The following is a 144,179-nucleotide window of genomic DNA, read 5'->3' as shown; positions in this document are numbered from 1 at the left end:
ATGAAAATATGATTTATATTCCATTAGAAATAAACAAACATAAAAAATATAATTCTCTGATGAAGATAGTTATATAATTTTTGTGATAAATTAACAATGGATATTTCAGGAATATGTGGTTTATTCTGCAATGAAACAAACATGAAAACAAAACGATATGGTTTATTCCCTTAGAATGAACAAACACAAGTAATTAATGAAAATTATGTTGTTGTTGTTTTTTAAAGTCCGTAGGAAGAGAAAAAAACAAGGTTGAAATATGAAAAGTAAAGACTAGCAATGTTGACTGTGAAAATAGCAGTGAGGTAAACTGAATTAGCTCAAATATTTTAGTAAAATCAAGATTTTAGCAAATTTTAAATGATTTTTTTTTATGTTTTAAAGGCCTTGAAATGGACTTTTCTGGGGTGACACGAAACGCCGAAATGTCGGGTTTCTGCCGAAATGTAAGTAGAATGCGCCGAAATGACTGATGAAATTCTGCAATGACTGTGGATATCAATTGATACGGATACTAATACCTCACAAACATAAACTTTTTGAGGTCAATCCTTACCCTTAAGGTTTTAGAGCCCATTTTATCGTAAATATTGAAGGAAGTCAGCCGCCTTCGTTCGTACGTTATAACAACTCTCATTTCATCTTCAACATCCCCCCCCTGAAATATTTTTAGATCCACGCATGTTCACTTGAACACATTCTACACATTCCACTCTCCCTAAGTATTTTATTATCATGACGTCCTGTCTCATTTTCAAGATTATAAGATGAAAGCCTAATTCGTCTAACTTGAAATGGAGCTGTGCAGTTTTAGACTAACGAAAATTACACGCCGCATTTTAGTTTCACGGGGGGAGGGGGATATTTTCCATTTTCCACTGCATTCTATAGCGGAAAACATGTTCTAACAGAATTACAGAATAATCTCTTCTTCTTCCCAAATAATTATTGTTTTGAAACTTCGTTTATTTATATATATCATTCAGATATGCCTTTTGAAAACTGAGTTCTGAATACATGGTATAAAAAATTTTAGCGGGGAAAAATGGACGTTTTAGCGAAAAATGTGACATTTAAGGAGGCTGGGGGGTCAACAAATTAACCACCAGATTTAACTTAATTTTTTAGATATGATATCTTAAGCTGTCAACTATCATTTGGCAAAGAAAAATTTCAAAAATTTTAGTTTTAAAATTTGATCATTTTCTATATCTTCATATGGAGCTCTTCTTTTTAAAGGAGATCAATATAGTCTAAAAATGGCCACAACCCCCCAGCCTCTTTAAGCGGAAATTAAAATACATACTTACATTCAACAAATTGTTAAGTAAAATATAATTATATCTATGCCTCTTCCGTTAGCCAGTCGGGTTAAGTTTTCTGCCCCCCTAGGCTAGGATTTTGCACAGGCTTAACAATACTATTAATTTCTCAGGATTGTAAAATACAAATCTGTATCTGTATTACATTTCCTCTTCAGAGTTATTATTACAAATGCTGATAAGTGCACTTACCTGTATAAATAAAAATGAGCTGAATTATATTCAATAGTTTTTAGCCGTGACCTTGAAACCTTTGCTAGAATCGGGATCTTAGAAATTTTAAAGTTCGTCATATTTTGCTGGCATTACATTGACTGTTTAAAAAATAAATTTTATCCGAGAAAAAAAAATCCACAAAATTTTTCACTCAATTATTACAGGAAATTGCTTTTCTTCATATTAAATACTTTATAAATAAATTTTCCGCTGAAATTAATGTCTATTCACACCTTTGCAAGTCCGTCGCCCACACATCTCCTATTATGTTCATTCACGTAATGTGCTTTAATTATATACTTGGCTTTACAAAAACGCAATGGGTGTTTGAAAAAATATATATAAAGATATCAAAATATTATCCAATAATTTTTTTTAATCGTAAATATAATTCATCTATATTAGCATTACCAGCTGATCGGGATGCCCTTTGCCTAAAACTCATTTAAAATTGCGGAAGTGACATACAGCGATTCGCATGAATGCACATTGTATCGATAGAAGGGAGTCATAAAACAACATATGACGGGGTATATCAATGTAAACAAGTTTCACGCCTTCGCGTTCTTTTGTTTACAAAGAAACAACATAATTACGTATAATTCCATGGATTATAGTATTGGTACATGTATTAAGACCGTATATTGGGACTTCTTCTAAATCGATATACGTGTAAATCCTGCTGCATCGTATAACCCGTTAAGAGAAAGAAAAAATCCAAATTATTTGTAAATATTAATTATAAATAAAGTTTTTAAAAGGGTGCTTGGATGCCCGGAACGTTTATTATGGCCGGAACCAAACTTACGCGGGCCGGAACGTTTATTATAGCCCGGAACCAATATTATAGATATTTAGCGTTCCGGCCGGAACGCTAAGTTACCCGGAACGTAAATTATGCGACACCGGTCACACCCGCCGTGTGCTCCTTGTCATGTTCGGGAAATAACGGAAAAATCCGTCGACAATTCGGTGTGTAAAAATTGTCTAACAATTAGTACGATAAACGTCAGTGAGCATTTGACAATGATAAATTGTATTTGCTGACAAGGTCATTGTATCGACCATAGAACTTACAAAGTGATGATTTTAAACGAGACTGCTGATATTCTTGTTTCATCAACTTGTTTTAGATACGTAATTTTTAATATACTTTTATAGGGTACAAATATGAACCTTTTACAAGATCGTTTCTAAGACTTCAAAGAACCTTGAATCACATTGAGATGCATGAAATGAAAATTTTTGCATGAAAAGATTTAAGCTTGATTTTGAGAACTTTTTGAATTAAATAATAAATTAAAGAGTTATCCTTCCTGGCTGGGGTGCGGATATCTTAAATAACATCTTTCATTGAAATATTATTCTCATCAAGAGTTGACACACAGTTCTATTATGATAATAATCACTAGTCATAATAAGGTGTGATATATAGTGGGCAGTTATCATAGTCGTTGGCACAACTAACATGTACATAACTGTATTTTAGCGTTAATTATAGGACGTGGATTAAACTAAATTTCGATAAAGGACATGCTTACTTCCAATTTTGTGTTTGGATTGAATTACCCGTTTTTACAATGAAATTATGAGCATTATAAAATTTATTATTGAACAAAAAGAGAATTTTTTGCTACTTTTTTTAGAATAGAAAAAAGGTGAAAACAGTCATTTCCTGCAGATGAAAATTTAATGTCAATTAAAGAAGAAATAGCCGGATTGGTTGCCAATACTCACATAAAATAAAGCTTTTCTTCGATTATAGATTAGACAGGATAACATTTCTTTCCGTAAAGGATGGTCGATGTTATTGAAAAACAGTATGGTTCAATGACTAGTGACGTCATGAGATAGCATTGATTTTAAATCATTGTCTGTGATGTGTGATAATTTGAGGTTACGTGAGTGTAAGGCTTAAGTTATCGATACTGGAAAACCCGAAGCTTAAGATAAGGATTAAGAAAACAAAAAAATGTTTTATTCATTGTTTCCCTTTCAAGATAACCCTACAGCTAAAGCCCAATTGTAATGTTTCTTGTCCTTTAAGAAACACTGTAGGGAGTTTTCACAATTACAAAACGTTTGCCTAGTTTTTTGGTCCTTGAACTGAAGGACTTATTTTTCTAATGACTTTCAGAATTTTTACAGATGTGGGTAGTACACGTCAGTACATGGATCACATTTATTTTTCTAAGGAGTAAGAGACAATAAAACGGTTTAGTCAAAGCTGCCCTTTAAAGTAGATGCAGAATTGTAGCTCTCTGGTTGAGAAAATTCGGATAGATAATCCAGAGATCTACAGATCCAAGCTTTGAAAATCCTTCGATTTACGGCGCCGCTTTCTGTTTCACTCTTCGGCTATTATTTGTTGTATTTTATACCTTCCTCAGCTTTTAGCTTGGTATCCGTTATTTAACCATATATTTTAACCATGTAATTGTACTTAACTCCTATTCCTGATACTTAATTTACCTTTCAATGGTTCCAAACAACTTTATTTGGTCTTGGAGTATCAGTTTTAAAAATTCGTATTCCGACGTCCATGTTTGTGTCATGCTTAAATAATACGCCCGAGTTTATTTATCTAATTTCTCTTTAATGTACATATTGTCGTCTTTATAGACGTTATTTGAACCTTCAAAATTTTTCTTTACATTTTCTCTGCATGTATATGTTCTTTGACAGACTTATTTTCGCACGACCCCCAACATGAACGACTGAATATGAATTTTTTGAACTGACACTCCAAAATATTATAGAGGTGTTTGGAAACGTTGAAAGGCAAATAAGGTATTAAGAATAGGATAAATATGTTATGGTTCATAACGAATACCATTCTTGAAGCGGGGAACCTATAAAATACAAGAAATAAAACATCAAAACAAGCGTAAAAAAATGTCGGCGTAAGTCGAAGGTTATTACAATGTTTGGATCTTTAGCTCTTTGGTTCTCTCAACCAGAGAGTTACAGTTCTGCAGCTCTCTTTAAAAATAGCCTTATTGCTCAAGCTAAATTGTAATGGTTCATGTCCTTTGAGTAACTCTTTATCGAGCATTCACGATCACAAAATTTTGCCTTTGTTTGTCCTTGGAACTGATCACAGAGTCATATTTTTCGGTAATGTTTCAGAAATGTCATAAATGTGAGTCGTACAGTACTGTGCTTCACACCTATTTTTTCCCTCACATTATGAATCACCTTTATTGTATCTAAAGGTCATACAGGTGACACTTTCTAGAAGAACACAGACATGCCATTATTACCCCCGATACAAAAGTAGTTTGAATATCAAATAATAGAAATCAGACTGAGAAAAACAAATACATGTATAAGGAAATAATTTAAACATGTTTTCAAGTTTCTGATCAAGACTATGCAGGCTCTTTTCCAACATTACAGGAAAGATAATAAAAACTAGATTGATTTCTATGTTAGTTTTAATTACTATAATAATTATGTCCACAATAATTACTCAGAAAATATTAGGATATAAATATTTGTAGGAATGTAATTTCAGATATCGCAACAGTATGACTTATAAAAACAACCAATCTTGTCATTAGGAGCTTAAAACAAATTCCATTACTTCTTTTAAGAGAACTGGTTTTTTTTTTGGGGGGGGGGGGTGTTTTACATTTAATATTTTTAGCCTCAGGAAATGTGCAAATATGTCTTTTTATATTGCTTTATATTACTCCTTTCCTCCAAATATATCTTGTTTTCAAGTGTAGAATGGAAGGTTTTGCAGTTCATTAAAAAGTATGTTTCAATCGCAAGCAAGCAGACATAAGAAAAAAAGCTTAGAACTGTGGCTGATCTAAAACTGATTATGTCAGAGACAGAAGTATCTAATTACATGGCTTAGCAAATTTTGTAACTATTATAGTCTTTCAAATGAATATTACAAAAACTCGATTTTGAAAGGTTGCTCAAATGAATCAATGTTTCAGACACTAATCCTAAAAATACATATAAATCAGGACGTGTAAAGACCCTGGAGACTAAATATCTAAAGCGGGAGAACGATTACAGCAGAAAAGTCTCTTCTATGAAGCCACAAAATCAATATGTGACATAATCTGAGATTTCTGTGGTTTGTTTCATAATTGCTTATCCGATAAAGCAATAAAATGTAGAGCTGAATCTAACTGCTTCACCTGTTGAATCAATTTATCATAAAAATACCGCAAAGAAAGGAAAAAACCAAACCACAACTCAAACGACTTAATTGAGATTAGATGCATTAGAACCAACATATGTTTTTGAAAGAAGCACTCAACAAAATCCTTAATTTCCCCGAGCATCCACAATTTTTATTTTTTAGATCGCACATAGCTTTCTAAAAATGCAAAAGCTTGCACATTTAAAAACTGGATTAATGTCCAAACCGCATATGGAATGAACTATATAATTTTATAATACATAAGATCTCTAGCAGTTTCAATGTATTTCTTCGCTGTTAAAGAGTTTTTATAAAATTTTTTAGAAGCTCACATACGTTTTGGACTTAGATCATCTTTGATCTTCCGAATTAAGTCTAGGAAACCTTGATATAAGTAATTCTTATTTTAATCCTTGTGTTTGAATTTTTATTTTTCTTGCATGAGCGAGAAAAGCTATTTAAAGTAAGGAAATAAGTATATTGCTATTCATTCCTTTTGACATTTTAGGGATTGCTGATTTCATAAACATAAGTGTAATAGCAACAGGCAATATTATTTCTACAGAGAACTCGATATTTCATCATTTCAACTGTAAATTAGTTTACTTTCATATGTATATTTTTATGAGGTAACGTATATAAAAAGAGTACAGTGTGGACTGGTTGTTGGACACACAAGATAGTTTTTTTCTGGAGCTATGACCTATATTGAAATCAAATTACTCTGGGTTACTAATTTGTATTATATTGGAGATGCTATGATTGAGATGCCCTAGAATTGATTTTCCCAATACATTCCGTTCTGAGGAACTGTTTAAAAAAAAAAGCTCTACTGAAGGTGAATATTCTGTAACTGCTTCGAAAGCTTTTTCATCCTTTGAAGACTGTGGAAATATCTGACTTTAAAACGAGTCTATAGGCTATTTAGATGTTAGATAACGCTTTACTGTAGAAAAACGGTCTTTGTTCCCGGAAAGGCGTTTTCATTGTGAATTATGAAACATCACATTTGAAAGGATACCGACAATATCAAATAAAGTGCCCTAAATGTCGAGGTCCAGGTCAATATAACGATGTTAAACGTCCAAAACGTCTTTGTGTTCCAATCAATATAATTTAAGAACTCTCACTTTGACTACTGTCTTAGTTTGTTATGGATTTGGGGGCAAATGGGTTTTGCAATGTGAGTCCGTATGTCTGTCTAGCTGTCTGTTTGTCCGCACATTAACTTTGTCCATAACTTTTGGAGTCATGGCCTTCATATTTCAGATGTGCATTCCGTGTGCCAAGACCTGTCTTTGGATATCAAAATATTTGACATCTTTACCTTGACGTTCGACCCAATTTTGCAAAATTTTACCAAACTTTAACCTTGGCCATAACTTTTAAACGGTTGGAACTAGGGCTTTCATACTTGACATGTGCATTGCTTGTGATAAAACCATTCCTTGGGTACAAAAATTTTTGACCCTGACCCTCTTTTGATGAAAAACTTTACCCTTGGTTATAACGTTTTAAGGTTGATGGGTACAAAAATTTTGGACCTTGACCCTCTTTTGATGAAAAACTTTACCCTTGGTTATAACGTTTTAAGGTTGATGCAAGGGCTTTCATATTTCACAGTTTTTCCTTTGGACAAGACCATCCTTTGAATAACAAAAATTTCGATATTGACCTTTGAGTTAGACTTACTTTTGAAAAACTTTATCCTTGACCATAATTTTTGAAGGTTAGTGCTGGGGCTTTTATATTTCACAGGTGTATATATCTTGTGACAAGACCTTCCCTTGGGTACCAACAAATTTGACTTTTTGACTTTGAAGTTCGATCTCCTTTTGAAAAACTTTAAGTTTGAACGGTTGGTACTAAGGCTTTCATATTTCACATGTGTATTCCTTGTGACAAGATCTTTCTCTGGGTACCAATATTTTTTTTATCTCTTGACCTTGGAGTTTGACTTGCATTTGAGAAATTTTAACCTTCGCCAAGAGCCGCCATATGGGGACATCAGTGTTTCACAAACATCTTGTTTTTCATATGTTTCTGCTAGAAATAGTTAATGACAATTACAATATCTGTTGCAGTTATCATTAGTGCATTTACAAATTCTAAAATTCTCTCACCAAAACAGAAAAATTCTTTGTCAAATTATCATTTGTATATTTAATGAAATTTAAAGGTAATCTGGATATGTATTTTGCATTTTGTTTGAAATCTTTTTCTCTCTGTCCGAAAAGTTATCCAGAAATATTTCAAATTTGCTGTTATGCGACATTTCAAGGTAACAAATAAAGCCTATTCAGAGAGAAACCATGTTCATTTAAACATTTTAATTTTGCTTAAATGTGGTAGTTGAATCCATAGTATTCTGGAAGAGCTTGCTCTTACCTGCTTCTTTAATCCTGCTTTCTAGAATTAAAAAGGGAAATTTTGGAAAAAAGTGTTTGGGAATTTAAAGTAAAACATGACATATAGCTGTATCTACAACTTTATTCTCACATGCATTTTTTCTATTAGTTTAAGAACATTCTTGCCAAGTATTATCCTAATTCCATCGAAGAGCTGAAAATCAATAAAATATACTAGTTTATAAGTGTCATATGGAGATAACAAACAGTAAGCAAGCTCAAAATTCCATTTGAACAATGCAAATCGGGAGCAGAGCAAACACGGACCCCTTAAAAACATCAGAGGTAGGATCACGTGACATGAAGGAGTAAGCATCCCCTGTCTACCGGTCACACCCATCCTGTGCTCATTGTCATAATCAGGCAAAGGGAAAAAATCCGTAGACAATTCAGTGTTTAAATAATGACCTAACAATTAGTATGAAAAACGTCAGTCAACATTCATCAACTTATTTGTCAATAGCTTGCCTCGTTTAAGAAATTGTTCGTACTTGGAGCACGCTCTTGCGTATCGAATCAACTGGGAGACGTACATGTAAACCCCATATGCAGATAATACAGGTTTACGAAAGGCGAAAATCTATATGGTTAAGAAAGGACATCTCGCTTGAACATTTTAAACATGGAAATATATTCATATCATAATCATTTCAGTTTTTAATAGTGAACTTATTAGGGTAAGTAAAATAAAATGAAAGTTTATAAAATAAGAATTTAATGAACATTAATGGTGACCCAAATACAAGGATTGGTTAAATAACATGTAGACTTTCATTTCATGAACTATTAATAATTATTTTGATAGAACAGATTGGATTTTGAAGTTGGTGCGGTGACTATAATTTTGTAATGGAATTGATCAGAATAGACCGATCAAAGCCATTGATACTTACGGAAATGCAAACTTATTATTAAGATTCTTTACCATGAGCAATTAAACTGGCATCTTTGAGGTAGATAAGTAAAGGAGCTTGAGGCTAGAACTATTCTAGTGCTGAGATGGGGACTGAGCTCACAATACAATCATGGTTTGCCATGCTGGGCTTCACTGGTCAATGGACACAACAACGAACAAAGCGTAGGCATGGCAATAGTAAGACAGACAATAAAATTACTTTTATTTGAATACCCTGTGAGCACAAAATATTCTTTACTGGAAAAAGCTTCTTTTTTGAAATTCAAATCTCACTTCCTTTACTTGCTCTCGCTCTCAGCTCCTCTTGAATATTGTGGAAATCTTGTGCTTATCTTAAAAAATATTTTATATTTAAAGTTTGTTGGTCTATTTTGATGAAAATCCATATAAAACAATAAAACTATATACGATTACTGTGATTTAAAAATCAACCTTTGAAAAAAGATTTACAATCTTTTGATTGGCTTACATAAGGCCACAATAGGTGGTTAAAGTTTTACATGGGAATAAAAGGAAAAATCTTTAAAAATTTCCTTCTCAAGAACAGCAAATTCATGATTAGTCATGATAATATGGAAGCTTCATCAAGTAGTGTAGATTCAATTAGTGCAAATCAAGACCCGAAGGGGTAGGGAGGGGCCACAATGGGCGATTTTCATAGGAATTTTCAAAGATCTTCTTAAGAACAAAAAAACATGACTAGTGAAACTGATACAGAAGCCTCCTCAGGTAGTGTTGATTTAAGTTTGTTCAAATGATGACCCCCGGGATAGGGTGGGACCACAATAGTTGATAAAAGCTTTATATTAGAATATATGGGAAAAATCTGCTGAAGAACAGCAGGACAATGGTGACTCGGGTAAGCGATGTAGCCAATGAGCCTCTTGTTATTCTATTTCACTTATAATCTATTATTTAGCAGACATTTCTGCATTATAAAGTCCGCTGGCCGATTCTTTATTATTACGAAAGTTTTCATAATTGACTACTGAAACCTACTTGTATGTCATGAAGGGATTATATGTTGCATACATGTATACGTATCACTGTCATGCAATGAAAACCATTTGGTAAATTTTCCAGCATTTGCTCCATAACAGCGGTTTCCTTTCATCCCTAACAAAACTTACTATACTTATTTATAGACTACAGTGAATATGAAACTTTACCCTAGAAATTTTTTTAGATATCGAAGCTTAAAATCTCTTTAATTTGATATCAATTACGTAGAATTTGGAAATAATATGTGAATATGCAAGTAATATTTTCAATTGATATCAAAATTATGCATGTATGAATATAACAATCTGAAATCCATCGTGAAAATACTTAGATTTGATACTTGAGATAAAAAATACCACAGAGTCTGACACATCTGTTTCATATTTGGATATTTTACTTGAAAAAGACGTTAATAGTAATCTAACAACCAAGCTTTATGATAAACGTGATGACTTTAACTTTTCAATCGTCAACTTCCCTTACTTATGCAGCAATATACCTTCATCACCTGCACCGCCGAAATATGGCTGAAATATTGCCGACTCGGCGTAAAACAACAATAATCAATCATCACCTGCATACGGGGTATATATCTTTCAGTTGATTCGATACGCAAGAGCATGCTCTACGTATGTACAATTTCTAAAACGAGGTAAATTATTGACAAATAAGTTGATGAAACAAGAATATCAGCTGTCTCGTTTAAAGTCATCATTTCGTAAATTCTATGGTCGATACAATGACCTAGTCAGCAAATACAATTTATCATTGAGTCAAATGCTGACTGACGTTTTTCATACTAATTGTTAGGCCATTATTTACACACTGAATTGTCAGCGGATTTTTCCGTTATTTCCCGATCATGACAAGGAGCACACGGCGGGTGTGACCGGTCGGCAGGGGATGCTCACTCCTCCATGGCACCTGATCCCATCTCTGATGTTTGGAGGTCCGTGTTTGCTCTGCTCCTATTTTGTATTGTATAATGGACTTTTGAGCTTGAATACTGTTCGTTATCTCCATATATTTCATTTTAACCACCGAACATGTATCTCTGCTGGTGGACAGTCTGTCCCTGAGGATACTTGTCGTTCGGTACCTATTCATTCATGAGTACACAGAATAACGAAATGATACTGGCAGACGCGTCGCCCAGTATAAAAAGGCGTCACTCTTTTGAGTCTCTAAGGGACACAGATTCAAGGAGTTCATTCAGTGCCCCTCGGATAATCCTCAGGGATATTAAACATATGTCATATGTACAGTCTTCAGATTCCCAGTTTTGGTATAAAACCAATAGTTCATACAAACAATTGAAAGAATGTAAAGTTTCTATTAGAGATATATTCGAAGACTCCTTTTCCGACCCCATGTCTTCTATTTCAAAATGTTCTGCGAAAAACTGTAAAACCTGTGACATTTTGATAACTAACACTTCTTTCACTAGTAATCTTACTGGACAGAGCTTCTGTACCAAAACTTGGGAAAATCTGAAATGCAAATCTTCTAATGTTGTCTACGGAATAGAATGTAATCTTTGTGGACTTGTTTATGTTGGTGAAACCAAGGGATCACTCAATAAAAGAACATCAGGTCATAGATTTCAGATAAATAATGGGGGTCAGCAACTTTTATACAAACATTTTAATTTACCTGATCATTCTATTTTGTCAATGAAAGTTAGAATTATGGAAAAGATTTACCACCACACAAACAGTCCATCACTGAGAACACCTTTCCGTAGACAACGAGAAGAATTTTGGATAAGAAAGCTAGGGACAGCCTTTCCCTATGGATGTAATGACAATGTCGATAGTGTTGGAAATCTTTCCAGTCCACAGTGTAACAATGTAAATGTGATGGGACTTTTTAACCATACACAGAGACATAAGCGTTGTCATGGTCATCGGTTTTACAATAAACCTGTAATACACGATGTCTCTTTTGATTCATTACTACCTTACGTAAATCAACAGTTAGGTCTACATCATATTCGCACCAAACTTTACTCTGTCCCTTTGAAACTTTTAAATAGTCTTCTTGAAAAGGTAAAGGAAAGTCCATTTTTTGATTCCTCGACACCAGAATATAGGCTCGGATCTGTAGTTATGGATATTGCCAATCATAGACTTTTTAAACCCCCGCGGTTTACTGAAGAAAATGCAGCTAAAACAATCCGTTTTTTCCTTAAACTTCAATATGCCAACAAAGGAATTGACGCGGTTAATATAAGTAATATTCTTAATCACAAAAGGGTCCAGTCTTGTATTCCACCATATTTCAAGTTAAAGACTACACCTTGTATTTCCTACAAATATACATCGACTATTGCTTCCAAACTTTTTAATTGCAAGAAAACTTTACAGGGCCTGGATATCGAATATCTGAAACATAATCCTCCATCGTGTTCATGTTCTTCTTCGCCCTATAACTATAGTCCTGCTGAACACGTTATTACTGGTGACGAAAATATAGTTAATAATGATGACCTTAGATCACTAATTTTAAAAGGTCCTAAATTTAGGGAACCCAGATCCTTCAACTGGCGTAAGAATTTCATAAATATTATGGATTCTGTAGAGGACTGATGGGCCAGACATGAAAAAGAAGACCTTGACACTTTGTCAGAATGGATTAAATGTATCAGATGTATGTTAAAATCGCGCATTAAAAGATTGAGAGGCAATATGAAAACCATCTATCCTTCTGTATTCAATAATCCAGAAGTGAAAAAAGAATTAGATAGATTACATGATCAGTACGTACTGGTCCCTGCTGACAAAGCAGGTAAAAACATTGTCTTTGTTTGTAAGGCTCATTATATTAAATGTATTTTAGAGGAACTTGGATTTAATTCTACAAGTGGTAATCCAACTTATACTCATAGTTTCCTTTCTAAGGAAGAAATTCTTCAAAATCATATGTCAGTTTTGAATATTTTTAATATTCCAAACAACCAAAATGAGTTCGAATTACCATATTTATATTGGATTCCGAAACTTCATAAAAATCCTTACAAACAAAGATACATAGCGGGTTCCAGTAAATGTTCAACCAAGCCTCTATCTTTACTCCTCACTAAGATATCAGTGGTGAAGGAGAAACTTCAAGAGTACTGCGCAACAATATATTCGAGAAGTGGTGTAAATCAGATGTGGATACTTCAAAATTCCAAGGAACTTTTGGAAAATTTGAAATCACAAGATTTTACCAAAATCAACAGCTTAAAAACTTTCGACTTTTCAACTTTATACACAACCATTCCCCACGATAAATTAAAGTCCAGGCTTTTTGAGATCATTCACAGCTGCTTTTTCAATAAAAATGGAACTCGTAAATATACTTACCTTGTCATTGATCATTTGCAAAATTATTTTGTTAAAAAACATTCTGATTGTACATAGAAGTACTCTGAAGTTGACATTAAAAAGATGCTTGAGTTTCTGATTGACAATATCCATGTGGTTTTTGGAGACCAGGTCTTCCAACAATCTATTGGAATTTCTATGGGTACCAATTGCGCCCCGTTATTAGCAGACCTTTTTTGTATTCATATGAAGCAGAATTTGTCCAAAATCTTGTACGTGAAAAGAAGAAAACACTTGCTGTGGCGTTCAACTCGACATTTAGATATATCGACGACGTATTGTCAATTAACAATGGCTATTTTCATTCTTATGTCGATACGATATATCCTGGTGAACTTGAGATAAAAGATACCACAGAGTCTGACACATCTGTTTCATATTTGGATATTTTACTTGAAAAAGACGTTAATGGTAATCTAACAACCAAGCTTTATGATAAACGAGATGACTTTAACTTTTCAATCGTCAACTTCCCTTACTTATGCAGCAATATACCTTCATCACCTGCATACGGGGTATATATCTCTCAGTTGACTCGATACGCAAGAGCATGCTCTACGTATGTACAATTTCTAAAACGAGGTAAATTATTGACAAATAAGTTCACAAGAATATCAGCTGTCTCGTTTAAAGTCATCATTTCGTAAGTTCTATGGTCGATACAATGACCTTGTCAGCAAATACAATTTATCATTGAGTCAAATGCTGACTGACGTTTTTCATACTAATTGTTAGGCCATTATTTACACACTGAATTGTCAGCGGATTTTTCCGTTATTTCCCGATCATGACAAGGAGCACACGGCGGGTGTGACCGGTCGGCAGGGGATGCTCACTCCTCCATGGAACCTGATCCCACCTCTGATGTTTGGAGGTCCGTGTTTGCTCTGCTCCTATTTTGTATTGTATAATGGACTTTTGAGCTTGAATACTGTTCGTTATCTTCATATATTTCATTTACTATGGTCAGAACTTTGAAATTTGTTTATTAGTAAACTATAGTTAACTATTACAGTGTATAGTAATTTTTGTTACGGATCACTGCAAAATCAAATTGATATAAAACTGATATTGACCTCATATTAAACCATCCCTTTCCCCCTACGAATTTTTCTAACAAAAAAAAAAGAAAAAACAACATCCGACCATAGTATACTTTACCAGATCTCTCTCAAATTTAATGAATTTTCGAGAAAGTCTGACCTGCCTTAAGTGCTACAGTAACTATCTTTGTCCTCACTTTGTAAAAAAAGTTCGTGTATATTGTTGTAAATTATGGTTGTCCGTCTGTCAGATTATCTTCTTCCCATCACTCATTTTACATTTTAAGTAGTTGCCGATTCATCTTTTGGAATATGATTGGTGGTATCCTGTAAATGTACAAGGTTTCTAAATTTTCATTTTCACTTTGGAGAGAAATGTTGGTCGCAAAACATTTTTCTACAAAAGCAATGTTCGTAGAAATCCTCTCAAATTGTATGCAGTAACCAAATTATCTTTTGGAATATGATAAGTGGTCTACTCTAGATATTCAATATGGTTTCGGAATTTTTGATTTCAGACTGGTGGTCGAATAAAGTTTTTCTACAAAATCCATATTCCATGCCAGATTTCATCTTTTCTCACAGTCGCCAAATCGTATTTTGGAATATGATTTTTAGATGTTCAGTAAGGTTTTGGAATTTTCATTTGCACCCTGTGGCCCAAATTCTTTTTTTATTTATCCCACGTTTTCAGAACTCCTCTAACATTTTAGCAGTAATCAAATCATCTGAGATATCCTGTAGAGTTGAAGTTTTTTCATCCTGGGGACAATTGGGGTCAAAAGCGTCTTTCTACGACGACCATATTCCTGAATTCCTCTCAAATTTAATTCAGTAGCCTTATCATCTTTTTGAATATGAATTATTGTGTCCAGAAGTTGTGATATAAGGTTTCTGAATTTTACATTTTAACCCTGGGGTCCAATAAGGGGTGGGAAAATCATAGTTTTTGTCCAAAACCTTTGTTCTTAGAACTCTTACATTTTTGTATTAGCCAAATAATCTTGAAAATGATTAAAGGTGCCCTGTAAATATGCAATAAGGTTAAAGAATTTTCATTTTAATCCTGGAGGCGAGTTGAGGACCGATGACCTTAAACACATTTTGTTTCTTTCCAAAACTCATTTTAATCAATACAGAATTTTTTTAAAAATAAAATTGCAGACCAGTAATGAATCTTTAACATGCGAAATACCAACATAAGAGAGCCATGGACCACAGGCTCACCTGAGGATTTTATGGTCAATTTAATTCATGTATATTTATGTTTATTTTGAACACTTCTGTGGCTTCTTTGCTAGTTACCCAAGCATGAAGTAGCGTACATTAAAATTCAACCTCTTACATGCAGGTATAACTCTAGTTGCAGGTTTTTTTTGTTTTGTTTTGACTGTACCGTTTATTAGTGTAAGTTTGTATATGGGGAGGATTCTAATCTCTCTTTTTATGATACAACGATTTTAAACTTATCAAATTTTTAAAAAAAAAGGATCATAGTAACAAAATATCTCTGATGAAGCTTCCATGAAATGGAAACAGATGGCACCATCAGTCTGAGTATTTTAAAAGTAAAACATATTCTTAGCTACGTATACAGGTATTGCAAATTTGCTATGTATACATTACCGAATTCGTCATACGCATATAACGAAGTAAATTCGCTGATACCCAGAACTTTGCTAAAACCGAGTTTTACTGTAGTCGGTTTTTTGCAACAAGGAATATGCACAAATAATCGACGGCAGCGATGCTTCTAGTTTATAAAGAACATAATTGGTACAGTATATAAAAGCAACTCTTCAATATGGATTTGAGAATTTTCCCATTGATACTTTTTTATCTTTAAAGCGTCAATGGGAACAGTCCACTAAAACATTTCCCATAGGCGACAATCTTAACATTTTCTTACATAACCTGTCCCCTTAGTTTTGTTGAAGGATGAGCCAGTCTTCAAGTGATTATCTCTCAGTGGTTAAAATCTTGACATGACACGTCTGATTCATTTTCCGGCAAAATGCACGTGTTTACAAGAAAAACTTAAGCAGTAAATCTGAAACAACAGTCATGAAGTTGCCTTTATCAAATGTGGAAAATAAAACTGTTAAAGAAATTGTGACAACCCCAAACCCTCAAAACATCATTTGTCTCAAAACTTACTACTTTTCAACACTTTATACAAACATTCTTAACGATAAAGTAAATCCTTTTTGAAATCATAGTCAACTGCTTCTTTTATAAAAATTGAACTCCGCTAGAAATCTTTTTAATTCTACACTCATGTACATGTATTCTGATTTTGATATTGAAAAGATACGTAATGTTTTCCATTGATCGTATTCCTGTAGCCCTTGGAGATCAAATCTTCCAAAAACTTTTTGGAATTAATAAAAATACTAATTGTGCCCCTTATTAACCGACCTGTTTAGGTATTATAATGAAGCAGAACTTGTTTAAAAACTTTTCTTGCTGTGGCTATAAATTCGAAATTTAGACATCATCGACGTTTTTTCAATTATTAATTTTCATTCATATGTTTATTCCATATTCCACTTATCTGAAAATAAAAGCCACAAAAGGGTCTTACAACCAGTTTCATATGTTTTACCACACAAATTTAAGAACTAAACCTTAAGCTTATGATAAATGTGATGACTATTTTTCTATCGTCAACTTCTCTTTTTCATGTACCCTAGATACGATAATCACCTGCATATGGTTTTTATGTCGCTTAATTAGTTCGATAAGCAAGAGCATGTTCTGCCCACAATCAATTTCGAATCCAACACATGCTTCTAACAAAAACGTTGATGTTGCATGGGTATAAAGAAATCTTTTTAATGTCAGTAATTCTATGACATTGATACAACCTTTGGTTAGATTGAATGGTGACATTTTAAATACAGATTGTTAGTCTATTATTTTCATACTGATTTGCCTAGGGTTTACCGTTTACCCTATCAAGACAAATGACTCACAGAGGGTGTGACCTGTCAACAGGGGATGCTTAATTCTCATGGTCTTAATCCAACCAATGATGTTTCCAGAGGTCTATGTTTGTTCTACTCTTAATTATTAATATTTGATTGAATTTTTGAGCTTGATCACTGTTCCTTATGTAAATTCACATTCAATGTTCATATGAAAACCTCGAAAATGAATTAAAAAATAGAATGTTTCTCAATTTCAGGCTACATTGTGTACATAAATCAAACAATTCAATCCCTAAATGCTTTCAACTGAGAGTCGTTTTAAAGTGGATTTTTCTCCTTTCATATATATATATATATATATATATATATATATATATATATATATATATATCAGACATCTTTTGTTCAGGTGACCCATAAAGATTATATAATGAACGCAAATTAGGAAATTTATCATTTAGTTAAACAACTTCCTCTAACTCTAAAAACAATAGAGGGATGTGTTCACTATCTCTAACAGTCGCTCACCTTAACTGCCCTATTCAAATAGGCACGTATGCGGATAAGAGTATGAATCTTTCCAAGTCTCAGGAAACATTGAAGGTTCAGTTTTTATTTACAAATACATGTAAATATATTAATTTTAAAGATTTTTTTGCAGAATCTAACAAAAAAGTATATTTTGCATGGATAAACAAATTATTAGAATAAATGTTAAAAAGAATATAAAAGGGTTGTTGCTAGCTACTGCATGGTACTATGTTTTCGACAAAAGATTACTGTGTAGGAAATTTGTGGGACTGGATTTCCATTAATTTCGCAGAAATTCGATAATTATTACGTCACTGGGCTCTACTTTCGACTATTTTCTCTCTCGGGACAAGCACTGCTCAGAAAATTATTATCAGTAGTAGGAAGTGTTGACGTATTTAGAAATCTTGCACTCTAATAAAGTACCTTTCACACTGAGTTTGGGAGTTTCGCACCTAGCACTTCTATTTTTTGCCCTTATTTCGAATTTTAGGTGGGAATATTTTTTGTAATGAAATGTATATTCTGAAGAACTGTATTGATCTTCATTTATTTAAACCTGATCTACTAATAATGAGTGACAACGTGGGATTTTGATTCCCTTTAATGAATGTTCATCTATTAACATAAAACTCTTATATGAAAAGATGTGATTGTATCAAGAACATAACGTGCATACAACATTGAAAAAATAAATGTTAATTTCCGAGAATGTTTCAAACAGAAAATCTAGTTAAGAAAATGTTTTCATACGGAATGATCTGCTTTAAAAGGACATCTATGTAGTAATGTATTCTTAAAATGCAGCATTCATAATTATAGGCAGAAAACGGTAAAAGAATGATCTGCTTTAAAAGGACATCAGCTTATCATTAAATGATTATTTAACATAAGAATTAAACGACTGAATTCCATTTTTCCCATTTATATACAACAAAATTAAACTACTACAATGTTATATCATAATTTAATTATTTTAAATTTGCTGATGTTTAGTGAGAGAGTCCACAGCTCCTGAACATCCGACTTTGCTTACACAATCTGACATCACTGGTGGCACAAAAACTGACCCAATATAAGTTAATGATTGAAAATTCAATCGACAATGAGGATTTGAAATGGGTTTCTCCTTGAACTTTAATTAAGTGTTACATGTATACTGTATACAGGCTTATTTTCGCCCTTTCACACTTGTAAACAATTTTGTCCCGTTTTAAAATCGCTTTAACACAGTTGCATTTAAGAGATATTGCTGACTTTTTTGAATTCGTCCCATTTTAAATTCGCCTATTTGCGACTAGGGGAAAGTAAAAGGGAGATGAAAATTTCTCTTTATACAGTAATCATAATAAACAAGGTTCAAGAAAAATAAAAACTGCAGAGTAATCGATTGATGATAATGATTTACTTTATTGATAAGCCCAAATAAAAGTCCCTAGAGAAAATAAACCTCTGAAAGGTGGATCACATGGTTAAAACAACTAAAAACTAAGTGGTATACACTGCAAAGGGTCCATTAAGTTCTCGTGAATACTTATAGCCCGGAAGTTCCTGTCTGTGATAGTGGCTGATATTTACAGATTGAGAAATTACGAAATGAAGATAAATACATGTCCTACCGGTATCTTTTGATTATATATCGATTCCTTTCTTAACTGTTTTGAGATAACTCTACAAAGTTCATATATGAAAATTTTAGTGCAATATAATACAGCGTTGTAAAAAAAAATATATATATATCTGTTTCAAAGTGGGAATGAATACTCGTGTTCGATTTCATTTATTTTTCATTTTTTTAGCAATGAGGCAGGGAGAGAAAACGCAGAGAATCATAGAAATTGTTTCATTTGGATTTTTTGGTCAAACTAAGCTTCTTATCAACCGTAAAGCTGCCCTGAAATAAATATGGTTTATTTTGTCTCGTATGGTTTATGACATTATATACATAGGAGTTACGCCTTGCACTTTTTGACCGCTATCGTTATAATGTATTTTATAATAGGACTATGCATCTCAGGGAAAATCATTGTCGCATCCGTAGTCGATAATGAGGCATCACTTCCCTATGTTACAATGCATTACGTTATATCTGTTTTATCACCCTAAAATAAAGCCATAACGAGGGACGCATTCAGAACATGCTGAGGATATTAACATAACAGTGTTCTGTATTCTAACAACACAGAATTCGTAACCACTTACAAAACAGGTATGGAAGTCAATAGCGCAGGTGATTCTACATTCTAGTCTTCATTATAACAGCAAACTACTTGGAAGAAGGGGAAGTGGGGGATGTGTTTCCAGCTGTAGTCTATGTGTCTGTCCATAAATTGTCTCAAAGGTTATTAAACATATATTTAAAAAATAAATTTCAAAAATTGTGAAAATAAATACCTGGGTCAACGCAGAGTCTATTTTTGTTTATCAAGACAACATAAGTTAAGCTGCTGGCTTTTTTTCTGCAAGCATACTTTCCATTACATCAAAGGTACAGGAATAGACATTGGATTAAAATATTAAGTTTTTGGGTGGATCAATACCTTCTCTCCTAAATGACCAGGTACATGTATCAGATAGGGAAATACATGTATTACATTCAAATCTCTATCTCACTGACCTCCATATTTTGAAGTTTTTTTTTTTTTTTTTTTTTTTTACAATATTTGAAAAATATGACAACTTTCAGCCTATCATATTGAAAAAAATGTTGATATTCATTATTTTATTATTTCTTTATAATAACATTTTATTTAAAAAAAAAATGCGTATACATGTAGTTGAAAAAAGTGTATTACTGTGTATTTTCGATAAAGAGGTAATATTACTTTTGTTTGTTAATTTTTTCATAATTGTTATGATTATTAGATTATTTCTTGCTCCATTATAAGCAGTGAATTGGAAATAACTTTAATTATACCCCCGCTCCGAAAGAGAGGGGGGTATACTGTTTTACCCTTGTGTGTCCGTCTGTGTGTGTATCTGTATGTCTGTCCATAACAAATTTTTGTCGCAGTTTTCTCAGCAACTACTCATCGTAGATGCTTGAAATTTTAGCACACTCTTTGTTAAGGCATGCCACATGGTGGGATTCATTTTTGTATGAATCCAATGTCAACTGTATCCATGCGTCTGTCCGTACCATGCATAACAAATTTTCGTGGCAGTTTTCTCAACGACTCATTGCAGATGCATGAATTTTTTTCACACTCTTTGTTGATGCATGCCATATGATGGGATTCATTTTTGTACGATTCTGATGTCAAATTCTCGTTCATCCCTGTGTCTGTCCGTAACTGAACTTGTGTATATTCACATCAGAGCGGGGGTATTACTAGTGAGCAATGGCTCACAGACTTCTTGTTTCAATATAAGTGCAAAAGGATCATCCTACTCCAACCAGTGATAGGCTTTTTAAGTTACATGTTTTATAAATATACATGTATATTGCGAAAAAGTCTTCCTACAATCACTAAGCCTTATTCAATTTGAAAAAAAAAATAAATGTTCATTTACATTTTGTAGGGAATATAGTTCAAACGTCTGAGCTATTCATGCTTACAATAATTTGAAAATCTGCAGAATAAAATGTAATTATTCCTTGAACCAACATGTATAGGCAATGCATTTTTCTTTGCAATTTCCTATCCCTGCTGGTGTACGACAATGATTCCTAGACAACCCATTATCAAGAAAATATCTGAAAATGAGATGAAACTATGTACCAGTTACATATGCCGTAAAAATATCGACATAAGTTCATTTGTTTCCAACCAAATGGTTGATACGGCCTGTCCACGTCCGTTAGCGAATTCCACGTGGTTCTCGATATTGGATTATTTTTTCCTGCGCAACATGTGTGCAGCTCAGTTATAAATACGGAATGAAACCTATAGCGTGCCTTGTTCTATAGGGGGAATTCAGTAGATTCTGATTTGAACTGGTGGTCTTGTGGAAATCTGTCCTCACGCTGTGGTTTCTGACAGTTCAAAGGTTAAAAAGGAAGAAAATTGATTTGGAGCGGGTTTATTCGGTAGTGGAAGTGTTGCTTGTATAAATTCGTGGTTTTGTCACCTTTCTCTGTCCAAATTTACGAATAGCCCTGTCATAAAAAACCATGCATCGTCCCAAGACACGGCATGAAATAAAGAGCTCTAGTTTTGACGGTATTCTGCGCCAGCATTCGTCCTCAAGCCTAATTATACGGTAAGCAACATTAATATTTGATAGAAACCGACTGGAATTATCGCAGAAATTTTGTGTTTACCATATATGTAATTTGATTTAAAAATAAACAAAATCAAATAATAGAAATGTAGTCGTGAGGCACTGATTAGTTTGCAAGGAAGTATATTTTTATCTAATTTATCCTAGAGCATCTTGAAAGGCTTTAAAAATCTGCATTTGAATTTTCCTTAGTTGAAGGAAACTTTCCTTTTCAGGTAATAAAACTTCAATATTCCATCATTTTCCTCGGCAGCTTTCCCAATTAGTATTCCTCAATAAAATTCTCATTAACCTGCAACCATTACCATGGTCACACTACAAACACAAACATTAAAGATATTAAAAATCAAAGCGTTTGCCTTATAACTGTATCGTATGCTCAGCTTACACTTGGATATTATCATAGGCTAATTATCACTATTAATGTTATTATAAATGATTAATATAATCTAGAGATTTTAAACCACCCATATACTCGGCAGTTCTTGCATGTTTGATCATTACTTTCATATATGGAAATAAAATTTGTAAGAAAGTGTGATAACATGGTATGTTTTCTTCGGCTATTGATTTTTTTCTGTTAAACAGAAGGCATAATGCGAAATCACTTCATTTACTAGATAATTATAAAGTGTCTCTGGAGAGAAACATAAAACCGGTCACTGATAAAAATGTAAATTTACGTGCTAGCTTGCTATAAAGCATATAGCGAAACTGCATTTCATCTGTCGATCAGTGGACATTGAGAATTAATTGCTCTATAATTATTGATCTCCAACCTAATATCCCTATGAATTTAGGAGGTGTGAATTACTATTGAGGCGATTTTTCCTTTTTTCAAAGTTATTTTAGTCACAGCTACATGTACTTGTGCTGATATGCCTGTTGGACGACATCTGTTAGATATTATATACTATATCAAAGGACATCATTTTTAAACATTTATCGAGATATAAATACAAATTGATCATGTGATCAAATCCCATTAAGCCCGAAGAGCTTTATGATAGATTTGATCACGTAAAAATCTGTATTTAAATCCTGATGAATGTTTAAAAATACCTTTTTTACTTATATTTACATTTGTGACTGATTAATAACAAATATTGGGGCATTATAGTTTTAAACCCCTGAATAATGAATTTTTTCGAACTTCAACGGTATAAATTGAATGTGTTGAACATTTTGACTACTTAAGAACGGTTGCGGCCCGGTGTAATATAGCGAGACTTCCCCCAAAGTGAGACTTCCTTCCGGAAGTTTGTCTATATAGTGAGACTTCCCCCTTGGGGGAAGAATGACTATATAGTGAGCCTTCCCTCCTTAACCACCATAGTGGGGTTTCCCCCCTTCGTGTTCGGTTTGGATTTTATTTACATCGACGATGTGTATATATTTGCATTAGGAACCAGTTTATATAAATTATTTACAACAGTACAATACTAAAACAAAATGTTCCGGTCAAAAAAACTTAATCGTAAATGTCTTATAAATAATAATTATAATAGAATCTTTGATGAATGCTTCCCTAAGACAACAGTCTTCTTAAAATAACATGCATAAGTAAATTTCTGGGTACATACATATTTTTGGGGGTTATTCAAGTTCTATTTAAAAATGAACAAGGCCACTTGTTTTTCCGAAATAACTTTCTTTTTAAACAAAGATGACAGCAACTATATAAATGGGGTCTCTGATGAGATTTTGGCTTCACGGAAGGACACATATGCTAAACCCATCCCATCCCAAACATGAACGCAAGAATAGTTATATATTTTTTGACGTATTTTAGATGAAAATGATGCATATTTCAAATCTCTAAAATATTATTAAATTGTAGACATTCTATGATTTTAAAATACTTTCTTTTTGACATAACACCTATTAAGCTATACATGTTTTCTTTAATCAGTTTATAGGACATTATTGTGAAACTTTGAATGAATATAATTTAGAGTTAGTAGTTAATTTCATGATTTAAAAAGAAGTTTTTTTTATCCTTTGTCCTTAATTGGAAGTAGAACATTCGAACTTGGGCGTACATAATTTCTCTTTAAATTTTGAACCTTTTCATTTAAAGTTTCTCATTTTCAGTGGAAAAAATGTTTTTAAGGAAAAACATTTTAATAGGATTGCTATAAAATTTCCGGTTTTAAATGTACATATGGTAAAAGCAACCCGATCCTAAAAAGAAACATTCTATTGTTGGATCGTGTACTACCATATCGTAAAGAAAAAATGATATTAATAATTACTGCCCCGTGGAGCACTGTTACATTGCGTATTTATTCTGTTATGATCCTTTTGTTTGTTCTTTCCAATCCAAATATAGATAATTGTTATTAATCAACGCAGCCATTTTTGGAAGCATTACTTTACTGATCACAAATGAAGGTAACAATGTGTTCGTAGTTTCCTATTATTTTCTTATGAATGCTCTGTAACCAAATGACATCCATATCAATTGACGTCAGTAACGATTTGTTTTATGGGGGAGAAATACAGAAAAGACCAGCAGTTGCAGCCGAAACATTGGTTATTGTTATATGTCCTGGGAAAACTTTTTTTTTTTTTTTTTTTTTTTTTTTTGTTTTTTTTGCAAATAGAAATGATGAACTGAAGAGCAATTGTGGGTTTGCAAGTTGGTCACCGTATACAATTACGAGTATTATATTTTTGGTTTTAATACCACATAGTTATAAACCTAGGATCAAGTTAAAGTAAGGATATTGGGGTAATATGTAAAAGAACAGAATTATTTCCCGTTTATTTTCATCAATTTTGAAGAGAAAATCACTGTCAATTTACCTTTGCCATACCAGAGTCTGAAAGCTTTGATAAGTTTACAAGTTAAACATTAAACTTAGTGTTTGATGTCCGCAGAATCAGTGTATGAAGGAAATAAATAACATCGATGTTAATGATCAAAGAAGAAATATTGCAAGTCATGACATAGAGAATAGAAGAAAACCAGCAGCATTATTCTTCATTATCTAAGATACATAAAGTAGCACCCATTGTATTGGCTTTTTATATTTTATTATCGATGAACAACTATATAAACGGCTGTTCGGATGTCGTTTCTTGGACCAAGCTTATTAAGAGCTTTCCAGAACGGAAGTCACCAAACAACGCTCGATGGACTGGATTTTTAGGTCACCTGAGTCACTCAGGTGACCTATTGCTATCTGTTTTTGTCCGTCGTCGTGCGTCGTGGGTCGTCCGTCGTGCGTTAACTTTTGAACATTTTTAACTTCTTCTCTGGAACCGCTCAACCAATTTCAACCAAATTTGGTATATAGCATCTATGGGTGAAGGGGAACAAAAATTGTGAATTTCATGGTCCCTGCCCCCCCCCCCCCCCCCCCGGAGCCTGAGGGGTGGGGCTAAAACCACCAAAAATAATGCAATCTTTAAAAATCTTCTTCTTTACTCCCGGACATGAAGCAGTCAAACTGTTGGCATCATTGTAATAAGCATTGAGCCCTCTACCAAAATTGTGAAATTCATGGCCCCAGGGTCAGGGGTTCTGGCCCCAGGGTGGGGCTATATAGATCATATAGTGAAAGTGCATAAATTCTTTGAAAATCTTCTTCTCTGCTCCTGGGTATTACATGTAAATAAAGTTACTAAGTACATAGTTATGATGAGCAAGAGTGCCTCTTCCAAAATTGTGAAATTCATGGTCCCAGGGTCAGGGGTTCTGGTGTTAGGGCGGGGCTGTATTGATTATATAGTGAAAATGCATTAATTCTTTGAAAATCTTCTCTGCTCCTGGGTATTAAATATAGGAACTAAGTACATAGTTATGATGAGCAAGAGTGCCTCTTCCAAAATTGTGAAATTCATGGCCCCAGGGTCAGGGGTTCTGGTGTTAGGGTGGGGCTATATAGATCATATAGTGAAAGTGCATAAATTCTTTGAAAATCTTCTCTGCTCCTGGGTATTAAATAAAGTTACTAAGTACATAGTTATGATGAGCAAGAGTGCCTCTTCCAAAATTGTGAAATTCATGGCCCCAGGGTCAGGGGTTCTGGTGTTAGGGCGGGGCTGTATTGATTATATAGTGAAAATGCATTAATTCTTTGAAAATCTTCTTCTCTGCTCCTGGGTATTAAATAAAGTTACTAAGTACATAGTTATGATGAGCAAGAGTGCCTCTTCCAAAATTGTGAAATTCATGGGCCCAGGGTCAGGGGTTCTGGTGTTAGGGCGGGGCTGTATTGATTATATAGTGAAAATGCATTAATTCTTTGAAAATCTTTTTCTCTGCTCCTGGGTATTAAATAAAGGAACTAAGTACATAGTTATGATGAGCAAGAGTGCCTCTTCCAAAATTGTGAAATTCATGGCCCCAGGGTCAGGGGTTCTGGTGTTAGGGCGGGGCTCTATAAATTATATAGTGAAAAAGCATTAATTCTTTGAAAATCTTCTTCTTTGCTCCTGGGTATTTAATAAAGTAACTAAGTACGTAGTTATGATGAGGAGGTGGGCCTCTTCCAGAATTGTGAAAGCCATGGCCCCTGGGTCAGGGGTTCTGGTGTTAGGGCGGGGCTCTATTGATTATATAGTGAAAATGCTTTAATTTTTTGAAAATCTTCTTCTCAGCTCCTGGGTATTATTTAAACAAACTAAGTGCATGGTTATGATGCATAAGGATGCCTTTTCAAAAATTGTGAATTTCATGGCCCCAGGGTCAGGGGTTCTGGTGTTAGGGTGGGGCTGTATTGATTATATAGTGAAAATGCATTGATTCTTTGAAAATCTTCTTCTCTGCTACTGGAGACTATTTAAATGCATAGGGATGCCTTTTCAAAAATTGTGAATTTCATGGCCCCAGGGTCAGGGGTTCTGGTGTTAGGGTGGGGCTCTATTGATTATATAGTGAAAATGCATTGATTCTTTGAAAAACTTCTTCTCTGCTACTGGAGATTATTTAAACAAACTAAGTGCATGATTATGATAGACAAGGATGCCTCTTCCAAAATTTTTAAATATATGGCCTCAGTTTTGGGGGTTCTTGAGGAGGGGAGGGGCTAGGGCAACAATGCTTCATCTATCAGTGTATTTAACTTCTAAATTGTTGTATTATACTCAGGTGACCGTTAAGGCCCTTGGGCCTCTTGTTTGGGTTGTTGTTTCTGCCATTATTTCTGATCATCTGTGCGTTCCTTATTTTATCTTCGATTCCTTCTTGACCGAGATCTGAACTGAAGGTTATATGTCTTTTGAAATCCACCTTTAGCTTCATTTCGATTTATTAATTATATTAATTGATTTATTTTTAAGAGGGGGGGGGGTGTAAACAAACAATTCATTTTGCAAATTCCATTTACTTTATCTTTTGAAAAGGAATGTTTCTCGCCGTATATATCAGTAGCCGATCATAGTGATTCTCGATCAAAGTTTGTGATATGATGTAGGGTTATGCATTGTTTTCATCGTAACCCCTGGTTCTATTTCACAAAATCTGCTCTTTTTATGGTAATGATCCCAGCTTCATTAGATTATACCTGACAGCCAGTTCATAACAAAAATGTTCTGTGACTCTTAGCAAGCAATTATGTTAAGTCCAATGAAATGTCATTATTGTTTAATACACTATCTTGTTATGTTAATTTTTGGCAAATCATTAAAAGAAACTGAAATTCTTCGACTTCTTAGCTTTTAACTATGAAATTCGAAGATAAAGAACAGTGATCATTGTCAAAAGTCCATTTAAACAATACACATTATAAGCAAAACCCAAAAATACCTCTGAAAACAAAGGTATGTTTAGGGGCCATGGAGGAGTAATCATCCCCTGTTGACCGGTCACCACCTGCGTGTGCACCTTGTAATGATGGGCTGAACGGAAAAATCCGTAGACAATTTAGTGTGAAAATAATGGCTTAACAATTTGTATGAAAGACGTTAGACAACATTCGACAGATTGTATTTGAAACAAGGTCATTATCTAAACCATAAAATATGGAGATAACGAACACTATTCAAGCTCAAAGTCCATTTAAACAATACAAATCGGGAGCAGGGCAAACACGGACCTCCAAAAACATCAGAGGTGAGATCAGGTGCCATGGAAGAGTGAACATCCCCTGCCGACCGGTCACACCCGCCGTATCCTCCTTGTCATGATCAGGAAAAAACGGAAAAATCGATCCGTAGGCAATTCAGTTTGTAAATAATGGCTGTACAATTAGTATGTATAAAACTTGCGAAAAATTTGCCTTCAAACAGAATAAGTGATGTCATTGTATTATCAACTTACCTGTAAATTGCCTGCAATGGTTTAGAAATTGTTCAGTCGTAAAACATGCTCATGCGTATCGAATCAACACCATATGAAGGTGATAATGGCATACTGTTACACAAATAAGGGAAGTTGACAAAAGAAGTTTATCAAAACATTTATTTGCCAGTTTGCCTCAGAGTTTCTCTCTAGTAAAATGTCCAAATATGAAACAGATGTGTTAGACTCTATAGGGTCTTTTATTTATAGTTCAATTGGATATATAAAATCAATATTGGAATGAAAATGAATATTTTTAATCGACAAAACGTCGTCGAAATATCTTAATGTCGAATTAAAGGCTACAGTAAGGGACTTTATCTTCTCATGTAGAAGTTTTTGAATAATTTCTGCTTCATATGAATACAAAAACAGGTGTGGTTATAACGGGGCACAATCAGTACCCATGGAAATCCCACTGGATTGGTGGGAGATCTGGTCTCCGAAAACTATATAAGATGTTGTCAATAAAAACTCCAGCTTCTTTTCAATATCAAACTTGGAATACTTGTTTGTACGATTAGAATGTTTTTAACAAAATAAGTTTGTAGATGACCTATGACAAGGTTTACAAATCTAAGAGTTCCGTTTTTATTGAAGAAACATTTGTCTATAATATCAAAGAGTCATTTCTATCTATGGGGAATGGTTGTAAAAAGTTTTGAAAGTTGTACGTTTTGATGCTATTGATTTTGGTAAAATTTCGTGATTCCAAAAAAGTGCCTTTGAGTTTTTAAGTATTCACATGAAATATGGAGATAACAAACAGTATTCATGCTCAAAGTCCATTAAAACAATACAAATCGGGAGCAGAGCAAACATGGACCTCCAAAAACATCAGAGGTAGGATCAGGTGCCATGCACATCTGATTAACGCCAAAACTGGACGGCTGAATTTTTTTCTTCAATGTTGTTATTATTTTCATTAGGAGTAAACAAAAATGCTTGTGAAGTTTAAGATTCCAGCATACATGTAGGTATGGTAATTCAAATTCAGTATAGGTGATGGTTTTATTAAAAATATTAAAACAGAAAAATGATTTTGAAGATTTTCCTCATTAGAAAGGGAACTGAGGGTATAAGTTTGATAACTTCGTGTACTTGTAGAGTTAAACCCAGGCTCCTCTAAAATGCAGTAAATGTTAAACTTTTTAAACTGCTTTGTCAGGTGAGACCAGTACATATTTATCTTTAATCTTTCTTATTCTATTTTCACTTCTGAATTTTTGAAACAGAAAGATAGTCTTTATTCTAACCCTCAAGCGTTTAACAGATTTGAACAACTATCTTTTAATCTATCTGACAAAGCGTCAAGGTCTTTTCCTTTATATTTGATCCATCGCCAATCCTTCACAATTCAAGTGTCATCCAGTGTCTCTTGCTGATACAGTCCCTGAAACGTTCTACTTTCCCATTTTCCCGTTCGCTCACCGTTCGTTCAGCGTGCGTTCACCATTCGTTCACCGTTCGCTCTCCGTTTTGCGTTCTGCGTTCACAGTGCGCTCGCGTTCACCGTTCACAAAGCGTTCACCGTTCGCTCTCAGCGTTCACATCGTTCGGTCTTCACTGTCATTCGGTACTCCGAAGTGAAAGGACTTATCTTTTTTGTAAGAAAGGATTATAGGATTTGAATTTTGATAATTAACATATCGTGTTTAAAGGATCATTATTTCGTGGGGAAAAAATATCTTCAGTATGTTGTATTATTATTCTAACTTAGCTGCTAGGTTATTTATTAAATTACTCTGGAAAATAAAATGTTGTCATAAGTATGTACCTATGAAGAACGATTCTGAAAAATTGAATTAAAATACGGGCAATATACGGGTACTTCAAGCACTGCAACGTTTTTTTGTTATGTTAAAGACGACAAATCGTTAATGGAGAGATACAATGTAATAATCCATGTCAATTAATTTACCAACTGCAGCAAAATTACGAAAGTATTTATTACTAACACGTTTTTTTTTAATTACTATAGAAATACATTATTAGAACTAGTTCTGAGAATTATAAATAGTACTGCGGATATACAGTTAATTAAATATCTTTGGAGCAAATTAAATTGATAGTGTGGTTAAAAAATATTTATTTAAATATAATACACTACAATTCTATATAAAGTCTATTGTTAGCGAGAAAAAAAACCTTTCTTCACAATAACTTTATATGTTTGCCATTCGATATGATTAAGACCCCCGCTCCCCCCCCCCCCCACTTCCACCTAAATCGATCACTTAGTCAGCGTTTCCAGTATATTTTAATTAATATTTAAAAAGAAATTAACGCGTTTTGTATCACAAAAATTTCAGTCTCAAAACAAACATGCATCTAAAAAAGTCATTAAACAATAGTAGTTCAAAATATACACGTGGCGACGGTGGTATTTTAAATTGGCCAGGGAGTATGTTTCAAATTCATTTCAAGTTTTTATGCCTAATGTATTTCATTTATTTATTGGAAAAGTTGGAATCAGATCTAGAAATTATAAAAAATGTTAAAACTTCTTGGAAATACTGCAGTGTAGCACTTCGCCTTTGGTCTGACGAAACTTTCACACCTGCACAGCGTCGAATGATTTTGACAGGACAAACACGTGAACTTGAAGCAGGAAAATAAAAACCGATCATGACTGTCAAACAAAATGAATTTGTTGATAAAAAAAAGTTTACTTTCACTGCCTGATATCATGTATATATTTAGATAAGAAATAAGAATTTTTGTTTATACATGTACATGTCATGTACATGCATTTGTGGAAAGGGGGGGGGGCTAAAACGGAATCTCTCTCTCTCTCTCTTTCTCTCTCTCTCACTTGTCCGTTTAATCAATCTATGACACGTACTTAAATAACAAGTTCTGAAATTTTAATCTATAACAATTTTTTTTTTAAATATGAGTGTATACATGTAGATGCAATACGTCCACAGACCGTAGCAAAATATTTTTTCCTCACTATTTTACATGGAATTGCCTTGACACGGAAATACATGTATGGTTGTTACAACCGTTATATTTCATTCTATAAGTCAGTAATGGTTTTATATATCAAATAAGAATAAACATATTTATTTTACAACTAGAATGATTTTATCTTTTAAACTATAGCGTTCGGTAACAATAACAATGTTTTACAACGATAAAAATCGTGTGATTAAACAGCTGAATTTAAACATCATATATATGTGCAGAAAATATTGTAAGAAACTTAATTAATAGTTTTACTTAATGTGCATGTTTAATCTTTCTTAAGACAATTTTGAATATTTATTTATTTATTTATTTATCTATATATTTATTTATTTTGCGCCTGACATTAGAATACAATAGAATAGATACAATGCATGGAAAAGATCAGAGGCATTCCGAATAAATCTTGCGTTCACAGTTCACATTGCGCTCGCGTTTGCGCTCCGTTCGCGTTCTGCGTTCGCTCACCGTTCAGCGTTCACCTATCGTTCACCAAGTTGCGTTCAGCGTTCACACATCGTTCAGTCACCGTTCGATCTGCGTTCGTTCACCGTTCGCTCTCTGTTCGTTCACCGTTCGCTCACCGTTCAAGTGGGAAAGTAAAACTTTTCAGGGACTGTAGATACACTTGTTCCCTTCAATACAAATATAATTGACATACATACATGTAAAAGAAGTTAAAATTTGGATGGATTTGCAAAACTTGCATTTGTCAGCATTTATTAATGAAAATTGCTTCAGCAAATTAATTAATGTATCATATGATATCTATATTAGGTCGTATTTTGACTGACATATTACATATCAATTGTTAGGCCTTTGTTTTATATTAAATTTGACTACGGAATATTCCGTCTACCTGATCAATACACAGCTATGCTAAAATACGCTGTATTTGTTTTAAATAACATTTTTAAAGTTTATTTTTTTAAAAGATACTGCCATCATGGTATATATTATTTGCAGAATATGACTCTCGATTTTACTTGTAATTTCGCTGCAATAAATGTATCTAAAATTGTTTTTTATTGACTGGAAATTGTTATGCAGTTTGAAACTCTACAAAGCTGTTTCTTATTTTTTATAGATATTATTTAAATTTTAAACATATGTTGACCACGTTTATTGCCTATATTATCGTAGACTTGCCGATCATCCCTAAGGAAGCGCAGGAGTTTCCGGAGGGGGGACGATCTGGAGGTATTTGTAGTGAAATAAGCATTGCCAGTTTGGCACGGGGTTAGGCTTCTAAGGTTAGAGGGTGTTTATTTTGATATTCAGATTTTTTAGTAAGGAATTGGTGACTTTTTAAAAATTAATTTACTTCCTTTTAAATCGTGATTTAAACGGGTTTATTTGGTATCATGAATAAGTATTATCTAAAACGTTTATATTGGGTTAATCTCAGTATGAAACGATTCCATAATTTTGTTACGGTTTGACTGAAAGTCTTTCCCAGTAAATAATTGATTAATTGAAAAAAATTTCAATGTTTATGAAGGGAAAAAACGCCTGTGTAACACAGTCGCTTGTCGGAAAGATCCGAGAAATTGCGATTGAGATTATGGACTTTCCACCAAGAAAAAAAACATTGTAATAACTTTTAATTAACTTGGTAAGTTTAACTGGAAACATTATTCAATATCAGTCTTTTTGAATATAACAATATTTAGAACCTGAGTCTAGCTCTAAAGCTTAATCCAAGCGCTTTCTCCCAGAAAAAATTTTGCAAAATTAACACAAATTGAGATGAGAACACTGCGTCTTTCCATCACATTTCATGAAAATATGACAGTTTCACAAACCTCATGTTGATTTGTTTGTTTTGTGTTGCTAGGTACCTAAGCATTATTTTTCTCGTTAAAAATTCTAATTAATACAGATAACCTAAATAAACGTGTGGATGACGAACACCTTAAGAAACGTAATTTACGATTTATTTGATATCCCTTGATCTAGGCATTTTTTTCATCACTTAAGAGAGTGCTGTGATTTTTGTTAATCATTTTTATGTGCGATACTTAGTCAATTGTTTATACTGTCATTTTAGAAACACCGATGATTGTGTGCGTAATTTCGAGCACAAAATTATTTTTGCCACCTGCAGTTGCCCAGTCGCTGATTAAATTTCTATCCAAATAAATGAATATCATAATAAATCTCAGGTACATTTCTCCTTTACAGCAACAATATATACTTTCTTAAAACAGTCAAAAAGGATTCTATAACTTTATCAAAATCGAAATATGTAATGCAGGAAAAATTAGTAAAATATTCAATCCCAGTTTAACAGTCTTATTGGTCAGGGGTGAAATAATTCAGAAGATTATCAATATCTGGACGCAAAATACATTATTTATTTGACTTTATAGATATGGAAAAAATTCTACTGCCATTAGAGGAGAAATTTAAGCAAGATGTATAAGAGGAATAAGACGGTTCAACCTCCGTTCGTGCTGTCAGAGGTTAGGTATCAGAAACCGGCACTGAGTTATGTACTCCAAAGAAGGGTTAACACCATGCAATGACTTCTTCAAGGAATGCTTTTGACACTTGATCGCTTTTATTTTCCTCATTATAACTATGTGGCAAAATCACTCTTACCTTACATTATAGGAGTGTTCGACTCGAGACTTCTTTCCTAATATCGATTTTGGCCTGTCAATCCATGTAATTTCTGAACACCTATTGACATATATCTACAATTATTCTATACTGTGTCTTTCATTTGAAATTTTAAATTCCACGGACATGATTCATTAATTCAAATTAAAGAAACAAGTGACAATAGATAATGTGATATGATATATTTTGTATTGCAAAGTGTGCTAGTCAGAATAAATTTTTTAAAAAAGGAATTTTTATACATCTCTCATGCATGTGTCCTTAGACATGATTAACAAGGCGATGTAAGTGGACATTGATTTATTCATCTTTCACTGTTACAGATTACACGTATTCGTATAAAAAAATCATCAATAATTCACATTTATAGACTTCCAGCTAATTAAAAGGGCTTGGCTAAGAAATATTAGCTTTAATTTCATTCCCAAACCACCTGATCGGATTTGTGATTCTTAATTAGCTTGTACATTCAATTCTATTTATTATTCTCATCACATATGATACTCAACATAATGAATAGCAAACCTGATTCCTGTCAAATAATGAATAGGGGAAATAGAAACTTGTCAGGAAAACCGAGTTTTACGATCAATACTTGGTTAGCATGTACACAAAATCTTCTAAAAAGAACTGTTGAAAACAAACCAAATATAAATATTTTATCTTTTTAATCCAATATGATTATTATTTTTATCATTATTTTGCGGAGAGGGATGGGATGAGTATTAGTATGACTGAGTTCTATTCATTTTTGCAAACAGCAATTTTATGAACAGCTTTAGGGGGAACGTGTTAAGAGAATAAACATGTATGATCTTTTATCATGTATTTTGAGATCGGTTATGCTTTTTTTATTCAGCGAATTGTATGCTAAACCTCAAGATTTTGACGAAAGGAAAGAAAGTTTTTATCGACTTTCAGTTCCTTAATCTCCTTTTCTGTCAATTTCATTATCAAATAACTCATTTATACTTTTAAATGACTGTCTTATTTCGTTGACTTTATAAATCGAATAACTGCTTGTAATATAAGGGATTTTCATGGATCTCCAGTGTTTACAAATGTGCACACATGCACATGTAAATGTATTTGACTGCATGACGTAACATGGCATGGGAATGCAGAGAGTATGAAAAAAATCATCTACTAATATCCACTGGATTAATAGGTACACCTGAAAATAATAAAAAAAAAAACATTTTTAAACAAATAAAAAAGAAATCAAAAAACATCTATATTAAAATTTCCTTTATTATTTTTTGTATCTTGTCAAATGGTATTCATGTCTTATAATTACATTATTTTTCTGATGACTTGTCACATACTTTTGTCATAGAACGATCATAATTGAAAAAAAAAGTTTGCACTATTTTTTGACTTAGTTTAAAATATATTTATTTATTACAAATGAAATGGATTGAACAGCAGGCATAATGCCTATAATCGTTCTCTCCATAGGTCAAGGTACATATAACAATTATTGGTATATTTAACATTGAAAACAGTATGTAAAATAGATCATTAATTGGTACATATATAAGGTGAATCCAGAGAAAGAGAGAGTAAAATAAAGAGAAAGAAAACATAATAAAGTACATTTAACATTGAAAAGCAGTATATAAAATAAACCATTAATTGGTACATGTATAAAGTGAATCCACAGAGGGTGAAAGAGAGAGAGAGAGAGAGTAAATAGAGCCAGAGAAAGACCATAAAAAGGAAAAAAAAACATAATAAAGTTGACTCAGAGTGGAAAAACTTCCTTAACATACCTAAAATGAGATATTATTCTTCCTAGCATATCATGATAAACTAACATTTCAGTGAAAACCTCTTTGAGTTTCTTATAAAGGTATGTATATGATCAAAAATTGAAAAGTTGTCTTCTAAACATAAGGATTCAGCACCATATAGTATATTATCTTTATTAATTGGTATGTCTTTCTCATTCATATATTTAATCAGCATCTGTCTTTGAAGAACGTATTGTGGGCAATACATGAAAAAATGTAATGAATCTTCAATTTGGTATCCACAATTTGTACATTTTGGTGAATCATTGAGGTGGTCTTTAAAAAGATCAGCATTAAGGTTACTACATTTATTTCTCAACTGGCAATGTAGTATATTTTCAATTCTATTCCCATAATTGTACAACTTAACTTTATTTTTCTGGAAGGAATTGGTGTAGGTTAATCTTTTTTTGAAATTTTGCAATGTAGGGGAAGTTCTACAATCATCAGCTAAATTATTCCATAAGGATATTGTGGATGGTACAAAACTATTATAGTAAGACACTGTTCGAGTGATTGGGATACGATATGAGTTTTGGTTGCGTAAATTATAATTATGCTGAATTGGCATACATCCTTTGAGCATATTATACATGTAATCAGGGGTAAGGTTATTAAGAATTTTATACATCAGTGTGAGCTTATGCTTTTCCCTTCTTGAACTTAAGGTTTCCCATCCCAACTCATAATATAGGTTAGTTTTTGATGTATTGCACCTAATACCTGTAATTATTCTTGCAGCTTCCACCTGAACACTTTCCAGTAATTTGGATTGTTCTTCAGTGCAATTATCCCATACCACATCCCCATATTCTACAACTGGTCGAACAAATGAAAGATATATTTTGATTAACAAGTCCCTTTTTAATTTATATTTAAGTGTACGCAATATATTTAGTCGTAAGCAAGCTTTCTCATAAATTGTTGTAATATGTTCGGACCACCCCCCATTAGACTGTAATGTCAACCCTAGATGACAGTGACTTTGATTCTGAGAAATAATATTCATTGTGTTCCCAAATGAGATATTTGGGTGTACTCGTTGAGTTCTGGTAAAATTAACATTTACTGTCTTCATAGGGTTAAATTCAACTAGCCACTGATGAGACCATTGCCTTATTTTTTCAAGATCATCAGTTAGAGATACTGCTGGGCTGACTGTGTCAGCATCTACAATAACAAACAAGGATGTGTCATCTGCAAACAGTCTTATTTGGTTTTGTATGTTTTCAGTTATGTCATTGATATAGATAAGAAAAAGAAATGGACCTAAAACTGACCCTTGCGGGACCCCAGCATTAACACTTTCCAATCCAGAGGAGTATCCTTCTAACACTACCTTCTGGACTCTATCACAGAGAAAATTCTCAATCCAACTTAAGATATCACCTGTGAAACCATACTGTTGTAATTTATATAACAGTCCTTTATGCCATACTTTATCAAAAGCCTTAGATATGTCACAAAAGACAAATCTAACATCTTTGCCTTGATCAAGGTTTGATATAATTGTGTTATAAATTTCAACAAGTTGATTAACAGTGGAGTCACCTGGCTGGAAGCCTGACTGGTTCTTAGAGAGAAGATTGTGATTAAACATATAATTGTACAGATATTTAAATACAATTTTTTCCATGATTTTACACAGACTACTGGTAAGTGAAATTGGTCTGTAGTTTGCTGGGTCTTCTGGGCTCCCTTTATTTTTGAATACAGGTGTTATATCCGATTGCTTCCAAATATATGGTACTTTATTAGTTTTAAGGGAGAGATTGAATAATTTAGTGAGAGGTCTGCTAATGGCAGGAATTATATTTTTTAATACTTGTGGTGCAATTCCATCAGGACCAGGAGGTTTTAATATGTTTAAATTTTCAAGTTGATCAATAACATCTTGAGTTGAAATACTTATGGAATCTATGGAATACGGGGGACCAGGTCCTTGAGGGGGCAATTGGGGTTCTCTATAATGTTCAATATGAGAAATCTTTGCAAAATGTTTATTCAGTTGGGTAGCCTTATCAGTGGGATGGATGAAAATATTACCATTAGATTTCAGTGGTGGAGGCACTTTGTTTTTATTGGCAAATTTAGTTAATGATTTCACAATTCTCCACCATTTACCAGGAGGAATAGTTTTGTCTAAGATTTGTGATGTAATCTTTTGTTTGTAAGTATCCTTAGCCTGTCGTACCATAGTTATAACTTCGTTCCTTAGACTCCGATATTTACTCCACTGATAATCACTATTAGTCTTTTTTGCTTTATAATGTACCCTATTTCTTTGTCTCATTTTACGTCTAATTGAACTTGTCATAAAAGGTTTATCAGATGGGCGAATTACAACAACTTTTTTAGGTATATTTTTGTCAACATGGTAATTATATACTCTAGTAAAATTGGTATAGACTTCATTAATGTTTTGAGTATTAAAAACCTCTCCATCCCAATCTGAGAGGTTTTTATTAAGTGATTTATAATCAGCCTTTGAGTAATTTCTAACTACTCTTTTATATGCACATTGTTTAAATGTTTTGAATTTTACATCAACACCCACTGGACTATGTGTGCTGCAAAATGGGGTTAGCACTACCACTGATTCAACTTTTTCAGTATTGTTTGTAAGTATAAGGTCAATGCATGTTCCCTTTTGTGAAGTAAAGTTAGTTGGCTGGTTTATTAAATTTGTTAAGGAAAATTTATTTAGTAAACTTTTAAATGCATTTAAATCCCTTAGACATCATATCAATATTAAAGTCGCCTACTAGAAATACTGGCAAATTTGTGTTAAGGGCATTTTCTAGGGAAGATGCAATATAGTCAATAAAATCTGCCTTTGAGTTTGGTGGTCTGTATAATACTCCTACTAGAAATTTATTTGTAGAATTTTGAATTTCAGCCCATAAAATTTCAATGTTTGGGTTAAAGAGATCAGATCTTTGAGTAAATTTAAGATTGTTTTTAACATATAGAACGACACCCCCTCCATATCTGTTACGATCTAACCTAATTGGTGTTTGAAATCCTTCAAATTCTATATCGTCGGTAGGTATTGTACTATCAAGATGACTTTCTATAATTTCAATGATATCAAAGTCTGAAAGTTCATTATAAACAATATCGACTTTTGGCAGGAGACTACAAACATTATTATGTACTATTTTTATATAAGTTGATGATGCATTGAACGTGGGACCTGGATTCAATTCAACGCCACCAATTAAAAGTAGATAGTACAAAACTAAAAAGCTGGGGAGCAATAACATACCTTTAGAAGTTTGAAATCTTTCGGAATGAATTGATGGCTGTGATATCAAATAACTTTCAATATTTTTAAGTTTAGTCATGAGTGTCAAAAATAATCATCTCGGCCAAATTCACCACAGCCATTCCAGGTTTTCTTACTTTCAGTTTTGACAGGAAGTAAACAATCAAAATTAGGTCAACTGAGTCAAAAAACAGGCGTATAACAAAATGCGTGCAAAAAAATTGGAAACACGAAAAATGCAGAAATAGGTGCAGGAATTGAAGTAGGCAAGAAACGTGAGAGCAAAATATGAACATAAACAATTTCAAGTCTGTGGCATTCATAAGAATGAAGTGCATGGTCACAATCTTTATGTACAACTGTTTTTTTTTTTACTTCAGTTACTTCACAATGGAAATATTCTTACTCATCTCATGGTAGTTCATGAGAACGTAAACTTTTTTTCTAATTTGCGAAGTACGTATATCTTAAAGGTATACACGCTATATAAACGCGATTTTTTTTATGCGAAACAAACTGATTAAACGATCTGAGAAACATGATGTGAAATAAAAAATAATTTACTTGCCACAAAGTTTTACTAAATACGACATGTAAGTCGTTGTAATTACAAGACAATTAAGCAAGATCTGCAATAAAGAATTTAGCCTTTTCATGAATATTGGTGAAGGAAGTGCGTAAACAGTATATAGACACGGATGTGCGCGGAAAATCATAGACGACGAGGTACGTTGCATTTTGACTACGATTATGAATAAAAAGTTAATATTTGTCATTACAGAGAAGATGGTTATTACTGGATGTTTTTTAAAGCATTAGACGTTTGCCATCCATGTCAAAAGTTATTTGTATACCAAACGGCCTGCCTCGTTTTCTTGACGCCATTTTTGTTTATCAATCTAAAGTAGCGACGGTGTCACGTGATGCATTAATTCAAATAGAAACTTTACTTTCCTGGCAGGAAAATAAATAATTATAATTTGAGATCTTTATAACGCGTTCTTTTTCAATTGCGTAATTTACAGTATTTTCGTAACTTTATTTGGTACACAAAATAAATAAATTTCCAACTTTATATTTAACTGACGCAAGTTATAGCGTGTATATCTTAAAGAAAAATATTTGGAAACGTAAATATTTCATACAAAATAGGAAAAAGCAGAGGTGAATAATAATAACAATGCCCATGTTCAACCTCTCCTTACATTCAGTGAACTGTCAGTTGCCTTCTAAATGTATATTGATATGCCGTGTACTCTTAAGTCCTTTTCATCCTTTATTATAGTTTCTAAAAGGGTCAAAGAAATCATTCTGAGAGAAAGCGTTTGGATTAAGTTTTACAGCTAGGCTCGGGTTCTAAATATTGTTATATTCAACAAAAAGACTGATATTGAATAATGTTTCCAGTTAAACTTAACATATTAATTAAAAGTTATTACAATGTTTTTTTTTTCTTGGTGGTAAGTCCATAATCTCAATGGCAATTTCTCGGACCTTTCCGACAAGCGAATGTGTTACATAGGCGTTTTTTTCCTTTCATAAACATTTAATTTTTTTTTTCAATTAATCAATTATTTACTGGGAAAGACTTGAAGAAAATAACTCTCAGTCAAACCGTAACAAAATTATTAAATCGTTTCATTCTGAGATTAACCCAATATAAACGTTTTAGATAATACTTATTCATGATACCAAATAAACCCGTTTAAATCACGATTTAAAAAGAAGTAAATTAATTTTTAAAAAGTCACCAATTCCTTACTAAAAAATCTGAATATCAAAATAAACACCCTCTAACCTTAGAAGCCTAACCCCGAGCCAAACTGGCAATGCTTATTTCACTACAAATACCTCCAGATCGCCCCCCCCCCTCCGGAAACTCCTGCGCTTCCTTAGGGACGATCTGCAGGTCTACGATATCATCGGCAATAAACTTGGTCAACATATGTTTAAAAGTTAAATAATATCTACAAAAATTAAGAAACAGCTTTGTAGAGTTTCAAACTGTATAACAATTTCCAGTCAATAAAAATACAATTTTAGATACATTTATTGCAGCGAAATTACAAGTAAAATCGGGAGTCATATTCTGCAAATAATATGTACCAGGATGGCAGTATCTATAAAAAAAAATACAAACTTTAAAAATGTTATTTAAAACAATTACAGCGTATTTTAGCATAGCTGTGTATTGATCAGGTAGACGGAATATTCCGTAGTCAAATTTAATATAAAACAAAGGCCTAACAATTGATATGAAATATGTCAGTCAAAATACGACCTAATATAGATATCATATGATACACTGAAAGACACCATTACTCTAGAAATGAAATCAAAATTACATTTTGTAATTAATAAAACATTACTTTTACCTGAGCACGATGCTATACACACAATGCTATAATTATATTAACCCAAGTCACAGTAGTGACATTTCCTCCCTCTTAAAACTTTGGTGTCCTCAACAGAATCTTATTATAAGATTAACAAATTCACAAAGCCATAAGAACCTTACGTTGCCAATTCCAACATTACATTTACCAGCAACCATTTCTTTCAAAATACAACAAAAAAGCTTTAATATATATGCACCTACCAATAGTGGAAAATTTAAAGACTATACTTACACAAACTCTTCTAATTATTTTTCTAAACCATAGATCTTGTGTAAGAATTCGACCCCCTTCTGCGTCTCTCTGCTTTGTTGTCTGGTGTTTTTGCCGTCTTCACTAATACCATAGTGTCTGTGTTGAGCATAGTCAGCAACTGGCCATTCTGTTGAGAAGATTTTTAAAACATTCAACGACTCTTTCATTAACTCCACCCTTCTCCTTTTCCCTCCGCTCTCTGCTGCAAACGAATCTATCTGCTCCTTCTTGCTGAAGGATCTCATCTACAACTGGTACAGGAAGCGTGAGTTAAGGTAGGCACGACTGGTTCCTTTTCTCTTAGTGGCTCAGGCATAATAGTGAGCAGTCTGGCACGACGGCATCCGCACTAGTTTTTCTCCATCTCCTCATGCTACCGTTCACGGTAGCTCAGTCGGTAGAGCGCTCGCTCCGTGATCGGGAGGTCTGAGTTCGAATAACGATAAAGATCCCTCACTGCTCAATGGCCCTGAGTGCCGAGTAGAGGTCAAAATTTTAAGTCCTTCACCGGTATATGGTGACGTCTCTATATGAGTAAAAAATTCTCGAATGGGACGTAAAACAACATGCTCCTCTGTTTTTTTTTTTTTTTTTAGGATTTTTGCTTAGGGTTTCTTTGATCTCTTCTATATCTTTTGGCTCTTTTCCCTAGAGAGCTCATCCTTAAGATGAAGGGGCTTCTCATCCTTTTAAAGGTACATGTACACAGTCATCTCCTCAGATTTCTTTCCTTGTTAGACGAAATTTTCCTCTGCCAATTTTTGTGGTCGATACCCCTTTGCATGTCTCCTCACTTTACTTTTTTTTCTTGCCTATGAAGTGGCATAAACTACAGTAAAATTGAACAGGTCCAAGGCGGCATGGTATTTATAACAGCGTGTTTCTACATGTATATATCTCCTCCCCCTTTCATATTTATTGCATCCTTGGTACTGATATACATATCCCCTTTTGTCTAACTTATCTCTATTCTCAATTTCATCTTTACTGCTAGATTCTAAAATAGGTCATAATAAGTGTTAATAAATTTATAGTTTTCTCTTTCTAATTTTTAGCTAATGTATTTACGATATTTTTACGAAGAGTGAGTAGTCCCGAAGGTTCTATTTTACATCAGTTTAAAACAGTTTTCATTAAAAGGTTTTAAAAACTCCAAAGAACTCTTAGAAAATTTGAAAACACAAACTTTTACTAAAATCAATAGCATCAAAACGTATGATTTTTCAACACTTTATACAACCATTCCCCACGAAAAATTAAAGTCCAGGATTTTTGACATCATACACAGCTGCTTTTTCAATAAAGATGGAACTCATAAATATACTTACCTTGTCATTGGTCATTTGCAAAATTATTTTGTTAAAAAGCATTCTGATTGTACACACAAGTACTCTGAAGTTGATATTAACAAGATGCTTGAGTTTCTTATTGACAATATCTATGTAGTTTTTGGAGATAAGGTCTTCCAACAATCTGTTGGAATTTCCATGGGCACCAATTGCGCTCCCTTATTAGCAGACCTTTTTTGTATTCATATGAAGCAGAATTTATTCAAAAACTCCTACATGAGAAGAAGAAAACACTTCCTGTGGCCTTCAACTAGACATTTTGTTATATCGACGACGTATTGTCATTTAACAATAGTTGCTTTCATTCATATGTCGACTCGATATATCAGAGTGAGCTTGAAATAAATAAAATTCTGACTTATCTGTTTCATATTTAGATATTTTACTAGAAAAAGGTTTATGTCTCTCAGTTGATTCGTTACGTAAGAGCATGCTGTACGTATGAGCAATTTCTAAGACGAGGCAAACTATTGACAAACAAGTTGATGAAACAAGGACATCAAAGGTCTCGTTTGAAGTCATCATTTCGCAAGTTTTACGGTCGATACAATGACCTTGTCAGCACATACAACCAATCATTAAGTAAAATGCTGATTTTTATGCCCCTGGATCGAAAGGTCCCGGGGGTATATTGTTTTTGTCCTGTCTGTCTGTCTGTTTAACCTTGGCCATAACTTCTGAACAGTTGGTGCTTAGGGTTTCAAACTTCACATGTGTATTGTTTGTGACAAGGCCTTCCTTTGGATACCAACCACTTTGACCTTTTGACCTTTACCTTGGAGTTTGATCTACTTTTGAAAAACTTTAACCTTGGCCATAACTTTTGAACAGTTGGTGCTTGGGGTTTCAAACTTCACATGTGTATTCCTTTTGACAAGACTTTCCTCTAGATATCAACCTCTTGGACCCTTTGACCTTGACCTAGGAGTTTGACCTACTTTTGAAAAACTTCAACCTTGGCCATAACTTTTGAACGGTTGGAGCTAGGGCTTTCATACTTCACATGTGTAATCCTTGTGACAAGACCTTCCTTTGGATAACAACCACTTTGACCTTTTGCCCTTGACCTAGGAGTTTGACCTACTTTTGAAAAACTTTAACCTTGGCCATAACATTTGAATGGTTGATGCTAGGGCTTTCATACTTCACATATGTAATCCTTGTGACATCACCTTCCTTTGAATACCAAGCACTTTTACCTTCTTGGCCATAACTTTTGAATGGTTGGTGCTAGGGCTTTCATTCCTCACATATGTAATCCTTGTGACAAGACCTTCCTTTGGATACTGTAATATCTATATTTTAAAGTTACAAATTATTACCTTATGTTCTTATGCAAATTATTAGTACTATTTTTATGTATGTAATGATAACCGAATTACTCTCTATTTTCCCGCACTTTTACCATGTGATGCTTGGGTGTATTAATATCTGACTACTGATGACCATGCAGTCTCCATTAAACAGTGAACCACACAACACGTGTTTTCATTTCAATATCCTTTGAAACAAGGATAACATATCTGGCGACGAGGAAAATACTGTTAACGATCGGCAATGGACCGATTACCAGAATTTCCCCCATTTGAGTATGCAGACAAGGCTGATGCAGGACCAAAGTGGGAGAAGTGGATTGAGCGATTGGAACTATTATTCACTGGAATGAACATTGACGATACTGGCCGGAGAAGAGCGCTTTTATTACACTACGCTGGAGAACGTGTCTTCGACATCTACAACGCCGAAAAGGAAGATTCGCCAACTACATACGTAGGAACGAAACAGGTACTGTCTACATATTTTTCTCCGCGGAAAAACATACAAATGGCTGTGTACAAGTTTAGAAACTGTAAGCAATCGGGCACTCAAACACTTGATGAGTATGTAACTGAACTCCGTAGATTGTCAAAAGACTGTGAATTTAATGATGTAAACAAAGAAATCTTATCCCAAATCATTCAACACTGTCGCTCAAACCGCCTGCGGAGGAGAGCATTACGTGAGCCCGATATGACCCTGCAGAATTTAATGGATCTAGGCCGAGCAATGGAAGTGGCTGAAACACAGGCGCAAACAATGGAAGAACAGAGTGAGCGTGCTGTGAATTTCGTAAACAAACCACGTGTGAAATTTAAGAACAGACAGAGTGAGAAGCCGAAAGGTCAATCTAAGTGCACGGCCGTGAGCGCTGCCGTGGCGAACACGTGTAGGAACTGCGGGGGACCGTATCCGCACACAGCAGAATGCCCCGCTAAAGGCAAACAGTGCCGCTATTGTAAGAAACTTAATCACTTTGAGAAAGTATGCCGGTCAAAGAAAAGTAATGGTGCCAAGGGAAGCTATCCAAAGAAACACAAAACGCGAGTTGTGCGAGAGTTGGATGTGGAAAATATGTCCTCAACTGATGAAGAGTATTTGTATACTATTAACTGTAGCAAAGGCCCAAAACAGTGTCTTAAGGTCAATGGAACTTACTGCGATTTTCTCCTTGATACCGGAGCGTCAGTAAATATCTTGGACGAAGCAACTTACCTAAAGTTGGGACAACCCAGACTCGAAACAAACGGTTCCAAGCTTATGCCGTATGGAGGAAATGCACCGCTGGATGTGATTGGCTCATGTTTACTTGATGTTCAGTGGAAAAACATCATGCAACAACACAAATTCTATGTTGTCCGTGGGAGCAATGGAGCGTTGTTAGGTTATTCTACGTGCCGTTCTCTAGAACTTGTACATATTGTGAACCAGCTGTCTCATGCTGATGTCACTCGGAAACACCAAGACGTGTTCAAAGGAATTGGTAAACTTGTCAACAAAACAGTCCACATTCATACAGATACTTCGGTGAAGCCAGTTGCGCAGCGGAGCAGACGTATACCGTTTCATTTGCGTCCGAAAGTTGAAGCGGAGCTACAAAAGCTGCTAGATGATGACATCATAGAACGCGTAGAAAACGAACCAACACCATGGGTGTCACCTATTGTCTGCGTCCCTAAGAAAAATCCTGATGAGATTCGTGTTTGTGTAGACATGAGAGAGCAAACAAAGCGATCATCCGTGAACGACATTTAATGCCTACCGTAGATGAACTCATCCATGACTTGAACGGCGCATCTGTATTTAGCAAGCTTGATCTTAGACAAGGGTACCATCAGCTCGAGTTGGACCACGCGAGTCGTTCCATCACTACATTCAATACTCACGTAGGAATCTTCAGGTATAAACGTTTGAACTTTGGTATTTCGTCCGCATCTGAGATATTTCAGGAGACTGTGCGCAGTGTGATATAGACTGTGTCAGGTGCTAGGAATATTTCGGACGATATTTTGGTATTTGGTAAAAACCAAGAGGAGCATGATAAAGCTCTCGAGGACACTCTAAAATCACTAAGTGCCAGTGGTTTAAAATTAAATCGATCGAAATGTGAGTTCAATCGTGACCATATCACATTCTTTGGCTTGGTGTTCAACAAGTCCGGAATATCGCATGACCCAGCAAAGGTATCTGCCATACGCGATGCACAGAAACCGTCGAACATCAGTGAACTCCGAAGTTTCCTTGGCATGACTTCATATTGCTCTAGATTTATTCCAGACTACTCAACAGTAAGTGAACCTTTGAGGCGCCTGATGCGCGCAGACTTGTCATGGTCTTGGACAGCCGAACAGGACGCTGCTTTTGACAAGTTGAAATCACTCTTGTCAAGTGATACTTTGATAGTGTACTATGACCCAAATAAAACTGTCGAGTTAATAGTGGACGCTAGCCCAGTGGGTTTGGGTGCAATTCTCACTCAGGAGAACAAGGTTGTTGCATACGCCAGCAGGTCATTAAGCCCCATAGAGTCTCGTTACAGCCAGACGGAACGTGAAGCCCTAGGTATCGTCTGGGCATGTGAACACTTCGACATGTACTTACGAGGTGCACCATACTTCAGAGTTGTGACAGACCACAAGCCATTGGAATCCATATAGAAGCGAGCTAAACCTCCACTCAGGATAGAGAGATGGGGTCTCAGATTACAACCTTATAAGATGACTATTGTCTACCGTCCTGGGAAAGATAACCCTGCTGACTATATGTCAAGACACCCCATTTTGACACAAAAACTCTCACGAGAGGAGGACATAGCAGAGCACTATGTGAAGTTCATTGCCGAAAAAGCCGTACCTAAAGCTATGACCTTGGATGAAGTTAAAAGAGCAACTAATGAGGACAAGACAATGCAAAAGGCTATTGACTATGTACGCACAGGAAAATGGTATGAACTTAAGCGACTGGAGGATAAAGATGTGGATTTGCTAGAACTACAAGCTTTACGGAATGTTCAAGACGGATTAGCTGTGTATTCTGACAATGTTTTACTAAGAGAGGGCCGTTTAGTCCTACCTAAATCTCTCCGTGAACGGGCCGTAACCATTGCTCATGAAGGACATCAGGGAATCAGCCGCACCAAGGCACTGCTACGCTCAAAAGTATGGTTTCCTGGATTAGACGATTTAGTTGAAAACTCGCTCAAATTCTGCTTACCTTGTCAGAGCGTTACTGAAAGGCCTAATCGAATTGAACCATTCAAGATGTCCGATATGCCACATGGTCCATGGGCAAACTTAAGTGTTGATTTTTGTGGACCCTTACCAGCAGGGGAATACTTATTCGTGATCACTGATGAATTTACCAGATATCCAGTCGTCGAAATAATGCGATCAACCTCAGCAAGTGCTACTATTCCTGTCCTGGATAAAGTCATTTCTACTTTTGGAATACCTAAGGTCGTGAAGTCGGACAACGGAAGTCCATTTAACTCTGCCGCATTCAAGGAATTCGCGGAAAACATGGGATTTCATCACCGCAGAATCACACCTCGTTGGCCTCGGGCGAATGCTCAGGCAGAATCCTTTAACAAACCGATGATGAAGGCAGTCCGAGTTGCTCATGTTGACAGGAAAAACTGGAAACAAGAACTGTTCCGTTTTCTTCGACAGTATCGAAATACTCCTCATTAATCAACAGGATTAAGCCCATTCACGCTGATGTTTGGCCGAGATACAAGAACTAAACTACCACAAATATCAAGACCAACAGATCGTCCCATAGACGAAATCGCGCGACAGCAGGATGTATACGCCAAACGTAAGATGAGATCAGAGACCAGAAACAGGACTCAACAGATAAACAGTGGAGATACCGTCCTTATCAAAAACGAATCTGGAAATAAGCTGACGCCAGCTTATAACCCGGAACCTCACATCGTAGTGAGCACCAAGGGAACAATGATATCAGCCTCCCCTTGTTCCAGTCCGACGACGAAGTGTGTTACGCGCAACTCATCCTTCTTCAAAAGAATTGCGTGTCCAAGGAACATACAATCGCGCGAGACTGAATACCCGGAGGAGGAAGAGATAGTATATCGGAGGGCCAGCACAGAAATGCCGTTAAATGATACGTCATCATCAAACGTACCAGGAACGCCTACAATCAGGATTCCTGAAGCACAGAAACGCGTTGCGAGTCGAACCAAAGTCGTACCCAGTTCGAACCCTTACGTCACCAGGTCCGGCCGTACTGTCAGAAGACCTAGTGTATTGAAAGACTTTGTGTCTAAGTGACTCTGTGAATAAGTGACTCTGTAGTTAAATAGATTTTGCTTTGTTATTTTTTTTTATTAGTCTAAAATGGTTCTCTGATGAATTAATATTTTTTTTAATTAAAATTAATGAATCTCTTTATCTAAGAAAAGGAGGGATGTAATATCTATATTTTAAAGTTACAAATTATTACCTTATGTTCTTATGCAAATTATTAGTACTATTTTTATGTATGTAATGATAACCGAATTACTCTCTATTTTCCCGCACTTTTACCATGTGATGCTTGGGTGTATTAATATCTGACTACTGATGACCATGCAGTCTCCATTAAACAGTGAACCACACAACACGTGTTTTCATTTCAATATCCTTTGAAACAAGGATAACATAGATACCAACCACTTTGACCCTTTCACCTTGACATAGGAGTTTGACCTACTTTCGAAAAACTTTAACCTTCGCCATAACTTTTGAATGGTTGATGCTAAGGCTTTCATACCTCACATATGTAATCCTTGTCACAAGACCTTCCTTTGGATACCAACAACTTTGACCTTGACCTTGACGTTTTACTTACTTTTAAAAAACTTTAACCTTTGCCATAACTTTTAAACAGTTGCAGCTAGGGCTTTTAAATTTCACGGGTATATTCCTTGAGACAAGACCTTTCTTTGGGTACCAACATTTCTTTTTATCTTTTGGCCTGGATTTTGACTTGCATTTGAGAAACTTTAACCTTCACCATAAGCTGCCATACGGGGCATCAGTGTTTCACAAACACATCTTGTTTTCATACAAATTGTTAGGCCATTACTTATACACTGAACTGTCTACGGATTTTTCCGAGTTTTTCCCCCGACCATGACAAGTAGCACACGGCGATTGTGATCGGTCGGCAGGGGATGCTCACTCCTACATGGCACCTGATCCCACCTCTAAATTTTGAGGTCCGTGTTTGCTCTGCTCCAAATTTGTATCATTTCATTGGACCTTCGAGATTGAATACTGTTCGTTATCTTCATATTTCATTTGTCAAGATGTGTAATCTTATATTGTCTTCTACCTCCTTCATTCCTCATGCATGTTTGATAAGTTAGGTCTGAAAGCGTTCTTGTAATAACATATGGTCTATAAAATGTGCTAGCGAAATTTCCATCCCCAATCCGCTCTTTAAAACTACCAAACTGTACTCCCCCCCCCCCCCAGTTTTGCACTTGTATGGATGGATCGACAGTGGCGGATCCAGGAATCTTGAAAAGGGGGAGGCGACCAGTTTGGGGTAGGGGCCCATGCCCAGAGCAAAAAATTGATTAATTAAATCTTTTGTATATTTTTTGGACACAAGGAGCACACGGCGGGTGTGAACGGTCGGCAAGAGATGCTCACTCCTCGATGGCACCTGATCCCACCTCTGATGTTTTAGAGGTCCATGTTTGCACTTCTCCAAAATTTGTATTGTTTAATGGACTTTTGAGCTTGAATACTGTTCGTTATCTCCATATATTTCATTTCACACAAAAAGGGACACCGATTGCCACATAATAACAGATTGAACTTTAATGTACGAAAAAAAAGTTATGATTACGAACAGTGACCAACCTCATAAATCAAACTTTTTGAACAATGCATTAGTTAACAGGTTAGAAACAAACCCCTGGAAAAACCAGATAAGGGATCGGGTACCTTGAAGGGGTAAGCATCTCATGTCGACCGACATAAAATAGATTGAACTCTTCGTTTGCAGGTGTTTTGCCCACTTAAGTAAACAACAATGACTTCTGTTTATTAGTACTTCATTGTCTTTGAACGTTTTTCCTGGGGGTAAATACAAGGTACAAGTACCCTATGTTGAAAATGTAATAGATGAGCTCAGTATTAACAACTTTTCACACTATAATTTTCTCAATGCCCCAAAGTAAAAGAACATTTTCTTTAGTGTATAGTGGGTCCTTAAGGCTTAGTTTGTAAATCATCAAACATATTGGGTTATATGCAAATGCACGCACCTTTTGGTCAAGAAAGCGCATTTCAAGCTGTATATGTCAAAGGGGAGTTAAAATGTAGCTTGTTAGGACAACATCGATTGCATGTCCGATTCCTTTTATTGTGATGACTCGAAACTGTTTTATGCTAGTTTTATTAATTTTATTAAATTTATGCTAATAATTAACGACATAAGAGAACTTTCAGTATTATTTATGCAGCTTCTTTAGTATTTAAGTGAAGGAAAATTGGGATTTTCACCAAAAGAATGCGGTAAAATATTGATTTGAATTATTTTTGTCATCATATTTCTTAGAAGCAAAATATTTTCTAATTTTCGTAAGATAAACAACTGAATTCATGTCTTAAGATTTGAAGGCATGGAAAAAGAACTAATATCAAAAAATAAATAATAGAAAAAATGAGAGAAAAGTTGATAAACGTTCTTAAGTATCACTGTAAAGATGAAATGTATGGATATAAAGAACAGTATTTAAGCTCAAAAGCCCATTAAACATTACAAAATAGGAGCAGAGCAAACACGGACCTCTATGACATCAGAGGTGGAATCAGGTGCCACGGAGGAGTGAGCATCCCCTGCCGACCGGTCACACCCGCCGTGTGCTCCTTGTCATGGTCGGGAAATAACGGAAAAATCTGTCGACAATTCAGTGTGTAAATAATGGCCTAACAATTAGTATGAAAAACATCTGTCAGCATTTGATTTAATGATAAACTGTTTTTGCTGATAAGGTCATTGTAACGACCATAGAACTTACGAAATGACGACTTTAAAAGAGACTGCTGATATTCTTGTTTCATCAACTTGTTTGTCAATAACCTACCTCGATTTAGAAATTGTTCATACGTAGTGCATGCTCTTGCGTATCAAATCAACTGAGAGATATAAACCCCGAATGTAGGTGATGAAGGTATATTGCTCATAAGTAAGGAAGGTGACGATTGAAAAGTCATCACGTTTATCATAAAGCTTGGTTGTTAAATTACCATTAGCGTCTTTTCCTAGTAAAATATCCAAATATGAAATAGATGTGTCAGACTATGTGGTATCTTTTATTTCAAGCTCACTGGGATACATCGTATCGACATAAGAATGGAAATAACCATTGTTAATTGTCAATACGTCGTCGAGATAAAAGATTTAGAAGCATACGAGTTTATAAACTAATTATTTATGTACACTACTTTCCAATAGAATACAATGTGTTCAAATCAGCTTGTACCCCAAAAGAAATATTTACGTTTAGAAAAGAAGATTAAAATCGTGAAACACAACATACATGTATTACAGATCTGGACTTTTCTATTTTACAAGTAAGAGAGACTCGACAATGTTCTGTCTGAAATAAAAAATATGCCAAAGAATTTCACAATTTTAAATTATTTCTTAAACTTTTTTAGTAATGGAAAATGATAAAAGTGCCTTGATTTTACTTGACTGGCCCTTTTTCTTGATTTTATTGATCATAAAATTTGATCTAGATTCTTAAACTTCTTAAACGCTAAATAAATAAAAAAAATTGATATGTCAATATGATGTGTTTTTGCAACATAAATACAATGGCTCTGAAAGTGGACAAGTTGTGTTGAATAAGTAATTCGACGTCTGTCATACGAGATTTCAATTTGCCATCTTAGAATTTTATATGAATTGCATACTTAAGATTTGTGATTCTTTGGTACTTTAATGCAATAAGAGTAATCTACCTTTAAATAAAAAAATGAAATTAGTGTCATACTCAGTCTATAATTAATTCAATCATTCTTAGTATTTCAATAGGCAAATATACTATTAATTTAATTAAACACTTTCCTACAAGTAATATCCCCAACAAAAAATATTATAGTTAACTATAGTTTTCATAGTTTGTCACTATGAAAACTATAGTTCACTATAGTGATAACTTTGACACTTTGATTTACTATCGTGATAACTTTGAAAACTTTGATTTACTATAGTGATCAATATGACACTATAGTGATAACTATGAAAACTTTGAAATACTATAGTGATGACTATGAAAACTTTGATTTACTGTGGTGAAAATTTTGATTTACTATAGAGATAGCTTTGAAAACTTTGAATTACGATAGTGATTTCTATGCCACTATAGTGATCACTTTGAAAACTTTGATTTACTATAGTGATAACGTTGAAACTTTGATTTACTATAGTTGACTATAGTAAACTATAGTTAACTATATTTGACTATAGTATTTTTTTGTTAAGGATACATTATTTTCCCTACCGACATAGACTACGGTGATTTCTGTTCCTCCATACTTCATTGTCTTTGAACATTTTTCCTGGGGTAAATTCCAAGTACCCAAAGTTGAAAATAAAATAGCTAAACTCATTATTTACACCTTTATATTTATAAATATAAAATTATCAATGTCAAAAACATTTTGCTTTAGTGTATAGTGGGTTCTATATCCCATCATCTTGTGGCCTACGCACTCAGTCTTTTCTTTTAAATTTAGTTCTGCAACTGTTGTTGGCAAGATTGTTATCTAATTAATCCCCCCCCCCCAAAAAAAAAAAGAAAAAAAAAAGACTAAACATGAACTTTAAATTCAGTTGCACTATAAGAAGTACTAATAATTGATGGTGATTTAAGAAAACTCATGAGTGGTTATATCATTATTTTTTCCCCGGATTTTACCAACTGTCATGTGCTTTCGCACTGTCCTGTTTATACAGTGCGTAAACAAATTTTGTACTCTGCCTGTCAGCCCGGTCGAGTAGTATTGTGTATGTTTGATCTGGTTCATCCCGACTTCTGTGTTTACCTTCTGGAAAGCGTAAACGTTGGGGAGATCCTTACTAGTAAATATTGTACTATCCTGATCGGTATTTGCACATATCAATCATGGGCATAGAGGCAAGCAAGGGGGGAGGCTTTTACCAAAATTAGTTGAGTATGCTTGCTTAATTCGAAGATTGATTTCGCAAAAGGACAGACAGGACCCAAACATTATGCCTTCGACCTTCCAGGTATGAAAACAAAACACACAGCAAGAACCATTACCTTTATTGACAAAAAAGCCAATGCAAAACATGCAGTAATCCCCCTTTGATAGCTAAACATTCTCAATTTAAATAAAATCGACATATAAATTGAGTGTCAATATCACCATCATCATAATTTTTCTCAAGTGTCAAACACAAGTATTTCTCATAATTATTGATTGTTTGGTTTAGACTGTTAACAACATCATGAAGAACGTTAACACATTTTTAAAGAGAAATTTGTATAATTTTTTTTGTCTTGTGTTTTTTGTAAGACTACATACATAGTTGAATGTATGGGTCATGTATTGAACTAATATTCAATCAGAGGACGACGAGATATTATACAAGTGAATATCAATTATTGTACATGTATCTCCTCAATGGTTGAATACCATAACAATTCAGGGAAACTGGTAATCAATATTAATATCTACTAGTTTATATAATACATGACTATTGTGTACTTTTTATTAGAACACGTTATTGCGACAAACAACAAATGCAGAGGAAATATATACGTCTGATCTAAAAACAATTCAAGGAACCTTTGATTATTAGCTTCAACATCATGGGAGTTGAAAATTTAAAGTATATTTACTTGTAAAACGGTTTCTTAGTTCCCGATTTCCACTTGATATGTACAATTTTTTACAATAGGAGTACATTGGATTGATTTCAGTTATTTAACATTCTTGCATGTGCAATGGTTATTGATGATATGCATGAATGTAATTTTTTTACGCTTTTCTCAGATTTAATTCGACGCGTATAAATGTTTAAACTATTAACGTTATTATATTAGCATCTTTAATTCTCAAATAAAATATGTTTAAAGAAATGTAGTACCTTTGTGAAATATTGCTGGTTTGTTTCTAAGATATGAAATATTGCACGAAAGGAAAAAAAAAACTTTTTGTAAACATATCATGTAACAAGTCATTTCATATGATAGGTTCCGATCTGTTTTTGAACATATTTTGTTGACGATATGTCAAAGGGATTGGACACAAATTCCAAAAACTTAGGTAGTCACTGTTAAATTTATAAAACTTTCCCAGTGAAGTGAATTTTAAGGGCTACAAAATAAGTGAACCAGATAAAATATATGTACACGTAATTAACAAAGCAAGAATTATTAATCTTATTGATAAAGATCAGTCGGTTGACAAAGTGATATAGTCTCCCTTTGAATGCAACAACAGTAAAAGCTATTTAATAAAATAAAAATTTAAATTTAACACAACATTATATGTGCTATTCTTAAATATCATTAAGAAGAATGCTTTACCTAGCGTTTTTTGTGTTTTGTTTGGTGGTTAATAAAGCTAAGATCAGTTTAACAAACTTGAATCCCCTTCACCCAAAAATTGCTTCGTGGCAAGTCTGGTTGAAATTGACTCAGTAGTAATGGATATTGCATAGGAAGTCGAAAATGTGAAAAAATTACGACGATGAAAAGTAGTTTAAACTTCAAGGTTAAGGTCCGGGGTCAAAAGTAATAGTATATTTAGAAAAGTCTTGTCACAGGTAATACACATGTATAATATGAAAGCCCAATCCTTTCTAATTCAAAAGTTATGACCAATTTAAAGTAATGTTACAATATTTAAAAAAGTTGGTCAAACTTTAAGGTCAAAGACACTGGTTCAAAAATCAAAGAATATTTAAAAAGGTCTTGTCACAGGTAATGTACATGTGAAAGATGAAAGCCCTATCTCTTCTCATTCAAAAGTTATGACCAAGGTTAAACTTTTTGTGACAGACTGACAGACAGATAGACAAATTAGATTTAATGTCCCCTCGCCTTTGCTGAAGCGGGGGACAAAAATATAAACCAATCCATGCATCCAAGTTTTTGTTTGTAACCTATTTTCTTGAATGTATGAGAACGAGAGATAACTCGTATGGATTTGTTATATGATAAGCATGACGCTAATGATCTGAATCGTCTGATACACAGACCAACATTTTACTTAGACGTGAAATTGACCTTCTCTTGCTTATTCGATTAGGGTTTGCAGGAAAATAAGTCAGGTAATGGAGTAAAATTAGAAGTAATTCAAATGTAGATGCTTCTTAACATTGAATATTTATCATAAAACATATCAATAAATGATCAAAAATAATAAAAACTAATATAGTTTGCATTTTGTTGTGTACGTGTTCAATTAATCGATAAGAATAAAGTGTATTAATGAATATTATAAAAACATAGTAGATTATGTCTAGGCCTTTTCATGTTATTTGATATTATGCAACTTTGTTAAAAAGAGTCAAAAGCATGCTCGTATAATGGTTTTCAATAAAGAAATTACAAGTAATGGATACATCTTTGACATGTCTATGCAGTATAAAATCTTGGTTCATATGCATGCAATTGAATCATAAAGATGTCATTATTAGAAAAAATATCTTAATTTAAATGCAAGGATTATCGATTTTCTATACTTAATAATTATTTCGCAGAATTCAATAGAAATCAGATGCATGGGTATTTCTAACTTTGTTCGTTTCGCCTTCAGTGATTTCCTACTTTCCTTGCATGTGTAAAATACACAGTTTCATACCATGTTGATAGCACTTACAACTCCATGTCTAAAATATCTAATTATCATGACATTGTTTTCCGTAATATGGGAATTTCTTGTTAATGTCATTTAAACCCTAGGCCCCAACACTACTTAATGTTTATAGAATAAATTACTATCGCGCTCTGATAGTTGCTGGGTATAGTGGCTTTGTTTAATGTCAACTCTTTGAAATTTATGCTTGGTATTGCAATTTAAAGCTCCGCTCTTTAACCTAATGCATTCTGTTTGTCCTTTTCTCCCTCAGAGAATAGAGTGTTTAGTCTGAAACAACGTCATCTATCAGATTGAAGTAAAGATTCTCTTGCTTTGCAATGCCCTCTTCTTTTAAACTTTGCTAATGTTATGATTTGGTACTGGCACGATTGTGAATTATTTCCCCCGAGGTACAAGTCAGGTTACAATGCAAATTCCGGAAAATTTAGATTTCAATACGAAGTTTACATATTGTACTTCATCAATAGTTTTATAGGTTCCTATGTGACATTCTCTCAAAAGCAATGTTTTAAATTTTAGACAGCAAAATTAAAAGGGCATGGACAAACTTACATATCTCACCACAAACTGACAGCACTTATGTGATTGTTTTGTTTTTTACCCCCCCCCCCCCATATATATATATATATAGTTTTAGTCTTTCTTGATCATAGATTTCATAACTTTTTTATTAATACAATTCAGATTTCCCGATTTCCTTGAATAAAAGGATAAATTTTAGTTCATGAAAAAGCAAGGATGTATGACAATCAAACACGCCCAACAGTCGTTGTTTTGATAATTTTCAGATAAAATAAGTTCCTTAATGCATTTTTATAATTATCGGTGTGAAACGCTCTTGCAATGTGTAAATCATGAAATTCAACAAAAGATTTTGAAGGCTGTAACTACAGATCTATGTCCATGCCCCTTTAAGGGAACGTCCTTTGATTATGCATAAATTGTATAAATTGGTTAAACATACCGTTTTGCCCTAGCTAGATATGTTATATTAAGGAATTGGGAGCTACTTCTAAATACTTCCTAGTTCTTGTAACTTAATTTATGTCTTTGCACCTAATACCATAAACGCTCATCAAGCACATTCTTATGTTTTCTTCCTTTTATTCCTTCAAGATCTGTATTGATTTTTCTTTCATTATTACACAAAAGAGAAGAGGTAAAATTACTTTATATTACAATACAATTCTAAAAATGACTGTATATCCTATTTTTCAGGACCATGTAAAGATATCTCATTTGCTAAGAGAAAATGATTAATTATAACAGTGAATTGGAGGTTCTTCTTGGAAACCCTACATTGATGAGAAACTAATTTTTAATTAAGGCAGAAACTTCCTTGAATTTTACATTTTAATCCGACAGTTCAGCTTAAAAGTCTCCCTTTTCAACTGGGCCTGATTCGAATTCAACCCTATTCATAACCTAGGTTATTGTATCTTATCCTCTCAATCAAATTGGCAATAACCTTTGCAGTACAATAACATTTTAAGATTTATACTATTCATCCTTAATAAAAAAAAACATTTTGTGAAATACATGTTTTTAATTCAAGCAGCTTTTCAAGTTCATTTGCCTTATTAATTTCCCATGTTTCTTGATCAACAATACAACGTATTTAGTTGTACACCTTTTCTTGTCATCTTACAGTCTGTATCCCATCTCTTTTTTAGATGACTTTCATTTTCTCTTCATTCGTCACCTTCACTTGCATTGCTATAATTCTTGACTTGTGGTATTTTCCACCGCTTTCTCTGCTTTCAATGTAATTTTGCTTTTTTTTAAAAGCCATATTGTATTGATTTTCTGTAGTAAAGCATTAATTCCATAGGGTCTTGCTATGGCTTGCTTGCACCTTCTCCCTTCGATTTTATCATCCAGTGTCAGTTCATGTCAGTACCGTTTTCTTCTAATTAAATCATAGGCAGGTCAATTACACTTTTATGAAGGAAACACTTAAGAACCTTAATTACAAATACTTCTTTCAGACGCGAAGTTCGTCCGAATAGGTTGCTTTTGTCGGTGAATGTTCAATTATCAAGAATCACGCATTTTGGTCGAGAAAATGTACAAATTTTGTACAATAGGTTTGACTATTAATAATGGCTATTGATTCCTATCCTTGTATACAACATTCTTTTTTTTTGCCTGGAGAAAAAAAAAGATTTGTCTTTCATTATGTTGTATAAAATGAATGATATAATTTTTATGAACGCAATACCTTCAATACAATTATCGTTCGTAATTGATGATTTAGTGTGTAAAAAGTAAATTAAGCAATTTGTATATTCTTTTTTATATTTGACATCAAAATATTCACCGAAGAAAATTCCATATTGACCGAGGCGAAGCCGAGGTCAATATTGATATTTTCCTGGTGAATAAGAAACCATATTCACCTCCGAATAAGCCCATAGTTTTGTTTTATAGCTAATAAAAAGTCTATTATAAAAAAAATAATAAAATTATAGAGAATTTTTGCCGTCAATTTCTTTGCGTTTTATTGAACGTGTGTGAGGTCACAATCGGCGTACACGCGCACTATGAAGCCAGTGAATACGGCTTCAAATATGTAGTGATATGACTTATTTGCATTTTTATAAATCATTTATCGACTGTATATAGAATATATTATAAATCACTCTATTATTGAAGAATATTTTATTATTTAATTACATTTCAATTCTTGAATATATTGAAATTCCAGTTAAATGTATAACATTATACAGCTGTACCAGGAATATGAAAAAAAGTTTCTTGCCTTTTGAATTGAAATTTAGTTTCAAATAGTATTGCAAAACTAGTGTAATAGTGCGAAAACATCCTCATGTAGAATATAAAAATACAATCGGTGAAAAATATTTGACTTCTTTAAATTAAGGGGGGGGGGATGTGCATCCACATAGGGATATGGTGTTTGGGTGTTTAATTCCTTCACTTCAGAACTAATATAATTAACTTCGAATTGTGTTGCCTTACATTTTTCCAAAAATCAATATAAAGATTTTATTTTGGCATAATTAAAGGTATTAAATCACGGTTCTTAAAAATCTCATAAAAGCAATTTCAAAGAGTCTTAAAAATCTAACAAAATATCAATTTCAAACAATTCAAAAGATAAGAGGATTAATGGTGTTCTGTTTCTTAACTTGTATGTGGAGATTCTGAGTGTTTGATGCCCAGCTCAATTGTTTAATAGAAATTAAACGAACGGAAGAAGATTTACGTACTACTCAAATTCATCTCAAAATGACCTTGGTGATTAAACAAAATGAAAATAAAGTTATGATGAAAATGCTTTAACGACGAAAACAACTGTGAAATGCTAAATTAATATCAAACTGGAACGATACCAAAAGAAAAAAAAGTATGAAAGCAAAAAATAACTAGTGCTAATTGTAACGGGAACCGTTACAGATGTTCCCCAAACGGCTCCCAAATCCCTTATGATGCCCCATTCCCTACAAGCTTCAATAAATTAGGCAATACTTTTGTAATATAGATGGACACTTTATTTTTAAGGGTATTTCATTGGAAAACTACTCCGAAATAGCCATATGGGCATTAGCCAATCAAATTTCAGCGCATGGCTTGCACATGTTTTCTACATTTTTTGTATTAATTTTCTTATAGTGTCTCACAATACATACATTTGTGTTAAATATTAAAGAATTTCATTGAAAAATAAGAGAGATGTAACCCTTTAAGTATTAGCCAATCAGAATTCAGCATACGCACATGCATGGCCTTGCATTCAATTTTGATAGTATCATAATGTAGGAGCTCTATGTGCCTATCCATGTCGTAAATTTCATCCTGTTTTGTTGCAAACCAAGGGAGTTATAGAGATTTAAAGTTTCAACCAATCAGATTGCAGCACACATGCATGCGCGTGTTTTCAAGAAATTTCCTATATAACATGTTGTAGCACCTTATAATATATACTTATATTCTAAATTTCAAAGTATTTTGTCAAAAAACAAGGAAATTATTGAGATTTTTGTATCAGCCAATCAGAGAAGAGCTCACGTGCATGCGCGTGAGTTCACGCTAATTTGACCATGTTATCTTGTCTAGACTACTAATATATCTTTATATTTTGAGTTTCAAAGCAATTCATCAAGAAATATAAAAGTTACGGCTTCATCAAGTATATCAGTCATTTCACTCATTGCACGCGCGCGCACGTGCATGCATGTGCGCGCAAAATGACATTCGTTCCGAACACCTACACAACATGCCTATTAACCCTAAAAAGGTTTCATGTCAATCGGATGAGTGGTTCTGTGAGAACACTCCCGGACAAAAAAGTACCGGAGAAGAAAGTAGAAAAAAAGAATAATAATAATAACTAGACGCTTGTTGCCGTGGCAACAAAAAAGTCTTCCGTTCTTCTAAATCTGTAAGAATTTGCTTTTTTTCTGTGTAAAAAACATACATATCATATTTACTGTGAAAGAGAAAAATAACTGGAAAAAATCCTCTCAGTACTTAAGGTACTTTGATTTTCATGATCAATCAATTATAATGCATTTGGCACCTATGAGAGATATACGTATATCATAGAGCAAGGATGATTAGCAATTTAAAAAAAATTGTTTGCAATCATTTCTTAGACAAACGAACGAACACCGTACTATCATAAACTTCAATGTGTATATGTTCTGGCATAATTGTGATGGTGTTATAAAAATATAATGAATTAAGTTAGTATCACATTAAACGTAAAGTCACTGAGTTTTGTAAAGCTATCAAGATTTGACAGCATACCTATAAGAAAGATTATTCAATAACAGTAATTATTCAGCAATCGATTAATTGATTGATTTATTATATGTTGTTTACGTCCCTCTCGAGAATTTTTCACTCACATGGAGACGCCACCACTCGCCGGAATATACTTATACTTTGGCAATAATCACCATTGAGCAGTGAATAATCTTTTTTGTGCCAGCACCTTCTGCGACACGGGACCTCGATTTATACGATCTCATCCCAAGGACCGGTCTCCACGTCCCACAATCAAAGTTCATTATACCGAGATATTTTATTTTATTTTTTCACAAGTTTGTTGCATCAGATGTACTTAAAGATCATACTTCAAGATCATTTCGAACTCAGGCTACTTTTTTGCAGTGCATACAGCGTCAGGTGATTTTGATTGACAGGTCAACACACGTGCACTTCGTGTAATACTTTTTAAGCAGAAAAATAGATGTGACCATGACTGACTATGAAATCAGAAAACATTTAATAAAGAATGGGTGTCACTGATATAGAACTAATTTTTGGTTTATGTAAATGGATAGGATGATCGGGATTAAGCGGGAATCTCTCTCTCTCTCTTCCTCTCTCTCTCTCAGACATGTAAATTGAACATTTCAGTATCATAATGACAAATCTACCATTATAGAATATGAAATTCTGTATATATGTAAATGTATTTATAACCACATGTTCCAGATTTAAATCTAAAACGAATATATAATTCAAATGCCTAGCTGCACGAACATCTCCAAATATTAATCAAGACCGGGGGGGGGGGGGGCAGCTTCAAAGGAATTAGATAGTTTTATGTTTTATGAATTATAAGGAAAAGTACGGACGTCAGTTGCATGTACATAATTATATATCATTGCATAAAATTGTGTTCATTCAGGTATACTCATCCCACATATCAACAGACCTGTGCAATTTTTTATCATGGTTTTTTTTTTCAAAAGAAACATATAGCGAAGCATTATTTCACACAGAATCGCGTTTTCACATATTTTTTTTAACTCTTTGAGTATTTCACAAGAATCCAAGAATCGCCTTTCACATCTTTTATAACTCCTTGGGTATATAGAGTATAGATCATGTGTCATAAATAATTCAACTTTTTATCAAATATACATGTGATAACCAAATCTAATCTACAGATTGATTTTCTTTCTTTTCAGTGGCAGATATCAATTTATTTATAAAGGATTTAAAACAGTACTGTATTACAATTTTCTATCGCTTAATTCCTTTTTTGAGTGTAATATTTTTTAATATCTGAAATAAAACTCGGAAATCGGGATAATTTCGCATTCAAATCATAGAGAATAATAAATCGTCTGCATTATAGAAAGCTTATAACTATCGTATTCTGAACTTAGTATACGAGATAGATAAAATTGCATGCCTGTCCAGCACTATAAATGTATATTCAGTTCTTATAATATATTTAATTGAATTAGCTACCTATAGCTAGCATATAACGTTATATTAATTTTTTTAAGATATATTCATGGGTAAATCAATTAACTGTCAAAACAGACTTACACTACACTGGCAACTTCAAACTTTACATGCACTGGAAGCGATAACCGACGTACTCTTACATTTAGAAGATTGAATATGGAACGTCTAAATATTTTGATATGGAGAGTGTATATGTCTCTGACGTCATCGATACTATTTCCGCCTTTATCTCGAAAGTTCTATTCTCACTTACAAGTCAGAGTTATCTTTCTTTGCCCACTGTATACACACTAGGTAAATAGGGAAAATGACGGTACCGAAAATCTACAAAATGTGGAATCTGATTTCAAAACAAATTATATATTTAGTATTTGTAGAATAACCTCTGTTATACATAATAACATCTTGAAAAAATATTAAAAAACAAAAAGGTTGAAAATTGACCAAACACAAAGTTCACTTCCGGTTCGGACAGGAAGCACCGGAAACACACGAAAACAACTTCGAAACAAAGAGAATGTCATGATTTAATACTCCTGTAAATTTCACATCTTTACCTCAAACCGTTTCCGAGAAAAATTCCGGACAAAAGTCCATTTAAAAATTGGAAATTCGGCCATAACTTCGGACCGGAAGTGAATTTTTCAAAAAACGGAATTTTATATAAACTTCATATATCAGCCCACTATCATGTGAAAAATTGTGGAAATCTATCCAACCATCTCTGAGTAATCGAGCTCACAAAATTTGGGAGGAATAATAATAATAATAATAATAATAATAATAAAAAGAAACAATACAATCACTATAAGTCTTCCGTTGTGAACGGAAGACTTAATAATAATAAGAAACAGAGTAAAAACAATATGTTCCCAAACTTCGTTTGGGGAACATAACTAGTGCTAATTGTAACGGGAACCGTTACAGATGTTCCCCAAACGCTCCCCGACTCCCTTATGGGCCCCATTCTCTACAAGCTTCATTAAATTGGGCAATTCTTTTGATTAATAAATTTATAGTTTATTTTCAGAAGTATTTTATCGAATAACAACTCCTGTACAGTTCTTTTAAGTATTTAGCCAATCAAGTTTCAGCGCCTGTGCATGCCCATGTTTTCTACATATTTCACATACCTTCTTCGTAAAGAGACTCACAATAAATACCTATTTGTGAAATCTCAAAGATTTTCATTGAAAACTCTAAGAGATACAGCCATATTAATATCAGCCAATCTGAATATCAAAATCAAATATCAGTGTGCATGCACAAGCACATATCGGTGCGTGTGCATGCATGTCCTCATATTCATTTCTGATGATTGAATAATGTAGGAACTTGTATTATTTATATATATACTTTGAAATTAATCTTTTTTTCGTTAATAATAAGAACGTTTTAAATACTAACAACCTTAGCCAATCAGACTTCAATAAACATTCTTGCACGTATTTTCTAGATTTCTCACATACAAGTGTATACATTCTTATAGTGCCTTATAGATGTAGCATATGTCAATGTCTTAATTTCAAAGAATAATATTGAATTTGCAAGATACAGCGTATAAAGTATTAACCAATCATATTTCAGCACACGTGCATGCATGTCCTTGCATTCAATTTTGATAATAGCATAATGTAGGAATCCATTATACCTATCTTTATTCTAAATTTCATTCTGTTTTGTTTAAAACTAAAGAAGTTATAGCCATTTATAGTTTCAGCCAATCAAATTGCAGAAACGTGCATACACGTGTTTTTAAGAATTTCTGTATACAAGGTATTGTAGAAGCTCATAGAATATACCAATATCTTAAATTTCAAAGAATTTTGTCAAAATCAAGAAAGATATTGAGATTTTTGTTTCAGTCAATCAGAGTGAAGCGCATGTGCGTGAGTTCATGCTAATTTGACCATGTCATTTTGTCTACACTACTAATATATCTTTATGTTTTGAGATTCAAATCATTTCATAAAACAAGATGTCCGAGGGCCTTAACGGTCACCTGAGTATAATACAACACTGTAAAGGATCCATATAAGTATAAAGCAAAATTAACTGAAAGATGAAGCTATGAGTATGTTGCCCGAGAATTTCAAACATAGGTTATCGAAGATTACAGAGCTCACCTCAACGAATATTGTCTTTAATAAAGCAAAGTACCCAAACTAAACTAATAATCTAGTAGTGTGCATACTTAGATGTGACATTTATGCAAATTTGGTCTGAGAGGGCTTGAAGTTACTAGGGAATGGACTTGCCTAAAAACTTTAAACTAGTCACTCTTCTAGAAAATGTTACTCAAATCCAGCATCTGAAGCAAGTTTGAGAGTGTTCATCTCGTGATGCATCATCAATATGCATGCAAGTTTAGTTCAGATAGCCTTTATAGTTTCTGGTAATGGACCTGCTCCAAAATCTTTAATCCGGTCATTCACCTAAGAAAATATAGGTCAGATCCAGCATCTGAACCAAAGATCAAGTAGCGTGCATCCTTAGATGTATCATCTATGCAAGTTTGTTCAACATAGGGCTTAAAGTTACTTAAAAATGAGATCTGTTCCAAAAACATTCTTTCTTTTATTCTCAATCAATAATAACCTGTTAATTAAATTGTATACACGTCTTTCTTAATTAATACAATTCAGGAAAGGGGAGTTACTCTCATTTTCTTCACTTAATACAATTTTGACCCCTGTTTGCCTCCTAGATACCCAGGAGCAGAGAAGAGGCAAATTTATTTATATCATTGCATTTAGTTTGCATTTTCACTGTAAAATCAATAGAACCCCCCCCCCCCCACACACACACACACTGCCAGAACCCCCTGACCCTGGAGCCACATCTTTCACAATTTTGAAAAAGGCACCATTGCTCATCATAACTATGCATTTAATTTGTTTGCTAAATACCCAGGAGCAGAGGAGGAGATTTTTAAATAATTAATGCATTTTCAATATATAACCAACCTAACATCAGAACCCCTGACCCAGGGGCAATGAAATTCACAATTTTGGAAGAGGCGCCCTTGCTCATCATAACTATGCATTTAGTTCATTTGTTTAATACCCAGGTGCAGAGGGGAAGATTTTTTAAAATAAATAATGCATATTCACTATATATTTAACAGAGCCCCACCCTAGCACCAGAATCCCTTATCCTGGGGCCATGAATTTCACAATTTTGTTATTACATTCATGGCAATAGTTTGACTTCTTGATGTTCAGGGGTAAAGAAGATTTTTAAAGATTGCATTAATTTTGATGATTTTAGTTCCACCCATCAAGCCCAAGGTGGACAGGGGTCATGAATTTCACAATTTTTGTTTCCCTTTATCCATAGATGCTATAGGCAATATTTGGTTAAAATTGGTTCAGTGGTTCTGAAGAAGAAGCTGAAAATGTTCAAAAGTTAACAAACGACGAATGATGACGGACAAAAACAGCTAAAGTGACTCGGGTGATTCAAAAATGTAAATGTTATGGCTATATTAAGTATATCAGTCATTTTACTCATTGCACGCGAAATGACCTTCGTTCCGCACATCTGCACAACATGCCTGTGAACCCTAAAAAGGATTCATCTTAGTTTCCGAGAACACTGGAGGACAAAAAAGCAACGGCGAAAAAATTATGAAAAATGAAAGTAAAAACAATATGCTCCCAAACTTCGTTTGAGGAACATAAAAAGGGGAAAATGAAATCAAGATAAGGGTGTCTCAATATTGCAAAAGAAAGAAAACAATGCTTTTGAGAGGAAATTGGTGATGAAATAATATATAGCTAACATAATTACTCTTCTACAAATTAATCTTGCTACCAACCTCCAAGACGTCGCCAATTGCAAATGATCTGTAAAAGAACTTAGATGGGAATAAAGCATAATAAAGGAAATAAAGCGAACAAGTAGTACAAAAACTAAAATTATTATTCCAAAGCAACTGTAAGACTGTTATACAGTTTGACACCAAGTCTTCACCAATTTCAGTCTTTGTTTGTTAAGGAGAACACATGGATATGCAATTAACTGAAATGCATGGAATGCCATTTCTTATTGTTCCAATCTAACCTTAAAAAGCAGCGGACATTCTGTCTTAGTTCACAATTAGTAATAATTATTAATATTTGTAATAGACTGCATATATCTAACTTCATGTTTTTGTACAAGACTCAGAGTTTATTTCAAATCAAAATTGATGCAAGAATAGCACAAAATAAATAAAAAAATAATATCTAAATAATACAAGAAAAAAATTTCTTAACTTAATATCTCTGTCTTGTGTTGCAATATGACACATTCATGGAATTTCCCAGAAATACTCGATCATTGTTTTATTTTTAAACCGTCGAGGACTCTGTTTGTAACACTTTATCTGTTTATGTACGAAAGAATTGGATTTGGTTTCACAAATCAGCAATGCATGAATACATGTGGTTCTGCTTGAATTCCATCATGAATTGTGTTTTTTAAAAGATTCAATTAAAAGGGTAATATTTATTTGTATTGGTATTTATTGGTATTCAAGTTTTGATAAATGTTTACAAAAACATAGTCTGATTTCAAATTAAACATGAAATGATGTTTTAATTGGAAATGTGGCATCAAAAATGTTTGCCATGAATTAATTACAATTCCATGTCCATTCAACCGATTATTATTATTATTTATTATTATTACTTTATCAAAATTGTATAACAGAGGAATTTGGTTCGAATTTTCTCAGTGGTAATCCAATATGTCCTTGTATTTCCCTTTCAAAGAGCCGTCACGGTAGCTCAGTCGGTAGAACGCTCGCTCCGTGATCGGAAGGTCGGAAGATCACGGCTGCGACTGACCTAAGTCGATCAGAAATAGGAAGCAACTGTTCCTTCGCCAAGCGCTCGGCACTTTGAAATGAAAGTTGCGGGCCCTTCGGATGAGACCTTAAAAACCGAAGTCCCGTGTCACGGTGGGCGTTGGCACGATAAAGAACCCTCACTGCTCAATTTCCCTGATTACCGAGTAAAGGTCTATATAAATTTGAAGCCCTTCATCGGTATATGGTGGCGTCCCTGTATGAGTGAAAAATTCTCGAACGGGACGTAAAGCAACATACAATCAATCCCTTTCAAAGAAAGAAATTCTTCAAAATCATTGGTACATAAAGGGATGTTGAGGAAAAATAAAGTTTTTATAAGAGGACCTAGTAAATGTTTTAAAGCAAGCCTCTTTCTTTTCTCCTCACGAAAATATAACTGACAGTAAAGGAGAACCTTCAACAGTACCGTGAAACTACATTTTCCTGAAAATTTGTTTATCAAATGTGGATACTAAAAAAAACTCCAAAGAACTTTAAGAAAATTTGAAATAACAAAATTTCGCTAAAATAAATCGCATCAAATCGTATGACTTTAAATCAAATTATACACCGATTCCTCATGTTGAATTAAAGATCAAGCTTTTAAACACTGTAGACAACTGCTTCTTCAGTAAAAATGGAATTTGAAATTTTTTATATCTTGTGATTGGTCATATTCACTGTTCATTATCTTCACCTTTTTCATTTTCCTACTGAAATAACACAAGTTCTCTGGAGTTGATATCAAATATGCTTGAGTTTCTCAATAACAATATACTATGTAGACATTTGAGAACAGGTCTTCCAACAATTTGATGGATTTCCCAGAGATACGAATAATGACACTTTATTAACAGACATTTTTTATTCTTATAAAGCAGAATTTATTAAAAAATCTTCTACATGAAAAGAAAAGGCTCCTGCTGTGGCCTGCAATTCGACATTTAGTTATATCGATGACGTTTTAACTATGAATTTTTCATCTTATGTTGATTTGATATATGTATGTCTTACAGAACTTGAAATATAAGCAGCACAGAGTCTGATCAGCTTTACACTTGAATTTTTTTACCAGAAAAAGAAGTACAGAACTACAGAACTTTATGATAAACGTGACGACTTCAACGTTTCTTACGTCAACTTCCCTTATTTATGTAGCAGTATACCATTATTACTTTCAAATGGCGTATATTTCTCTCATTTTTTTTTAATACTCGATGTTCTGCTTACGATCATTCTCTAAGCCGAGACAGGCTATTGAGAAATAAGTTGATGTTACAAGATATCAACAATCTCGCTTAAAGTCAATACTTTGCAAATTATATGGTCGATATAATGACCCTGATTGCAAATACAACCCGTCGTTAGGTCGAATAATGACTGACGTTTTAATTACAAATTGTTAAGACATAATTTCTATAATAAACTGATTACGTATTATCCGTCTATCCAATCGAAGCAAAGGATTCAAGGGGGTGTGACCGGTCGATAGGGGATGCTTACTCCTCCTTAGCACCTGATTCCATCTCTGAAGTTTTCAGTGGCCCCTGATCGTTCTGCGCTGAATTTGCATTGTTTATTTGAACTCCTGAGCATGATTACTGTTGGTTATCTTCCAGAAAGAAAAAAAAAGTTTACATTCGATTTATGTTTTATTTGTTAAATGCACCCTTGTCTTGAAGTCAATTATACTGCGAAACGAGATTCTGTCTTTTTCTTTAATTGCTTTTGAGCGTAAATATTTTTATTATTTTCTTGCAAAGTTCCAAGTGGCACTTGCATGTTTTGTTCTTTCTTTGATGTTCATAATGTGACACGATTTAGAAATTTAAATCGATATGACTTGCATTTGATTTTCGACATGTCATCTTTGTATTCTACAAAAACCAATCATAGGTATTTCCAGTGCGGAGAAAATATTTTTATTTAAGGAATGAATTTAATAACTACCCAATTTATATGGTATAAAGTGGGTTGGGGCAGTTTACGCTTTATAAACCGCAAATAAACCGCGAAGCGGTTTATAAAAAAGCGTAAACTGTTCCAACCCACTTTATACCGTATAAATTGGGTAGTTATTAATTTCATTCCTTAAAATTTAATTTTCATTCATTTAATGTAAGAAAAAAAATTACCACCTTTAAAAAAAATGACTTCAAATTGTACAAAATTTAAATGTAACGTCAGGCGGATCGATACGTTTTTGACGCAAGTCATTGTGACGTAGGCAACCCAATTTATACGATTTAAAGCAAATTTTTTTTATCCAATCAAATGGCGCGTTACAATCAGAATTAAATTATAAGATGATAAAATATTTTTATCCTAGATTACTGAATTTTTTTAAAATCTTTTCACTATTCACTGTTTCTGGTCGAGAATTAATGTATTTAACATGTAAAGACGTGTTAATTTAATATGAACACTTTAATATAAAATTTGCATGAAATTATAAATTAGTTTTTAATCTAATATTTCCAAAACAAGTACTAAACAGGTGTAATTGGAGAAAATTCAGATTCAGAGCAATTTCTTGACATGCAACTGCTAACAACATTCTTGTTTCACAGGGATTTAAGTCGGTTTCATTAGCTCTGAGATTTGTTTCCATTCACTGGTGGTGGTGTAGTTGAATCGGAAAGGATCAGATCAAGTGAATAAAGTGAGACTAGCAATTAATGTAAATCGCCAATACCGTGATAAGACGAATTTGCACTAATTAGGCACTATTATAGATGTAGTCAATCGATATCAATTTCACACAATGCATTAATATTTTTTTTTTACTTTTGTTTTAAAAGAATGCTAGACATTAACAATCCATCTGACACGTATTTTCACGTATTCATAAAATTACTTCATTTCATTTTATTCTAAACCACACACACACAAAAAGAAGAAGAAGAAAAAAAAACCAAACTTTTTTTTTGGTTGGTTGCGTCAGCTTTTATGACTACTTCCAATTTCCTTTTGAGTTGCATTGTTTTGGTATAGGTTGACACGTCCTCTTATAATTTGTGTAAAAAATGTTTTGACTTGTTTCATTAACAAAAAACAAGCATTATGAGAGTATTGCATTAGCAATACTAGTCCCCTACCTGGTTCCCGTTGAAAATTGAAAATGCCATAATTCCCTCAAAAATCATTCAAGAGGAACGAAATGCAAACTTGATCTATAACCTACCAAGGTCAAGTCACATACCAAAAGTCAGCTTAATATTTGCAAGCGTTTAGAAAAAAATTGCGGAAAACCCTTAAAAATTGAAAAAGGTCGTAATTCCGTCAAAATTCAATGAAGCGGAAGGAATTGCAAATCTGATCTGTGACTCATCAAGATACACTCACAAACCAAAAAGTCACCTCAATATCTGCAAGTGTTTAAGGAAAAGTGCAGAGAACCAAGTGGGACAGACTGACAGACAGAGGGACAGACGGACAGACGCAGTGGAAACCTATAGCCCTTCTGGTTTCACCGATAGGGGACTAAAAACTCATTTGTGACTGTTTTGTGAAAAACCATTTCTTGCACTGGTACAAGATATATATAACATTAATTTCCGGGTTACCGAATGGAAGAGTGAACGTGCATGTTAGTATATAGTATTATGTCCAGAAATTTTCAGAACAATATATATTTGTTCTAATTCAAGATAATTTTTTTAACAAGTGTATATGTGAAAACAAAATGTAAATCTCTTTGTACATGTATGCAGTCATACAGTAGAGCATGCTGCTTTGGAAGTGATTGGGAACTTAATCCAGACCTTTTTGTATTTGTCTTTCGTAAGGAGATAAGTTCATAACTAAGATTTTGGTATTTCCTTACGAGTTCGATTCTACTGTATCTCCTAAGATTTTATTTCTCAATCCTTATTTTTAGAATATAACGCAGTGAAGAAAAAATGTTGACTGACTGGCTTGGCGAGCTACCCAATTGTTACTTGATGAGAATATTTTCTGCTCCCTCGAGCAAACATAAGACAAGAGAAGAAAAGCCTTTGATTAAAAAAAGACAAAGCCCTTTCTTCTCGCGCTATCAATAATTATTTGGTTGCTGTAATTTCTGACATGTTGAATTCCTTTTGACAAGGCAAATTTGTACCATAATTTAATAGAATAAGATGGACAAAGTTTTGTACGAAAGGAAATTCATCTTAAAAAGAAATTGGTGGCAATTTCAGACACAAAAATTTAAATGCAAAAAAAAAACTACATATCGAAACATGTATATTATGGTCATATGAAAAAGGTTAAGACTACGAACAGTGATTAACCTATAGTTATAGAGAACAATGAACATGGCAAAACATGGACTGCTGGAATCTCCAGCGGTGCATTCAGATTCATCAGGTTCATGTAGTATTCCGTATTAAAAATTAGTACATAAAAACAATGGCGTAATATGTCAGTCAAAAATTGCAACCCGACGATAGATTGTATTTGCAAAGATGGTCATTATAACGACCATGGTATTCTGGAAATGATGATCTTAAAGGAGAGTGTTGAGAGCCTTGTAATGTCAATTTATTTGTCAGCGTTGTTTTAACGAGATTGTCAAAAGACCTGTAGCATCGTGGAGAATAGTTGTATTAAGTGGTGAAATGACATTTTAAAAAATTTTGATTTGGAGGGGGGGGGATTTAATTAAAAATCTTTCCTTTTGAGTTTTTGAGAGTCCACGTTTAATTTAAATACATGTAACTTCTGAAATATGTTGTAGCAGTTGTTATTATTAGATTTACAAAGCAAGACTATTTTGTTTGAAGCTTTGAATGTTTCTTTTTTAAAAGAGATTCAATCTGCTTACCTTTGTTTCCTTCCTAGAAGAAATTGGTAATTAAATGTCATAAATAAATGCCACGTTCTGTGACTACTTCTAAATAATATCTCCAATTTCTTAGAAAAAATTGACTTCTTGTCGTTCTCTCTCATGTCTCCCGTGCCTTGTGGACATTTCCCAGCTCAAGTTTCTTATTAGAGACAAAAAGGGTATACCTTACTTTGGTCATTATACAACTTTGAAAGTATAGAATTGTAATTTCCTTCTAATTCAGGTATTATTAGATTACAGTTTACCTATTTCTCGTAGATTTTAATTAATTCCCCGATGTTTTGGCACGATCAGGTTTATAAACCTCTACGTGATGATCAAGCATATTCAACATCCATTTTGCAGATACCCTTAGTCTCTGTTACAAATAAAACGGAAATATACAAAAATACCGATACATGTAACTGAATCAGCAAATTTTACCATACACTCTATGCCAGAAATTAATCAGTACATATATTTACAATCTTATTAATTCTTATTCCTTCAAAAATAATTTCCTAACACAGTTAAACAAATACAATCATGTTCATCTATTTTAAAACGTAGCTTAGTAATGCACATGTGTGTGTTCACAGGAAATACAACTCAAGAAGAACACAATCATTAATAACGTTGATTTCATAGATCGTCATCGTCTCCTAGTTAAAAAATATAACAATTATCTATGCCGTTCATAGTTAAGTGTAAAAGCAAATGCAACAGCCAAGAAACGAAAGCAAGCTTAACACTATATTACACAATATTAGTTCCTGCTGAAAAGAAGTCTCATCGGAAACATTTCATTTTTAAACGCCTTTGTGAACTATTCTGATCAACTGTTGTCCGGCGTCCGTCCGTCTGTCTGTCTATCCGACCGTCTGTAAACTTTTCACATTTTCAAATTTTTCTCAAGAACCACTCGGCCCATTTTAACCACTTTGGAACAAAGTATCCTTGGGTAAAGGGGATTCTAAATTGTCCAAATAAAGAGCCAAGTCCCCTTCCAAGGGAGTTAATCAAGAAAATATAGAGTGGGGTCATTAAAATATCTTTTCAAGAACCACTGGACCAGAAAACATGAAACTTATGTGGAAGGTTCCTTAGGAAGTAAAGATTCTAAATTGCTCAAATCGTGACTCCTTGGGTTAGGGGGAGCCACAGTAGGCAATAAGGCCTACATTGAAATATGTAAGAAAAATATTTTTAAATCTTCTCAAAAACCACTGGGCCAAAAATGGTGAAACTTACGTGGAAGGTTCCTGGGGAAGTGTATATTCTAAATTTTTCAAATCATGACCCTGGGTTAGGATGGGACCATAATAGGGAATCAAAGTATTACATTGAAATATATGAGAAATATTTTTAAAAATCTTTTTTCAATAACCATTTGACCAGAACAAATGTAGGCTTCCTGGTGTAATGAAGATTCTAAATTGTTCAAATCATGATCCCCGGGTTAGGGTTGGACCACAGAAGGGATTCAAACTTTTGCATGTTTTTTTTAAAATTAAGGACCCTGGGTTAGAGTTGGCTAAAATCATGATCAAATTTTACATAATGCATGTACACAGGAAAAGAAATTTCTTCTCCGTAATTGCCAGGCCATGTTGGTCATACTGAGATTGAAGCATCCCCATAGTATGTGGACTCAGGGGCCTCTTAGAGTAGAGTCATATAAAAGGGCGCAATTTTTCAAGGAAATATAGAAATGTTTTAAAAATTTGATGAAGAACAGCAGTGCTTAAGTAACTCAGGTGAGCGTTGGGGCTCTGGGCCTTTTGTTCTTCACACAGTTATATCTGTTTAAAGAAACGACGTTTTCCTGTTCTATGTCGACAGTAGGTTATACATGTAGGTACTTTTGGATATTGCTAAAGCAATATAACTATGAAAAATAATATATGATATATGATTCATTTCTGAACTATCCATCCATCTTACAGGATCGACGACATTCGAATCCATTGATAAATATCTTAAAAAAAAAAATTTGCTTATTTTGCGCTTGTAAAAATGAATTAGATCTTTATATAAAATGATAAATATTCATATTGCATATTGAAAAAAAAGTTTTTACGTCTGATACTAAACATGATAGTCAAGCAAAAAGCAACCTCTGTGTTCAATTTACTTTCGATAATGTTTTAGAATTCCCGAAGTTCTGTTCCATTGATTTTGTGTTGGTAAAATTTCGTACACTGCAGTGTTAATATGTCGTAAAACAGCGGAAATCAAACTACTGTAAAATCAAGACTAATACAGGCTTGCACTTGAATGTAAAATGGCCATGGAGTCAGAGATTTAGTGCCTTTCAAATTTTTCATATCGACCTGCTGGAAAGATAAAAACTGAAATTCAGTGTTCAAAACCAAACAAGGAAAAATGACTTCCATGTGCTTCTTTATAAGTGCTTTGTTTTCTTTTGCTGTTTTTGGAAATACAGCTTTTGAACCACCTGTATTATTTTTTCATTATTAAAGGTCTAAACTCTTTTAAGGAAACGAACTTTTACAAAATTTACGTTTTTCTCATTATCATAATCATCGATAAAAATGATTTTAGGTAAGTCAAATTTAACAACCTTTCAACAATCAAACAGGTAATCAAACAAATAATCTCTGTTCTTCAAAAAATCTATTTAATTAAGGTCATTATACATCAATAATTTAAAGTAATAATTGATAGATTTAAAGATATGTGTTATATAAATATCAAATAATAAGGGAAATACCAAAGCTTAGAATTTTGATTACCATTTTACGATTCATTTTCCTGGAATTGTTATGCTTTCACCATTAGAGACAATTATTGTGTAATTAAAAACTAAATTAAGAAAAGTATTAGGAAATCAGTAGACTTTTTTTTCACTCCCTCCTTTTTTTTGGAGTCTTCATATTTTTTAGCTTTTAAAGTGAAAAACAAACTTTCAAAAATACAATGGAATGGTTTCCGCGATTTTGGTTTAATTTGCAAATATGGATTGTGCAGGGATTAAAAACTAAGACAGAATAAATGAGGAGTGTTTTAACATTAAGCTGCGTCTTTCTCGTTATCTTTACTTTAAGAACATGTACATTGCTCCTAGAGGACCACTGCTGCATAACATCAACACAATTCCTAAGCAGTCCTATCAGTAAAACCACGTAGTTACGTGTATAAACCAATCCCTCGAAGGGTTCTAGGAAAAACATATATGAAATGCAGCAATGCTGAAAAAGTAGTGGACGTACACCTGCTGTTAAAGTTGAGACTCAAATTATAACCTGTATAAAATTACCATACCCAACACAAAACAATAAATACATCATCCACGCAGTCTCCAGACATTTACTGATCCTAGACAAAGCAGAACGGTCATAAAATATTTATAAGATCAATAGGAAATCATTGTCGAGCATCAAATTATGATAAAGTAGGCGATCTATTCAATAATAGACAGAAGATATCTCTTATACCCTTGGTGTGTTATTAGTGTACTGTCTTCAAATCAACCTTATTTGAATGTTACCAATAAGATATATTATGTAGAAACAGTAGTCATGAAGAGTTCCTCATTTTCAAACATATTGTGATTTTGAAGTATCTTTTGAAATGACTCTAGTTACGACTTTCAGTGTAAACTATATCGCATTAGTACTGTAACACCGCTTTGCTTTTACTCCCCGCCCGTTTTAAAAATTTCAAGCTTATGGGATTGGAAAGACGGAACGACAATTTTTTTTTAATGATTAATACGAATTTATCGAGCTTGATAACAAACAAATAAGTACTTATATCATGTATTGATTTCTTGGGAATATGAAGTTATGTATATCGAATACATTCAAGTAAGTGGAAAACAGCACTGAGGATGAATTCGATGTCGATATCAGATTAACATTGGAACTTGGATGTCACGATTCCCTTTACTTCTCTTCCCATTCTTACTGTTATATCGGACGATAAGATAGCTATTGAGAGATTGGATCAATAGACTACCTGGTGTACACTGATCCTTTGGAGCTTGCTGGTAACTGAGCTTCTACACGAATCACACAATGCTTTTCATTGTAAAATAGAATCTAGTGACTCTGCCAGTCTTATAAAGCCTGATGCACACGATGAAGCGGAGTAATATCCGCTGGAAAACGGAAACATCTGCGGAATAAACAATAACTCATGAGTAATGAAATACAAGTTATACGATAGATATTGCTTACAGAGGAATATTTCAACTGGAATAACATTGGACATTTATTTATTTTATAGTTTAAATGAGTAACAATATGTTGTGCACCCCTATTGACAAGACGTTGTCGAATTCTCTTCAGAATCTTAATATTCCGGATGAGGATGAGATTTCATTTAAAGATAAACTAAAACGAACTTTTTCGTCGATTAAAAGGCGTAAAAGGAAAGAAAATATGATGCCAACCATAACCGCAAAAGAGACCCTGAAGGTACCTCAGGTGATCCAGGGGCATCGAACTTTAAGCGCAACAAGATCAAATCCTTTGTCAAGTTATGGGTAAGTTAGGACTTATCAAATGGGATTTAAAAACTAGGTTAATTATTTCGATTCGTATCTCTCTCTCTCTCTCTCTCTCTCTCTATAATATATAGAGGATCTCAAATATCAATCTTCTGGTATGATAATTTAATTAACTGAAATTTATAAATATTCTGCAATAGTTATGATGCATTTTTTTCGCTTATAAGAGCCACAATTTATTTTTAATTTCGAGGTAATATCAAAATTAATCTTCCTATAACCATGCAAATTTTAGCATATCAGCCCGTATGCTTCAACCCTTATCTAGTGTAATTATTCTGTGTTTGATATCCATGTTATCTTAGCCAAATCATAGCACTTAAACAAGTATCAATTTTTCGATGTTTCCGAATGTTTTAAAACAATCCAGCACAATTGCTTTAATAGCACTCCAAGGAATTCTCCGACAGAAAAAAAAACATTGGTAATTATGAATGTTTCCCCGATTTTCTTATGTATGATACCGCAATCTGCATTTATTTAACAATTGATGGCTGATGTAAAAATTTTCAACCACATTTATATCATAAACCTTTGACCAGATGTTTCTTAGTTATATTAGATTTCATTTTAAATGTTGAATTTGAACAATGATATAATATTCAATTTAAAAACAAAATTATTTTTATCAGTATCTGATATTTGGAAATTTATACAGGCAAGCTTTGTCATCACCAGTAAATGTTGTAACTGAAGTTGAATAAGAATTGATACTTCATAGACCGATTTTACGCAACGAGTTTTTTCCCCCACTTTTTATGCACAAATTTTAGTGTACCCATTAACGTAACAACAAAAAAGGACTCGTATTGAAAATCCAATATAGAAATCAAAACTTCAGACCGTCATTTTATTGATTTTTAACCACTTTTGTGTGAAAACTTTTAAAGACCATAGGGGAACACAATGATAAATTAATACAAATTATTTATCTGGCAATTCTTGGTCGCTTGAAAGAAACCAATGTTTACCTACAAAACTTCCAACATAAATTTGAATGCCAAGATGCTATAATGGTAGCACTTCGTGTAGCTATAGGTAGGTTACAATTTGGGTAGGATAAAAATAATCCAAAGACCAATCGTATGCTGACTACATGGTGAGAAGACCACAAATTTCCCATCTATAATTTCTAACGGCTTTCATCGGACGATTGCTTTGAGTGATATTAAAGCAAATGTATAGTGCAATCAATGCTCCTTTTTATAGCAGACATCTAAAGAGATCTTGATCGAATATCATATCCATTATTCTTGGAGAGCAAAATGCGCATATTTATGGAATACCATATATAGCTATTACATGTATAGAAAAGGAAGTTTTTCAAGTATGTTTAAATTTAGCAAATTAAATTTGTCCATGAAGTGAAACAAGTGAGTAATGTGCCTAAAAGTCATTTTGTTTAATCCGAAACGGGATCAAATCGATAGTAGTGGCACAAGTTAACTGCTTGTGGAATCGTAAAAACATCAGGGCAGGAACTAGTTGAAACTATTTTCCAGATAACCTTACTTTTTTTTATACCAGAATGAGTAAATTTAATAAGCAGTGGAATTTATCAATCTTAAGAAAATGAATTAAGTGCGATATATATATATATATATATATATATATATACATATACATATACACATATATATATATATATACAAAACACTAAAAATGACCAACGACACGAACAATAATAATTGTCAAATTTTCGGGACGACCTGTCCCTTCCTCAAGACAAAGAAAAAGTTAAGAAGTCATAAAAACAAAGGAAATAGAGAAACAAAAACAACTAGCACTACTACTAAACTACCAAACACTAAATATTTACAGTGTTACATGTTTAATTTCAAGTTAATAAAGTCGTAAACAAAGAAATCCGGAGCGCTATGAAATGCGTCCAGTCTATCGGGTGAACTCTGGTGAAGTGCGATTTACATAATTGAACGAATTAATTATCGCTAATTAATTACGACAAGCAGTAAATCGTGCATTGTCTTATTCTCTCAAAATAGCGTAACTATACATGATAAAAAGAAATTAAAGAAAGACAATATGGAAGGGCAATTTTAAAAATATGAATTTGGATATATTATAAATTTGAAAATCGGATAAAAGAAATGTATATCACTTCGCATGTGTAACATATAAAACTATTCAGCTGAAACAACTATGTACTTTTTATAGTTACTTATATATTTATATTTGGAAATGAAATATATTTTAATCATGCAAGTTGTGCCTATGTTTTTCTTGCAGAATATGTTTGGTATGTTGGACACAATTACTTTCAAAATTGATATCGGTAACAACAAATATAATATTTGATAAATATTTCATATTTTAAATATCTACAAAATGATTTTTTTTGGTGAATGTTCATAATGTTTGAACATATCAAGTTTTATTTAACATGTAATTTTTTTTTATTGAAATTAACAAATCCTTTTCTATACAAACACAAATTCTGCAACTACATGTAGACAAGTAGCTGTATATGCACTCGCAGCATTGCAATCTATTATTAGTCACACTAATTGTTAGGCCATTCCTTACTGAATTGTCTACGGATTTTTCCGATCATGACAAGGGGCACACAGCGGTTGTGACCGGTTGGCAGAGGATGCTCACTCCTCCATGGCAACTGATCCCACCTCTGATGTTTTAGATTTGTATTGCTTGGATGGACTTTTGAGCTTGAATACTGTTTGTTATCTCCATATTTCATTGCTAAATCTTAAATGTATTGAAAACTACGTTTAACAGAATTTTTCACTCATGCTGGAACACCATGAATGGCCGGTGAGAGGCTTCAAATTAAGACCTGTACTTGGCACGTATGCCCCCTGAGCAGTTGGGGATCTCTCTCATGCCAGCATTTGGTCTCATCCGAAGGACCGGAGTGGGATTCGAACCAGTCAAGTAGGGATCAACTCCTTTCTTTGCGACTCCAGAACGAAATGCTCTAACCACTGCGCAAAGCTATCTTAATGTTGAACACAATGACTTCATTTAATAGCTAAAAAATTTGAAATCCTCTAGCCTGTTTTAAACACTATAAAGTGTAGGGACATAAATCCTAGAAAACTGATTCATCTTGAGTTTCTCTACTTGAGGATGTTTAAACCCAAATGTAGATCACAATGACACATATGTTTTGAATTTCATCGTTATAAATTGTCGAATCTTTTTTTATCCAATTTTTTTTTTACAAATATCACCATGGTATGTATCAAATATCTTGATGATTATCAACAATCTTGTTTAAAGTCAAATCTTACAAATTCTATGGTCGATACCATGACTTTGTTTGCAGAATTAATACAATCCGTCGTTAATCGTCTGTCATAAAGTCTTAGGCTGTTATTTTCAACATTTAATTGTCTACAGATTTTTCTGTTTACCCGATCACGACAAGGAACACATGGCGGTATGACCGGTCGACAAGGGAAGCTTCCTCCTCCATGATACTTGATCCCACCTCTGTTTTGAATTCAGTTTCTTGTGTTATCTCTGCTCATAATTCGTATTGTTTAAAAGGACTTTGTAGAATGATCGCTGTTCGTTGGGCCATCTTGAAAATAATTTTTGTTTGCCCTCTCCCGACTTAGGGTAAAAAGATTGGTTCTGTAGATAAGAGGGAAAAATTTTTTCAAAATAAATGCTGACGGGATAAGAAAATTCAGGAATAAAAAGGGAAAAAATATAGTTTCATGGAAGTTTAAAAAAGTTTTTAGCCAGTCGGTCGGGGGAGGGCATACTAACATTTTTTAAAGATGGTCTTATCTTCACGTTTCATGATATACTTCTTATTTAATGTACTCGCATTTTAACCAATATCAGAATAAAAAGAATATGAACAACTGGATTTATTCGAGATATAATTAATTACGTTGCTATGTCAGGCAAACGTTGCAGAGAAATAGAAATTAATTACTTTAACAAGTGGTGCAAAACATTTAATGTTCGTGTAATAACTGAAGAAAATGTAGGTGCAAGTTACTATACATATCAATTTTAACGAAGGAAAATACGAGGAAACATGACGAAAATGGTTTTCTTTTGTAACGCCATTTTTTAGGGCTGTACGTGGTTTCTGTGGAAAGGGTTCTTAAGTTCTCTTAAAGTTAAATATTAAAACACGAAGTAATATTCTTTTAAGTTATCTCTTTCATCACTTCAGTGCACGTTTATTCTCTTCATCATGTACAAGATTCTGCCGTTGCTGCTCAAAAGTATTGTGGCAATAAAGAGAAAAGGATAGGTTTACTTAATCGTCTATAAAGAGCTAGTGCTTCAGATGGGCTTAGATTTCTAGTGCGTATATTAAGCAATGTTCTCCTCTTATTGATTTGAGCTGTCGTTATAGTGTACGTCACATTCCTCCAAAGCGTCAGTCCCATCTTGAGCTTGATCATAACCACTAGCTGAATCCTTATTCTTTAACTATAAGTAATAGGAAAGGTGGTTGCAGACCCGGTAATTATTGTCCACCGAAATATATGCATATTGATAGGGCTCTGTGTGTATTACCTCCAGACAGTCATATATCAGACTTTCCCAAATGGCAGTGAATTCGTCCTATCATTTCTGAACTGAGTTTCTTTCCTTGTTAGCTTTCCTGACAGTAGTTGTTGCGAATACAAAGCTTCTTGGTTTTTATTTTATTTGGATGTTGTGGGTGGAGGGGGTCCTTTATGTTTCTTGGCATAACTTTGAAAGCTTAGACAGTATATATCTCAACATTTAAAACCGAAATTTTATTTGCAATAGCTTTTTTCATTTACATCGTATTAAAAGTGTCTTTATTATAAAATATGTACATGTATATCCACTGAATATTTTCTACTTTTTATCATATGAAACCCAGTTCCTAATTACTCTGAACTAGTTTTAATTTATAAGACAAATGCATGTTTCTGCTTGTTCAAGAATTGTTTTCAACACATTAATAATATCTTGCTGAGCTAATAATTGTTCAAAGAGTTTCTCTACTTATGAAAATAATTATATTTATCGGCAAGGCAGTTTGACTTTTTATAATTTCACTCTTAGCGCAAATTATTTTTTAACCATTTATCAATTGTTCAAAGCAGTGCATTAATGAAACAGGGTACCATGACGTACAGATCAATAACAGAATATTTTAGAAACTTAAATATTCTTTATGGTTTTATTTATATGGACATAAATAATAGCCATTAAAGGCCTTTCTATGCTTGTTAATGCAGGATTAATAAATGCAATAATTGTAAAAATTAATAACCCGGTTACGAGCTCGAAGGTTATGTTCTTTTGTTTTTTTTTCGGGGGGGGGGGGGGGGGCAAAGGCTGCAACCGTTTATTTCTGTTTTATCAGACAAAGAAAGCATTTTATTGTTCAACTAAAAATCTTCTAGTGGAAAGACTAGAAATGCCATGAGATTAAAAAAATTTAATACACAGCCATGTTGGTTGCTACTCATATATCATACACTTATGGACAAATTATTTCTGCAACATTAACCAATGTTCTATTGAAATAGTATGTCGTTGGGTTATGGAATTCTTTATCTGGTATATGTAAAAATGTGTTTCTTCATAAATCCAGATCTTAAGGGTGATGTAAAAAAAATGGTGTTTGTGAACTAAAATACCATTTCGGCTTCCAGTGGCTGAAGGATGATAAATTAAAAATCATATTATGACAGGCTGATATATTGCATTTCAAAAATCCTAAAATTCATTGCCAATATTCAATATAGCTTTGATAAAATCTCATGAAATTTTAATTATACTCGAAGTCAAAGAGTCACCCAAATAATGAATCTTGAGTTTAAAGCTAAGGCATTTAGAGTTGGAAATTTATAAAACAATTGTATGGTAAAACGGGCGAAATGAGCCTCCCCCCTCCCCCGAAAAAACTACGAAATTTAACACAAATTTAGAAGGCCTTGAAATGCAGGTAACTACGACATTACGTACCGCTGTGAAGTCGCCAATTACGGTTTGGACTGTTTCTTGGAAACATGTATTTTGCAAAGTCTTTCCATTTATATATATATATATATATATATATATATATATATATATATATATATATATATATATATATATATATATATATATATATATATATATATATAAAGCACTAAAAATGACCAACGACACGAACAATAATAATTGTCAAATTTTCGGGACTACCTGTCCCTTCCTCAGGACAAAGAAAAAAGTTAAGAAGTCATAAAAACAAAGGAAATAGAGAAGCAAAAACAACTAGCACTACTACTAAACTACCAAACACTAAATATTTACAATGTTACATGTTTAATTTGGAGTTTATAAACAGTTGTGAACAAAGAAATCCGGAGCGCTATGAATTGCGTCCGGTCTATCGGGTGTAATCTGGTGAAGTGTGATTTACATAATTGAACGAATTAATTATCGCTAATTAATTACGACCAACAGTAAATCGTACATTGTCTTATTCTCTCAAAATAGCGTAACTCTACATGATAAAAAGAAATTGAAGAAAGATAATATGGAAGGACAATTTTGAAATATGAATTTGGATATATTATAAATTTGGAAATCGGAAAAAAGAAATAAACAAAAATGTAAGCTGTAAATATTTGGGTAGGTTGTTCCAGGATTGCTAGTGTTCCTCTCTCCGAATCGGAGACCTCACTTCTTTCCAAGGGGCTGAATTTCTGTCCCACGCCACATGAGGTCGACGAAAAACAAGTCAGAGAGGACACCCGAGCTTTCTTTCGGAGACTTCGGTTGAAGGAGCACTTTTCTAGAAAAAACTCCGAAGTTGACTCATATGACTCTTCTCAGCCACAATTGCACGACCTAGAGGAACACAAACTCTATCGGCCAAAAAGTGACTGGGAACCTGCACCGGGCAAATGCGGAGCCCTTGAGTCATATATTGACGCCGTTGAGTCAGACATAGAGAAACTCCTTTCAATGCCAGACAAGGCTCCCGACAATTTGAGTAAGGAAGAGAGATCCGCCTTACAATCATTAAAGAATCGGGAAGACATTGTAATCAAGAAAGCAGACAAAGGCTCTACAGTAGTAGTACTTGATAAAGAGACGTACATGGCGGAGGCCCATAGACAACTCTCAGACGAACGTTTCTATAAGAAACTGGACTCTGACCCTACTAAAGAATTCTCCACCGCCATCACCAAAACTCTTGACGAAATGTTTGAGAAAAACGAGATCGGTATAAACGTCTATGAGACACTCAATCCTATTGACTGTAGACCAGGAGAATTTTATCTGCTTCCTAAGATACACAAAGAAGGTATGCCAGGTCGCCCTATAGTTAGCGCTATTGGACACCCCACGGAGAAAATTTCTGAATACATCGATTTACATCTCCGTCCACACGTAGAGAATTTGCCATCCTATCTCAAGGACACCACGGACTACATTAACAAGACTCCATCTACTGGCCTTCCAGATCATACCCTTCTCGTGACTATGGACGTCACATTTTTGTACACCAATATTCCGCACGATGAAGGTATCGAAGCCTGTAGAGAAGTCTGGGATAGTAGATCCATACAAATTCCTTCTACCGAGTCCCTTGCCAAGCTCCTTGAACATGTTCTCAAGTATAACAACTTCATGTTTAATGGAGAACATTACCTGCAGGTTAATGGCACTGCTATGGGTACGAAAATGGCACCATCTTATGCCAATATTTTCATGGGCAGACTGGAACGCAACTTGCTACTTCAAGCACCATTTAGGCCCCTTAGCTGGTTGCGTTTCATTGACGATATAGAGATGAAGTGGGTGGAATGTCGCGAGAGCCTCGAGGCATTCATTTCGTTTGCCAACACCTTTCATCAGTCTATCAAATTTACAGTAGACGTATCTAATTCGAAAAACATATTCCTAGATACTACATCTACCCTAACTGATGGTGAAATCGAGTTCAGTCTCCACACGAAACCCACAGATTCCCATCTGTATCTTATGCCAACTAGCTGTCATCCCCCACACACATTTAAGGGTGTGCCTAAGGGTCTAGCCACCAGAATTCGGCGCATCTGTTCATCCCCTGCCTCATATCAAGAACAAAGCGGTCTCCTTAAGTCCCACTTATGCAAGAGAGGCTACAATGCCCGCACCGTACAAACTGCTATTGATGAGATGGCGAGACATGACAGGCAAAACCTATTACGCTACAAGGAAAAAGACAATAGCGGCAGGGTCCCTCTGGTAACCACATACCATCCCGTCCTTAAGAACCTCAGCGGTATCCTTCAAAAGAATCTGCCAATTCTCCACTCAAATAAACGAATGGCAGAGGTCTTTAAGGAGCCCCCATTGGCTGCATACAGACGCCCGAGGAACCTAAAGGACATGGTAGTAAGAACCAGATTGGACAATCCATTACCTAACGGGGGCTTTAAGACTTGCTCTGACAGAAGATGTCTTCTCTGTAAGTACAGCTCTGACGCAGACAGTTTTAACAGCCCCGTTACAGGCCGCACCTACAAAATACTAGGGAATTTGTCCTGTCAAACAGACAACTGCATTTATCTCATCAGTTGCAAAGTTTGCTCCAAACAGTATGTTGGTGAAACAGGAGATCTCCGCAGGAGAGTCAATAATCACCGTTCTACCATTAGGACCTAAAAAACTCAATGAACCCGTTGGGGAACATTTCAACCTTGAAGGTCACAAATGGGAGGACATGACAGTAGTGGTTATTGACCATAATCCAAGATGGACAGACGCGCAGAGAAAAGGCAAGGAAAAGTTCTGGATGCACAGGCTGAAGTCATTCAGCCCTAATGGTATTAACAAACTTAATGACTTCGCCAGGATGAACGTGAACTAGACCCAATCCCGGATTGTAACAAACAAGTTCATTCTCTCTATATAGTGTAAACTTTACCGTTAATTCGTATTAGCAATCCTGGAACAACCTACCCAAATATTTACAGCTTACATTTTTGTTTATTTCTTTTTTCCGATTTCCAAATTTATAATATATCCAAATTCATATTTCAAAATTGTCCTTCCATATTATCTTTCTTCAATTTCTTTTTATCATGTAGAGTTACGCTATTTTGAGAGAATAAGACAATGTACGATTTACTGTTGGTCGTAATTAATTAGCGATAATTAATTCGTTCAATTATGTAAATCACACTTCACCAGATTACACCCGATAGACCGGACGCAATTCATAGCGCTCCGGATTTCTTTGTTCACAACTGTTTATAAACTCCAAATTAAACATGTAACATTGTAAATATTTAGTGTTTGGTAGTTTAGTAGTAGTGCTAGTTGTTTTTGCTTCTCTATTTCCTTTGTTTTTATGACTTCTTAACTTTTTTCTTTGTCCTGAGGAAGGGACAGGTAGTCCCGAAAATTTGACAATTATTATTGTTCGTGTCGTTGGTCATTTTTAGTGCTGTATATAAATTTTCATCCGTGACCTTGTATCTACTTAGTAGATCCGACACTTAGGATATACAGTGTTGTTGGTTTTTAGTGCTTTATATATATATATATATATATATATATATATATATATATATATATATATATATATATATATATATATATATATATAACGTACAATTTGTAAGTGATTCAGCCTGTTTTCCAAATAGGTACATGGAAGCAGTATTTACAAAGACATTTCATTAAGGCCTGGCTTATCCCCCAAGGAATCATATGCATTTTCTCTACTTCCGGATCATGTGATTTCACGGTTTTGTAATCTTTAGGGATCGTCTCTAAGCAGGATTTGTATTAATTTGAAGCAAAACAAAAATTAATGCAGCTCAGGAAGAATATAAAAAAGCACAGGAAATAGCAATTGTGTTGTTAAAAACAACAAATTTTTTACAATAGGCAATCAAAATATTCAATAATATCTTTTAATTTCAAGAATTAAAGTCTTTTTGCCAATTTGAAAAAGGTGAAGATAACGAACAGTGATCGATCTCAAAAAATCTATTAACAATACAAATCTGTGAAGAGAACATAAAGGACGGACATCTGGAAAATCCAGAGGTGGAATCGGGTGCGCAGGAGAAGTAAGGATCCACTTTTGACCGGTCACACCCGCCGTGAGCCCTATGTATTGATCAGGTAGAAGGAACATTCAGTAGTCAAATTCAGTATAAAAACAAAGGCATAACAATTGGTATTCATGAAACACGTCAGCCAGAATACGACCAATAACAGGTCATATTTGTTAACAAGGTCATTTAAACACCATAGATTTTACGTAATGTTGACTTAAAACGAGGTTGTTGATATCCCTGTAACATCAACTTATCTGTTAGTAGCCTGCCGCGGTTTAAAAATTGATCGTACTCGGAGCATACTCGTGAGTATTGAATTAGATGGGAGTTGTAAACACTACACGCAGGTGATAGCGGGGTATAACCACATAAATAAGAAACTTGAGGATGAAAAAGCCGAAGGCATCTTGTTTGTCATAGAATTTAGTTGTTAGTTGGCCATTATCGTCTACAGTCAGTAAAACATCCAAATATGAAACATATGTGGCAGACTCTGCGGTGTCTTTTATTTCAAGTTCACATTGAATAAAAAAAGGGATAGGGCTGGAGACGACTCGTAATTGGCGACTTCACTTCACAATGAAAAATTTAATTACCGCTGAGATTTTAGAAAAAATTCTTGTATATACATGTTCATACAGTCAGATACAATTTAATAAAATTCATGTTGCTTTGAGGAAGGGGTGTCCAGGGTCAGTATTTGGTTACCTATTTAGAATTTTATAACTGACAATTTCAGGGGGATCCAGAACCCCTTTCTCTAGATCCACGCATGGACTAGTGCAAACAATTAAGTTGATAAGTGCACAAACATGTATACTTTAATTGTTGATGCTGAACGTCTTTTAGATCTATGTATCTATCGATTTTCTTCCCTTTAAATACCAAGGAATGGAAAAATACTCCTATATGCTTTATAATATATTTGGTGTTTTTCATATCTAATAGCCAGTAAGTGAAATCTCATTAATAAAAAAGTGTATTTAACTTCTTATGATTAAGAGGTTCGTTTTAAAATGAAAATTCTTAAATCTGGATCCTTACCACATATGAGTCTTACATCTTATAAAAGCTAGTAGTTAGAAAATCTCACGGATTTTTTTTATACTAGCATCTGAACCTCAGACGATGATCTTGTTTCATGATAGACGTAAGTGCTATTCCCAGCATCATTCAGAAGAAATAGCTTATGGAATATCCATCAAACTCAGTGAAGATGCAATTTCAAACAAGAGCCATTGAATTTATGGCTAGTTATATCATGCCCCCTATGTAGGTTTCGCCTAAATGATTAAAGAGGAACAACTCTTATTATATGTTTTCGGAATACTGGATGTAAAATATTTTCAGCTTCTCAGTGTAACGTTAAGTAATTTTCTAAATTTATTTTAATTCAAGGGCAAGAGTAAAACTTTTTAATTGATTTCATTTTGTTTTTATGTTGGTCTTTTTTTCTCTATTAAGAACCTGCAAAGTCTTTCAATGGGGAAGCTAGGATTGGGTTTTCAGTGCAAACAATTTTCAGATTTCAGTTGGGGAAAGGTATGGGTCTGTTGGGGGAGGGGGGGGGGCAAAATTAAAATAGTTCTGACGAGAGAGAGAATGTGCAAATTCTTATGTCTTAAATTTCAACCTTTGAATATTGAGTTAAGATAGATCACTAGCTAGAAAGCACCGGTAGAGAAAGATAACTCTAGTTCATATAGAGTGTTCTTGTTTCCATGGTAATTTTGACGATTCCCGTTGTGCACACATTAATTAGGAAAGAGACAGAGGATAAAGCAAAATAAAATAGCAATATTATAAATTTTTTAGTCAAAATGAGATTAAATTAACTACTATGTAAGTATCTATAGTCTGTATTTAGAACAAAACATAACCATTATCTTTACTTTAAATTTCTTTATCTATACTAGCAGTGAAAAATGTTTTGTCTTCGTCTTGTTGGCTTTGTAAATATTAAATGATTTTTTTTTCTACACCGACTAAAATTGTCAATGCCAATAAATTTTTTTTCTTCATATTTTATTTTTATTTTTTACTAAAAAAACCCCATAGAAATATATATATAACATACTTAGAACAAGTTACATTACTAACTTAAGATAATATGACAATATTGACTTAATACAATGTAAAGCAATTGAAAGATGTATTCAAAAATATTTTAAGCAAAATCTTTAAAAAGCCTGTTGTCTACAAGAGAGTTCAAATTATTCAGAATGGAAGCATAGAAAATTATTGAAGATTTAACATGATTAAAAATGTTGTAGCTAGTTTCATCCAAGGAATGTAGTCGACAGTACATCTTATATTTGTAAATTCTATAGGCAACATAAGAGATGAGTGTATTGAGTGATACAATTTTTCTATTACGCTCAGAACTAAATCCAATCATTACATGTTTCCATTTGATATCTATTTTCAGCTAAGAACTTAATCTGTTCCATATTTCAATAACATTTTTACATTCAAAAATGAGATGTTTTGAAGTTTCGTTCACATGGCATAATTTGCAATGGCTGTTTGTTTCTTTTTTCCATTTACTGAGATAGAAATTATTAGTCTAAGAGAATATTGTTTAAAAGTTTATAGTTGAATTCTGTAAGTTGTCTATCGGGTATGTCGTATAATTTACATTGATATATATTTTTCCATTCTACAGGTTCAACACTGAACTCTTTGTTTAAAACTGTTTGATAGCACGGTTTACAAAATTTTTTGTGTATAAAATTTTCATAGAAAAATCTGCATCTTTGATCTAAGACATTAACATATCCTGTGTAGAAGAGAAAATAATTTCTGTAGCGTATGTTCACAAACTTACAATTTGAAAAATCATACTTTCGTAGTAAAGGTTTGAAAACAGAAGTAAGAATTTTATATTCACACAACCAGTTTGACTTGTTTTTTATACACTTCGAAAAATCTAACAATGATTTGAAATTACCATCATCGTCAAACAAATCTTTAACATGTAAAATCCCACTGACTATCCAATTTTTTAAAAATAATGTATTTCCTCTATAAACAAAGTTACAATTGTTCCATATCGACTGTTGAAGAATATTATCGGAAGACATTTTGATCAAAGAACAAGGCTTACAATCATTGAAGCAACATAACATTTTGTTGATAGAAAATAGGTAGTTTCTCTAGTTTCTCTATATTTTCTTTCTTTCTATCGGAGAAACTTAACGCATAAGGAGCATCAAAATTTAATTTTTTACAATAGCCATCAAAAATCTTGTACAAAATACCTTTTTTTCTTAACAACCTAGGTACCCAAGCCACTTTTAAAGCTTTTAATTTACATTCAATATCAACAATTGAGAGGCCACCTTTTGAAATTCTACCTATTAGCGTGTTTCGTTTAATTCGTTCATTTTTATCCCAAATAAAGTTATAAATTAGACGTATTTTTTTCATGTAAGCAATATCAAGAAAACTAAGTATTGAAGCAACATATGTAAGTTTAGATATCGCTAGTGTCTTTACTATACATGATTTACCAAATAACGTAAGTTTTCTTCTTTTCCAGGATTCAAAAAGTTTTTCAATATCGTGATAAATTTTCATCCAGTTTTTAGTGTAACATTCTTCCTTGTCGTGTCCAATGAAGATTCCTAAGCATCTTACTGCTTTATTAGTAATTTTTATGCCGTGGAGTTCATTATACATCTTTTTTAGTTCCCCTAACAAAATGCATTCTGTTTTATGTATGTTTACTTTTGATCCCGCATGTTCACAAAATTCTTGTAATTTATCTAGAGTGCGCTTCATTGACATTTCGTCCTTTAAAGCTACAGTTAAGTCGTCCGCATGTTGGATGTTTTTAATTTCGCAATTATTGATTGTTATGCCTTTGATGTCCTTATCACATTTTATCTTAATAGCCAAAATTTCTGCGACAAAGAGGTACAAGAGAGCGGAAATAGGACATCCTTGCCTAATGCCTCTTGTCATTTCGCAGGTTTTAGAAAGCCAGCCATTGTTTTTCATTTTAAACATTGGGCTTGTATATAAAATTTTTGCCCACTTTATAAAACTATTGCCAATATTAAATTTTTGTAAGACTTGAAAAAGAAAATCCCATTCAACCGAGTCAAAAGCTTTTTCAAAGTCTAAGAAAAGTAATATACCATCTGAATTTTCTTTTTCACAGTATTCAAAGACGTCAAGTACTAATCTAGCATTTTCGCCGATATATCTTCCTTTTATGTATGCAGTTTGGTTTTCGTTAATTAACTTAGATAATATATTTTGTAATCTTTTTGCAAAGACAAAGGCAATAATTTTGTAATCTGTGTTCGTTAAACTAATCGGTCTATAATTTTTTTAATTATTTTTTTCGCCCTTTTTATAAATCAGTGATATAACAGGAAGTTTTTGTGAGTAAGACAATTCACCTTTATCAAATATATCTTTAAGGGCTTTATAAAAAAAGGGCCCAATTTGTCCCCAAAAACATTGATAAAATTCACAAGGGAGGCCATCTAGTCCAGGTGATTTTTCTTTTTTCATGTTATCAACAGCTTCCTTACACTCCTCATATGTCGGAAATTCTTCGAGTAATATTTTATCTTCTTCACTTAATTTAGGGATATCTTCTATCTCTGATAAATATTTTTTTCAATTTTTTCGTTTGAAATGTCTTTACTCCTGTAAAGATCACTATAGAAAGAGTATATTTCACCTAAAATGGCATTAGTTTTACTGATTTTATTCCCTTCTCTTGTTTTTATTTCTTTAATTATGTTTGAGGATTGGCCAATTGAGCAATGCCCAATAAATTGAAACAGTTGGAATGCCTTGACATAAGACTAAATACATTTGAAAATCAAAACAGGACGTGTTTTCTTACCTTTTTAATCTTCAAAATACAGTGAACAAAATAATTGATTTTTATTTTTTTGTAAGTGTTTCCTATTCGTAGATTGCTTGAGGATGCTTATATTATGCAGGTACTCTGCAAAGACCTTTTTGTCATAAATGTAGTAAGTCATTTTAAAAAAAAAATTGCAAATAAAATTTTGTAAATGATTAACTTAAGTTTGTATTACTAAATTATTACTACAACAATTAAAAGCAAAAACACCGCCCCAAGAAAACTATGAATAACTTAAATTTGTAAGACACTGCTACATATGCTAGTGGTACATGTTTATTTAAGGAATGAATTTAATAGCTACCCATTTTATACGGTATAAACTGGGTTGAGGCAGTTTACGCTTTATAAACCGCGAAGCGGTTTATAAAAAAGCGTAAACTGTTCCAACCCAGTTTATACCGTATAAATTGGGTAGCTATTAAATTCATTCCTTATAATTTAATTTTCATTCATTTGATGTAAGAAAAAAAGGTGATTGTCCTTAAAAAATGACTTCAATTTGTGCAAAATTTGAATGTAACGTCAGGCGGATCGATACGTTTTTGACGCAAGTCATTGTGACGTAGGCAACCCATTTTATACAAAATAAAGTAAATTTTTTGTCCAATCAAATAAAGCGTTACAACCAGAATTAAATTATATAAATTTAAATTACTAAGGAATGTTTTTCAGTTTTGTGTTAGTTATTGATGCTGGCACTTCTTGAAAAATAGTTATACGTGCGATTAACAATTCCTTATATTTATATTTAGCATGTTTAAAAACAGCAAAAATACACTCAATGTTATTGTTCTGTTCCAAATTTTTTTTTAAAAAAAACGTCTCTGAAGCCACATTGTGGCGTCATTTTAACGCATTATATTTTTTCACGTGAGTATTCAAGAAAAAATGGCATTCAAATTAAGTTCTTAGTTGGTATAGTAGAAAAACACAGAGACGTAAAAAGCCGATACCGTCTTTTGAATAGAGTTGTCTCGCTTTTTACAACTTCACCTAGGAGTGAAAGAAGCATCCTCGCAAGCCAGGGGTCCCGAGTCAACACGTTGCCGTTGGACCCCTGGCATATTTCATTCAATATCCGTGGGCTTGATTCTCTCATTGAGAAGCACCAATCAAATTAAAGCTTTCATAAATAGTTAGATAAGGATTCAGTTGACACCTCAAATGCACGTGTTACAAGTTGTTTATCATAGAATGGCTTAATGTGATTGGTTTAGAGATAAGAAAAACAATCAAGATTTGTAATTTTTCCGAAAGACGTCGCTACAGTCAGCCCACAAATATTGATTTAAATATGCCAGGGGTCCAACGGCAACGTGTTGACTCAGGACCCCTGGCTTGCGAGGATGTGAAAGAAGAGGCCTTCCATATTTTTGTATTTTAATTTTGGAATATGTTCCTATTAGTACCATTCATGTATGCTTAAATGTTATTATGTTAGTAACCTTTGTATATTCATTTGTATTCGTACATGTATATCTCAGTTGGGGTCTTTGTCTAAAATAAATCTTGATACTTCTACATGAACAGAAGTCTTGCTGTGGCCTACATCTCGATATTACGATATATTGAGATCAGTATTATATTATTTATCAATTAATATACATGTCCATTCAATCGCCCATTATTCGATATATCCAATTGGACTAGAAATAAAAAGGCAGCACAAAGTCTTGCACATCTATTTCATAATTGGATGTTTTACTAGAGAAACTCAACGATGACAAACTAACACCTAAACTTTGATAAACGTGATGACTCAATTTCGATTCCTTTTCTTAAGTAGCAATATATTATTATCATCCGCAAATGCTGTCTTTGTCTCATAGTTGATTCGATACGCAAGAGGTGTTCTTTATACCAACAATTTCTAAAACAAGACTAGCTACTGATAAACAAGTCGATGATACAAAGGTACCACTAAAGTCGTTTATAAAGTCAACAATTTGCAAATTCAATGGTCGGTAAAATATCCTTGTTTGCAAATGAAATATGTAGATAAGAAACAGTAATTAAGTTCAAAAGTCCATTGGAACAAAAAAAATTGGGAGCACGGACCTCTAAAAACAACAGAGGTGGGATCAGGTGCCTTGGAGGATAAAGTATCTCCTGTCTGCCAGTCACAAACGCCTTGTGTTCTTGTGCATGATCGGGAAAATGGAAGAATCCTTACGCAATTCAGAGTGAAAATAATGGCCTTACAATTTGTATGAAAAACGTCAGTCAACATTCGATAGTTTGCATTTGCTAAGAAGGTCATTGTATGTCAAATGTCGGCTGACGTTTTCATAATTAAAATTGTTAGGCCATTATTTTGACACTGGATTGTCAACAGATTTTTTTTTCTTTTACCAGCTCAAAAAAGAGCTCACGGTGGTGTGAGCCGCCGATAGGGGCCTATAATCCTCTATGGTACCTAATCCCACCTCTTCAAGGGTCAGTTCTTGCTCTCCTCTCGCATAATTTCTGTTTACTGAGTATTATCTTCATATATTCAGGTAATAAACTAGACATATGTGTATTACATTTATTTAAGCTATGATTTTACATGTAACTTATTCATAAACTTTATTAGTCTGTTATTCTAATGTAATATGTAATAAGACTTACGTATACAATTTAGAACTCAATGAGTATTTCTCATGTCTTGCTTACCTGTATCAATAATATCTGTACTAAGAGTTTCGCTGAGGAATAATAAGTACAGTTATGATGTGTAATCTTAAAATATGATCAGGATGTGTAATGAATTCATTATAAGAGGTTTTTTATTAGTCAGTTCTTCTTAAGAGATTTGTTTATTATTCATTGTTTATCAGTGTTTATTCCTTACGCATACTAGTAATCTAAATACGATCTATTAAATAAGTATTTGTACTGGGTTGAAAAGTCAACTTTTTAACCTACATTTTTTTATGAAGTATAAAGAATGCAGGCGCTTAAATCTGATATATATTTACTCTTTTAACTTGTTTTTTTTTCTTTTACTACGTTTTAAACTGTATTATTTGTCACGTGTTTCGTTTTGTGCTCTCTTATTCCTCAGCGACTTTATATGCTCTTTCATTCCTCCACAAAACTTGCGGCTACTTCTCAGCAACTGCGCCTTATCGTAATGAATTTCCTTTGAATTTTCCTGATAAAGCGTAATACCTCATTTATTCAATAGCCCCTGCCCATGGAGAACAATACAGAAAACCGTTTCCTAAAGAAAAAGGGGAATATTTCGCAGCCTTGAACCATCTATTGCTTTTTTATGATTTTGGCTCATGAGTTGCCTCACAGATTACTTATACCAAAGCACTATATTTTTTTTGTCATGTTTTTTTCTTCTGTCAAAGTTTGTACGAAAGGCAGTGATAGAAAAAAGGTTAAGAGAATAAAAATTGCCTCTGAGGCAAACAGGAAATTAAAATGTAAAGCAAGAACATGTATGTTGATTAAAAAAGGAAAAATCTAGTTCTTCTTAGCAGGAAATATTTAAACATTTATGTTATACTAACACAGTCATGTTGGGTTTAAATTTTAATGCATCTAAAGATGCAACAAAAAAGTTCTTTATTGTTTGAATGATGTGTTTAGATCTGATGAATTTCTTTTTGCTAACATATTGTTTGATTTCTTCAAGTAATAAACTTCGCCCCAGATGATCAAGTATCGTTATGTTTTAATTTTTCGGGGGATTTGTTTCACTAAAATTACATAAAATTAAGCAGAAAATGTCCTTAGAAACGAAATACAAGTACAGTTGCAGATTTCACTAAATGACTGAAAACTACCATGATATTGTGAAGATATCTACTTGTTTACGATGTTCAAGTACAGATGTATGCATTCAATAACTAAGCTACAGTACTTTCGCTTCCTTTAAAAAAGGATGTCTTAATATAGCTTTTCAAGATCGAAGTACTGACCTACATCCTTTTTAGTATCCAATTTCCCTTCTATTCGAGATATCCATATTTGGTTCACGATAAAAAAATGTGAAAATAATTGATTTGGATGAATACTAGGTTAAAATACATACCACAAAAAAAAAAAAAAAAAAAAAAAAAAAAAAGGGAAAAAATGAACAGAAACTAGACATTGCTGCTAAAGCTAATCTGCTAGTTAAAATGTGCATTATAACATTCAAACTTGATTTTGTTAATGTTGTTTATTTGATATCTGACAAATAAGCATAGTAAGATATTGTCAGCAAAATGATAACCTTTTCCGACGGAAACTTTTTAGGTCGATAGCTGATTGGCTGATTGGTTTACCTAGTTATACCTGATTGGTTACCACTCACATTGGGTCTTTACAAAGATAATATGTTTGTTCCTTGTTTTGTAATGTATGATAGAATCGTTCAGCATATCTGGCCTAGTGCAAACTGCAACCGTTCATGTATTTTTATTTGTAGTTTCATGTTCGTCAAGATTATTTATTTCGTATGAGACGTCACCGTATATCGGTAAAGGACTTAAAATTTAGACCTTTACTCGACACTCAAGGCCATTGAGCAATGAGGTAAACTATGCTAAAAGCACCCATACTTCCCAAGAACTGAATCTCGAAGATTTCTTATCATTGGTCCTTTTCACAAAAATTCTGATGTCTGAGATGAAATTTGATAACTGCGATTTATTTTATTAAGATTTTTTTTCTCTTAAAAGATTCACATCATATTAAATGCCATAGTCAAAACAGGTTCTTTTGTAGATCTTGTTGGAAGATTGGAAAGATTTTGTTTAATTACTAATACTGTACACTTTGTTAAAAGATCCACAGATTACAATACCATTTTTGTACATTACATCAATAGTGTTTTGTGTTTTTAGGTTGTCTTATTTAAATTAAAGTTGAACACCGTGTAAAATTTAGACAAATTTAATTATTCGCGTTCTCTTGAATGTTTCGTCTCTATTTTACTTTTCTTTTTAACTATTTGACAAACGTTAATACAATAAGGATATAGTTTCATTTCCGGTACGAAATATTCGCATAATATATCTTTCAGAAGACTTTAATGTGCTGATCTGCTGAATTTTTAAGCATAGTTTTCAGTTTGTATTTTTTGGATGTTGCTTTACTTCCTCTTTATTAAGAGTAAATAAGAGTTGAAACTCTTCAGTGAACACACGAATCTTGATTTCTCTTTTTATCATAGGCGAATTCATTTGACGTTTAAGTTGCATCTGCTCTTCATAAAGTTTGATCGACCGTAAGATAAAATACGAGTACCCTTTACAACGAAGTGTCAGTTGACATACGTTTACTTCTCTCTACTTGGGTCAGTCCTTAGAGAGATGATATTTTAGAACTGTTTTAGTTATACTCGGAAGACAATTGTGTAATAATAACGGAAACCTTCATCTCTAATCAAGTGTTTTCTCTTCATACCACTTCTATACAGTTTCTTATGATTAAAACTGCTGACCTAAATTTAAAAAAAACACTGATTAGAGAAAGAAATTTGAAATAAAGGCATAAACATAAAAAAAAAGAAATTTCCTCCTTAGAAAAGGTTTCGTTTTCTGTATTCCAGTATATGTTCATATTATCTTTTCCCTCTCTGTATCTTCCTTGTGTTCCTCAATTAGAAATACAACTGTCCTATTGAGGTCAGTAAGTTGTTTTTCAATCTTCAGTGTAGACCTGGGGTTTAAAACAATCCTACATTTAACGGTATATGTAAGAAATTAAGAAGACCTTAACAACTTCCTTACAAAAAGTAAAGTATTGTTTCAATGCAAATTCATTTAAGTGTATCGGAAGGCAGTTGTAATAATTATTTCAGAACAATAATATGACATTGAATACGATATGTAAATTCGAGGTCAGCAATCCTTTAAATTTTTTTTAAAACTCATCTCATACTTAAAACTGTAATACAAAAATGTGTATTCACACTAAGATCTCATAGCTTTAGTCGTAACATGAGCATCGTGTTTTGTCTTTTATATATATATATATATATATATATATATATATATATATATATATATATATATATATATATATATATATATATATATATATATATATATATATTATTCAAAGGTTAGAATCGTGATTCTCGATTGATTACCAAACCCTCTGAGCTATCATTGCCATCATTAGTTTGATTTATATAGTATGATGCCAGCCACCTACAGAAATCATTTCCGACTGATATATCGCATTTAAATTTTCTACTATAGGAAGATTGATAAAAAAAAATACATTGCGTTCAAACACATAATCAAAAGATATTATCAAAAATCTTGATGCAGATATTAAGGCTTAAAATAGCTTGTTCTCTGTTTACATAATTATTATAACTCTGATCACAGCTGACGTTCATGTCTTTATTTGCTCCTTTTTCATGGCTCGGACAACTGTTACTTCCCAAATAAGTAAATGACAGTTATAAATTCTAAAAGTGGAATTAGAACAAAACATCACAGTTCTTATGCACCTGAAATGATCTATATGACCGTAAAATAATTCTTAAATATTAATCGATAAAATTTACAAAGATTGTAAACAGGCAGATTATACAAAATTTCGAAAATGATACACCCTGGAAAAAAAGGAAAAACTTAGTTGGTGGGCACTGGGATGAAGTTATCTTTTATTCAATGATCACTAAAAATTCTACTCCACAAAATGCCTACTGTTTTTCTAAGATCTTGATGTATTCTCAACAAAATATCTTTATATTTCTTGAAATTTACCTAGAGTCACGGACTTTTTATTGATTGAAATAAAACATATTCAGGTTTATTGCATGTAATTATTGGTAAGGTGATAATAGAGGACGGACTAAAGCTGTGGTTACCACTTAATCGATGTTTTGATTTGGCTACCTGTATGTAATTACCGGAGATTAAACAGAATATTTGTGCAAGAACATCTGTAAACATTTTACATGTACATCAAATATACAGTAGCACAAAAGCGTCCCAATTTTACATTCTAATTTACTTCTCTACATTTTTATTAACTTATACACACATAGAGGACTTGGTAATATTCGTGTAGAAGATGTACATGAATTTAAAAAAAAAAAAAATCAAAACATCAAACAAATGTACCATGAAATATGGAGATAACAAACAGTATTCAAGCCCAAAAGTCCATTCAAACAATACAAATCAAGAGCAGAGCAACACGGACCTCTAAAACATCAGAAGTAGGATCAGGTGCCTAGGAGAAGTGAGCATCCCCTGCCTACCGGTCACACCCGCCGTGTGCTCCCTGTCATGATCCGGAAAAACGGGAAATCTGTAGACAAATCAGTGTGTAAATAATGGCCTAACAATTAGTATAAAAAAATGTCAGTCAGCATTTGACTTAATGATAGATTGTACATATTTTGTTACTAACATAAAATACGGTTTGTCTCAAAAGATGATCTGTTAAGCATTTTATCAAAAAAGTGATAAAAATAAGGAACAGTGATCAATCTTTAAGTCCAGCTGAATATGGCAAATATATGGATCAGGTGCCTTGTCGGCCTATCATATCCGCTGTGAGCCTTCTATATTAAACTAAGTAAGCAGACAAATCCGTACTCAAAGTTTAGAAAACAATACCCTAATAATTGGTGGGAAACATGTCAGTCAAAATGCAACCCAAAGATAGCAACAGGTTCTACATAATTATGTATTTGCATACAAGGTCATTATGTCGACCATGGAGTTTGCAAAATGCTGTCTTTAAATAAATAGTCGAAAATCCTTTAACTTTGGCTTATTTGTTAGTAGTCTGCCTTGGTTTAAAAATTTTTGAACATACTCTTGCGTATAGTCATACAGTGTATATTAGATACAATGTTAGGACTAAGTGCACCTACAGGTATATTCATTAACAGAATTTTATTTTACGAGACATTGTAAGGTAAAGAAAATGGATTTTATAGATCCTTGCTTTTACTGCTGAATCAAACATTTTCACATCAATAATCACTACATGTACGTATCTATTATAAATATCTGTAGGCTTAACCCCTTTTGCTGAAAAGTATTTTATTTTGCTATTTAGCTAATATAAAGTTCACATTATTTCTTATTTGTGTTTTGCATTGAATCTATACATGAAGTAAGGTTGATATTTGAGTCAACATTAATAATCAGTGTTAAGATTAATGACACAGTTCTGGCTCAAACATCACTGATGCATGTGCACTTAAGCTTTACTTGAGGTAAACTTTACTCTATAAAAAAATCGATTCAAATCGTACACTGTCTTTTAGCTTACACCTCGAGCAACTAACAAAAATCACTATGATTGGATTTATTTTGACTACGAATAAAAGCCGTAACAATTGCTTCAAAATCTAGCAAAACCGGTACTATTCTGAAAACCATGGCTGATAAAACTCGCCTGGATGGCGTATGAATGAATTTTAACTCGATTAAAGTCAGTTTTCTTTAAAGCAATTTCTGAAGCAGATTTTTTGCCCGACATTTCCTTACGAAGTTATTCTTTTTTACCCATCATTATACATTGTTTATAGTTCCTTAGTATTTTCATGCAACGGATTGCAGATTGAATTAGAGCATTATAAAGTGGTAACTCATTAAAAATGAGTCAACAAGTAAATAATTCATACAATCATATATGTCATATTTGTCAAAAGAGCAGGGTTCACTTAGGGCCTTTTCTGGCCCTGTGAATTAACTGCTTAGTTTTAGTTGACAATGCATTTAAGGTCAAGATCTAGTAAATGAAAGGTGCCTACAGATTTCTCAAATTTGAGAAATGAATTCCTTTAATGTTGCTTTATAACTATACCTTAGAAAACAAAAGTGTATCGTGGCTAAATTTCCATGTACTCTCGACGTTTTCAATGAAAGTTGAAAAAAATCAGATATAGATATGGGATTTTTTTTTCCATATCAGACAAAAGAAATGTACCCAGATTACCTACAGTGTCCAAGAAAACGGTAATTTACATATTCTTGACCTCTTCTTTAAAATGCCATTAAACTATTTAACATCCAATGTATGTATGGGGATTACTTTAGACATAATTTCAAATTGAATTCCATAAAAATGCTTTATTTTCTACATTATTTTATTAAAACCGTAAAGTACTTGGAAAAGTAAGTTTAAATTAATGTCATAATAGATTTACCACCAAACAGACAGTCTAAACATATATATTTACATTTGCAAATATTTTTCTAGATGAACCTATTGAGAAAATATGTTCAATTCTGTATGAACTTATTAGGGGGGTTAGAGGTCATAACGTGACCGAATCACACGGCGAGAAGATATCTTGCCTACATATTTCTGTCACAGTGACTTCTAACTCGATAGCGATCAAAAGGATGAAATAGTTGAAACATACGGATGTTTTTCATTCAACATATGTTCGTTACATCTTCCTTCGGTGTGAAGAATGTTTTAATTAATACAATTAGCCTAAAATCGAGTTTACCTTTTTAACCCGAAATTCCTTAGGTTTGAAGGTCTGTATGTAACTGAAACAGGCATACACCGCTTTTTACTTAAAATATACTAGTGTTAATTAATCTTAGATTAATCTTAGTAGCGATCATTGTTTTTTTCATTATAAACAGATATTTCTAGAACATCCATGTAAATATTTAAATGTTGGAGCGAAACAACTTCTAAGGTCATTTCGCGTCACAACATAGCAATACGACGGGCCGTTCGTGTAATAAATGCAGTTCTATTCGGAACATTCGTCTCAAATGTAAATATAAGTAATAAACAACAATGTTAAAAAGTTCACTGGGAAATGAACTTGGTTGGTATATGATCAAATCTACTGTCTGAGAAGCCTTTATTTTTTTTTTATTTTTATTTTTTTTTTCTCTCTCAATATTTTGTATAGAGTACAAGCCTGATCCAAATTATGCAATTATATAAGGATAAAACTATTTTTGAAGATAACAAAGCACGTTTAATTTTTTGGATTGAGGGATGTGATCATGTTTTAATTCTTTCCAGGGGTACTAAAATAAACATGTATGTTTTCTCAGACTGTAAAATTCACGAACATTGCAATTTAACAAAGCCCATTTTCAAATACCTGGACTCTCAGCTGAAACATTGTTATTGGAAGTGAAAGCACTACGTCTATACCTTATATTAATGTTTGAAATGGGTTGTAGTCAATAAATTGGTATACCTATAGGGCCATTTTATTCATAAAGAACTTAGCTCTTTGCCCATATTTTCATTCTTACAATGAAATGTGGTGTAGGAAAGATAGTCTTTCCGATGTGTTTTATGTATATTTGAAATCTTATCATGTGTTATATTGTGAATTCGCCCACTACTTAGAACAACTGCATTAAATCCCAATATTTGAGTCACTTAATACCTTTATGCTGCCATATGAAATTTGAAGGGCTATTATTGGACAAATTTAAAGTTAATTAGCTGCATATTAGTTGAAGATAACAGCAAATCGTGCTCTCTTTTCTGCCTTTTCCAATATTGTTATGCTCAACAGCTCAGAAGATTCACTTGAGAATTTTTTTTTTTACCTTTCACAATTCATAGATCTAATCATCAATGCACAATACACACACGGTTGATTGATTGATTGTATGATGTTTTACGTCCTTTTCGAGAATTTTTCACTCATATAGAGACGTCACCATATACCGATGAAGGGCTTCAAATTTAGACCTTTACTCGGATCTCATGGTCATTGACAAGTGAGGGTTCTTTATTGTGCCAACGCCTACCGTGACACGGGGCCTCGGTTTTTGAGGTCTCATCCAAAAGACCCGTAACTTGCACTTCAAAGTGCCGAGCGCTTGGCGAAGGAACAGTTGCTACCTATTTTTTATCGACTTAGGTCAGTCGCGGTCGTGATTCGAACACACGACCTTCCGATCACGGAGCGAGTGCTCTACCGACTGAGCTACCGTGACGGTCTACATACGGTTGAATGAATGGTTCCATGGCACGCTAGGTGTCTCCCTTGACTTTTAAAAGCACACACGTTTGAAAGACTGCTTCTATGAGTCAAGGGAGACACCTAGCATACCATAAGTGCCATGGAACCCCATGCCGACACGCATTGTGGTTAGGTACCCAATCTGCCCTGTACTTGGCTTGTCACCTGGTTTAGAACTCTAACATCGATTACTATGTAGTTTGTAGCCTCTTTTCCTTTTATAGAGATATAGAGCTTCTGGACACTGAAATATTCGAAGTTAATTGTCAGTGGAGAATCTTTTAAAGTCATCTGGTTTACTTAATTTACTACGTAATACTTCCACCTGTTAACAATACGTTTTAGCTGATAAAGCTGTGTTTTCAAACAAGCAAGATTTGTTTTAAATGCTTTTATATTTGTTATTTGTATCTACCTACCTACCTATCTTCTTCATCGGTGTCCCACTTTGTTCAATTATGTACAGTGTCTGTGCTTAGCAAATGTACGTTATGGATAAAACAGGATGAAAACAAGTAGATGCCTGCGAGCTCTGCTTTGAAGGTAAGTTGGCAGTGACAAGGTGATCTGGTAACTGATTCTATGGTCTGATACCAGATGGAATGAAGGAATGTTCTGTTGGTGACTGTTCTGCAGAATGACGTAATGAGTCGGAGAGTGTGTCCACGGGTCGTGGTACTGAGTGGGTGCAGGTAGGCTTTGCTTGATATGTCCACAAGCACGTACTGTACATGATTTGGTAAATTTGCACTACCTTGAGTACCTTGAGATATTGTAGGGTAGGTCACGCCTATATATATATATATATATATATATATATATATATATATATATATATATATATATATATATATATATATATATGCAATTGACAATTGATACATATGCCTTTTGTTTTAAATTTGGTTGAATATACCTCAGTTTCGTTGACCTCAGTTGCAATGCCATCACGCGTACCTGTATCTTTCGTAATTAATTTTTTTCTTATACATTAATGCCTGTCGATACTTATTTAGAAGCATCAAAATGTTGGATCACGCGATTAAGACAGGAAAAATGATTTCCCCAAATATTTCATTAACAGCATAAAACATAAGCTTCACATAGAGATGTTGCTTACACTCTCCGGAAAAATATTACTTACTAAAACATCTCCCTACATTTTGAAAACACAAGTCTGGATTAATTATATTTTTCATTAAATATTATGTGAATGACGTCATAAAAGCGGACGTGAGGCACAAAATTTTGATTACCTTAATTACGATCTCCTCTTGATAAACTGTGATTACATATGGTGCAGTATGAAGCAAGGAAGTTCAAATCAACCGAGCTATTGACTCTGCAGATCACAGTTTATTTTCGGAACAAATATCCAGGGAAAATATATACATACATACTTTTTATGACACAATTTGTGAACAATAATTAATATCTTTTTATTGTTGAACTTAATTTCAAGCTTATCTTTTATCGATTCATCTTTAGCGTATCATTTTCTATAAAATAAAAAAGATGAAGATAAGGAGCAATAATCGATCTCAATAAATCCACAAACAGTAAAAATCTGTGAACAGGGTATAAACACAAATCTCCGGAAATTCCAGAGGTGGTATCCGGTGCCTAGGAGGAGTAAGCATCCCCTGTTGGCCGGTCCGGGCACATCTGCCATGAGCCCTATGTTTGGATCAGGTGGATGAAAAATTCAGTAGTCAAATTTAGTATAAATCTATCTAAATTAATACCTATACATGGAATTCAAGCAAGAAAAAGAAAAAACTGTCACATCACTATATGCATCTTTAATTCTTGGTAATCCTTCCTTTCTTTTTAAACTCTCATGCCTTGCTCCTTTCTCTTTTCACACCAAACCACTCACTTTCAGCTGTCTAAAATTAAACTCATCATCTCGTTTTATGAATGGAAAATTTAATCTGGCCGTGTATTGTCGACCTGCGGCGGAAGAAGCCTGTGTATCGATTGAGATTCATCCGCCGCCGCATGCCTATATGTTTGACAGTAGAGTAACAACGTGTTTAGAGTGAAATCATCACACGATAGGATAAGGTATACGTGCATAATTTGATTTATCAGCTTATGAATGGACTTGTGGAAAATAACGACTGTGCTTGTGCTATGTGCTTTCTAAGATTCTGGATGAAAAATTTTCAATTCATCTGATACATATTGTTCCTGTCATCTCGTTCCTGTTTGAAGACAAGAATTAAAAAGTTACATCTAATGCCCTGTGCTATGGAGGACTTTTTATTTCGATTTCGTTCGAAATCTGTCTCCTCAAAGAAGAGGCCATCCTCCACCAAAAGTCCAAGCAAGGAGCAGAGGAGGGTCACGTGGAAAGACTCAACGAACGGACATCAATTCCGGCCAAGATGTGCCAGGTTTCTCTCTTTCTCTCTCTCCAAGCATCTCATTAACTAGTTCATTATTTTAGGTGTCTTGAAAAATGATATATTTGTTCTCTTTTCTCCGGTTGATAGAAGTAATGAGTGAAATCTGACATGAAACTTGTTACAATCGCTTTGCCGTGTGTGTATATATATATATATATATATATATATATATATATATATATATATATATATATATATATATATATATATATATATATATATATATATATATATATATATATATATATATATATTTATATATATATATATAAATGCTGCAATCTTTTTTTTAATTGAAAGAAGAAAGTGGAGAGATCAATTCATTTAGATTAGATGTGGTGTGGTTTCAAGTCATTCTTACAAAACAGCATAAATTTCAATTCTTGCAAAATGTATACCAAATAAATTTTAAAGATAAAACCTGTAAGAAATGATCGTAAGTAATGTATAAATAAAAAAAAAATAACGTTCAAGACACTTGTAAAGAATTCTACTCATATTCATGAAGTGTACATTTAGCAGTTTCTAAGCTATGTCACTGATGTTGACGTTTTCAGTGTCAAACAGCTAGACTTAAAGACTGATAATAATTTAGTGTTGGTTGGCATAACGCTAACACGTTTCTGCCACAAGACAGTCCCAGATCACCACACCTCTTGAAATGACAGTTAGAAAGTGTTGAAATCCTTATTCAAAAATTATACTTAACCTCAAATCTGTACATGGATTGACTTGAATATCTATAGAACAATGCAACATATTGACATTTTTTTTAGGGTTTTTTCCCTTTGTTTTATCTGATGATAATTTGAGAGTTTATCATTTATTTATATTAAATTCTTTGAGGATTATATGCATTTATGTTATGTTCCATGTAGGTAATATGTAGACTAATACAACGTAATTTAAGCTTCCCCGGGTATTAAGGGAAATGCAATCAATCGGTAGCGAGGAAGATTTTTTTTTTTTTTTTTTTTTTTTTTGCAAAAGGGAGCTAATGAAAATTTTCCTTTTTTAATAAGGATCATATAGAGGCTTCGATAGTTACATTTATTGACAACGTGTTCTGCGAAAACACTAACACGAGTGTATATACCAGATAATATTAAGAAAATAAAGCAATGTTCTGAAGTTAAAAAATCTTTCTTCCTGTAAAGTGTCAAAACAAGGAAAATATTGCGTAAGAGACCTCTTAGCGATGTCATGTAGCATTTTGTAAAAAGAAAAGTTAATAATGGGCATCCTGAAGGAATAGGGCCCCACTTATGTTACTTCCTATACTAGGAAACAATATATTATGTTCTTTTCCTTTATTAGTTCCCCTTAGTGTCCTTTCCTTTTTAATAAAGAAAAGAGGTCTTTATGATACCATCTACTGTATGACGGTGATAAAGGAATCGCACTTAGCAGACGTCTCGAGACATTCCTGCAATATTTCGCGTGAGTTTCTTATAAGTGACATCATCAAACGTCATTTGTGATGCCTCCGTGTCGACCGTGATCACAGATCTAATTGTTAGTTATAGACCTACATGCATTGTTAAGTTTTTCAATTTCTAAAATTGATTTTTGAAAGCTATTGTTAACAATCACAGGCGATTAAACATTGATTTATGAGTTTAGTTCCTTCTTTTAATGCTTAATGCAATCACAAGTTTTCCCTTATTTGTGGCATATATTCCCAGTAACAAAAACTAATAGTTTTAATTTGCTTTGCAACGAGTTTGAGTGATTACGTACAGTGAACCGAGGTTGAAAAGAAATAATTTTCCGAACTATTAACTAAAACAGGCCAATCGTGTTTGAAAAAAAAATATCAGTTTTGAAATTCACTACATGACTACATATTAAACTATGCTAGTCCCACTGCCACTTACCTACATGAATATATTATGTACCTACCCAAAAGATAATTGCAATTATTGCTATCATCAATAAACCGACATGGTACACTGACGATACCTGCACTCTTTTGATGAAAACACTACATCGTTTATGGTTATCAAAATAGCAACAGACTGTAAAGTTATTTCTGATAAATATATATTATGTTGAAACATTTTTTTCTTACTTCAGCGGAGCTGAAGTGATGAATAGAATATTCTGTGAAACTATCATACTTGTGTGTTGTGGCATATAATATCAATATATAGCAATCATGGAAATCTATATTTATGTAGAAGACTGCAAAAATTGATTTTTTGTTTTCCTAATTTGAAAAAAAAAGACACGAAGATATGCGTAAATTCATCTTATTGATCTGTGTAACTCTGTGTAAGTTGGAGGGCTACTTGTTAAGACGAAAGTTTATGATTGTATGTGTGCGTTTCCTTTTTCGATAAAAGTCAGGGAAATCTCGAGCTTTAAAAAAATCCTTCCTTTTCCATATTTGTATTTAAATTTTTTGAAAATAACATAGAATTTATAAACATTTCCACTTAATCTGGTTTTATTCTGCATATGATCCACTTAATCAATGCTTGCTTTGTGTACTAATAAAGCTGACATTCCATTTACTCGAGTATCAGATAATAACTTGACTCCATCTGGTCATATGAATTTTGTTAAAGACCCTGAAAGACTTATCGTAAATGCGAGGGCAACTTTATCTGTCCATTTGGGCTGTAATGAATATTTTTCTATATTATTTCTAAGCTTGTTTTTTTTAAGAAATTATGTTAGCTTCTGTGCGTTATGTGCTATTCTTTATTTTTGTCTTTCCGGTGATTTTATAAGCTAAACACCAACTTTATTTTTTGGCTCTTCTAACTAGACGTTGTCATAGGACACTAATAGCTGCACTTAGATGTTTGCCTTTGACTGTATTCACCTTCTCATTTGGGTAATGAGTGAAGAAGTCGCAATACTTTTTAAATAACAAAACATTCGGTTTTCAACCCCAAATCGCCTTAAGGGTGAAAATCGAAATTATGAAACCTAAATGTACATACATGTATACAGGACATACTCAGTTTTCTTCCAAATATGACTGAGCTGCTGTAAAAATTGTAAGAGGAGTCCAACAAAGTGGAGTAGGTTTTTGTTAAAAAATCATTATTATACCACCATATGGCTCCCACAGTAAAAAAAACAAAATTCTGAAACCGTATTGCACATAGACAAGACAGCACCAATATTTTCCAAAAGATGAGTTTGTTACTGCAGAAGATGCAAGAGGAGTTCAAGGCACCAGGTTTTTGTAGAAAAACATCTTTTTTCCACCCCCTCCCCAACTCGGTGTCTCCAAGGTGAAAATCGACGTTCAAACCCTTATTGCACATTTAGAGGACACTCCCAATCATATTCCAAAATATAAATAGGCTACTGCGAAAAATGTAAGAGGTGTTCATGGAACCAGGTTTTTGTTGAAAAAGGACGCTTTTTGACCCCCCACCCCACCCCTTCGGGTGATAAATCGAATTTTCAAAACCTTGTTGCACATCTATAGGACACAACCAAATATTTCCCAAAGATGATGTGGCTACCGCAAAAGAAATGTAAGAAGCGTTCAGGGAACCAAGATTTTGTATAGAAAAATGTTTTTTAACTCTCGATCGCCCCCAAGGAGAAAATTGAAATTCTAAAACCTTATTGCACAGCTAGAGGACACTCCCAATCATTCCAAAAATGAATCGGCTACTGCGAAAATGTATGAGGAGTTCAAGGAACAAGGTTTTTGTAGAAAAAATGACGCCTTTGACCCTGAATTGCCCCAAGGGTGAAAACAGAAATTCCGAAACCTCATTGCATATCTACAAGACACCATTAATCATATTCTAAAAGATGATTTGGCTACTGTGAAAAATGTAAGAGTAGTTCAGGGAAGCAGGTTTTTGTAGAAAAACACTCTTTTTTACCCCACATTTTGGACATGTTCAAGGCACCACAAATCATATTCTAAAAAATGTATAGAGTGGCGACTAGTAGTAGTAGGAAGAAGGAAGTGCGAAATACGGATGGACGGATCAGGATAACAATATACTTGATATTTTTTTTTAGCCAGTGCGGGTATAATAAGCAGCTGAGACGATATTATTAAACAAGGCAGGATATAGAGTATATTCTTCATCAACTACGTTTAACATTGTTCAACATATATGTTATATGAATATATTGCCACGTAGTGTAGTTTCTCTTTGCTTTACAATTCTTTTTGTAAACTGGCCAGAAAATCATTTTTCTACAAAAATAAAGCATCAGGAGTTTAAATTCAAATTATAGTAGTGATCCCACTATGAAAATGATTTAATAGTTCACAATCCTGTGTTCCACAAAATGTTTATTAGATTGATTAAACTAAATTTTATGCATCTTTTGCTGTCAATCCTTCTCTATATGATTTAATTTGTAATAGGAAATGGGGAATACATGCCCTCTGTGGAACTTTTATGTGTTATTTCTTCCTGTTGTATAAGGATTTAATAGCTCGAAAACGCACGACTTCTAATCAATACGCATCAATATCTTTAAAAAATCAAAACAATTTTTACAAAGAAATCTTGATTTAAGTTATTTCTGACCAAAAAAATCACTGAATACTCAAGTGAGATTAAAAAAAGGTTGTGTTAAACTAAAAGATTCAGACCCTTTTCACTTTTTATGATGCGTAATTGAACAATATTTCCGAGTGAGCTGATCAATTTTTGCTTTAAAGCTAGTTTAAAATCACGGCTAAGTATAGTCATTTATCTAAAATACATATTTTTTGGAGTTTCACTTAAGTGTTATGTGTGTATATTTCATTGATCTAAAATGGCTTTTTAACAGCTTTACTAAGAAAAAAAACTCTAACATTCAGAAGTTGCATTAGAGTCCATTAGTGGACAAGTTTTAAAAGAATATCCATCACTGTTGATACTGCAGATTGTTATGTACCTTTATTTGGAAAAAAAGTTCTATCAATTAAAATACATAAAACTTCTTTGATTTATGATCTATTTCCTCCATCTGCATGTTGACGATTGTTAGTCAGTAACTATAAAAAAAAAGTTGCAGTCTAGGATCAAAAATATAAAATATGACAATGTATATTTTCTCTTTAACAAGGTCTTCTATACATATGTCACACATAAGGTATTTAATACAGCTGATATTAAAGTAAGTCCCATCTAAATCATATACCTAGCTGTTTTCATTTGAAAGATGTAGGGAACCGTCACGATAACTCAGTCGGTACATGTAGAGCGCTCGCACTGTGTTCATCAGGTCGTGGGTTGAAGCTCAGGCAGCGACAGACGTAAGTCGATAAAAAGGGCAACACCCGTTCCTTGCCAAGCGCTCGGCACTTTTGGGTCTTTTGGACGTGTTTGCGCGATAAAGATTCCTCACTGTCCAATGACCCTGAGTACCGAGTAAAGGTCTAAATTTGGAGCCCTATACCGGTATATGGTGAAGTCTCTATGTGAGTAAAAATTCTCGAATTGGACGTTAAACAACAAACAATCAACTGATCAATCAAAGAACTTGGGCGTATTAGGCGGAATACATAAGGTTTTATTAACTATTACCAGCCAAAGCATTAACTTATCTATAAAATTCTTGAAGTTTAAAAAAAATTGAATGTATTTTCCTTCCTTTTAGGGATAATACTTTAAACTGTAAAATGCAAGTGTATTGTAATAATGTTACAAAACTTGAAGATCTACGATTGCACTGTTCGATCTGCTGTGAATAACATCTTTTCCGTGCAAATGGTTCATATGTAAGCTCTGTTATTCTAGTCTATATTTTGTTTCAATTTTTATTGCGATTGATAAATAAATTATATTTTAAATTGGCAGGACATTTCTGTTAAGATGCAAATAACTTGTTTCTGGTTCACGATCAAAAGATTATGGTAATAAGTGTAAAAATAAGATCGCTTCTTCCGTGGAAATGGTATTTTTACTCATACAGTTTTCTGTTTGATTAAAAAGCCAGCGTATACTATATATTTCTTTCAAGATCGACTCTTTCTTTTCTCCCAATATGAAAAGATATTCGGAAAAAAATATTTATCTAAAAAAGAAAAACAGCAGCAAAAAATAAAAAAAACCATCTACTAGTATCTATTTATTATGACTTGTAACTAATATCTGTTTCAGGATTTGTCTGTGTTTGTGACCATAAAAATAAAGAAAACTCTTTGTTTGATTTATTGAACACTGTTTGAATATTTGCCGGAATTAAGAGATTCTGGGCAACTGCTGCACTTTTTTTTCACATACCGTCAACCTGGAATAACACGAGGCAGTCAAATTACGGGTCGTTAAGTTTTGATTTATTTTTGTTTCCTGATGTTGTTTGATTTAATTAAACTTGCTCATTAACCGTGTAAATGGGTCCTGAAGACCTGGTGATAATACATGAATTATCAGAGTAATTTGCAAGAGTCAGGATTAGGTCAAATAGCCCTTGTATTTTGTTACGTTGAAAACATAGATAATGAAGACAAAATATGTTTCCCGTCGTAATCAATTTTGCAAAAAATCGATTACTATTGCGTGATTTGGGAAGAGGAAATCAAAGAGGAGGGTAAAACAGATGTTTTGTCGATAAGGCTGACACAAGGACGGTGTTTCCGTAGACTAGAGTGGGTCTGAACGACAAATTTCCTTTCCACGCAATGAAATGAAATAGTCAAAAAAGGGTTCAATACTCCTTCTTCATTGTCCGAGATTCAATCCAACTCGATTGCTGGGTCAAACAATCTTTCAGCCGCCATGAAATTAACAAAGAGATATAGTCGTGGTGACCTTCTTTGATAATCTGTCTAAGAATTGTACACATGAGCAATACAGCCTGGGTGGGAATCATAAAAAAGAAATGAGAAATATTAAGTCAACAAATTCTGCACATTTTTTTTTTATTAACAAGTTAATTTTATTACTTAATACTCAATGGAACACACTTTATTCTATCGAGCGCAAACGCTTTAGGTAATTTTTTAATACGTCTGATTAGATTTTACACATGATAATCCAGGGATGGACTATGTGTTTTTCCCTTTAAATATACCTTTTTTTTCTCTCTTTGCAGCACTCCTGCAACCGATTTGACTGTCAGACGAGATGCTTTCAGCAGACGACAATATGGCTCCGTGGAAACGGTAAGCCTAAATATCGTAGTCTCTCAGTGAAATGGCTAATGATAGGGAAATATAGCGTGAGGGTATACACCTACTCTTATTAGACATTAAACGTTTTAGAAGCGTAACCTGTCCTTGTACAAAGAATTAAATTTTGAATTGGAGAAGTAGGTGATTGTTAAATAGAACGCACAGGAAGTAGAAAGAGTGCAAGAACTTCGAGTAAGCTAAAGCGTGACTAATTTAAACATTTTAAAGAACCTTGTAAAAAGAAGTAAAAATTTGGCATGTCTTTTTTATGCTGCCATTTGTTGTATTCAGTAGCAGCAAGGTATTTTTTTGGTTATATCATTGATTCTTGATCCTGTGGGAAATCTTTTTGAACTTGTTACGTAATAAAATCTAAATGAAATACTTAAATGGGTATTATTCTTCAAACAGGCGACTATGCTACTGCAACTCTAACTTTTTAATGATGCAGTGAATTGATCTAACGCTTTGTTTTGCAATTACAATTGACATTTCCTGATGATATCAAAGCATTTAAAACAGATTTTGTTTAGTTATATTTAGGAATTCAATTATCTTTGAATTTTTTGAAGAACATAAATAATGACAAACATAGAATACCAAAATAAAAAAATAATAGTAATAATAATAACGAGTGCTAATTGTAACGGAAACCGTTACAGATGTTCCCCAAACGTCTCCCCAATCCCTTATTATGCCCCATTCCCCACAAGCTTCGTTGAATTAGGCAATACTTCTGTAATATAGATGGACACTTTAATTTTAAGGGTATTTTATTCGAAAACTGCTGCGAATAGCCATATGGGTATTAGCCGATCAAATTTCAGCGCATGTGCTTGCATATGTTTTCTACATTTTTCACATAAATTTTCTTATAGTGCCTCAAAATATATACATTTGTATTAAATATCAAAGAAATTCATTTCGAATAACGAACTTAAAGAAACTGTTATAACGAATTAAATTCATTACAACAAATTCGACAATTCGTTATATCGAATTCTAAAATATTTTTTGATAGGTCCTAAATGGGCTTTCGTACTTTTCTGTGTTAGCATAAAATAATTATTGACTTGAACAATGATTGATCCCGTAAACCATTTCCAAATTGATTTTGCTTAATGTAAGACACAAAAATTAGTTATGATTCATATATAAACAAATATACAATATGCCCTTATTAGACATGCTGATAGGTAGAACATGGCTCATTGAATGAACCAATTGTTCAAAATGCTTCTACGAAATAGTCGATTGAACAGAATAAAAAAAACTACTTTTGTTTTATTATTTTTGCATCAATTTATAAAAAATCAATGAATATATCAAAACTGCAATCCTGACAGTCGATTAACGGTGATACTATATGTAAATTCTTAGTAAAACTCGGTATTTCAACACTAAGTATATTGAAATCATAACAGGTGAGTTGTTCTCAAACTGCATTTTCGATAAAATCTTACAAATTAAAAGCTAGGACTTTCTCTTCAAGATTTCACATATACATTTTTCAGTAGAATGCCGGGTTAAAAGATTTGATCAGTTTAAATGCTTTGCTGAAAAAAGTTTATCTAATCACTAGAGTGTGATAGTAATAGGTGAACATTAGTTACATGTAGTTTGTTTGTTATTTTATGTCCCTCTCGAATTTTTCACTCATATAGAGACGCTACCACTTGCCCGTTATGACTGCAAATGTAGACTTATATTCGGCACTCAGGGCCATTGAGCAGTGAGGGATCTTTTTCGTGCCAGCAACTACTGCGACACGAAACCTGGTTTATACGGTCTTATCCGAAGGACCAGTCGCTACGTCCCACAGTGGGACTCGAACCCGGGACGCAAGGATCAACACCTTACACCGCGACTCTAGAGCAAACGCTCTTAACACTGCGCCACGCGGGCGACAGTTAGATAACATAATGTTACTCATAATATGCACATTATACATATACATGGTGTATTAGTATCTTTGTGCTCCTAGAGGTGTAACTAATATTAGATCATTGTTTTTACTAGATTCCGAAGTATTGTCATGGATCTTTATGGTAAAATATTGTCAGATGACTTTTTACGATGCTCTCATTGCACAAATTTCTCCTATTTCTTCGCTATTTAAACATAAAAAGCCATTGAACAATAAAAAGCTCCTGCATCACTTCTTAGAATGAAATCACTCATTCAATACATTATATGTACCTTCATTTACCAAATAATTGAATGATTTCAGCTAACCTTCCAATGAATTATACATACTAGTTTTGTAAAAAAAAAACGTCATGGTTTCCTAGATATTAATTCTATTTAACCACACAAGAGTGAATCCTGTTGAATTTGATCATCGAATGCGGTGTTAGTTGCCCGAGTTGAAGCTGATAAGGTACTCGTGTAACCTGAAATCCCCATTGAAAATTCAAATATCGAGAGCCTACTTCAATGTCGAGCAATGAATAATGCATAAAGGCTTTTATTCGTTCATATAACACAGATCAGATGGTTGATAGAGAAAGAATGAAGATATAATAACTGTTCAGCCTAAAACTTTGATGATATGACATGAGCTTAAGTGCACATATGGTAAATCTCAACTATGTTATAACATACTCAGCAAGCTTAGTCTATGTCGTATACAAAATTATATGCTGTGTAACTAGATTTTTGTGAAAATGTAGCTTTTCATTTCTATTTTTTAATAAATATGCAGGAGATGAGTTTACACAATGATGTGTCGGGTATTTTGGACGACCTTTCTTAATAATGATTTGATGAATTCTGAGAAATGGCTGTCCTCTTTATCATGTTGAATATGAAATCTTCCTTTTCTGGAAATATGCAAAATTGTTGTGTTTCAGTGAATGTATTCCAGAAGTGATTTTGTCGTCCAGATAACTTGATTAACATTACTATGTACATGTGTATATACATCAATGAAATATTTTACTCCTGGTGTTTACAGCCTTATCATCTATAGTATAAACCTGTAATTAATTTCTAAACCATCAACTTGTTTTTAATATATGATAAATCTCAGTGCACTAGTATTTCATATTTTTGGGTCTGTGTATTGTTAAGCTTGCAAATCGATCTAAACAACAAAGATCTTTTTTTTTTTCTTTTCTTTCAAAAATACGTTGACAAGAATAAAAGAAATTGCAATTACCTTCGATAGTTTTAATAGTTTTTGTATATTTTTTTTCAGTTAACATTACTGGACGATGATAGTAAAAGCCAATCGGCAGGCAGGTTCCGGATTGAAACGGGAGATTTGGAAGGTAGCGAGGAGGTGAGAACAGTACGGATAGTATAAAAATCACGTAGTGAAGAGGTAAGATTAGTACGGGTGGTATAACAGTCACGAAGCGAAGAGGTGAGAACAGTACAGGTAGTATAACAATCATGAAGAGAAGAGGTGAGAACAGTACGGGTAGTACCGGTATAATATCACGTAACGAAGATGTGAGAACAGTTCCGAGTGGTATAACAGTCACGTAGCGGAGAGGTAAAAACAGTACGAGTGTTATATCGGTTACATGGCGAAGAGGTGAGAACAATGTGGTATGACAGTCATATAGCGAAGAGGTAAGAACAGTTCGGGTTTTATAACAGTCACATACAGTGTAGCGAAGAGGTGAGTACAGATCTGAGTGGTAAGAAGAATCGCGTAGCACAGGTCCAGCGCAATACCCTGATAAAGGTATATAGCTTGATAAAGCTATATAGCTTTATCAAGGTATTACAAATACCTTGATCAAGGTATTTTATGTAATGAAAATACAAAAAAATTCTAAAAAAAAAAATAAATAAATACTGAAAGTCGAGTTTTGAGTTGTTGTCATTAAATTCACTCATGCTTGTAAAGTACTCAAACACAAAGAAATCGGTATAAAAGCATGTCATGTGAGGAGACGTTCTTTTATGCTGCCTTTTTGATACCTGAGTACTTTTCATGCACGAGTGAACACACTGACCACAACTCATAATTCTACTTTTAAATTTAATTTTTTAAGATTTTTTTTTTTTGGTATTTTCATTACATAAAATACCTTTATCAAGGTATTTGTAATACCTTGATAAAGCTATATAGCTTTATCAAGCTATATACTTTATCGGGGTATTGTGCTGGACCTGTAGCAAAGAGGTGAGAACAGTACAGGTAGTATAACAATCATGAAGAGAAGAGGTGAGAACAGTACGGGTAGTACCGGTATAATATCACGTAACGAAGATGTGAGAACAGTTCCGAGTGGTATAACAGTCACGTAGCGGAGAGGTAAAAACAGTACGAGTGTTATATCGGTTACATGGCGAAGAGGTGAGAACAATGTGGTATGACAGTCATATAGCGAAGAGGTAAGAACAGTTCGGGTTTTATAACAGTCACATACAGTGTAGCGAAGAGGTGAGTACAGATCTGAGTGGTAAGAAGAATCGCGTAGCACAGGTCCAGCGCAATACCCTGATAAAGGTATATAGCTTGATAAAGCTATATAGCTTTATCAAGGTATTACAAATACCTTGATCAAGGTATTTTATGTAATGAAAATACAAAAAAATTCTAAAAAAAAAAAAAAAAAATAAATACTGAAAGTCGAGTTTTGAGTTGTTGTCATTAAATTCACTCATGCATGTAAAGTACTCAAACACAAAGAAATCGGTATAAAAGCATGTCATGTGAGGAGACGTTCTTTTATGCTGCCTTTTTGATACCTGAGTACTTTTCATGCACGAGTGAACACACTGACCACAACTCATAATTCTACTTTTAAATTTAATTTTTTAAGATTTTTTTTTTTGGTATTTTCATTACATAAAATACCTTTATCAAGGTATTTGTAATACCTTGATAAAGCTATATAGCTTTATCAAGCTATATACCTTTATCGGGGTATTGTGCTGGACCTGTAGCAAAGAGGTGAGAACAGTATGTGTGTTATAACAGTCACGTGGCGAAAGAATCGAAAGTTCAACTAAATGAAAATTGCAAGTGCGGAGGCAGTGAATATGCAAAGATATGTTACAGTCCAAACAAAGTTTCAAGTGATAATGCATCGTTATTTGAGAACACAAAATATTTACGAAAATTTCTCGTTATATACAATAAATTTGAGTGTCTTGTGTTTGCGAAAGGAAAATTGAGTGTTAAAATAAACAAGATTGATTTGCAATAATTTACATGTCATTTTCATACGATATTATTAACCTATGATAAACAATAATTGACCGTTTGATTGTTTACAAACAGATTTGTAGATAAGGTTCACATGACCCTATTGAACGTACAATATCTTGAGTCTAATTCCCAGTCTAACTTTTTACGCTTGGTATTCAGTTTTGATTGATTGATGTTATGTGGTTTAACGTCCCATTCGAGAATTTTTCACTCATATAGAGACGTCACCATATACCGGTGAAGGGCTTCAAATTTTGACCTTTACTCGGCACTCAGGGCCATTGAGCAGTGAGGGATCTTTATCGTTCCAACGCCTGCCACGACACGGGGCCTCGATTTTTAAGGTCACAGCGAAGGACCCGCAACTTTCAGTTCAAAGTGCCGAGCACATGGCGAAGGAACAGTTGCTACCCATTTTTTATCGACTTACATCAGTCGCGGCCGAGATTCGAACTCACGACCTCCCGATCACGGAGCGAGCGCTCTACCGCCTGAGTTACCGTGAACGGTGTATTCAGTTTTGAAAGTTATATGCATTTCAAAAAAACAAAATATCCCATAAATAAGTTGGGTTTTGAATATATGTTAGTCTTATACTAAGAAAGCAACATGGAGTGAGGTTCCGTATCCCTCATGACTTAGCTATACGCGGTAATGATTATAATGTAACTATATAGAAGGCAGCTGTCTTACTAAAAATATCATTAATGTAAGACTGCCTGCTTAACCTTAGTCGAAGATTAAAATTATATAATGTTTTAACATCCTTCCTAATTAGCATAATTAGCCAAATGCTTTTTTTTTTTTTTACTTTTGATTGATTGATTGATTGTATATTGTTTTACGTCCCATTCGAGAATTTTTCACTCATATAAAGACGTCACCATATACCGGTGAAGGGCTTCAAATTTTGACCTTTACTCGGCACTCAGGGCCATTGAGCAGTGAGGGATCTTTATCGTGCCAACGCCTGCCGTGACACGGGGCCTCGGTTTTTAAGGTCTCATCCGAAAGACCTGCAACTTTCACTCCAAAGTGCCGAGCGCATGGCGAAGGAACAGTTGCTACCTATTTTTTATCGACTTAGGTCTGTCGCGGCCGAGATTCGAACTCACGACCTCCCGATCACGGAGCGAGCGCTCTACCGACTAAGCTACCGTGAACGGTTTTTTACTTTTGAATATTTTTCGGTAGTAAGTCATAATATGGTCGGCATCCTGATATGAATGGGTTTTATTTGATTACCTATCAAAAGATCAATTCATATTAAGTATAATTTCATTATTTTTTAATAAAGGTTTCAAGCAAGTTTCTTGTTTGAAAACAAAAACGGTAATTTTTGTTAGCCTCCTACGACGATTTTTGGTATTTTACCAGATTAGATGGCACCGCACGCAGCTGTCATTCTAAGTCCTGGGCAATGATTTATCATGTCTAAGATTCTTTGTCTTCAATATAGCATTTTAAAACTGTGGCAAATATATACCTGTACAAACAGATATTACTACGTGTAACTTAAGGTTGTTACAAACAAACAAAAGAGATACATAGATTGTGACATATTTCTAAACTTATTTTGATTGTAAATGATACAAATATCAAATTTCTAAATATTAAGAAATTGAAAGATTTTCTGTGATGTTAATAATCACACCTTTTTGCTTTTTTTCAATTAACGTAGATTTGATGTATCGCGATTTTTAAAAAAAAAATATTGTTTGTACCAAGTGGCTTTATACATTCGATAATTCTTTTAAATAGTTGATCTATGGTTATATCATCACGATTATGAAAAGTCAGTCCCTTCTATAATAGCACTGCTTCTCATTAAATGTGTTGCCAAGTAAAACAGGTAGGTTTTCAACTCAAGAAGGGACATTGGCCTATCAGTCAATGTTGGATAAGAATATTGTCATTCAATGAGAAACAACATACTTATCCGTTGCAAGCTTTTTTTTTCTAATTCTCTCCTATCAAATAAGATTATAACACCGTAAAATGTTTACTGGCTCCAAAGACTAATCTTTACATTATTAGCTTTTTTACAATGTGTTGTTTGGTTTTGAAGTTTGATTTTATTCCATTGATTTATATATTTTTTTTGCGAGAATTTATTCAAAATGTATGAAAAACATTGAAGGTCTAATCCTACGCAAGATGTGAAATATATGTCTTCTTAAAGTGCCCTCTGTTTGACAATTTCAATATATATATTTTTTCTTTGAACAATCTGTTTTCTTTGCTTTTAACAGGTTTCCAGCCCTATCGCTAGCCCTATTCATCTAGAAAATCCAGAATTTCAGACTCGATGGTATTTTAAATATTTCCTTGGTAAACGTAAGTAATTCAAATGTTTTTAGTTTGCCTCGGAAAATGTTCTTTTTCATATTTTCTTAACAGTATCAGTTTTAATTTAAATTCGCTTCTCATTTTTCCTGCCTGTCGTTATTGATGTACAGCTTCAGTTTGATTTTTCACTATAATGCTTCTTTCAGTCTTAATGTCTTGGCTGAAAAGTACAAAAATAGACATGCAGCAAAAAATACCTATACATTGGTTCAATTCTATTAAAACTTCCCCTTTTAGACTTTGCATATACAACGGAAAATATAGATGTAACTATTTGTCAAAACGAAATAAATCAACACACCCGAAGTTCAAATTTTCATCAAAAATAATTTCTATGATAGTTTCTTTGCAGTAATAAAAGGCGCAGTAAGGCATCGCAAGCTAAATCAGTCAATTGAAATTAAAAGTGCGGCAAAGATACAAAATCGACATTGACAACAAAATGTTTCACGAAGTGAAGAGTCTCGAGTAAATGTAAAATTCTCGACAACGATACGTAAAATAAGGAAACCAGAGAGAGAAGGTGATAAAAAGACAATGACAAATATTCCTCGGGGATTCATAAAAAAACAAATATATTAAGCTTGTTCGAAGGAAATAGGGAAAATAAAACGAATGTTCCAGCTAGCGGTGTAAACAGAAAATAATCTCTTCGTTCAAAACAAGTACACAGCTTTAATGATGATGCACTTTAATTAATCCTTTTTTTTATTCTTACATTCATCAACATTTTATTTTGGATTAGCTTGCAGATATTGTTCGTTATTCTTGTATTTAGTTATCTGTAACAAAGAAAAGCCACCGCGTTCAAAACACTTACGATGTCGCCGGCTAATTCTCACCTCACTCGTATAACTTTGTCCTATTCAGACGCAACGTGATAATATGCACTTCAAAAACAATTCAGTCATTAGATATATTGTTGTAGCACTGTACTATTGTCCCCATCTCTCTCTCTCTCTCTCTCTCTCTCTCTATGTATAATTTATCTATTTCCATGTTGTTACCCTGCAGTCCATTTGTTTCACTTCTTTTTCCCAAATTTCATTATATGCAACATCAAAAGTCATTATTTCTTTGGAGGATTTTGATTTATTTTCTTTTTTTAAATTTGTGTTGAAAACAAAATGTATTTAAAATTCAGTCTTATGAGACAAAGGATTATCTTGCCCTATGTTTACACCAGTGGATATCCTCTATATACATTAAGCCTACGCAAAATGAATTTGAGAAATATATAAGTATTCTGCCTTCGGTTCCTGAAAATCCTTGTAAGACCTTTCTTTCGTTTTTTTATTGTACGGATATTTATGGGTTTTAGAGTGACATTTATGTTTTTCAGAAAGAAATAATTCTAACTTTAGAGATTTGGCTGTCAAGTTGTTATTATCTTCTATTTAAGTCTATTAGATGTTACATGTACTTTTTAAACCTTGAACGAAAGAAAACATTGTCTTGTCTTAAATACAAAGAATTAAAATGTTTTAGATGCGTAAATATACTTACCTTGTCACTGGTCATTTACAAAATTATTTTGTTAAAAAACACTCTGATTGTACACACAAGTACTCTGAAATTGATATTAAAAAGATGCTTGAGTTTCTGATTGACAATATCTAGTATGTAGTTTTTGGAGATCAGATCTTCCAACAATCTGTTGGAATTCCCATGGGTACCAATTGCTCCCCCTTATTAGCAGACCTATTTTTGTATTCATATGAAGCAGAATTTATTCAAAAACTTCTACATGAGGAGAAGAAAGCACTTGCTGTGGCCTTCAACTCGACATTTCGATATATCGACGACGTAGTATCAATTAACAATAGTTAATTTCATTCATATGTCGACTCGATATATCCCAGTGAGCTTGAAATGAAAGATACCACAGATTCTGACACATCTGTTTCATATTTAGATACTTTACTAGAAAAAGACGTTAATGGTAACCTAACAACAAAGCTTTATGATAAACGTGATGACATCAACTTTTCAATCGTCAACTTCCCTTACTTCCCTGTAGCAATATACCCTTATCACCTGCATATGGGGTTTATGTCTCTCAGTTGATTCGATACGCCAGAGCATGCTCTACGTATGAACAATTTCTGAAACGAGGCAAGCTATATATTGACGAACAATTTGACGAAACAAGGATATCATCAATCTCTTTTGAAGTCATCTTTTCGCAAGTTTTTCGGTCGATACAATGACTTTGTCAGCACGTACAACTGTCATTGAGTCAAATGCTGACTGACTTTTTCATACTGATTGTTAGGCCATTATTTATACACTGAACTGTCTACAGATATTTCCGGTTTTTGTTTCCCGATCATGACAAGGAGCATACGGCTGGTGTGACCGGTCGGTAGGGGATGCTCACTCCTCCATGGCACCTGATCCCACCTTTAAATTTTGAGGTCCGTGTTTGCTCTGCTCCAAATTCGTATCGTTTCATTGGACTTTTGAGATTGAATACTGTTCGTTATGAAGTATTTCATGCATGTGCATGTAGTATATGTATACAATTGAGACCAAATTAATTATGTTTTTATCAGGGAACTAATAAAATCACAACCTGCTTAGAGAGAAATAAATAATGGAAGATTACACATACATTAAAATTTTATTTAAAGCTAAATCCTTTTAGGAAAATCCATATAGATATTTTAAACCTCATTTACATTTTCTAATAGATTATTTTATTTATATCATATTCTGTTACGGGAGGGGTTGAAATGGTTAATATGATAATTATGCACTCCGACTTTATTTTCTTTCAGTTCATCAGAACTACGTTGGAATAGACACGGACAAGGACCCATTCATACTGTCTGTGGTCGTCACGGACGCTAATAACCATAACGTTCCACAGTATAGAGCCGTACTATGGAGAAAAAATGTAAGTTAGTTACTGATAACCATAACGTTCCACAGTATAATATGCATAATAGTATGATAACCATAGCGTTTGACAGTATAGAACCTTACTATATAGGAAATGAAAGATAGTTAATGATAAACCTAGTGTTCCACAGTATAGAACTGTGCTATGGAGAAAACATGAAACTTTTTAACTGTTAACCATATGTTCCATAGTACAAGTTTGATGCAGTAAAATTTGATTTTTTTTCATGAAGCTTTTAATCAAAATTTGAATTCAGGTGACCAGAAACATTAATATAAATTATCTAGATTCTGTTAGAATACGTACAGTAACTGTTAGTTAATTCTTTTTCATAAATAATGTTCCCTAAATTCCGTCTTTTCTTTACCGTTTGTTTGGATGTATGTACATGTATGTCATTCCTATCAACATCCATTTCCTGAGTATTTTACTGTATGTTCTGTGTCCTTGTGTTTTTCCTTCCTGCATTTGGTCTATGTAAGTTTTGTGCAGAAGGTTTAGTCAATAGAGACTTGAACTTCGATATTCGAAAGGACAATATATATTCTCAGGCAACCTCTGGCAAAACATTAGGCCATCCAACAATATATTCCCTATTATTTTCGTTGCCGAATTGCGTTGCAGTAAGGCAGACTTGTATAGTCATTAATGCTGCATTTGAATTGTTGAGTCTTATTGCCTTTTTGCTTCCTCTTTGATTGTAAGGTCTTTCTGGATTGTTTAATCATGTGCCCTTCAGTCGATGCGTTTTATCGCTACATTTAGAATCTAATTAAACTCTGCTGTGCTTTGTCTTTTATTACGTTGTATCTTTATTCTTTTTCTAATGTCAGTTTGGATCCTAGAATGTAAATGAGCATTATATTTGTTGGAACAATTTAACGTGTAGACTATGCTTTATCTTTTTATGTCACGGATGACAAAAGATTGAAATGCTCAAGTTCAAATGATTGGCTTTTGTTTTTGTTTTTGTTTTTTTTTAATCAAACTTTAAGATGTAGAAGGAATTTAAGATACAAAGAACCTTTGCCCACAAGAAATTATATAAAATTTTGAGACCATTTTAGAAAAGGTTGCCTGTGGATGTGTGTATTTCTGTAATCACTGGTTATTTATATGAATGATATTTTATTCCACTGTATTCTTCGTTTCTTAGGGGTAAGAAAAAAAAAATCTTTCAGAGAAATAGGGTGAGTTGAAATATTGACTAGCTACAATTACTAGTACATGTAATTACAAACAATGCTCTTTGAAATAGATGGAAAAGTCTACGAGTGGAAACTTTGACGTATACATATATATGAGTCATTCGTCAGTTTTTATGTACCTACGCTCACTGTATATACTGACATCGGCGACTATATGTGGCGAGACAAGTCTTTTTCTGTCTGCAGAATGGGCAACACAATGTACCTACCATGACTGTATATACTGTAATCTATCAGTACATATTGACACCGGCGACAGTATGTGTCAAGATGATTTTTTTTCTCTCCCTGCAGATTGGGTGACAAAGTGTTTCTATATCGAGGTCAGCGAAGATGTTTGCTACATTTTTATATTTTTTTCGCTAAAAGTATTCCTTGAAGAGTATTGTACTGGGGTGAGAAGTGGAGAAAGATATATTTAGTATTTAAAATTAATTAAAATTAATCATGTTAATTGCACCATTATCCCTCTTTAGAGTGCGACTTGTATTTTATATATGGCATTTTATTGCAGCTGCTTTGTTAGAGATAAAAATGACATCTGTGTGTTTTAAACTTTGATTTTCTTTTAGTGAACATACAATTTCATGATAACTGAAGATCTGAATATATGTTAACATGCATATCAATATAAACAGAGAAACTCGTGCAGACTATTGCAATGCATCGCGCTTCATGAAATATGCCTTCCTACAAATCATTAACACCAATTACATTCATAAAACTACTCAATATCCTTAAGCAATCCTTAGTGTGGGGTGACAATATGTGCGGTGAGGATAGACACATATTGTTCCCGGCGACATTATGAACCGATAGACGAGAATATGTGCAGTGAAAGTACTAGGTGCATATTATCGCCAACGGCAACATGTAAAGGGCGACAATATGTATAGTCAAAAAGGGGTATTCAAAAATTTTGTTTTTTAGCATTGATATGTTAATTACAGACTTTTTAAGTGGGCATATTACATGAAATGCACTATAATGCCATATACTATAAAGATATGTTCAGTCTTTGTGAATATCAATACGCATGAGCATACACAACAATGGTATTTACGTCGAAAATTAAACTTCAGATTTCATGAGATCTCACAAACTAACGTAATTTTAAACGCACAATTGACATTTTTAACTCTAAGGAAGCAGCTCCAGAAAGAAGCTTTATTTAATATACAAGTTGCACCCTCAAAAGGGAAAAAGGGGACAATTAAAATGATTAATATGAATTCTCTCTCTCTTTCTTCGACAAAATGTGCATTTGTTACTAATTATGTGCCAACTTGTGGGGTACATTTTGTCGCCCATTCTGTAGGGGGGAAAAGGCACATATTGTCGCCTTGTCCATATGTTCGTGGATGACAATACTCAGTATGTACAGTGAGTAAAGGTATACTTTGTCGCCATGCGAGAATACTAGTAATCTATGTATTAATACATTATTAGTTGATTAAACACGAATCTACCTTTCATCATCTGCATTGATACTAAATGTAAATTTGCTCATAAAATTAATTTTTTTACATCAACATTAATCTGAATTTGTTGACAACCTTGTTTTTTTATTTATTATTTTTTAAGACTACTTTTTATCTACTGCACTAGAAATTCATCATTATTTTCAGAAACTGAAGTTAACCTAGATTAAAAAAAAAGATATTTGTCTTTTTTTTATTGGTTGGTTAACTACCGCATGGCAAAGAAGTTAACCCGGAAGATAAAATCGATGAATATATTCAATTCTTATTATTATGTTGTGGTATGATTCACGGCTGTTAGCTTCTATTGTTTGCAATTTGCAATGAATGAACTCGTAAATTAGTATTATATAATGACATTGTTGAGTGAGGCAATTCTATATACATGGAATGATATGCTGTTCAGTTTTAAAAAAAAAATAATAGCCAAAACAAAAAAATTCTTAATGCTTCTCTATCCTATTGAAGTTTTGCATATTGTAATATAGTAATAAATATGCTTATGAACAGGGAACCATTGACTAGGAAATTAAAAAAATATGATTTTGATTGAAAAAAAATTGCATGACCATTTTGACAAATAATCCAAAATCTTGCTTTTGGACAAATAATCCAAAAATCTTGCTCTTTATCTGTAATACATACATTAGTATATTCTCTATTCCTATGCCTTTTTAACAGGGAGCCAAGAGAGTGTGCCTTCAATACAACCCTCAAAAGCCTCAGACAGTCAAAAGCATATTAAGGTATGACAAAAATTACACAGATTTTTATATATTCACATCATTCTAATGATAAAGTTATAAATGTATGTAGTTGATCTCCTTGAAAACGTTGATCTTTTGGCCATATGACATTCTTGCAACAATATATGTTACCATGTTTTCATGTATACAGAAAAGGATTGAAATATGAAGAATCAATGTTCTCTTGTTAATAGATTTGGTTAAAGCCATCGTATGTATGGTAAAATTAAGGAGTCAAGAGCCTTTGGGAATTGACATTCAAATATATTCATCATTTTCAGAGATATTATTACGAGAACAAATATAATTCATCAAGGAACAAAGCACAAAACTGACTGACTGTGCACTCGAATCTCATAAGGCCGATGTCCTTTGTCTAGTTATCACGATAATAAGTAATTCTGGAATACCAATAGAACACTCATCTGTATTGGTGTGACGACAACATAGAGGAAGTTATACAAATCTAATAATTTGATCAGTAAACGACTTCCTTTCTATAAGATAGGGTTAAACAGGGCTAAAATAATGAAGCAATTTAGCCATCAGCGCACAAGCAGGAAAATCGATGTTTAAAATCAATAAATGAATAATGTCCACAGATTTTAAAAATAACGCTTTAGCTGGATTTTTAATATCATATTCCTGTATTTAGGCCCAATTCTAGAATTCTAACAGAAATAAAACGTAAAACAACAGTTTTCCTATATACACATTTTTTTTCTTACAGAGTAAGAAAATAAGATAGTCTGTTTCATTTACATGTAATAGTGTAAAAATTATGAGGGATTTGTTTATTTTTCAGTCATTTTGAGTTGGAAAAATTTGAAAAGGGACCAAAAGAAATATTTGATCCAGACATCCAGAAAGACATTTTAGTGTTGGAAGAACAAGAGGTAGGAAATATATCGATTCGTTAAAAATCTTATTCTTAAACGAAAAAAAAATTCAAAAGGATTCTTTTATAAAATTGTTTCAAAAGCTTTCACATGTAATTTTATGATGTGTAAATCATACTCATATCTGTAAATATAGCTCGTAAATAGTTATATATATACATCCCTAATCTTATTAGGACCCAATAGAAAGATTTTAAAGACTGTCTTGTACAACATATCAATGGTTGACATTAAAATTGATAAATGAACTTAAATTATTTTAAGAGTCGTGTTCATTTCTCCACATGTTGATAGGGGTATTGGAGATTGTATGCTGTTTTGCTTTCCACATAGTATAGGAAATATCAATTGTGCTAAAATGCATTTCATTTTTAACATTTACAAAATTGAATGAATTGAATTACGAATTATTTTAACTCAACTTTGAACCCTACTTACACATATTCCTGCCATTTTATCTGGCTATTGGTAAATCTAGACACCATGTATAGAATATGAACGTCATTATAATTTTTACACATTTACAGTTTGCTAGGTAAAGCAGGAATTCGGAGATAGATCCTTTTCATATATAAAGACTTGGTAATGAAATAGCTTTACACACGTTGGTAATTATTTCAGGGATCGATCAACTTTAAGTTTGGTGTGGTTTATGCCCTAGATAACCAGATGTCTGATGATGAGTTCTACAGTAACAGTACGTATCTGCATGATTTGCTAAATATAAGACTGGTCTGACGTATGTGGTCAAAATAGCCCGACTGTCATGAACAGCTTACCGAACGTAATGTGATTTGCATCGTAGACAATTTCGAAAATACACACCACTTGTATTTTACAATTTACATGCTACAAGTCAATATCGACAAACTTCTGCCTCTTTTTTATCTATAAATAAAAAAACATGACGCGTGATGTTAACGTTAAAAATCATCTTAATTAGCTGCCCTCTCATCAGAAGAACGGTTATTGACTTGCGTAACGGAGTGTTTATATTTCTAAAAAGGGTTTGTTTTGCAAATAATTTAAGAAAATGAGCTATACAGGGAATAACTTTAGCGTTGTATCTATTTTTCTTGTGACCATGATAGAGAAAGGGATACACACAGGAGAAGTTAATCCATATGTTATCCAATATCCCAATGGAGCAAGTCAGAAGAAATATTGAATAATAAGATCTCTCGACAAAATATATGCATATTGTCTGGTTAACTTTGTTCTTGTCAGCAAATTTTAGCAGCAAATAAAACTGAATATTTTTTTCCATGCAAAGTACATGTGTTTACTGATATTATTTTCCCGTTCAAGACTATTTCTAGGTCAACTTTGACTTTTACTCTTATTGTTGAAGACAGACAGTACGCGTTATATAGTTTTTGTACTTTTATATGGAATTAGCATGGAATATACGTTAACATGAGATTGGGGTCTATCAGCACCAAAAGTGTGAATCCTTTTAAAAAACAAAATATACATACTAAACAATGATAGAACAAAAGAAAAGGATTGAGAAAAAAGTATAAGGAGATCAATTATCAAACAGTTATTGAGTGGCTGATGACACTTTGGCAGCATGAACATAAAAGGGATTGACTTAGATTAAAGATGAAGTGTCAACAGAATCAATCAAAGGATTAACTTCCAGTTCTAACTTTTCCCCAGGTGGGTTTTAGGCTGTGTGGAATTTATAGAATTTAACACATTTGCAGACATATAGAAAATGTTTTCGTAAGAATTATCAAGAAGTCCAAAAAGTTAATTTACACGGTAAATTGCAGTCCGAAAACATTCTTCATACCGTAATACATGTCTATTGCATATTGATGAGAACATATTCTTCACAACACGAATACCCTGAAACAAAAGGTTAAAAAAAATAAGACAACACAATTCTTTTCCCTATTTAAAAATTGATGCTCTTACACAATTTTTAACGTAAATAAAAAAAGATGTTCTAATATATCTATTTCAAACAAGAGTTATTCTTCAGTAAAACAGAGTAACATTTCTTTTTTTTTTTATTTGTTTTTATATAGATGATCCAAAGCCTTCTTTCAACGGATTCTTAAGTCTTTTGGGTGGCAGGATAAAATTAAAAGGATGGGAAAAATTCAAAGGTGGTTTAGATGTCAAATGTAAGTTGTTTTTTTAAACATAAGAATATATGTTCTTGATATTTTCCATTTTATGTCAATTGGTATCTGTAAAGCATCAGGGAACATTTTGTGATTTGTAGCTAATGCCACAGGGACAGAATCCATATACACTGTGTATGAAGGGCACGAGATCATGTTTCATGTGTCAACCTTTCTTCCTCATTCACTTGAAAACAAGCAGCAGGTAAATTAAGTAGAACACTGTCTTATCTCGGCAATATTTCTTATAGTACATCCATATCACATTGAATGTTATTTTCTTTTTTAGGTGGAAAGAAAGCGACACATAGGAAACGACATTGTGAATATTATCTACTATGAATCAAGCAACCCAGATCCGCATTGTTTTCCTCAGTTCAAACCTTGTATGATGAGGTCACGGTTTACTCGTATCCTTTTCCTTTTTTCTCCTTTTTATAAATCAGTCTCCCTTCTTGAATCTGTGAACAGATATGGACGACAATGAGACGCCGATCTGGTGAGAAGTCCTACTAGTAGTGTAACTAAGCTCATGTGAAGCTGGATAAGATAAGCCTGAAAAACTGCTGAAATCATATCTTTGTTTCACAAGTTCCCCGTCTTAATTCTTAAGACTATACAGAAAGAACATTTATTTATATCTTTCTCTTTAAGCACCTATTATATCTATGATTCCATTCGCGGTTAGTTTTTGGGTTTGGTATTATTGTGTTTTGATAAACATGTATTTAAAAAAACAACTTCTAGCTGTAATTATATTACATACACTCAGAACTCTATATATGTTTCGTGATGGGCATCAAACCTTGAGAAATTCTTAGTATGTAAGCTTAATTTTCTTTATTGTTTCCAAAGATATTCGTATATACATGAAAGACCATCCAGAAAAAATTTAATTTGACGAATACATAATTACATGAATATGTTAGGAATTAACTTATGCTTTTGCAATAAATGTATAATAGTTAAAACAATATACTGGTAATTATTACATGGACTAGTATGTCATAAACATAAGCCAGTCTTAAAGATTTTCTATGTCAATTGTTTTGTTTATGACAGCTTTATGTATTGATTTCATAAAACAATGTTGTAAAATCTTAAATTCCTTATTTTGTGATATAAGGTTATTGGAATCAGTCATAAACTTCATTGATTCTCGATTTGATCAATATTAACGACTTGTATATCATTCTTTGTCATTCTATATCCTGTTTCAATAACACATTATCTATACATCTCCAAAAAATATGGTCACTAGACCTGATTAAACATGTTGATCGATGGCTGCCTTAAAGCTAGGCCAATCATGACTTGGTATCCCACACACTTCCTTTCTTAAATAATCATAACTTTCAGATGTAACGAACTGTTGAGGTTTTTAAGTATATTTGCCCGAGAGTAAATTCTTCCATTTATTTTTGTGTGGAGGGAAGCGGTACTACGTGAAAACAAAGGCTACACATTATGTTAAGTTTAGAATGCAATATCTTCTAACTGACAAAATATTACTTTTTTCTGCAAATAAATTTTGAATGTCACAACTCTATACTTCATATAATAACAGAGCTGTGTACCTTAATTTACTTCAGATATTTTCGCTGTTGTGTGTTACAATACATGTGATTATTCTTATAAACTTCACGTGTTTTCGGAAGAATCAGTTCCTCTCTTCGGACCACCTCTTCCTTCGCCCCCTGTGTTCCATGATGCTGATGAGTTTAGAGAATTCCTTCTTGTCAAACGTAAGCTCTCATCCATCTTTGACTAAGCAATTCTGTCTTTTAATAATGGATCTTAAGTACTACGTGAAAACGAATTAAAACGAATGAATATTCTTTTTTGTGAACAGAGAGTTTACTATAGCAACAATGACGTTGGTATGTGGAAAATTCAATAAAAATGAACAAGTTTAAAGTTAAAATCTTATTTTAACCTAAAATGAATAAAATTTTTTTTAAAAAAAGCAAAAATTCAAGAGTTTATTAAATTTAAATTCTTTAGGGATACAGATGATGATGCAGTCATTTAAGGGGAACAATTCATTTTTGGATAGGCGTGAAGTTATATAAATGTTACAGATGACATTATAGATAATTTTCTCCTAAAATACTTTAACACATTAATCAAATCTAAGCAAAATGTACACAATTTATTTTCATTGCTCTTTTTTAGTAATCAATGGTGAGAAGGCCGCTGTAAATAATCCCCTATTTGCACAAAAACGAGAACGAACTCTGGAGATGTTAATAAAGAATATACACCAAGTGTACATGCTGGAGACAAACAAGGTGATGGAGTTTTAAATTCTTAGCATAATATATTTTAATACTTTTGGAATCGCAGTTTAACAAAACTACCCAAGTGTTACAGTCTTCATCTCAATCGTCTTGTACCTCAAGCAAATTTACTTTAACTTTTATTGATTATTATTTTTTGGAATCAGTTGTATAGAAGAGCATTCAGTGATGTTATTCAAGACGCCCACATCTCCAGGAAAGAGGAAGCCAGACGTAGCGAATATGTCCGAGTCGGTCAGGTAACGAAACAACACGGGTACACTTATATATGATATTACAACATTTTCCTCTCAAAACCATTTCTAAATTAAGATATCGATATTTTCGTATCTTAGAGAATATGTTAACCGTTTCAGACATTAAAAGTGAAAACCATCCTGAAGGGAGATGCCCCAACAAGTTTGGTCACAACAGGTCTACTTAAAAGGGAGGTACGTGGAAGGTTCTAGGACTTCATTGTTAAAATCTCTCCTCTTTTAGTGCATTTAAAGACATTTCTGATCCATGCTCCTATTTCCGTATTTATCCGTAAATATATTTCATTTGTCTCTGACTAAAAGACACTTATGTACACAGCAAATCGTAAAATTCATATAGCATAATTACTTGTATTACAAAGCAAATTGTCTTGGTGAGCAAGATTTGAACTTAATTTGAACCCTTCAGCAATGAAAGATGCCTTTGTCAAAAAGCAAGCTTCTGATGTCATGTCTTCAAGCATGGGTGTTTGATTTGTTTATTGCGTTTCTATTGTAGCCATGGGAACCTCAACAATTCTGCATGGATTTCCCTCATCCAATTATTTGTGGTGATTCCTGGGGTACGTTTATCAAGCAAGAAGATTTGTTTTTGTCAAGGTCTTCTTGCTTTTGTTTTTGAAGAGAATTTAATTTTTAGCTGAAGATAAGGATATAAAATGGTACGTCATAATTCATCTCGTTTCGCGTTGGCAACAGCTTATACACTGCTTTTAATGTGTCTTTAAAAGCGGAAGACTATAAATCTAAATGTGTTTGATGAATTTTTAGACAGCAAATGGATAACACTATTGATTTTACTTTCAGGGGACAACAAATTAATATTATCAACAGATAATGGCACGTTTATCGTTGAAGGTAATTATATATATCCCTAACAATGATAAATGGTTTATTGCAAGTCAATTTAAATTCGCACCTTATGAAAAAAGACATATGTATCAACTGACGTTTTACAGAGGGGCTCTGTCATCGATCTATATTTGACAAGACTGTGCCAGTGAAGCAGCTGGATATCGTGGAGGCACATGGACTTCTGATATTCAGATGCGACAAAGGTACAAATATATCTTAAAGGATATCTACAGAGAACTATGAAAATTCTCTTTAATTATGTTCGGTAAAAAAAACTGAACTCGTTATTTGATATAACTTCAATTGGTAAGACAGAAAGCATTGTGTTTTTTCATCTTGCTTCTGCTAAAATTTGATCCTTTTTTTCTAAAAGGAAAGGAGGGCAAAATATATGTATACCGATTGAACGATTTTGAGGGAGAAATACTGGATCAAGTTACAAGAGGAAAAGCAGAATGTAGAGATAACAGAATAGAGAAAACGAAGGGTATTCATTGTATTGAATATTCATTAATGATTTTTTTTAAAAAGAAGAATGTACGTTTTCAATACAAATCTGGCTCTGTATTTCTTTTAACATTAAAATGTTTTGAGAAATTAAAACTCATGTTTTTTTATTGTTCGAATTCGAATTTCATGATCATACAATGTTTTCTTTTATGACCTCCTAAATTTCAATTGTGACGTCATGAACTTGTGCATTTCCCTGAATTTTCTAAAAAAAAAAAAATGCAGACAGTGGATGTTTTTTCAGAAAATATAAACCACATGCATCGCCTACAAAGATTTTAAGATATGTGATTTCTCAAAATATTTTACACAGCATATCTCAAAATTAAAGTGGGCGACGGCTTTGGTCACTATTTTCATAAGGAAATTAACCCCGAAAACAAGTCATTTTGAGTCTTTTTCTGGTAAAAAATAGAATTGTAACTAATGAATGACGTCATATTTCCAGAACGACCCTCCTTTATGCCATACACTTTCCTAATTCATCAGTTTCAAATATTCAACTCGTATTTAAGCAAATTTCAAACATTTCAAACATCAAATTTTTAGGGCATAATAAAGCCGAAATCGTACATTCTTCTTTATCTTCCTCAATTATTTCGATTGAAAAAAGTGTCTAAGGTATCAAAATCACAATATATTAATTAAATATTCAAAACGGATTTCCGTAGATTATAAAAATGATCCAAATGCATTATTATTATGAATTCAATTCCGCAATAGGGTGCCATCTGTACGCTCTGAGCAGACAAGGTGCTAGCCATTTAAGAATGGTGGTGGCCATCCAGAAACGACTTCTTCTGTTCTCCTGGAAACATTCTGTGGCCTGGTCAACTTGGTGCCCCTCTGTGGACTTTGAAATCGTGGATGGTTTCAATTTTGTTCGAGTACGATATTTAAGCCAATGTCTATTATACTGCTTGCCTGTAGGATTTTAACACTTTCAATCATCGTGTTTATTTTTACCAGTTTTGTTCATTATTATGCATAGAAAGTTTAGAAATGCCTCATTTTGCAAGCGTTACTGTAAAATGAATTACAATATGACAAAGGATGAGAAGTTTAAGATAGAATGTTTGCTGTAGGAGCTACAAGCCTTTGAGAGCCCTCAGTTGATAACGTTAATTGATGGAATCAAGGATGACAACCAGATCTGTGTGGGATACAAAAACCAGTTTGACCTGATCAACGAGAAAAATGGCGACACGCTACAGCTGTATCAAGTGGAGGCCAACAAGGTAGGGCTTCAAAAAATAACAGGTGTGTAAAAAAGAAAGGACCTACATGTCAAACAAAGGATGAAATATGTGAACTGAGATTAAAATAAAGTAATGATAATAAAAGTAAATTTTTGGGAAATAAGTTGAGAAAATAAGAAAATTTAAATTTGCAAGATGCACTTTATACATTTGTATATATACTTGATATATGAAATCCTACTTACTTTCAACAGTTTAGATTCAAGTTTGTTCAAATCATTGGGGTAGGGTTTGACCACATTGGGCAGTCAAAGTTTTACAAAGGAATTTATAGAAATCTTTAAAAGTCTTCTTTTCAAGAACAGCAAAATCACGATAAGTCATATTTATATGGAAGCTTCCTTGGGTTGTAGTATATTATTTTTTTTTGTTTTAGCTAACCTCAACAAAGTTGGGGGAAGCTTATATGATACTCTCGGCGTCTGCGTCGGCGTCCCAGGTTAAAGTTTTTAGTGCAGTTTTCTTTTTAGTACTTCAATGCCCTACATTAATCAGAGATGCATGGAAAATGCTTCTAGTGTGTTTCATTGTGCCAGTCAAGGTTTCAGCTGCTGCAATTTCAGCTAAGGAATGACCAGGTTAATGTTTTTGGAGCAGCTTAAAGTTTCTGGTGCAGGTTAAAGTTTTTGGTGCAAGTCTCATTTCCAAGAAACTATAAGCCCTATGTTGACCAGACTTGCATGGATGATAGATCTAAGGATGTGCACTACCAGGCTTGCTTCGGATGCGGGATCTGACCTACATTTTCTGGATGAGTGAATAGGTTAATGTTTTTGGTGCAGGTCTCATTACCAAGTGACAATAAGCCTTTATGTTGAACCAAACTTGCATGGATGATACATCTAAGGATGCACACTACCAGGCTTGCTTTGGATGCTGGATCTTACGTGTACCTACAATTTCTGGATGAGTGATAGGTTAAAGTTTTTTGAGCAGGTTCATTCCAAAGTAACTATATGCTCTATGATGACCAAACTTGCATGGATGATACATCTAAGGATGCACAGTAATTGATTTGCTTCGGATGCTGGATCTGACATACATTTTCCAGCTAATGGACCAGGATAAAGTTTTGGATGCAGGTCTATTACTAAGAAACTATAAGATCTATCTAAACCAAATTTGCATGGATGATGCATCAAGGGATGAACACTCTCAGACTTGCCTCAGATGCTTGATATGAATTACATTTTCTGGATGAGAGACTCGTTTGAAGTATTTGGATAAGTCTATTCCCAAGTAACTGCAAGTCCTTTCAGATCAAAGAACAAGGTACGGTTTCAATACAAATCTTGCCCTGTGTTTCTCTTAAAAATGAAAGTGATGTAAAAAAAATTAAAACTCATGCCTTCTGAATCATTAAAATTCCATGCAGAAAGATCTTGCGAATCATTTTTCTCACATGACCTTCTAAATGCTAATTGTGACGTCATAAAAATGTGCATTTTCCCGTATTTTCTTAAAACGTTGCAGAAGACACCAATTTTCCATGGAAATTTCTTTCAGATAATATTGTCCACGGGCATCGCCCACACAAATTTCGAGATATGTGATTTTTCAAAGAATTTTACACAACATATCCCAAAATTACAGTGGGCGATGGCTGTGGACATTATTTTCTTAAGGAAAATAACCCTTGAAATGGGTCATTTTGAGGCTTTTTCTGTTTAAAACAGAGAAATGCATTAAATTAATGACGTCATATTTCCAGAATGGTACTCCTTCATGCCATATTCTTTCCTGATTTATCACATTCATATACTCTACTAATATTTAAGCCAGTTTCAAAACTTTTTGAAGACATTAAATTTTTAGGGCATAATAAAGTCAAAACTGTACCTTCTTCTTTGCATAAATTTTGCATCTTGGGATGTACACTACTAGATTATTAGTTTAATGTGGGACTTTGCCTTACTTAAAGACAACATTCGTTGAGGTGAGCTCTGTAATCTCTGATTACCTATGTTTTTTTCCAAATCATGACCCCTGGGGTTATGCTTTGGGCCACAATGGACAATCAAAGTGTTACATTAGAATATAGGAAAAATCTTTTTTTCAAGAATAGCAAAACCATTCATGATTAGTTATATTTCTTTGGAAACATGCTCAGGATTTGAAGATTCATATTTGTTTACATCATGACAACTATGAGTAGGGTGGGGAAACAATGGGCTATCAAAAATTTACATAGGAATACATGGGGGAAATCTGCAGGTGAAGAACAGCAGGGTCATAATGGCTTTGGCGAGCGTTGTGGCTCATGGGCCTCATGTTTAACGAGATCCTCTTGTCATTAGAGATTGATTTCTGTAAAACGAAGCCATGTATTACATTAAAATGTTGCATTTAAAATTATATAACAATACTAACTTTGAATCTTTACATTTCATTTTGTTTAATCGCTATTTATAAGATGTGTGACTATAGACATTATTACGTGTAGTGTTAGTGAATTACTCAGTGTTGATCCTGCTCCGAGACTCAATTTTCGCTGTCTTAAATTTATGATAATTTTGTTAAATTTCTTGATTAATTCACTTTTTGCAAATTATTTGAATTGTTTGTTAAAATATGTCAATCAAATTTGGTTATAGTATGACGTTGAATAAACAAAGTTATGACAAAGGTCTACGTATTTTTGAAACCTGTTTGTGTAAAATTCTGATTCCATGACACAGATGTAATTAATTCTGTTCATATTTATTTTTGGAATGTACAGTTTGTAAATGATAGACATCCTGAAAAAAGCATTATCTTCCCCATACAATCAAATACTAGTACTAAGCATGAGACCTTAATTTTTGTTGTCGTTCACAGTTGAACCTGGTTGCAGCTTTGGATATATACGAGGATGAGGAGTCGGAATTGCTTCTTTGCTACAACCGTAAGTATACTTGTCTGATTGTTCTGGCTCTAATTATCCTTTGAGGATTTTTTTTTTTAAATATTAGCGTGATCGAGTGAATATACACAAGAAAATCCTTTTTGTAGATGTAAGTCACTTCCAGAAACTCTCAGAGGAAACATCACGTGATTTTGACTTCAATTGGAACTCTGAGCCAAACGATATAGGTAAAAGATAATATTTTTTCGCAGTTTTCATTTAGTGCGCTTAATGACTGTTTGTAAAGGTTTTTATATTTATGTTTCCTTTAAAGCACATATATTGGAAATATACTTTGTGAGTGGTTTTTGAATTCATGTATTGTTTGCAAGCTTTGAAAAGCAAAATGCGATACTAGAGATTAGTTACCAAGATATGGAGAACCCAGGAAGTCGAAAGAAGGACATATGCTGTTACTTTTTAAATAAAAGGATGTTTTGAAGTGTTTCATGTTCGTTGATTTTGTATAAATTTACAATTCTCCAATTTTACAGTTTGTGCTTTCCCATATGTGATGGCGTTCACAGCCGATGCTATAGAAATCCGACTAATTATCAATGGAAACCTTGTCCACGCCATGTCACAGCCTGGTCTTAGTCTCATTACATCGAAAGTAAGTCTCAACTATTATAATCAGTAAAACATTTTCATCACATTTGAAAATGCTACATAAACGTTCGTTTTCAATTGTGCATTATGCGCCGTCTGTAGTGCTTAAATTCCTGATCATGGCGAACAATGTTGTACAGTTTGAATGTTATAGAAAGTAAAGTTGTTTTTCTAATGTGTCTAGTGTGATATATATTTCTCCACGATTGCTGGTCCAGGAAGCTCTCCAAAAGAAAAGACTCGTGAACAAGGATACACCCCTCCCTCTTCACCATCTGGTAAGTGTGATAAGGGATTCTAACGAATATACAACTTTGGGGGCTTATCTACATTCGCGATAATACATGAATCTTGTATCATTCTTGGCAAATCATGTTACATTAAAACTTAAGTTTAGTTCTTAATTTAATGTCTGTAACTATTCGATTGTTAAACTTTTTAATGAAACGTATTATTTGCTACTGCATAGAATTTCATGTAAAATTCAAATTTAAAGATTCTGTGAATCTCTAAAATACAAGTATTATTCTTTTTTTTATTTCAGCCAAAACGTTGCGCCCTCCCCAATACATATACAAAATCCCTCTCTCGTGCCTTGCTGGGCAAATGTCGAATAATGACAAGTCACCCATAAATCCAACGCCTTCTGCCCAGTCTACGCTTCTGGCGCCAGTGGCTCAAAATGGCGACAGGTCACCAAGCAACAAACGACGTAGTCCTCTGTTAAGGACCAAATGCATCCATCCCAGTGGTGAAAAGGTATAGCAGATATAGACTCTCCTTGTTTTACTCCAAATTGATTAAACAGTCATCCCAGTGGTGAAAAGGTATAGTAGAAATAGTTTCCACATGTCTTACTCCACAGTGAGTACATGTATAATGAAGTCATCCCAGAGGTTAAAAGGTATCGCAGATACATAGTCTCTCGTTGTTTTACTCCACAGTGAATATAACAAAGTCCATGCTTCGGATAAAGATATGATTTATTATTCTGTCTTGCGGCGCATCTTTTTTTTGCATGCATTTGCACTAACATTAAAGTGTATATATATGAATTATTTTTTCAGACTGTGAGTGATAGACATGACTCTTCAGGCTCAGATTCCGGAATTTCGATTCTAAGACCAGGGACTAATTGTTCTCCTCCAGACAGTCCATATCAACAGACGATATGTACTCTTGACTTTTCACATCAGGAGACGGACCTAGTTTGACATACACTTGCACGAAGTGTGTGAATAGACATGTACACATGTTATGGCATTTTCAATGTGCCTTACCGTGTTCAATCAACGACTTAGGACGCCTACATGACTTGAAGCAGAGGTTAAAGATTCACGATATTGACTAAGTCAGGTGTTTACTGGTCAGTGAGGGATATAACCTGTGAAAAGAGTCTATGAAGAATGACGTTGGGATTAAAAAAAGGAACCGACGACAATACTGCCATGTTCAATCGGTACACCGGTGGGCTCAGCTTGTTTCAAATAGATGCTCCCATACTCACAAAAAAAAAGATATTACTTACGTTTTATTCCATTTTCTCTCTTTTTTTCAAATAATTTTGTTCATCATGTCCAGAATGAACTTTTAAAATTTCTAGTCATATTTATGAACGACACAATGGTGCTACTTCAATATTTGTTATGTTACATGTAAACAGAATAAGTATTTATACCTAAATATGGAGTTTTAATGTATTTGAGGATATTTTCATTATCCTGTACAATTGCCATATTTAATTTTGCTACAAAGACTGATATTTAACTATTTGTTTTATACAGATGAAAAAAGTATTGGAATATTAGACATTAATTGCTGCACGATTTCTTGGTCCTTTTCTCTCTAAACATTGGGGAAAAGACTATCACGAGCGAAAAAGAACTTATGGATTCGGTTTTAGGATGGTGTGTATTTTCCTTCTATTTCTATCTGAAAATGATGATTAAAATGAAAACAGAAAATGAAACACTTTTTAATTTTAATTTTAATCATTATATGCAGACAGACATGGAAGAAAAATACACCATCCTGAAAGGAACAGAAATTTGTAAACTGAATGCGCTTACTGGAAAATTTAATATGTAATAATTGGTAGCGATTTCAAGTTTCTTTAAAGGAAGGGTCATCTACAGACTCTATTTAAGTTTTTAGCTTGTCGGAAAATTCCAAGAGGTTCCGAATGGAATCAACACTTGATGACAAGTAATCGCCTTTTAGCATAGGAAATTTTTAACTAATTGTTGTTATTATGACTTAAAAATTCACATAAATTATATCTAAGTGGTACGTGTTGATATGAACGTTCTGAAAGAGAAAAAATGGTTGAAGTTGTAAATTTTTCATATCATCCAATTTTTCTGTCATGGCGCAAGTACGTGTATTCATTGGACTGGAAAACGCCCCATCTTGTCTTTGCATTTCACATTCCTAAGTGGGAAGCACATTTTAATGTTGTTGAATTATTTTCACATGTTATACAATGACGTATTAATTATGTCAATAATTATATATTTTATATTTGTTGGTGAAAAAAAGATTTTATTGATTTTTGTTGTTTCTTTAGAAAAACAATTTTTTTGGCAAAATGATATATTCTATTTTGGGAATAAGGCTGTGACGTATCATCCACCTCTCAAAAGAGAGTACATGAGCACTCGTCATCTCTTCATTTGTTAATCATTCTCAGGCAAAAAAAGAGAAGCACAAAATATTTATTCCAATTTTTTTTATATAAAATACCTGCAGTATTAAATATAAAAAGAAAAATATCTAATTTGAAAGCCAAAATATTTGCTTTATTTAGTTTTCAGTTAGAAAAAAATGCTGACTTGCACAATAAAGTCCGTACGTCTTAAATTTCTGTCATTGTTTAACGTGTTTCCATAGTCACCAAAGAACATACAGGTATTTGTGATCTTTCATTCTTTAACCCTCTTATTTTCATTAGAGTTACATGATTTATCTGTTTTATTGAAAATAAAACATTGTTTTGAGATATGCATATTGTTGTTTAATCTTTATATAATTATCAATAGGGTCATCCTTAAAATAATCTTTGATTGCCCTCTCCCGACTCAGGGTGAAAAATTGGGTCGGTAGGTAGGTGGAAATTTTTTTTCCAAAACAGTTTTAACATCAATGCTGAATTTTCAAAATATGTAAAAATAAGATTTAAATATTCCGAAATGAAAAGAAAAATAAAATCGTCCCGGAGGTTAAAAAAAGTTTTGAATCGGGCCATTTTTATCCAGTTGGTTGGGAGAGGGCAAACAAACAATTTTTTAAAGATGGCTTGGACATATAACATGTAATTCTGAATCTTTATTATTATTTTAAATTTCCTCATGCTTAAAAAATCTTTCAATATTATATTGTATTTAAAAAAACTCAATGCATGTACACTGTATATTTATATTTTAGTTCCTACCATTCTAGGTCGAAATTTACGCAAATTTTAAATTTAATTGAAATAATTACTTGTGTTACTAGAGGTAAAAACTTTTCCCTCCAAATTCAGGGAAAAACCATTTCCCGTGGGTAGCAAGTAAAAAAATTTACAATAAAATATTACAAAAACCCCTTAACCTATAAGCCGTAGATAAAATTAAATCCTATTAGATTTATGTTATAAGAACAATGGTTCATAACAAGAAAAGTCCCAAAAGATAGAAAATATGAATGTCATTTTGTTCCGGCAGCTAACAAGGATAATGATATTTTGTTAAAATAAATTAACTGTGCCTCAGGATCTATGTAAAACGTTTACCGACAGTGAAAGTATAGTTTGGGTAGTCAAATTTGTGTTTAAAAAACTTTAATTTGTTGCAATATATTCCAAGTTTCTATGAAAAATGTATTTATTTGTTTAGATAAAAAAAATGCAAAAATTGTTTTACATTTTGCGATTTTACATTCTGCGTTGACCTAGAGGCTTAATGTAATAACGCAAAATGTAATAATCTAAAAAGGTGATATCACATTGCTTTATTACATTCTGCGTTGATGTCGACGCAAAATGTAATAATTCAAAATATAATAATCTCAGTTTATTACATTTTGCGTCGATATTACATTTTGCATTGTAACAAGACCTGGTCTCTGAAAATTACATAAACGTTGTCAATGAGGAACTCCAGCACTTTTGATATCAACTTCAGAGTACTTGTTTGTAGAATCAGAGTGATTTTTTCGATGACCAATCAAAAGATACGAAAATTCCGAGTTCTATATTCATTTAAGAAGCGGTTGTTTATATTATCAAAAAGCCTAGTTTTAATTTATCGTGAGGAATGGTTGTATAGAGTGTACAAAAGTCGAACGTTTTAATGTTACTGTTATTTCAAAAATCAATAATTTGTGATTTGTAATTTTCTTAATGTTCGTTTGAGTTTTTGAAAATCCACATCTGATTTACACCACTTCTAGAATATGCACACAGCACAGTACATCTGAAGTCTCTCTTTTACAGCAGTTAATATTTTTGTAAGGAGTAAAGATGGGGGCTTGGTAGAGAATTTGCTGGGTCCGGCAGTGTATCTTTGTAAGGATTTCATATGGAGCTTAAGAATCAAGCATAGGTAGGGTAGATCGAACTTAACTTGTTGTTTGGAATATTAAAATGTGTTAAACACTGAAATGTGATTTTGAAGAACTTCGTCCTTAGAGAGTGAACTGTGAGTATGAACTGTATTTCCAAGTCTTCTAAAATACAGTTACAAAATGAGACTTAGAAAGAAACCATAAATATTCATGTAGTCTTTCTTATTTTATCATCACCTCTGATTTAGTAAAAACGGAAGGGTAAATGGTTCGCATACCGCCTTTTAACTTTCTTTCTAATACGATTCTTTAATATCTTCACAGGATGAAAAGCCAGATTTCCCAAATTTGGAAACCTGATGGAAACATATGGGAATCGTGACATCAGTAGTTTCCATTTTACAGAAACCACTGTGTGGTTTCCATGTTGATTCCCGACATGGAAACAATAAACCTCTAAGTTTCTCAAGATGGGAAACTTTGGACAAATGCCCCAAATTTGTTCTTATGTATTAACGACAAGGAAGCAATCAAACCGTGGTTTCCACCACGTTTCCCAGTTGGTGAAACTTTGAAAATCTACATTACTATCTTCCACCCAGTTTCCATTTTAGAAAACTTGTACGTAGTGTTTACACTTATTTCCCCGATGATAGACATTTTGGAAACCTTTATCAAAATTTTGCTTTGACTCTAATTTCCCCTTAATAGAACTGTCATTGAATTCTCTGTAAGAAAATTGTTTATGTGGCTGTAAACCCAAATGAAGTGTACATTAATTTTCACATTTAACTCATATAGATGCATTAACTGGAATAGAGAGGTGTAACTTTTTATAAATACCAATTGCAATGTAAACTGATAAGATAAAATTCAATCATTGCGCTGACCCTGGGCACCTCCCCTCACGTGCCACAGGTGGGGACATGTGTCGCGAAGACACCTGCCAAGTGCTGTGGTTGTGTATTTTTTGTATATTCTATGTGATTTGAGAGATTTTTCTACGTAAGGGAACAATGGGCTGTCCTCAAGCACGTACATACGCATAGTCTCCACAAACTCAGTACAAGGTTAGCTTTTAAAAAAAGCTGAGAGTCAGCCACTGGAATACAGATAGTTTCTTTCTTGTTTTGTGATGGTATATGATTTGTTTTATCCATCATGTTGTGTTCATTAAAAGTCATTGTCGTCTAAGTTAAAATTCGCCCAGTCGTTTTCTTATTTGTAACATAATGCTGAACATAATAAATAATAAAGCATAGAATAAATTTTAGTTAGACTACATCGTGATCTTTATGATGACCTCCAATTAATTTCTCTTGGGCGCAGACATCAGATAAAGTTTGTCTCAGAAATGAACAAAGCCACTATGATCCCAATCATTGAACGTTGAAGAGTGTATACATTTTCAATTTTACTGTTATTAAAATTCTATAAATGATAGATTATGGTGCTTAAAAGGAAGGTAGACCTTGGGTTAGATTGTGTTAATTATTATTAGATAAAGTTTTTAATCGTGCAGGTTCGAGGCAATGCATGATATGGGAAGGGGGAGGGGTGCATACTGTATGTATTTTTAATTCAATTTCTAAATTTAAGCATTCATTTTAGTGTTATTAGGAAAGAAAAGAATTGCTTCCAAAATAAAGTAATAAACTGGAAATTCAAAATATTTTATACATACAGTACGTACACTGTAAAAAATGTGTTTACAATTCAAACACTTTTCTAAACACTTTCTTGTCACCTCCTTTTTTATATGTTTAATTTCTAAACATGTAAAATTCCTAAACATGTCTTAGAAAGTGTTTAGAATTTAAACACTTGTGTGCTTAGAAATTAAACATATCTAAACACATGAACACAAGTGTTTAAATTCTAAACACATAACAGCAGATGTGTTTAAAATCTAAACACATCATAAGTATAATTTGTACCTGCAGAAGAATAAAACACTCTCGTAAATTTAGGCACAAGAAGTATATGTTTTTTAAATGCGCACAATTGTCAAAATTTTCAAAATCTGTAACCAATATTATTTTCCATAAAGCTACTGA

The 144,179-nt window shown here is 33.4% G+C and overlaps 3 protein-coding genes and 1 long non-coding RNA gene across 5 annotated transcripts; 3 read left to right on the top strand and 1 right to left on the bottom strand.

Moving 5' to 3' along the window:
- Positions 1 to 34,291: 34,291 nt before the first annotated feature.
- Positions 34,292 to 39,188, bottom strand: LOC133179434 (uncharacterized). Its single transcript, XR_009720120.1, has 2 exons — positions 39,068 to 39,188; positions 34,292 to 35,180 (listed from the first exon to the last, which is right to left on the bottom strand). It is a non-coding gene; the product is annotated as an uncharacterized LOC133179434 (long non-coding RNA).
- Positions 39,189 to 44,624: 5,436 nt separating this feature from the next.
- LOC133179277 (uncharacterized protein K02A2.6-like) lies at positions 44,625 to 46,139 on the top strand. The gene has a single exon (XM_061314066.1). The coding sequence runs from the start codon at positions 44,625 to 44,627 to the stop codon at positions 46,137 to 46,139; it is 1,515 nt and encodes a 504-aa protein (XP_061170050.1).
- Positions 46,140 to 47,101: 962 nt separating this feature from the next.
- Positions 47,102 to 48,073, top strand: LOC133179276 (uncharacterized protein K02A2.6-like). Its single transcript, XM_061314065.1, has one exon. The coding sequence runs from the start codon at positions 47,102 to 47,104 to the stop codon at positions 48,071 to 48,073; it is 972 nt and encodes a 323-aa protein (XP_061170049.1).
- Positions 48,074 to 76,350: 28,277 nt separating this feature from the next.
- LOC133179087 (GTPase-activating Rap/Ran-GAP domain-like protein 3) lies at positions 76,351 to 140,580 on the top strand. Of its 2 annotated transcripts, none has more exons than XM_061313817.1 (27): positions 76,351 to 76,645; positions 111,935 to 112,004; positions 115,213 to 115,296; positions 119,436 to 119,520; positions 122,313 to 122,431; positions 125,808 to 125,872; positions 126,678 to 126,768; positions 127,393 to 127,468; positions 128,808 to 128,906; positions 129,008 to 129,111; positions 129,196 to 129,316; positions 130,499 to 130,651; positions 131,082 to 131,197; positions 131,353 to 131,445; positions 131,563 to 131,637; positions 131,963 to 132,026; positions 132,271 to 132,321; positions 132,423 to 132,521; positions 132,692 to 132,805; positions 133,552 to 133,715; positions 133,914 to 134,066; positions 136,905 to 136,971; positions 137,079 to 137,159; positions 137,466 to 137,584; positions 137,765 to 137,858; positions 138,125 to 138,339; positions 138,648 to 140,580. In XM_061313817.1, exons 1-27 carry the CDS (start codon positions 76,392 to 76,394, stop codon positions 138,792 to 138,794), a joined length of 2,973 nt encoding a protein of 990 aa, XP_061169801.1. In that variant the 5' UTR covers positions 76,351 to 76,391; the 3' UTR covers positions 138,795 to 140,580. The 2 variants fall into 2 exon arrangements, with proteins under 2 accessions (XP_061169801.1, XP_061169802.1); XM_061313818.1 differs by lacking the exon at positions 76,351 to 76,645 and adding an exon at positions 104,473 to 104,905.
- The last annotated feature ends 3,599 nt before the right edge of the window (positions 140,581 to 144,179 follow it).

The sequence above is a fragment of the Saccostrea echinata genome, unplaced genomic scaffold (genome assembly GCF_033153115.1).
Source record: "Saccostrea echinata isolate AGI-Se365-2 ecotype Australia unplaced genomic scaffold, CSIRO_AGI_Sech_v1 ptg000004l, whole genome shotgun sequence".
NCBI lineage: Eukaryota > Metazoa > Mollusca > Bivalvia > Ostreida > Ostreidae > Saccostrea > Saccostrea echinata.
This window is presented reverse-complemented; position numbering and strand designations above follow the sequence as displayed.

Bases quoted from the DNA above. Each gene is read 5' to 3' on its own strand.
- LOC133179277 (XM_061314066.1), top strand. From the start codon at position 44,625: ATGGACCGATTACCAGAATTTCCCCCATTTGAGTATGCAGACAAGGCT.
- LOC133179276 (XM_061314065.1), top strand. From the start codon at position 47,102: ATGACTATTGTCTACCGTCCTGGGAAAGATAACCCTGCTGACTATATG.
- LOC133179087 (XM_061313817.1), top strand. From the start codon at position 76,392: ATGAGTAACAATATGTTGTGCACCCCTATTGACAAGACGTTGTCGAAT. The intron at 129,112-129,195 runs GTAAATTAAGTA...TTTCTTTTTTAG, and splicing joins CACTTGAAAACAAGCAGCAG to GTGGAAAGAAAGCGACACAT. The intron at 132,806-133,551 runs GTATTCATTGTA...ATTCCGCAATAG, and splicing joins CAGAATAGAGAAAACGAAGG to GGTGCCATCTGTACGCTCTG.